The sequence below is a fragment of the Mytilus californianus genome, unplaced genomic scaffold (genome assembly GCF_021869535.1).
Source record: "Mytilus californianus isolate M0D057914Y unplaced genomic scaffold, xbMytCali1.0.p SCAF_1, whole genome shotgun sequence".
NCBI classification, from domain to species: Eukaryota; Metazoa; Mollusca; class Bivalvia; order Mytilida; family Mytilidae; genus Mytilus; species Mytilus californianus.
This window is the reverse complement of record NW_026262581.1, coordinates 8,927,851-9,050,678: the sequence shown is the minus strand read 5'-3', so window position 1 is coordinate 9,050,678 and position 122,828 is coordinate 8,927,851. Positions and strand designations below refer to the sequence as shown.

The 122,828-nt window shown below is 32.5% G+C and overlaps 1 protein-coding gene and 1 long non-coding RNA gene across 5 annotated transcripts; both read right to left on the bottom strand.

The window, feature by feature from the left end:
* Positions 1–6,234: 6,234 nt before the first annotated feature.
* Positions 6,235–112,935, bottom strand: LOC127699323 (high affinity cAMP-specific 3',5'-cyclic phosphodiesterase 7A-like). Of its 4 annotated transcripts, none has more exons than XM_052203026.1 (13): positions 112,766–112,935; positions 78,385–78,445; positions 41,115–41,204; positions 30,032–30,174; positions 28,803–28,866; positions 28,020–28,115; positions 23,875–23,975; positions 21,986–22,117; positions 21,480–21,653; positions 18,010–18,075; positions 17,544–17,640; positions 16,616–16,696; positions 6,235–12,085 (listed from the first exon to the last, which is right to left on the bottom strand). In XM_052203026.1, the coding sequence occupies exons 1-13, from the start codon at positions 112,916–112,918 to the stop codon at positions 10,974–10,976; spliced, it is 2,370 nt and encodes a 789-aa protein (XP_052058986.1). In that variant the 5' UTR covers positions 112,919–112,935; the 3' UTR covers positions 6,235–10,973. The 4 variants fall into 4 exon arrangements, with proteins under 4 accessions (XP_052058986.1, XP_052058987.1, XP_052058988.1 ...); XM_052203027.1 differs by lacking the exon at positions 112,766–112,935 and adding an exon at positions 96,413–97,111; XM_052203028.1 differs by lacking the exons at positions 78,385–78,445; positions 112,766–112,935 and adding an exon at positions 74,514–74,608.
* On the bottom strand, positions 55,100–57,698 carry LOC127699937 (uncharacterized). The gene is made up of 2 exons (XR_007981307.1): positions 55,975–57,698; positions 55,100–55,651 (listed from the first exon to the last, which is right to left on the bottom strand). It is a non-coding gene; the product is annotated as an uncharacterized LOC127699937 (long non-coding RNA).
* Positions 112,936–122,828: the final 9,893 nt, after the last annotated feature.

Sequence of the window (122,828 nt, the reverse complement as noted above, 5' to 3'; positions counted from 1 at the left end):
TTGGCAGAAGCTTTTCAATGATTAAGAGATAATGTCTGAAGCAAGCCTTTGAAAATATATTTTTTTCTTTTTAGTATTTTTTTGATAGATGGACTTTGTTTTTTACAGTTAACATTTAGACAGTTTGGGATTAAATTTTTTGGACATGATAAATTTGTAAGCCTTCATGGATTGTTATGAAAATTGGACAGAAGCTAATTTTCAAAACTAAGAAATAGCATTGAAAGAAAAAGGTTTGAATTTTTTTTTTTTAATGCTGTATTTTACTGATATATGGACTCACTTTTTAAGTCAACATTACACTTCTACACTGACAGCATTCATCGCAGAAGAGACAGGGTTCCGTGAAATCCCTTACAAATATTTTGTTTGAATAGTTTCAATTTTTGTCTCAACTATTTGTATAAAGCTTTATATTTCAGAATGTAGAAGACCTTGATGCTCATACCTTGAATGCCTTAATACCTTGTTACGAAGTTTCCGTTTGTCATTTGTCCATTGTTCTTGACCTCATTTTCATGGTTCTGTGAAAGCTTGACAAAAATTTATATGAGTAAAAGAATATCTATATTTGGTATATGGGTTCCTTGCAACATCTACATGTCTGTCAAGTAGGGTTCACCTGAACTTGACCTCAATTCATGGATCAGTGATCAAGGTTAAAGTTACATGGTCAAGTCCATATCTAAGATACTATAAGCAATACAGTAGGTCAACTATATTTGGTGTATGGAATGTAAGGTGTGCATGTAGGTCTGGCAGGTTTCATATGACCTTGACTTATTTTCATGGTTCATTGGTCAATGATGAGTTTTCATGGTTTACCGGTAGTCAGTTTATCAGACTACATGTATACTGTAAACCGGGAAATTTTCGCGGCAGTTTTATTTTCGCGGTAAGAGTGGAAACGCGAAAATAAAACTTCCGCGAATATTTCAAGGAAAACTGATTCAAAGAAAGAAACCCATCCACCGTCACAGACCATTAACATATACCAATAGGATTATGCACAGGGCCAATTTAGAACAACGGGTTTTCATGCGACAGATATTTGTCTATATCTCAAATTGAATTAAACTTTATTTCTAAATGAAAGGCAGTGTTAGAAATCAAAACGTTTCAATTTAAAATGAAATCTATTTTCAACAAGCGGAATTTATTGATATTGTTATATAAACAACATTCGAGACCGTTATGAAAATGACACCTTCAATCATTTTTAAAATGATTACCACATTGTATCTGCTACACTGATTAATATGATCAAACGATTGATTAATTAGGGGTACTCCTCGCAGCTTAATTTAAAATTCTCTTTATAAAACTATTCTTTTATGTTAATTGTCTATGTGTTTTAACAAGTAAACATAAATGTAGCGGTTTAATTATACTTCAACATTCAAGCGAAATAACTTGAAATATACGTGTACACTAATGAACCGACGAAAACTGTTCACCTTGTTTAGACAAAAAAGTGTTTGATCGATTTTCAACACTTGCTTTACAATACATGTTAAACTGTACCGTAAAATCATTCACTTAAATTTGTACAGGACTCCCTAACAAATTGCGAATTCAAAACGTCGCGAATTAAGATTCAGTTGGTAATTCGCGAAATAAAGACGGCGCGAAAATTTCCCGGTTTACAGTAAGCAATAGGTCAACAATATTTGATGTATGGAATGATTGTAAGGTATACATGTCTGTCTGGCAGGGTTCATATTACATTGACCTCATGTTCATGGTTCATTGGTCAGTGTTAAGTTTTTTGTAATTTGATCGGTTTCTCAGGTACTATAAGCAATAGGACCACTATATTTGGTGTATGGAATGATTGTTAGGTGTTCATATCTGTCTGGCATGGTTCATCTGACTGTGAGCTCATTTTCATTAACATTGATAATTTTAAGTTCATGAGATACTTGTAGTAAAATGTTCATATTACAGTCTATCAACATATATGCAATCAAAAGTCAAGCTGACGAGACAGTTCAGTGTGTGCACTCTTGTTTTCATATCAAGGTCTTTAATAGTGGACTATACAGTATGGGTTTTGCTCCTAGTTGAAGACCATACAGTGAACTATAAATGCATAAATAAAAATTATTTGGACTGAGTTGGATAGTTGTTTCATTGCCAATCATGCTACATCTCCTTATTCTATATCTTATAGTCTTAAATTAACCTAAATGTTTTTCATTCATTTTTTTGTACAATAATTAGGCCGTTAGTTTTCTTGTTTGAATTGTTTAACATTTGTCATTTCTATGCCTTTTATAGCCGACTATGCAGTATGGGCTTTGCTCATTTGTTGAAGGCCATACGGTGACCTATATTTGTTAATTTCTGTGTCATTTGGTCTCTTTTGAAGAGTTGTCATTGGCAATCATACCACATCTTTTTTTTATATGGAGTTATCTTCCTTAGTCCATAATTGAAGTTGATAAAATATTTTCTTGAAAAATATGGTTATACACATACACATCCATTAGTAACTTGAATATCTGAGTATATATTATCAATCACTTGGCATGGGCATGGATATGATCTAAAGAATGTTTATTACACTTAACCTTGTTATCTGAACTCTCAAAGGATAGCTATTCAGACAGTCACATAAGGCAACCCAAAACTTAACTACAGCAAACAGCGAACCAAAAACACCTGGATAAAAAAAAGGCTTCTGCCTTGACACAAACATATAATTAATGTGGCTGGGTTAAACATGTTTCTACGCACTGAGCCTACATAACAATACAACAAAAGACACAAAAAGTAATTACAGTTACTGAAAGCTTATTCAAAGTCAAATTTCAACTAATAAATAGACCATGTATTCTCAGACTAAAATACTGAGGTGTTGGAAGATTTTGTTGTAATGACTTCCAATTCACAATTCTCCCTCTAATAAACTTTGAAGGAATAAAATAAAGGAAACACAAATTTCTCTTAATAAATATATTTCATACTCAACAATAAGAAAAGATCAATTATACTAACATCATTAATAGTATGGTCCTTAGACCACCAATTGATACAAAAACTCTTCTTTGAGCAGTTCTATTCTTATTTAAGTCATGACTATAAAATTTTCTATTAATAAAAAGTCCTTGGACATAAATTCTATTAAATGTAACCCTATGGTCCTTAAATGTATATTTTTCATGTGACATTAATTTCTATTAATAAATACAGACATTACAATAAACAAAATCACAAATACAATAATATCACAAAGACAGTCAGCACTACTACAATATTTTAAGTTTGAATAAAACATATTATTCAAGATATCATATCATATTAAAATCTATGGCAATATTATAGAAAATCTTGAATAGCAGAACTCGCCATAACATGACGTCTGCTCTGGCATATACGGAAATTCTACAAAATATACTGTGGATTCATAACTCTTTCGGTACTAATTTTCATGGATTTCTTAGGTATAGGTAACTACTAATTTAAGTGTTCAATAAATATAGATTTCCTATAGGCTCTTTATGCAGAAGTTGTAAAAACCATGAAATCAAGTATGTATGAAAATATAATATTTCCTCAATCCACGAAAATGAATAGATCCACAGTATTCTAGGTTTATACCAAAGTTTGCAGAGGAAATGAGAAGTTCACAAAAGTCATGATGTAAATTTCGTAATTATATCCTAGCCAAAATAACTGATATGGTAAATTATAGTTAATTTTCCTCAGGCTGCGAAAATTAACTTAAACCTATAATTTTAAATTCTGTATTTGAAGAATAAAGTACTGTTCTTCAGTTATAGATATTTCACCATTGACTATGGGGTGAAAGTTTACAAGCCTGTCATAAGCAATACATGAATGGTTAGACATTTCTAAAAAGAGTTTAATGTTGTGTGTGACAATAATCATGAGTTTAAACTGAACTCGTCACTTTAAAGAAAATTAAATAATGCCTGTATGGTCCCTACTTCGAAAAGATTTCAGATGTCACAAGGCAAGGGGTATCACTAATATCTTATTATGAGCTTTCATTTTTAATGGATTTGCAGCTACTCAACTAAAAACTTCACTACAAAATGGGAAGAAAAATATTCATCCTGCAATATCCTTACTACCGAAGATATCAAAATATAAAAGCTGTTGACATTCTCCATAATCTACATCCTTTTTTATATAAATAATACATATATTTATCAACAGCTTATGTATACAAAAATGGAAATATGCATGTCCAGTCCTAAGTGAAAAATGCCCAGTTTAAAAGATAACATATACATTTTTGTTATGCTTTAGTTGTTTAATTACTTCAAATTTAAAAACACATTTTAGTTATTTCCAATTAAATGATCCTATGACACCTTGTTTATCAATATGCAGATATGATTTGTCAACCTTTCCTAATATATAAAAATAAGGAGATGTGGTATGATTGTCAATGAGACAAATATCCACCAGAGTTCAAATGAAGTGGATGTAAGCAATTATAGGCACCCGTACAGCCTTCAACAATGAGAAAAACCAATACCGTATAGTTGGCTATAAAAGGCTAATACACAATATATGAAGTAAACAGGAACATGTGGCAAACATAACTTTATTTTTCCTCTTATACTAGATAAGACTCCAATGATTTTGATCAGACTTTGAAATGTAAAGGTTTGTACTAATCTAACAGGGGCGGATCTAGGGTTTGAGGAAAGTTGGAGCATACTTTTCCTTAAAGGTAAAAAGCATAGCCATTTATTAAAAAAACCTATTTAATGCCAATAAATGATGGAAAAGGGTGGTAAACCTTTTATGCCCTTCCCTAACTCCGCCACTGTCCAATCATTAGAAGTTGTAAGAAATAATTTAAATAGTTACTTTATATTCCTTTTATTTCCCAAATTATCTCAAAGTATCTGAAAAATGCATGATCGAAAATTTAAGTAATAAAGAATGTAGTACCTAACAAATTGTAACCACATTGTTCTTATTTAACAAACTTTACGTATAAATTCTGAACATGGGTCCTCAAGACTCCTCCTTCACCACAGTATCTATATTTCCATGATATTATAAATATAACCAAAAACTACATATTACTAGTACTGCTAGTACTGTATATTCAAAAATTTATTGATGAATTTATCATTGCCATTGTTAATCACAGGATTCTCACTTAAATATTTGTGTACACGATTGTCCTACGGTCATAATACTTTAATCAGTCCTCGGAGTACAAAATGTGTGCTCTAAACACCAAATCCAGTATTTTCATTGGTTAAATTCTGAGTATTTCTGAATTTTTTATATATGCAAGACCTGATCTCATTAAAATCACGATGGACTTGTCATTTTCATAATTGGATGTTGCATCAAAATTGTATCAACTGAGTCCAGTCATCATTCTTTTAAATCACAAGTTTAAAAAAGAAATCTCAGTTTTCTAGAAAAGTAAAATAATGAATTGAGTCAAATTATTTTTTCTCAAACTTTTACTGGCCTTGCAAATGTGGTGAGTATAGTTTGATGAACGGACTAAAATGGAAAATTACTTAATGCCATTTCAAGAAAATCTGTAAACATAATTTAATCGCATTTTCAAAATAATATAATCATTACAAAAATTTCTGAATTTACAGTTCAAGTTATTAATATGATCCCTGAGACATACTATATCATATTAATTATTGAATGATGGCCATTTGGAAGTTTAATATCTGCTTCTAAAGATCACACATGTACAATTGTTACATATTATTGTAAGTAGTCTAGGGATGAAACAAATTGTACACCTCCTTAAAAATTTATTTAATCATATACATTATTCTTGGTTCCAACAGGATATACCATGGATGTCGACATATATTCCGGGGACCAGTAATGATCCAAATTATGACAAAAAAGTGTTTGCACAACTTAAAACTAGAGGCTCTAAAGAGCCTGTGTCGTTCACCTTGGTCTATGTGCATATTAAACAAAGGACACAGATGGATTCATGACAAAATTGTGTTTTGGTGATGGCGATGTGTTTGTAGATCTTACTTTACTGAACATTCTTGCTCCTTACTATTATCTTTATCTATAATGAACTTGGCCCAGTAGTTACAGTGGAAAATATTTTGTAAAAATTTACAAAAATTTACAAAATTCATGAAAATTGTAAAAAATTGACTTTAAAGGGCAATAACTCCTTAAGGGGTCAATTGACAATTTTAGTCATGTTGACTTATTTGTAGATCTTACTATGCTGTACATTATTGCTGTTTACAGTTAATCTCTATCTATAATAATATTCAAGATAATAACCAAAAGCTGCAAAATTTTCTTAAAATTACCAATTCAGGGGTAGCAACCCAACAACGTGTTGCCTGATTGGTCTGAAAATTTCAGGGCAGATAGATCTTGACCTAATGAACAATTTTATCCCGTCAGATTTGTTCTAAATGCTTTATTTTCAGAGATATGAGCCAAAAACTGCATTTTACCCTATGTACTATTTTTTACCCATGTCGGCCATCTTGGTTGGCGGGCGGGGTCATCGGACACATTTTTTAAACTAGATACCCTAATGATGATTGTGGACAAGTTTGGTTAAATTTGTCTTAGTAGTTTCAGAGGAGAAGATTTTTGTAAAAGATTACAAAAATTTATGAAAAATGGTTAAAAATTGACTATAAAGGGCAATAACTCCTTAAGGGGTCAACTGACCATTTTGGTCAAGTTGACTTATTTGTAGATCTTACTTTGCTGAACATTATTGCTGTTTACAGTTTATCTCTATCTATAATAGTATTCAAGATAATAACCAAAAATGGCAAAATTTCCTTAAAATTACCAATTCAGGGGCAGCAACCCAACAACGGGTTGTCCGATTCATCTGAAAATTTCAGGGCAATTTGATCTTGACCTGATAAACAATTTTAGCCTTTGTCAGATTTGCTCTTAATGCTTTGGTTTCAGAGATATAAGCCAAAATCTACATTTTACCGCTATGTTCTATTTTTAGCCATGTCGGCCATCTTGGTTCTCGGGCGGGGTCATCAGACACATTTTTTAAACTAGATACCCCAATGATGATTGTTGCCAAGTTTGGTTAAATTTGGCCAAGTAGTTTCAGAGGAGAAGATTTTTGTAAAAGTTAACGACGACGGACTACAACGACAACGACGACGGACGACGGACGCCAAGTGATGAGAAAAGCTCACTTGGCCCTTTGGGCCAGGTGAGCTAAAAAGACAAAATTGTTCATTTTTGTCATGAATCAATGAAAATGTGCTCTGAATGGCAGAAGTGTAAACTGTCTACATGATGGGTTTTTTTAGTACCTAGTTTATCTGATATATAAGATCAAATTCTGGAAGGTGGTCACACCAGCATTTTATTTGTTAATCATTACATTATGTGTATAAGTTTTGAGGTTTAAAAAATAATTTCAAACAAATCTTTACATTATTCTAAATTATGAAAAATATGCAATCTCTAAATCTAACTCATCTACCTTCTAAAACATTTCAAAGGAAAATTTTATCATTATTTCTATCATTGTTAAAATTTTATCATTATTTCTATCATTGTTATGACTATATAAATTTTTAACACGAAAAAAAAAGTTGGTTTTATTAGCATATAAGAAAGAATCTTCATTCTACTTCAGCATCTCTTATTTTCACGGTACTTTTCATATAACTGTAAAGCTAAAATGACTAAAAAAAAATCAGTTGTGCTTTTCATAAAATGAAGGTAAAATTACAACCAATTTTGTGTCAAAACAAGGTCCTCCAATTCCTATTTCTCGAGAGTGCCCGTCCCCCTTTTAGCATCAAATCTGGGTCCATGCCTGCATGATGTGATGTTTCTTCACTGAAGACAATTAAATATTATAAGTTCACAGTAGATATATTTAGTGAGATACAGTGTTAGAATCTTTTTTTTTTAGATTTTTAGATGTGTAGGCAAACTTTGATGTTCTTTTTCAATGATTAATAAAAAAAAGTGTTCTCTTTCTGTGTAATGTCAGCAGGCACGGTTACCTTTTTAACGGAGTCAGAGATAAACAAAAAAATTCTTTTATCATAATTAAATTTTGATCAATGAAAAACTGAGAAAAACCCAACCACAACTTGATAATAAAAAAAATAATCAATTGGTTGTGATAAGTATAAATAGGCTGTGAAATAAAGTAAATGTAAGACAACAGTGTCATATCATGAATATTAATAGCAAATGAAATATTATAGGGTTTTAATTTCATAATTATTGTAAATAGATCAATTCAATTATTTCCATGAAATATCATTTATCATCTATATCCAGAAAAATATACATTTCTTTTTACAATTAAAAATATCTTGACCACATCATTTTAACCTTTGAGCATTACTTATTTTCTACCACAAAAAGGATTGGCAACATTAGACAAAAAAAATTTTGCCAAAACTTGATTGATTTTTAACAGTTCAAATCAGTCTGCAGCATAAATGTTTCCAAATTTTGTATATAGTGAAATTTTCATAACATGTATCCTAAAAATTAGAATTTAATTTTCTCAGATGAAATGCTTTGTGAAAATAGGAAAATGTGAAACAACTATGAACACTTTTCTAGTTATCAATAGACTAATCAGATAAAAAATATTTATGCCCTCTTCAATATAAACTTTAAAACTGCTTGATGAAATGAAAATGATTTAGATGTCTGAAGTAAAATGACCTTGATGATCTTCATGACCTTGATGACATACATCTTTACTATATCAATAAAACAATATGAAGTTTACAGCATACAATTGTAGATCTTTGCACTAATTGTTAATACAAATATACGTTAATCCATAATAATATGACACAGATTTATACTAGCACCAAGAAAAAAGATATTTCTTTGGGATTTATTTTCATTCTTTACATAATTGTTATATACCGCAAAAGCACCAAGGAATTTAAACTTTTTCTTTGGGATTTTGTTAATTTTAAATTTTTTTGCTAAATGTAATTAACTAATAGGATACATTATTCTCATAAAAATATAAAAAATGTATCAAAAATAATAAACATGTCCAACAATTGAACATATATGTATTTTTATCATAATGTATGAATCACTAATAATAAATGATTACCTTTTTTCAGCAACAATTTGCACAAATCCCTTGGCCATACATTGTACTTTTATTTGGCCACACGTTGTATACAAATACCAATACAGAAAAATAACATAAAAAGCAACTGATCTCTAACAAATTTTTTATTTGTTTAAACGGTGATGACAACAACTGTCATGAGTTTGAAAGATTTAAAGAAATGCTTTTAATCCAAAAGTGATAAAATCTAATTTAATCAAATATTTGCAAAAATGGTCTTCACTTTTAACACAATCAGTTCCTGATAACCACAACACTTTTCAATCAATATTTGCAACAAAACTTTTACAGGAAAATCTTTATAAGTTTTATTAAGGTGTCTAATTATTTAAGCAAATTAAATAAGTTTAAACTGAAAACAAAACTGAGAAAATTACACACCCAAATAGTACTTTTTAAAATAGTAGGTTTTAAATCTAATATAAAAAAAAAAAAAATCAATATCAAAATGATGTATGTTCATAGCATAACTTTGTAATGATAAACCTTACACATATTTATACTACTGAAATAATATCATATCATATTCTGTCACAAATATCATAAATAAAATTATATTGAACCCATGTTTGACTCATAATATAGTAAGACCTAAAGGCCTCATTCAATCTTGACAATTTCTGATTATTTTTTAATTCTTATTAATATAATCAAAGTGTTAATTTCAGATAAATTTGCTTATTTAAAAACAGTTGAACTAATCGGTCGAACTAAATGTCATCCAATTTAATAACTAGCAGTATTCAGATTTCTTGAGTTTTGTGATGGACAGACATGAAAAATAACTACCCAAAAAAGATAAAACAGAACACTGGCAACCTTATCATGTCTTTTTATTTTGTGAAGATACATGTAATTCCATTTTAATACATAATTGACAATTCCCCACTATGAATTTCTTTTGTCAAACCATTTAAATTGTGACAAGAAACTTCAAATTTTCAATTTAAATTCATGAATGTTAATTTTTTCAATAAATTCAATCATACCAGACCTCAAACCTAAATATTTTTGAACACCAGATTTCAATTTAGTCATTTAAAAATATTCTTAAGATACTGTAGGGTTATATATCGAAAATTAAGCAAGACACAGATGCCTCTTTTATAAAAAAAATCTAGGAAAAGATTAAAATAACAAAAATTCTTCTGAATAGCACTTTACTATAAAATAGGAATATCACTGATATATTACCGTAAGTTTCAAACAGATGGGCCCTTATGCAAAACATAAGTACAAAAAGTAAGTCCTAATGAAACAAATGTTGCTAAATAGTGTTGTACTATAGACAGGGATTGTAATATATAGTATAGCATTGTAAAAGAGGACTGTTTTATTGGAATATTTATGAATATATAACCATGTTTCTGAGTGGTATATCTACATGAAATAATCGGACTAATTCAAGATAAACATGAAAATGAATGAACAAAGGGAAATAGGTATATAAGCCTCAGTTAGGTACAGTCATGGCACGGCAAAAATAAGTAGTTGAAACTAAAATGTGAGTGTTCCATGAAATCTGGTCATTAGAAGTAGCAGTTACTAATGTGTGAGAAATCCTGGAAGACAAAACAAGATGACAAAAACCTATTACTAGCAAATACACACAGACAACTAACATTTAATATACTAAAATTAAATATTGCAAAATTAAAATAAACCTTGATGAACCATCTTATTTTCACTTCGATAAATTGGAGTTTTAAGGGTAAAATATGTTTATGTGAGTACAGTTAATAAAATGGAATCTGAATTAAAATTAAAAACTATAATTTCATTACTCAATACATTTTGTCCAAGGACTTTTTTCTCCTGAGTTACAAAAATGATCCTAAGGGTTAAAATCAGCATGAGGTCAATATCACTGGGAAAGACTAGTGGGTGAAACAGTATTTGAAACTTTTTTTGTGATATCTGGCGGTATAAGTCCGCTATCAAAATCTGTGGATTCTACATGAGGCATTTTATTGATGGGTGAATTACCCTTTACATTTAATTCATGAAAATTAGTTAAACCTTCATGTAAAGAGTTCACAACCCTCCCATGCTCTAAATTGTTCACACAATTGAAAGACTGATGAGTTGTTTCCCTTGTAATGATTGGAACAGAAAATTGAGTTCGACTGACTAATGCTTCCTTTGGGAATGTGTGATCATCTACTGTTTCAAAATCTGACTCATTAGAATCACCATGGTCACTATCATCATCTTCAGAGTGAGGAAGAGTTTGTGATTTCCGTCTTTTCGACAGAAATCTGATTGTGTTTCCATGACTGGAAGGCTGAGAAGATACAAATAATCCACTAGCCAGTCTACTAGTTTCAAAACTGGGACTCAAATTGGAAATTTTTGGCCTTGTCAAAAAATCTTCCATGGATGTACTTTTCTTTTGTAAAGTTACTCTATCACTAGCTAATGCTGACAATTTGTCTGTAAGACGTTCTAAAGAGGTAGCATGAAGAATCATAGCGGTAGGCAAGCTCCGCCTCCGCAGATATTGTGTTAATGGTAAAATGTCTCTGTGAACTGTCACATTTGTTATTTCCTTCTGAAAACAACATGGTGGCATGCTGTGACGTCTCTGTTCTAACAACAGAGAATCTGGTTCTTCTCTGACGGGGGATAAACTACGGATACTTCCCCTACGACTACTATTATAAGATAAGTCCTCTTGATCGTCTAAAAGATGAGCAAATGTTAATGGTAGTCTTCCATCCTCTACCTTATCATCCTCTTCATCGGTAACATGCAATGAAACAGTTTCAGCCGAGTCTTCCACATCAGACTTTTCATTTTGTTCACTTATCTCCTGTTCTGCAATCAAGATTTCTTTTTCTTTATTTTCGTCAGAAATAATAATTTGCCACTGTTCCAGATTAAGCTTTACATTTTTTATCATTTGACTGCTTAATGGAGTAGGTAGAAATCTCTGCCATTCTTGAAATAAGGGGGCAACTACAAACTGTAAAAATCCTACAAAATAAATGAAAGATTAAACACCGTTAAATGTTAAAACGGGAATAGATTCCACATACATGTACAAGGATTCATTCTTATTTCCAAGAGTGTCTTTAGATGCAAATTTTTGCTGTCCTATTAAGCTTAGAGATTAAAATATAAAAATACAAGGATTCATTCTAATATTCACGAGTGGCCTTAGATGCACATTTTTGGTCCTTTTAAGCTAAGAGATTGAAATAAAAAAGTACTAAAACATCTGCCATATATCGGTACACTTAATTGTGTTCATATTTTTTAGTCATAGCTATAAGATAGAAATTACTTCTTCTTCCCATCCTCTATAACTTTTAATAGTGTTAATAGATATACATCGTTAACAAAATTGATTCTTAATACTATTACAGTTTACTATTGATGGATGTTGCGATATAGCCTTTTTGGTGGTGTACAGTAAACACTAATCAACCAATTTAGAATAACTGTCAATTAAATTCTTATTTTATATTACTAACACTTTTAAATATGATAATACTAATATTCTCCATTTATCAAATTTTCAATGGCCACTTTACTAAAGATCAAATTCAAAATGGTTGGTCTAAGTTCCAACTTTTGTTGTAGGATCAGATTCAACATTTCACAAAAATATTTACCTATTGTTATAATAATTAAAAAAAAATTAATATGGAGCTGTAGCCAACTTGTGACCCCAGCTACCCACCAATCAGGAATAAAGAAGCATTGTTTTGGTTTGATCAAACTGTTTTCGAGACCAATAAGATTTTTTCAATATATTTTACTCTGTCAGAATCTCAAGTCAAACTAGTTTACCCATAGTTAGCCATGGTGGTTAGTTAAGATACCTTAAGCATTTGTCAAACTAGTCGTTCTATTCATCACATCAGAAGTTAATTACCTGCCATAAGTAGTTCAGATGGGTTAAGAATTTTCCAAAAAGTTTCTACCAAGCAAACTGATTGAGTCATTTGTATCAAAAGATTCAAAACTGTCAGTACAAATGAAAGAACCTTCAGTTTGTATTTTCTTATAATTGTAAAGTAATTCTCAGCATGACCTTAACACAGAGACCAATGAAAAAAGTAAATGTAAAAATAAATCTCCAAATTATAGCAAAAGACAAGAACAAAAATGTACCCAAACATACATATTTAAGGTACATAATACTACAGGGAGATAACTCTTTAATAAAATGCTTCGCTGGGCGCAGCTTGATACGACCGCAGAGGTCGAACCCTGAACAGTTGGGGCAAGTATGGACACAACATTCAAGCTTGATACAGCTCTGAATTTGGATTGTGATTAAATATTTGACACAGCATAGGTTTCTGACACAGAAAGAATGTGGTCTAAGAACTTCAATTTTTTTAATTTACCTATTATGGTCCAATGTCCAAAATCAAAATACATGGTTAGAATCAGCATATCAAAGAACCTCATATATTCAATTTTTGTTGAAATCAAACAAAGTTTAATTTTGGACCCCAACTTGGACAAACTTGAAAACTGGTCCCATAATCAAAAATCTAAACACATGTTTAGATTCAGCATATCAAAGTACCAAAAGAATTCAATTTTTGTTAAAATCAAACTAAGTTTAATTTTGGACCCTTTGGACCTTAATGTAGACAAATTTAAAAAACGGGACCCTAAATTAAAAATCTAAAAACACAGTTAGATTTGGCATATCAAAGAACCCCAATAATTCAATTTTTGATGAAATCAAACAAAGTTTAATTTTGGACCCTTTTGACCTCAATATGAACCAATTTGATAGCGGGCCCACAAATAAAAAGTCTAAATACATGGTAAGATTCAGCATATCAAAGAACCCCATATATTCAATTTTTGTTGAAATCAAACAAAGATTAATTTTGGACCCCAATTTGGACCATCTTGAAAACTGGGCCAAAAATCTAAAATCTAAATACATGTTTAGATTCAGCATATCAAAGAACCCCATATATTCAATTTTTGTTGAAATCAAACAAAGTTTAATTTTGGACCCCAACTTGGACCAACTTGAAAACTGGTCCCATAATCAAAAATCTAAACACATGTTTAGATTCAGCATATCAAAGAACCCCAAAAATTCAATTTTTGTTAAAATCAAACTAAGTTTAATTTTGGACCCTTTGGACCTTAATGTAGACCAATTTGAAAAACAGGACCCAAAATTAAAAATCTAAATACACGGTTAGATTTGGCATATCAAAGATCCCCAATAATTCAATTTTTGATGAAATCAAACAAAGTTTAATTTTGGACCCTTTTGACCTCAATATGAACCAATTTGATAGCGGGCCCACAAATAAAAAATCTAAATACTTGGTAAGATTCAGCATATCAAAGAACCCCATATATTCAATTTTTGTTGAAATCAAACAAAGTTTAATTTTGGACCCCAATTTGGACCAACTTGAAAACTGGGCCAAAAATCTAAAATCTAAATACATGTTTAGATTCAGCATATCAAAGAACCCCATATATTCAATTTTTGTTGAAATCAAACAAAGTTTAATTTTGGACCCCAACTTGGACCAACTTGAAAACTGGTCCCATAATCAAAAATCTAAACACATGTTTAGATTCAGCATATCAAAGAACCCTAAGAATTCAATTTTTGTTAAAATCAAACTAAGTTTAATTTTGGACCCTTTGGACCTTAATGTAGACAAATTTAAAAAACAGGACCCAAAATTAAAAATCTAAATACACGGTTAGATTTGGCATATCAAAGAACCCCAATAATTCAATTTTTGATGAAATCAAACAAAGTTTAATTTTGGACCCTTTGGACCTCAATGTGGACCAATTTAAAAACGGGGCCCAAAATCTAAAAACTTAATACACGGTTAGATTCAGCATATTAAAGAACCCCAAGAATTCAAGAATAAAACCCCATTGAAATTGATCAAGAAATAAGCAATTTATACGAAGTATCTTCTTTTGCACAATACTGTGCAATTGAATATTTCTTGCTATTGCGCAATACTGTACAATTGACAAGTTCTTGCTATTGCGCAATATTGTGCTATTGGATATTTCTTGCTATTGCGCAATACTGTTAAATTGAAGATTTCTTGCTATTGCGCAATACTGTGCAATTGAAGATTTCTTGCTATTGTGCAATACTGTGCAATTGAAAATTTCTTGCTATTGCACAATACTTATTATATAATAATTTACACATCCTGTTTGGTGTGTATCTCCTACCATATCATTATTATTTGCTTTTAAATATAAATCAGAAATAACCAACTTAAAATGGAAAATTTTAAAAGTAAAAAAAAGGAAAAAAAGAAAAAAAAAAAAAAAAAAATCCCCCCCCCCAAATTTTTTGAACCCCCTTATGATTCATCACCCCCAAACTCAATCCCAGCCTTCCCTTTGTGGTATGGTACCTTGCAGTACAATTTCAGAGAGATCCATACACTTGAACACAAGTTATTGTCTGGAAACTAGAAAAATGCTTATTTTTGGCCCCTTTTTGGCCCCCAATTCCTAAACGTTTCGGGCAATTACCCCCAAACTCAATTCCAGCTTTCCCTTTGTGATATGGAACCTTGTAGTACAATTTCAGAAATATCCAAACACTTACACACAAGTTATTGTCATGAAACTAGAAAAATGCTTGTTTTTTGCCCCTTTTTTGGCCCCTAATTCCTAAAATTTTGAGGCAATTACCCCCAAAATCAATTACAGCCTTCCCTTTGTGATATGGAACCTTGTGGTACAATGTCAGAGAGATCCATACACTTACACACAAGTTATTGTCTGAAAGTTACAAAAATGCTTATTTTTGGCCCCTTTTTGGCCCCTAATTCCTTAACTGTTGGTACCATAACCCCCAAAATCAATCCCAACCTTCCTTTTGTGGTATTGAACCTTATGGTGAAATTTCATGGAGATCCATTCACTTAAACTAAAGTTAGAGTGCGAAAACCAATGTGTCTTCGGACGACGCCGGACGACGACGACGACGACGACGACAACGACGACGACGACGTCGACGACGACGCCAACGTCATACCAATATACGACCAAAAAATTTTTAATTTTTGCGGTCGTATAAAAATCAGCTGAACGTTTTAATCACATTCTATTGTTGAGGAAATATAAAGCTTCTCAATGATCAAAATAAGTGTTTGTCAAACTGCTATATATCCAATGATATTTTTCCGATAAAGTGTGTGGTTCAAGTTTTTTGAAATTTTTATATTTTTGTCAAAGGGTCAAAGTAAATATTTTGTCAAAATTTTATGAAAATTAAACGAGCCAAATTAATTTTAATAAAGGTGTTTGGTACCATCTTAAACTTTAAATAGTTTTAACATATTGGTTAAATTCACTAGCTTGATTTGGACTCTGTTGGACAGTTGTCGCATCGGCAATTATACTAAATCTCCTTATTTAATATACATTGTTATAACTTGTGGTATTGTAAATTCGGTTTAAATATGTTCAAATCTTCTATCAGTATTAATGCTATGACAAAAGAGAAATCCTTGTTTTATGACCTACCAGCTTGTATCTTAGCTACAGTTGTGGCATGTCTATCACAGAGAGGGGTAACTGGTATTTGTAGCTGTCTTTCATAATCACCTGTGAAAAATAAATTCATTTTTATATGAAATCTATCTTACTGATAAGATTATGGTGTAATGCCTTAATCTTAACATTTAAAATTCAGCTACCAATTATAAATTAATGCCTATCTATTCGAAATAAATAGTTATTTAATTGAACCTTAATTCGCTTTTTAAATGAGATAGATTGGTGTTGGACATGTATATAAACATATATAAATTAATGCCTATCTATGCTATACAAATCGTTATTTAATTCTATTTTAATTCGATTTTTAAATTAGATAGCTTGGTGATGGGAGTTGAAAAGGTAGCTTACCATCTGAAATTAATCAGGAATCAAATGGCTCTTCATAGCAATTTAACACAAATATATTTCATAATATGTCAACAAGAGGAAACATAGAGTTTTTATATCTCCCCTAACACTTATGTATAATATGACACAATCAGCAAAAAACAAAGGCTATATAGGATAAACATCACATGATTTTAATTGGATTTTCAAACATAAAAGCTCATATGGGTTTCAGTAATCAATTGACATCACAATACTTTAAAGTAAAAACAACTGCCACATGAGGGCAAAAGCTTCACTTTAGCCAAGTAAGGTTATGAAACCTATATATAATATTCTTTATAATAACCAAATAAAGTTTTTCTAAATTCTTAATGCTATTAAATCGTTTCTGATCAATTGGGTAAATTTTTCATAAACCACTTATCAATTAAATCTACTGATATAGAGTTGCCTGGCAAGTTTCACATCTAAAATCTTGAAACTTTGATAATTATCAGTGAATAGAGTATTGTAGTACAATGCAGAATCTATTACTAACAGTTACATTATCACATTTTGTTACCTTGTCTAAAGAATTCATCACAGACACGTTCACTCCAAAGCTTACTAACTGGCCAGTCTCGACATGGATTACATATATCTGCACATTTTAATGCAATCTGAAAACAGAAAGTCAGTTCACTTACAGCATTTACTCCATTTTGAATACAACGGAAAGTATGAACAACGAACCTTCAACAAATTATTAATGTTTTCATTTCAAGATCTTGTATTCAAAATGTCTTCATCAATTTTTTTGTGTCACAGTATAAAAATTTTATAAAAATATAAAAGAATAGCAAATACACAAACAGTCAATGATGGTTACATAAATTTCTTAATCCTGGTTTAAACAATTAAAATACAACACTGAAAGGAGTTAAACAAATTTTGTTTGAGAACAATGGCAACTTAATCATGAAAATAGTTCACACTAACTAATAATACATATGAAACAATGTTTTCCGGAAAGTTGTAGCTGTACTTACTTGTAACATAAAATGTCTTTGTTCAAAATTATTTCTAAAATCAAAGTTAGGATCATCCAAATATTTCTGAAATAAATGTCATATTCTATTCATCATTCTATTATCTATTAATGATTTATTAGTAATGATATCTTAAAAGACAATACATATACATTAAACTGAATTTGTACTTGCAATAATCAAAACGACCAGTGCCACATCTGCTTACCTTTCCAGAGCACCTGAGATCACCCCCTGTTTTTGGTGGGGTTCATGTTGCTCAGTCTTTAGTTTCTAAGTAGTTGTTGTTTTTTGCCATGGTGGTGTTTTTTTGACTTATGGTTTTTAATTGTTCTTTGGGTGTCTTCTGCCTTTTTACTTTCTTTTTTTTTTTTTTTTTCTTGATTATTGTTATATACAATGAACAGTAGCACCTAAACCAAGCCATTCATAAATCGTTAATCTGTCAAACCTGAACTATTGTAACCGCAATGAAATGATTTACAACTATTAGGTCTGGGGACACAGTTATCGTCCTTTGATTTGCGTGTCTAAAATAGAGTTCCTAGTGTGGACAGTGTATAACTTGCAATTTTTTTTCATACACCTTCCAAATTTATTTCTTGATATTTTATGCATAAAATAATTAGGGGGATGAAATTACATGTTAAAATAAAATGCTCCGCAGGGCGCAGCTTGATACGACCGCAGAGGTCAAACCCTGAACAGTTGGGGGAAGTATGGACACAACATTCAAGCTTGATACAGCTTTGGATTTGGATTGTGATTAAATATTTGACACAGCATAGGTTTCTAACACAGATTGAATGTGGTCTAAGAACTTAAAAATTTTGAATTGGACATTCACCTATTATGGTCCAATATCCAAAATCTAAATACATGGTTAGATTCAGCATATCAAAGAACCCCAAGAATTCAATTTTTGATGAAATCAAACAAAGTTTAATTTCGGACCCTTTTGACCTCAATGTGGACAAAGTTGATAACGGGGCCCAAAAATCAAAAATCTAAATACATGGTTAGATTCAGCATATCAAAGAACCCCATATATTCAATTTTTGTTGAAATCAAACAAAGTTTAATTTTGGACCCCGATTTGGACCAACTTGAAAACTGGGCCCATAATCAAAAATCTAAATACATGTTTAGATTCAGCATATCAAAGAACCCTAAGAATTCAATTTTTGTTAAAATCAAACTAAGTTTAATTTTGGACCCTTTGGACCTTAATGTAGACCAATTAGAAAACGGAACCAAAAATTAAGAATCTAAATACACGGTTAGATTCGGCATATCAAAGAACCCCAATAATTCAATTTTTGATGAAATCAAACAAAGTTTAATTTTGGACCCTTTTGACCTCAATGTGGACAAAGTTGATAACGGGGCCCAAAAATCAAAAATCTAAATACATGGTTAGATTCAGCATATCAAAGAACCCCATATATTCAATTTTTGTTGAAATCAAACAAAGTTTAATTTTGGACCCCGATTTGGACCAACTTGAAAACTGGGCCCATAATCAAAAATCTAAATACATGTTTAGATTCAGCATATCAAAGAACCCTAAGAATTCAATTTTTGTTAAAATCAAACTAAGTTTAATTTTGGACCCTTTGGACCTTAATGTAGACCAATTTGAAAACGGAACCAAAATTTAAGAATCTAAATACACAGTTAGATTCGGCATATCAAAGAACCCCAATAATTCAATTTTTGATGAAATCAAACAAAGTTTAATTTTGGACCCTTTGGACCTCAATGTGGACCAATATAAAAACGGGGCCCAAAATCCAAAAACTAAATACACGGTTATATTCAGCATATTAAAGAACCCCATGAAATCAAGAATAAAACCCCATTGAAATTGGTCAAGAAATAAGCAATTTATAGGAAGTATCTTCTTTTGCACAATCCTGTGCTATTAAATATTTCTTGCTATTGCGCAATACTGTACAATTGACAATTTCTTGCTATTGCGCAATATTGTGCTATTGGATATTTCTTGCTATTGCGCAATACTGTGCAATTGAAGATTTCTTGCTATTGCGCAATACTGTGCAATTGAAGATTTCTTGCTATTGTGCAATACTGTGCAATTGAAAATTTCTTGCTATTGCACAATACTTATTATATAATAATTTACACATCCTGTTTGGTGTGTATCTCCTACCATATCATTATTATTTGATTTTAAATATAAATCAGAAATAACCAACTTAAAATGGAAAATTTTAAAAGAAACAAAAAAGGAAAAAAAGAAAAAAAAGGAAAAAAAAATAAATCCCCCCCCAAAATTTTTTGAACCCCCATTATGATTCATCACCCCCAAACTTAATCCCAGCCTTCCCTTTGTGGTATGGTACCTTGCAGTACAATTTCAGAGAGATCCATACACTTGAACACAAGTTATTGTCTGGAAACTAGAAAAAATGTGTTTTTTGGCCCCTTTTTGGCCCCAAATTCCTAAACGTTTAGGGCAATTACCCCCAAACTCAAACCCAGCTTTCCCTTTGTGATATGGAACCTTGTAGTACAATTTCAGAAAGATCCATACACTTACACACAAGTTATTGTCATGAAACTAGAAAAATGCTTGTTTTTTGCCCCTTTTTTGGCCCCTAATTCTTAAAATTTGGAGGCAATTACCCCCAAAATCAATCCCAGCAATCCTTTAGTGATATGGAACCTTGTGGTACAATGTCAGAGAGATCCATACACTAACACACAAGTTATGTCTGGAAGTTACAAAAATGCTTATTTTTGGCCCCTTTTTGGCCCCTAATTCCTTTACTGTTATTACCATAACCCCCAAAATCAATCCCAACCTTCCTTTTGTGGTATTGAACCTTGTGGTAAAATTTCATAAAGATCCATTCACTTAAACTAAAGTTAGAGTGCGAAAACCAATGTGTCTTCGGACGACGCCGGACGACGACGACGCCGCCGGACGACGAAGACGCCAACGTCATACCAATATACGACCACAAAAATTTTTTTGCGGTCGTATAAAAATTTGGGGCATGAATTTTTAGGTCAAGTAGTGATTTGGTCCAGTTTGAAAAGGTCAAAAATTAGTATGTCTGAAGCTGCATGTTGAGCATGATATAGCCACTAACAAATATGTGTAAAAATTATATGCTTTTGTAATTTTTTCAAATAATTAAATGCATGTCATATTTTATCCTTATAAATATATATTCATTATATATGAAAAGCCATACAGTTTCCATTTTGCATAAATTTCTATCAAATATTTTTATCCAAGTAAAACATGATTTTAGATAAAGTTGTGAATGGAAACCGGAAATGTGTCAAAGAGACAACAACCCAACCAAAGAGCAGAAAACAGCCCTAGGCCACCAAATATATTTACCTCATTTGTATGGCCAAATCTGGCCCTTAATACACCTAGATATAAATAATATGAGACATGTGTTTTGGTGTGAACACCCTGTGTTGTTGTTTACCTTAAACCTAGAGAGAAATTCTTGTTGTCTAGTAATATCAGTAGCTAGTATTAATGATCTGAGTTGCCATTCTACTTGCTCCCATGTCTTTTTATCAAAATGGTTAAAAACACCGGATTGTTGAAGGAGGGCTATACAAGATCTCCAATGATGATTTTCTAGAACTGAGGTATTCTGAAAGTAAAATAGACAATTGTGGTCAAATAAAGCTATAAACATGTAAAATTAGTTGTTTTTATTTCAAAATAGAAATAAACATGTAAATACATAGACAATATGTATTCCTAAAACTTGTTTCATTTATATATCATGCTGATGTATATTCTATAATAAAACAATGTCATTTTGTTTATCTATCAACTACCAGGTTTTTTTAGGCACATAGTTATAGCCTTTGTCCATAAGTTCCTCACTACAGGCAGCAAGCATTCTCATAGTATTGGCACATTTAGCCTTCCATATTCCTTCCTTTAATCATTTCAGATTTATAATGAACAACACAGTACCTTGTAAAGGGCAGCTAAATGATTGGCTGTAGCAATCATGAAAGTTTGGTTGACCCCTGGATGATCAAGGTCATGGCTCATGGCAGCTACTAATGAAGTCATGATTTCAAATTTTGGAATGGAACCCTGTAGCTGAAATGATAAAAAAAAAATGCAATACAAGTCAGTCATTTGATTCATAGTTGAAAATTACTTTCTTTTAAAAACACATGAACATATATAATAAAAACAAAATCACTTTTCACAAAAGTAGCCATATATCAAACACAAAAGATTTCAAACAAAATTTATTGTTTGGTTGTACAATTCTGCCCCTAGTCTAATTAGTTTTCTCTGAATATGTATATTGTATAAATGATATTATATAATGAATTAATATTAATCATATATGTTTATTCTGTAACCTTATCCTCTTAAGGATAGAGGTGACATGATTAATCTTAGGTTGGTGTTAATTGTATCATTCCAATGGATTACATCATAGGTTATTATGTAACAAAAAGTGCTGACTAAATGACAATAATATTGATTTTCCTCAGAAAGTCATTTGTCCTTTATATGCAAATAAATAATCCCACAGCAATTCATCAACTGCAGTTTTTTTTAATGCTTTGATTTAAGAGATCTGCTGAACTTGCAGAGTATTGGAATTTTGGGAATGTAAATTTTATTAACTAATTCGTTTTGGTTTGTTTTATACAGAATTACGAAATAACAATATTTTCTGACTTTCTTTGAGGGCAAAAACCATTGACATTGGCAGATTGGGGAAAGAGGTAGGAGAAATCAACAAAGATCCCTTTTAAAATCTTTCAATAATTCAGAGAGTCTGGCTCTTATGAAAAAGTGCCACTTTTGAATTTACATCCTTTGCATAAAGTTTGAACTCACTAGAAACGATTGTCAATGAAATCTGAATTTGAGATCAATGAAACCTGTCAGATGCACAAGTAGTCCTTATTATAAATCAACTTACAAAATGTTTACAGTATCATTAGACCTTCACAGCCTTTAAGCAAAAACAATAACTCAATAGATGGAGAAAAAATAAGGGAAAAGGCATGAGTCCTATAGCAGATCCACATGCTATCATTTCACTGAAATCTTCATACCAAATATTAAAAACTTTACCTGAACAGTCTTTAGCATAAATATATGTAGGATTATATGTCAGAAACACATATATGTTTGAATAAAAGTAGACGATGAGGGTATATGTCAATGAGACAAGAACCCAACCATACAAAAAACGTAGATATACACAAAATATTGTTGACCTGTCATACAGAGTTATGAGGAAAAACATTTATCTGAAAAACTGATCAAGGCCATATGACACATCTTGATTACACCCACATACCAAATATTGTTGAAATGTCATGCAATATTACTGAGGAACAGAACACATCCTGAAAACTATATCGGACTACTAGAGAGCATGATGGATGGACAAAATGGTGTATACCGTCCAGCAGCAAATATTATATGCATACCAGGACAAGAAAATGTTAATGTGATTTTGGGTATGAACCCCGTTTTGTACTAGACAAACACACTGAGTTGGATTTTTATCTTGCTTGTTCTCAAGGCATCAGTTCATTGAAAGACATGTTAGCCTATCCAGACACGTTATTCTGACTTCCAAATCGTCCAGTCTTTGCTCTAACTCCACAATGAACCAAATAACTAAAATACATTTGATAAAAGATGACATTATGAAAGCTTAAGCTTTAACAGATGACATTTTGAAATCTGAACCTTTATAACCATATAGATGACAAGATTATATAAAGTTATAGGTTTCCAGGTAACCAATAGAAAGTGGATGATCAGACTGTTAAGCCATAATATCACTATAATTAGGCTTTTTTTTATTGCAACAAGCTCACCATTTTCTCCTGAAGATAACAATGCATAGCTTGTGTGACGTCTGCAGCATGAACAGCATTATGGTATGGATTCGTACTATGGTAACCATCTTCTATTAATGCTGAAAAATATAAATTCTCATAAATGCTGCATTCATTGTGTTTTTGTACAAAGAAATATACAAACTGATTTTTTTTAACCAAACTGAAAAGCTTTTTGCACATTTTGTCATTGAAAATTTTCAAGGTAAATAAAGCTTTAAAAATAGTCAAGTTTTCATGAAACTATTTATCTAAAATTCAATAGACTATTTTCATATTACCGACTTTTGACTTAAGGAGTATATAATTTTTCGATAGGTTACCTACATTGTGGTAGGACATTCTGGTACTCAGGTCAAATAAGAGCAATTAAAAGAAATAAAATCTAGCTTTTAATTGGTGCAATTTGAGAAAAAAAATCAACAGTTTTCCAATGATTTTGTTATGTATAGAAAACATTAATTAGTTATTTTTTCCCCAAAAATTGCACCAATTATAAGCTTGATTTTATTTCGTTTACTTGCTCTCAATTAACAAATACCAGAATGTCCTACAACAGAGAAGGTAACCTGTTGAAAAATTATATATTAGGGAGTCAAAAGATGGTAGCAAGAAAAAAGTCTATTGTGATAGTCCAAAATGCTTTGACGTAAAAATATTACACAGAACTTACGAAATGAAACCTTATGCAAAACTTTACAGTAGTTATAAAAATATAAAATGTTGATAACCTTGACTAAAACATTACAGAGCCTCTTAAACTATATATAAAAGGACAACTTAAGTGATGAAATACAATGTATATATCACAATGGGTATCAGAGATAATAGTCTGAACCCAAAACTTTATAGAAGTCGTTCAAGCATAACATGTTGACTAAACTTTTCCAATTGTAGTGGAAATAAGTCAATTATAAGAGGATTGTATTGGGGATAATCTTGATCACTGAACTACCAATGCAGGTTTCTGGTAGAATGGACTTAAAAGGCAGAATGGACCAATAGGCAGAATGGACTTAAAAGGCAGAAAGGACTGAAAAGGCAGAATGGACTTAAAATGGCAGAATGGACTTAATAGGCAGAATGGACTTAATAGGTAGAATGGACTTAAAAGGCAGAATGGACTTAATAGGCAGAATGGACTTAAAAGGCAGAATGGACTTAATAGGCAGAATGGACTTAAAAGGCAGAAAGGACTGAAAAGGCAGAATGGACTTAAAATGGCAGAATGGACTTAATAGGTAGAATGGACTTAAAAGGCAGAATGGACTTGATAGGTAGAATGGACTTAATAGGCAATTGGACTTAAAAGGCAGAATGAACTAATAGGCAGAATGTACTTCAAAAGCAGAATGGACTTAAAAGGCAGAATGGACTTCAAAAGCAGAATGGACTTAAAAGGCAGAATGGACTTAATAGGCAGAGATGGATTTAAAAGCCGGGAATGGACTTGATAGGCAGAATGGACTTAAAAGGCATAATGGACTTAATAGGCAGAGGGACTTAACAGGCAGAATGGACTTAATAGGCAGAGGGACTTAATAGGCAGAATGGACTTAATAGGCAGAGGGACTTGAATCATATATTCCTTTCAAAATTGTGTTCAATAAATCATCAGGATGTCAATAATATGAGCCATGAAAACTGTTGATTATTTGAGATACAGTTTGATTAGATAAATAGAACTAATGATTTGGTTTCCAGTGTTGCGTCATGTTAATCTAATTGAATAGCACTATTGTTGTACTTTTATACTTGTTAAGTCAATCACAATCAATGCGTCAGAAGCACTAGTTACAGCTAGTTCTGTACAAAATGTGTTAAAAGAAATTAAATTATTTGTATCACTTTTATCTGAAATCGCTAATCTATTAAACCTTCATAAACAGGAACATACTTAACTTGGTAAGCAAAGAGAAAGAAATTCTTTTTATTACTCTTTCATGTATTTTTCAGCCAAAAAATATTAACACATTTTTCAATGAGTGTTAAATCGTGAATGGCAGATTGGTTGTTCACCAAATCCACTGTGTAGGGATTTGTATGACCTTGTCTTTTGAAGTTTGATAAAAGGTTACTCCTAGTGCAAATTGATATATTTAAGCATTTTGACAACTTGTTCAGCATATATACCTGAGACAACTGGAGTCTTATAGTAATCAAGTAGTTATAACCACATCTCCTTATCTTTATACTACTGTCAGGAATAACAGTTTCTTTATATTGGGAAGTTTCAATAATGAATCTATTTACAGAGGACTACCCTATAATAGTTTGGTGAAATTGGACATATCAATTGACATTTAACTCTGTGCCTATTCTAAAATACGGTGACCTTAACCTTTAACCCTGTGCCCTTAAAAGCAAATCATAGATCATCATCCCTCTCTTAGGAGCATAATCCCCCTAAATATGATGAATCAAAATAATCTGGATACCAGTTTCTTCAAAATTTTGGTTTAACAATACCTGCTGTAAGTATCATTTTCACCTAAGACCTAAAATCTGAAGATGTTTGTATGCATGTTTGCTCTGTATAAACCTCCTTTCTAAGGATAACCATCATGAGTTATGGTGTACAGAAGGACATTTAGCACACTATCGGCTCATATTTATGTCAGCATTTGCCTACTAAGTTCCAGAGCCTGGCCATGATGGTTAAGGTTCATGACAAGGTACAGACAAACATGTCTGCCCCCAAACCACAAAACCCACTCTGCGCACAGACATACCTGTGCACCAAGAAAAGACCTATCATTGGACCCATACACATAAAAGTCACATGCACTGTGTGCTCTGTGTATTCCTTTCACAAATAAGCATATTTCACCAAGTTGATTAAAGCCAGTATTGCATAACATTAATTTTCAATATGTTATGAGACAGCCATGTAGTCACAAGTTTATTAAGTTCTTTTATCAGAAAGTTATATATTTTCTTTTTTCATATAACACTGGCCATTTCAAGGATTATCTTTAAATTTGTCAGATCATTCTATAGAAAAAATGTTAACAAGTACAATTTTTTTTAATTGGAGCAGCTCCCATTATACAATCAGACTTTAAGCATTTTATCAGGCTTTTATAGAATTTCAAAGAGACATGTATGCTTGAAAGCAGGAGATTGTACTGAACATCTGAACACCATCCATTCATATAAGAGTTTATCTTTCCCCCCAAAGGATTGCAATGGAATCAGAACAAAAGACATATATTTTGTCACATCTGTGGAGTATAAATGTTTCCAGATCTTCAATTTTGGATGAGTATGATATGTTGACATTAGACTAAGTCACCTGTACATCAACAAAGTCTTCCTTCCCTAAATAACTTTATACAGACAACTATGACATCAATGTTGACAAACATATTTTCTATGATGACTCTTCAATACCATCAGATGTTGCCATATGTTAATGTGTCTTTCCAAAGTCAGGAACCTAATCAGTATATATGTCTTTAGTTATATTTTATGTGTGTGTTTTTCCTTCATAAAAACTGATGTTAAAACTGTTAATTCAGAAAATTTTTGCAATAATTTTCTTTGTAGGATTTGCAAAAATAAAAATTTGCAATTTCAATTTGGAAAGCATTATATATACAAAATGTATTTGTATGCAGCATTTCCTGAAATCATAAAAAATAATTTCGCATTTTTGCCAATATTTCTACAATCTAAATAATAACTTTTCAGTAAAAATTTCTGAATTTACAGTTACAAGATCTTCGTAGTCTCTGTTTATGTATTCACAAATGATCTAGACTTGAATGCAGTTTAGAGCTTGATATGTTGTACAGCAATATGTCTACTGTTGAAGACTTTCTGTTGACCTCTAGATGTCTTTTTTTTTGTATTGGCGATTTGCTGTCTCATTGACAAATTACAACCATCTTCATTAATTTTTACCTTCAATGCCAAATACAGTCAAACCTGCTTAAAGAGACCACCTGTATTACTATTAAGCAAAAAAAGTGTTATAAGACCATAAATTTTAGGTCCCTATGTAGTGCATTTCATACAGATTGAACCTGTATTTTATGAGACCACTTTTTTGCTCTCCCTTAAATGGTTGGTCTCTTAAAACAGGTTTCATTATATAAGACTATTCCTGTAGTAGTACTTACAGAAAACCTGAAACACTTTCATGATGTCTAAGCTGAATGTATTTATGAGATCATATTGTCGGAAAATATTAAGGGCGATGTGAAGTAATGGTCTACCTGCAACAGAAATAGCCATATAACTAATAATTGTTTCTACCAAGGTACATTTAACAAACACTATTTGATCTTAAATTACTAAATATCAACATTAAGGAGTGTTGCACCTATTACTCTGACTGAAGCAATTACCCAACTAGATATTCTTGTGTTTTATATCTAAAAGATTAACATCCAAATCTTTGTTTAGCCATACATCAACATATATACTAATGAAATTAAACAAAACCTAGATTGGATAGAAGAATGAATCTGAGAGACAACCTATTCATATTGTTCTGATGGCTATAATGACACGTAAACCAGTAGATATTGCTTATATTAGCATATGTAAAAAGTGTTTAATTCTTATGACCCAGTTAAATTTAATGTTATCTATAATAAATCATATATACGTTTTTTTTGGTCATCCAAGCTGTTAAAGGTCATTTCCTTTTGGGCAGATATAAATCATGTTTTAATGTAGCTGATATTGCATATTGCAAAAAAAAACAAGAGTGAAAATGTTAAAACTTACAACTCTATCCTATATCTGGTTAGTTACTGCATATGACTATATTAGAACATTTTAACTTTAGTGATGTTTTATCAACTATAACTACTTATTTTTTTCGATAGATCTTTAGGAAACAACATTAAAATTAAATTCACCACATGTAAATGTTGCCAAATGACAAACAAACTTACCACAGGTTAAAAGATCCAGGCTGAAAATGTCAAAATTCCAATTGCCCACATTGGAAAGGAGACACTACAACAAAATACAGAAAATTAGAAGAAAATCTATCTATAATATACTGTCTTCAAATCTTCCTTAAAGTACACCAGTAATATTTGATTCTAATGCAATTATTTTGTATCAATGGTTCTGATTGGATGACAGTAAGCGTAAAATTCTCTATCTCCTTGTCTGTAACTAAGGAAGCCGACATTTTGAATTGCGGAATGTATTGACATGTAATTTCTACAATAAAAAGCCAAAAACTCACATGTTGCACCTAGAAATTTTCTTTTTATCAAATTTTATTACATTCTGAAGCGGTAAAGAAGCCAGAAAACACCTGGTGTTTACGTTTGACGCTGAAGCATACCTATGACGTCACCTAGTTTAGGGGCCAAAGAAGATAACATCTTTTCGCGGAATTTTCTTTAATGAAAATTTTACACTGAAATAATGATTAAAATTGAATTATGTACTTGTTTTGCATTAGAATAGAGATAACTGTATTGTATTTGAAGCTTTGCGGACGTCCATCGGTAGTTTTACTGTCGCAAATACCAGTTTACCTGTCTCCGCTACGCATCGCCAGGTAAACTAAATTTGCGACAGTAAAACTACCGATGGACGTCCGCAAAGCTTCAAATACAATAATCTCTTAATTGTTCTCTATGTAAAGGTACTATAGATACTAGAATTGTTTTCCTGAATAACGGTTATTGCCTAAAAGAGGCAGGTTTTGAATGTTTTTACCCTGGAAAAAACTTTTATTGAGAAGAGGTTGTTTTGTAAAAGTACTGTTTTCATGTATTTATATAACATATATATTTCAGACATTGCAAAAAGTGCACTTTCCATACAAGTTCAAACTGTTATTTACTAGTGTGTATTTCATCAACAATTCAAGAATATATATACCATGTTAACAGAGAGTAATAGAGCTTTCATGTAATATTGCGGAACAAATCAACTATTCATCCTTAAACAAACCTCTCAGCTATCAATCTCAACTTAAACATTCATTTGGTGTAGTCATACAGCTTTGCTTAGAACTTTGGCTCTATTTCTTGGAATAAGTTCTGTGGTTTCTCTAATAAACAATCTGTTACATAAAATCATTTCCAAATTTACAATTTCAAATCATTCATTATTACGGTTTCTTTGTTAATGATTTGGTCTAACTAATACGTGTTTTTACCTCAGCCTGTCGTTGATATTGGGTATCTAATAATGAGACATGTTGATGAGACAGACTTGCCACAGGCCGTCGTCGCTGCCGTCGTTTGTGAAGACTAAGGAAACGTGATGGCCACTGTCTTTTATTATCTCTAGAAGACAATTCTGTAAAATAAAAAGTTTTTTAATACAACATTTTTATATTCTTGTTTATCTAAATAAATAAAAGAACAGAGTTCCAATGTCCCCCGCATTGTACATCTTTTATCTATCAAAGGGCAATAACTAAAAAAAAACACTTTTTTTTTGTTCTTTAAAACAATTTATAAATATCTTAGAGAAATTAAGCAAATGAGCAAATGCAATGCCAATTCCATTATAATTAATTTTTCCAAGGGGCATAACTAGTTAAAAATATTTGATCAGCACTTATATTTTCGAAAGTGTCAAAGACATTGCTGATATAAACCTCTGATAAAAGTTTCATAAAAGTCTGGCAAGAATTGTACACATGAGAGCGCTAACAATGCAATTTTCCATATAATCAATGTTTCCAAGGGACATAACTCTTTTAAAATTGATTGATCGGCACTGATTTTCGAAATTGTTAAAGACATTGCTGATATTAACCTATGATATAAGTTTCATAAAATTCTAACAAGAATTGTACACATGAGAGCGCTAACAATGCAATTTTCTATATAATCAATATTTCCAAGGGGCATAAAAAAATTATCTGCACTGATTTTCGAACTCGTCTAAGACATTGCTGATATAAACCTTTGATATAAGTTTCATAAAAATCTTGCAAGAATTGTACATATGAGAGCGCTAATGATGCAATTTTCCATATAATTAATGTTTGTAAGTGGCATAACTCTTTTAAAAATAATTGATCGGCACTGATTTTCCAATTCGTCCAAGACATTGCTGATATAAACCTATGCTATAAGTTTCATAAAAATCTGACAAGAACTGTACATGAGAGAGTGCTAACAAGACCGGACGGACGGACACAGACAGACGGATGGACTGACGCCTGGTATTTCAATGTCCCCTGCAATGCGTTCGCGGGGGACAAAAACAAGATATTATGATTGATAATTTTGCTAGATTTGGTTTAGGCCAGCTCAGTCAATCAGCAAACTAACTAACTGACAACAAGACAGTAAGGAAACAAAAAATACAACTGTATAATCATGAATTTCACTCATCCTTTTAAAACAATTTTCCACCAAAGACCTAACGTAATACACAATGCACTGTGCCATAAGACCATGACGCCTGGAAGCTATGTTTAAGATGATGTGATTGACCAGTAGTAATAGCTCTATTGTATTTAAAACCGTGGTGTACAGAAAACTGTGGAATACTTTCTCAGAAAACTGCTTTGGTTGAATAAAACAGAATGAAGTCAATTTGTCTTTACCATTCAATATCATTCTGTCTCCTGAGGGCGAACATTTTGTTGACAAGTTAATTACAGTAAGGAAGAGTAAAAAAGGTTAGTTCTGTAACAGTTATCCTAACAATAAACTAATCAGACTTGTTTGTACCAAGTCAATTGATGTTTAATTTCATTGTACAGATATATTTCTTGGTGCCATAATTTTCCCCGTGTCTGGCCATTTTGAAAACATTCAATATATGGTGAATAGAATTTGCAGTATGACAGTGATTTTATCAAGACTGCGTCAGTTACCATACCAGATTGATTTTTCCATACATCATTATCCTGAGTGACAACTTCTTTCATTAGATCTTACATTCTATGATTTGACGTACTCAGATATAAATTCTTCGACTGGGGGTTTGTGCAGCTTATTGAAATTTATTTCTTCACAAATCGGAATTCAATAAACGTCAATTCAGACTCTAATGTACAAACATTTCCTATTTTAATTAATGATACAGGATGAATCAACAGCTCTGAATAAATAGAACCTGATTTAGTAGGTGCAATTAAGTGATCATTGATGCTTGCAGAAAAAGAGGTGAAAATCTCATATTCTCGTGGAAAATATTAGTCATAAAGCTTTAAACTATTAATGCATCAGCTAATTATAATAAGGTTATGTTCTTAATTAAAAAGAGTTTTTAAATAGATAAAATAGAGCACCAAAGAGCTTGCACTGCCCACCTGGTATCACTTTATTCTGACTGCTATAATGTACATCACTGACATAGATCAGTCTGTATTGGTCAATGTATTTATCTATCATGAAGTTATCTTCATAATTTCTATAGAAAATAATGAAGTCGTGGTTCATGTGGTTTGCTTTAAATTAATGGCTGGTTTTACTTTTTTACCAAAATGAGGTACATGTATTGCAGCAATTTTCACAGTTAAAAAATGATGGTTGTGAGACAAAAAATGTCTCAAGACCATCATTTTTTAACTGTGAAAATTGCTGCAATGTATGTTGTAAAGGAATTAAAATCATTGCTTGAGCAGATAACAAAGCAAAACTTTTATGGATCAATTTGGTCTAATTTGTTTTTTTTTACATATCCATGGCTGTTCATAATGAAACAACTAATTAAAAGCTTAACATTCAAATTTTTATTTTACAGGATAATGACTCAGGGGACAGGGCCTCATATACTGCATGCATTTGAGATACATAGATGCTAATACAAATGTACATCAAACATGAATAGTGTTATATAAGTACTTATTATAAAATGAACCTATTAAAAAAAGCTCAGAGTTGACAGCACCTTGATGATGACAATGACAGTTCAGAATAAAATGCTTCGCTGGGGCGCAGCTTGATACGACCGCAGAGGTCGAACCCTGAACAGTTGGGGCAAGTATGGACACAACATTCAAGCTTGATACAGCTCTGAATTTGGATTGTTATTAAATATTTGACACAGCATAGGTTTCTGACACAGAAAGAATGTGGTCTAAGAACTTGAACTTTTTTTAATTTACCTATTATGGTCCAATGTCCAAAATCAAAATACATGGTTAGATTCAGCATATCAAAGAACCCCATATATTCAATTTTTACTAAAATCAAACAAAGTTTAATTTTGGACCCCAACTTTGACAAACCTGAAAACTGGGCCCATAATCAAAAATTTAAACACGTGTTTAGATTCAGCATATCAAAGAACCCCAAGAATTCAATTTTTGCTAAAATCAAACTAAGTTTAATTTTGGACCCTTTGGACCTTAATGTAGACCAATTTAAAAAACGGGACTTAAAATTAAAAATCTAAATACACGGTTAGATTTGGAATATCAAAGAACCCCAATAATTCAATTTTTGATGAAATCAAACAAAGTTTAATGTTGGACCCTTTTGACCTCAATATGAACCAATTTGATAGCGGGGCCCACAAATAAAAAATCTAAATTCATGGTTAGATTCAGCATATCAAAGAACCCCATATATTCAATTTTTGTTGAAATCATAAAAAGTTTAATTTTGGACCCCAACTTGGACCAACTTGAAAACTGGGCCCATAATCAAAAATCTAAACACATGTTTAGATTCAGCATATCAAAGAACCCCAAGAATTCAATTTTTGTTAAAATCAAACTAAGTTTAATTTTGGACCCTTTGGACCTCAATGAAGACCAATTTAAAAAACGGGACCCAAATTAAAAATCTAAAAACACTGTTAGATTTGGCATATCAAAGAACCCCAATAATTCAATTTTTGATGAAATTAAACAAAGTTTAATTTTGGACCCTTTTGACCTCAATATGAACCAATTTGATAGCGGGGCCCACAAATAAAAAATCTAAATACATGGTTAGATTCAGCATATCAAAGAACCTCATATATTCAATTTTTGTTGAAATCAAACAAAGTTTAATTTTGGACCCCAATTTGGACCAACTTGAAAACTGGGCCCATAATCAAAAATCTAAATACATGTTTACATTCAGCATATCAAAGAACCCCATATATTAAATATTTGTTGAAATCAAACAAAGTTTAAATACTGGACCCTATCTTGGACCAACTTGAAAACTGGGCCCATAATCAAAAATCTAAACGCATGTTTAGATTCAGCATATCAAAGAACCCCAAGAATTCAATTTTTGTTAAAATCAAACTAAGTTTAATTTTGGACCCTTTGGACCTTAATGTAGACCAATTTAAAAAAACAGGACCCAAAATTAAAAATCTAAATACACGGTTAGATTTGGCATATCAAATAACCCCAATAATTCAATTTTTGATGAAATCAAACAAAGTTTAATTTTGGACCCTTTAGACCTCAATAATAACCAATTTGATAACGGGTTCCACAAATAATAAAATGCTCCGCTGGGGCGCAGCTTGATACGACCGCAGAGGTCGAACCCTGAACAGTTGGGGCAAGTATGGACACAACATTCAAGCTTGATACAGCACTGAATTTGGATTGTAATTAAATATTTGACACAGCATAGGTTTCTGACACAGAATGAATGTGGTCTAAGAACTTAAAAAAATTTAATTTATCTATTCAAACCATATCATTATTATTTGCTTTTATATATAAATCAGAAATAACCAATTTAAAATGGAAAATTTTAAAGAAAAAAAAGGGAAAAAAAATCCCCCCCCCCAAAATTTTTTGAACCCCCTTATGATTCATCACCCCCAAACTCAATCCCAGCCTTCCCTTAGTGGTATGGTACCTTGCAGTACTGTACATGTGATGGACTGTGAAACTAAGATCAGGAGTTTGGGAAAGTTTGGTCAGGAGATTAGGACTCAGATCAGGAGGTTTTTAATCGACATAAATTCTGTCGTAAATGTAACCATGTGCTGTAGAAATTGTCTGTTAAAGTGTGTTTTCTTCAACTTTCCATCCGAATGTATTATGTTTATAGTACCCTTGTACTTATAAATTTTCTCTATCTTTTTGAACTTTCAACTTGTTCAATCTAACATTCTTCTTTTTTAGTATGTTCTTTAAATTTTTTAGGTCATATCTTTTTTACCATTATTCATTGCAATCAGATCATTTGCTTATCAATCTGCAAGTAGATCTTTTATTTTTAACTTTATGCAAGTAGTTTTTTTTTTTTTTTATCTTTATATGCAAGTAGTTTTTAATGCATGATATGTAACACATTAAATTAAAAGTTATGGGTCATAGTTATTATATAAATTTCAATTTAAGCCTTGAAAGGAAGTATAAAACCCTCAAATAATTTTCAAATTATTATTTTTTTATTTGTCCTAAGACATTTAAAATCATTTAAATACCATCCTTTTATGATTATTTGTTCAATTTATATTTTATTTGTATTCTTTTAAAAATTTACATTATTTAAAGAAAAGTAACTTAAAACAGGATAAATCAAGGGAAGTAACCCAACATTCATTTTAAATTTACATACACAAAAAAGTGTTATTACACAACGGCAGTTAGCCCGAGGTAAAAAACGTTGATTTACCAGTATGTTTGACACCCAAGGTGACAAGTGAAGCCATATAATTATGCATGTTAATTGATTTACAGGTAAAATATAACTTCAGGTAATGTCAGTTACACCAGATATGTTGGGCTGAAATTTTTCATTCATGAAATATTCCATACACAGGATTTGTTTGTCTTCAACGGGAGGTCGGGAGGAGACCCCTGAAAACGGGATTATTGTACTCCCGTCGGGAGGTTCACATGTACAATTTCAGAGAGATCCATACACTTGAACACAAGTTATTGTCTGGAAACTAGAAAAATGCTTGTTTTTTGGCCCCTTTTTGGCCCCAAATTCCTAAACATTTAGGGCAATTACCCCCAAACTCAAACCCAGCTTTCCCTTTGTGATATGGAACCTTGCAGTACAATTTCATACCGATCCATAGACTTACACACAAGTTATTGTCATGAAACTAGAAAAATGCTTGTTTTTTTGCCCCTTTATGTCCCCTAATTCCTCAAATTTCTAGGGAATTACCCCCAAAATCAATCCCAGCCTTCCCTTTGTGGTATGGTACCTTGCAGTACAATTTCAGAGAGATCCTTACACTTGAACACAAGTTATTGTCTGGAAACTAGAAAAATGCTTATTTTTGGTCCCTTTTTGGCCCCTTATTCCTAAATATGAGGGCAATTACCCCCAAAATCAATTCCAGCTTTCCCTTTGTGATATGGAACCTTGTAGTACAATTTCATTAAGATCCATACACTTACACACAAGTTATTGTCATGAAACTAGAAAAATGCTTGTTTTTTTGCCCCTTTTTGGCCCCTAATTCCTAAAATTTGGAGGCAATTACCCCCAAAATCAATCCCAGCGTTCCCTTTGTGATATGGAACCTTGTGATACAATGTCAGAGAGATCCATAGACTTACACACAAGTTATTGTCATGAAACTAGAAAAATGCTTGTTTTTTTGCCCCTTTTTGGCCCCTAATTCCTAAAATTTGGAGGCAATTACCCCCAAAATCAATCCCAGCATTCCCTTTGTGATATGGAACCTTGTGGTACAATGTCAGAGAGATCCATACACTAATACACAAGTTATGTCTGGAAGTTACAAAAATGCTTATTTTTGGCCCCTTTTTGGCCCCTAATTCCTTAACTATTGGTACCATAACCCCCAAAATCAATCCCCACCTTCCTTTTGTGGTATTGAACCTTATGGTAAAATTTCATTGAGATCCATTCACTTAAACTAAAGTTAGAGTGCGAAAACTAATGTGTATTCGGACGACGACGCCGGACGACGACGACGACGACGCCAACGTCATACCAATATACGACCACAAAAATTTTTTTGCGGTCGTATAAAAATCTAAATACATGGTTTGATTCAGCATATCAAAGAACCCCATATATTCAATTTTTGTTGAAATCAAACAAAGTTTAATTTTGGACCCCAATTTGGACCAACTTGAAAACTGGGCCAAAAATCAAAAATCTAAATACATGTTTAGATTCAGCATATCAAAGAACCTCATATATTCAATTTTTGCTAAAATCAAACAAAGTTTAATTTTGGACCCTTTGGACCTTAATGTAGACCAATTTGAAAACTGGACCCAAAATTAAAAATCTAAATACACTGTTAGATTTGGCATAACAAATAAATAAATGTGATCAGAGATTTTACAAAATTAAAAATCTAAATACACTGTTAGATTTGGCATAACAAATAAATAAATGTGATCAAAGATTTTACAAATCTAATGCACCATACTGTGCAATTAAAGATTACTTCTTGAAATTTTTCAATATTTGAAATTTGAAAAAAAAATAATATTTGAAGAATAATTCTTTTTAATTTCTGAAAACTGAAATGAGAAAAAATTGACCCCCCACAATTTCTTTTTATCCCCCCCCCTTTTTTCCCCAAAAAAATTCTTTCCCTCAAGATATGGTCATAATCTCAATTCAAATTTCCAATGGAGTTGGCAACCATAATTACCCATTTAAATTTACCATAGTGCTAACTTAATCTATTTTATAATAGAATTAAAAATATAGTGTCAAATCTTTCATATGGATTTTTTTGTAAAAAAAAAAGATGCAACATTTGCAGATATTTTTACTGGTCTTCCTTTATAAATATGCATTTCTTTAAACATAATTTAAAAGCAGTGTAAGGGAAGTAACCAAAACGTTGTATTTAAATTACCTCCCTTACACTGTTTTAAATTATCTTTATTGTTCATTAACCATTACTTTATACATAATTTAAAAGCAGTGTAAGGGAGATAATTTCAATGATGTATTTGATTTATCTCCCTTACACTGCTTTAAATTATGTTTTGTACTAAAGTATTTGTCCATTAACCAGGACAACCTTGTTTTTCCCCCTTTTTGCCCCTAATTCCTAAACGGTTTGAGCCATAACCCCCCAAAGCAAATCCTAACCATCCCTTTGTGGTATGGAAACTTGTAGTATAATTTCAGAGAGATCCATACACCGTTCCACAATTATTGTCTGGAAACTACAAAATGCTTATTTTTGTCCCCTTTTTGGCCCCTAATTCCTTAACTGTTGGTACCATAGCCCCCAAAATCAATCCCAACCTTCCTTTTGTGGTATTTAACCTTATGGTCAAATTTCAAAAAGATCCATTCACTTAAACTAAAGTTAGAGTGCGAAAACCAATGTGTCTTCGGACGACGACGCCGGACGATGACGACACCAACGTCATACCAATATACGACCACAAAATTTTTTTGCGGTCGTATAAAAATTATCTAGTGTGCCTAAATTAGTCTCAGGCCACACAAGACTGATGTAATTTTATGTTTGATGGCATATAAAGATATACTTTTAAAAAAAACTGCTTCGCTGAGCGCAGCTGGATACACCCGCAAAGGTCCAACCCTGAACAGTTGGGACAAAAATGGACACAATATTCAAGCTTGATACAGGTCTGAATTTGGATTGTATTAAATATTTAACATATTATAGGTTTCTGAATAAATGTAGTCAAAGAACTTGAAATTGGTTATATGAATTGAATTTATATTCAATTAAAGATTTCTTGCTGTTGTGCATAACACTGTGCTGTTGCGCAATACTTAGCAAATCTGTTGTCAGACTATAAACAATTAAAGTTCAATTAATTCTCAATGTCATATTAAAAATTTATGAAAATGTAAAGGGAGCTTACATCAATAGATATAAATAATTCACCAAAGTTTCATGAGAATTTCTGACAGCATTTTTGAGTTATTGTCCAAAAACTGGAAAATCACCCCTTTTTTAATGAATAAAACCCCATAACTCAGAAATTTAAAATGTTAAATTTATAAAATTCTAAACGGAGCTTACATCAATAGATATAAACAATTCACCAAAGTTTCATAAGAACTGCTGAAAGCATTTTTGATTTTTTGTCTGAAAACTGGAAAATCCCCCTTTTTTTAATGAATAAAACCCCATAACTCGGAAATGTAAAATGTAAAATATATAAAAATCAAAAGGGAACTCATGTCAATAGATATAAACAATTCACCAAAATTTCTTGAAAGTTGGTCAAAGCATTCTCGAGTTATTGTCCGAAAACTGGAAAATCCCCCTTTTTTTAATGAATAAAACCCCATAACTTGGAAACGTAAAATCTAAAATTTATAAAAATCGAAAGGGAGCTCACTTCAATAGATATAAACAATTCACCAAAGTTTTAAGCAAATTGGTTCAAGCATTTTTGAGTTAATGTCCGACATGTTGACGAGCTGGACGGACAGACGGACGGACAACGGTATACCATAATACGTCCCGTAAACGGGCGTATAAAAAGAAGAGAAGTTTCCTGCAAATTTTAGGTTAAAACATCTTATATAAAATTATCAATAAAATTATCATTTTACCAAAATCGTTTCTTATTTTAAGAGATTTGGTCATATAAACTGATAGAATCATAGATCTCTGAATTACTGCAAAGAATACTATTGGCATAATCTTACAAAATACCTCTGATTTATCTATGATAAAGGAAAGCATTTAATACGAAACAATTATTCAGACCATTCAGGAAATAATTCCCTTGTGAAATTAGGTGACGCCTGTTGCTTCTGTTGGAAACTGATTTTCTAGGCTAATACTGACGTCAGCTTCATCATTTGTAGCAAATGAAGGCAATTTAAAATGATCCTGCTGAGAAAAAGAAAGAACTGGTTTCCAAACAAAAATTACATCCAAATTAATACAAAATCATTTAATTTCTTCTTTGAAAGGATAGCAGGATGAAAATACTACATCTTTTTTAGTTTTATTTAGGAATCAGTAATTATTTAGTGGAAAATTTCACTTATTTTTTCAGTGATGGTGATTATACTTTCTAATATATTATGAGTCAACTGAAAACAACCAACCAGCAAATTTAATACATATTGTATAGTCCCTATTTTTGTCTTTTGTCAGTATCCATGCACAAATCTTAAAACGTATATATATCAATTGCTGTAAGATAAAACTAAGTTCTTATTTCTAAAATGTACATAGCATCAAAAGAATATTCTAGTTTTATGCATTATAATTATCTTTAAAAACTTATTATAACATTTAGGTAACTTAACTGTTACTATCTATAAACTGTTAACACAGAGATATGTCTCACATTTTGTTATTTTGATAGTAAAATGCAAATGTTGAAATTAAAATAGCAATACTTTAACATGTAAGTTATGCAAAGTATTCAGTCAATGAACCATCACTGAAGGTACAGGGGCAGACAATCTCCATGTAAACAAGATGTGCCAATGCTAATACAACTGCATACCAAATATCATTGACCTACCACTAGTGGTTCCCCATAAACTGACCTAATCACAAACTAATACGTTGTTGATGCCACCACCGCTGCTGGAAACAGCATACCTATGTCTCGATTTTTTACTCTGCCAAGGCGAGACAAAAATATCAAGCTAAAGGAGAGTTAAAGAACAGCTATGGTCAATAGGAGGAGCTAAGTGCACTTTATAGACTAAAAAATTGAAGTATTATAATATCAGCTGAAATATACCTTATGCAAAATATCTAAGATATTTTAATTATTATGAATATTCACAGACATTTCAGGTTGAGAGACAGCATAAATTTAATTTTTCTACAAAATAGGACAAAAAATAGCATTTTTGTCAGAAATTTTGGGCACATGCATAAACCACAAAAATAATTACATTAGAGGTGTTGTTCATATACACAAATAACATGGTAAAATTTTTAGTTGGTACTTTCTTCTATATTTGCTAGTAAAAAACTTAGAAATTTAAACACAATTTATGATTTTTTCATGAAAACTCATTGAAAGGACTTTCGATGATGTCTCCATGGAAAGGAGATGTGCCAATGTTATACAACTGCATAATAACTATCTATTGACTTATAATTAGAGGTAATGACCTGAAACTGACCTAATCACAACTTAACATGTAAAAGATGGAAATGTTTCTAAGTCAATGGACTTTAACAATTGTTCACATGGCAAATGGCATAGCTGGTTAACAGGAGGAGATTTCTTTTAGACGAATAGATGACAACAACATCAATGTACTGACAAAGGATGTCAAGTGATGAAAAATATCTCACACTAACCAGGTGAGTTAAAACTCAGCTCAATGGCAGCTTACACTGACAGAAAGTCAGCATTATATGCTGTGCCTTCTTTTATACTTTGTACTTACTATCTAAAAGTTTCATGTCTGATTCTGAGATTGATGCTTTCCGCTTTCCCTCATTACTCTTGTCTGGCTTTGATTTCATCCGAACATCACCTAAATACAACACAAATATAGTTTTAATTTTCAGTCAACTAACAGCAAAACAATATAAATAATATTTTATTTCATATGGTATTTAATTAAGACTACAGGAATAAAAATTCTAAGTGCACTGTCTTATATTCATAAACCTAAAGTCCACTGTATCAATGTAAACAATCTTTAAGTCCACTACATCATATTTACAAAATTGAAGTTCATTATATTTTATCAACCATACTTCACATACTGCTAGTACTTGTACAGTGCCAGCATTAATGGTATGATATAAAAATAAAAAGATGTGATATCATTGCCAATGAGACGACAACTCTCCACCAGAGACCAAATGACGTAGAAGTAAGCAACTATAGGTCAACATACAGCCTTCAACAATGAGCAAAACCCACATTATAGTCTGCTTGAGACAGAAAGCCAATAGTTCTTCAAGTATTATGATAAATTATCCTGCAATTGATATTTCTACTATACAACTACTGGTTGACAGATAACATGAAGCGATATACATATAGTATATGTTTATAGTCTCCTGGTATCCTGATTCTGCTGTGAGCTAATGGTTATATTCAAATTACTGTTTACCTCACAGTTAAATTTGGGGTCCTCATTGCAGTCTACATTTAAGTCCTGTTGGTTTCATTCAAAAACAAATTCGACTATTGGGAAGTAAAAAACAAAACTTTTACGTGTAAATGTTAAATTGCAGGATAAAAATAATATTCGTACATTGTAGGAAAATACTAGAGGTGTCGGAACGACATGAATGGCCCTGCTGGCAAAAAAAAGCTTGAAGCCATTTTTAGAGAATGAAAGTCTGTAACTGTTATTTTCACAAAAATTTTTAAAAAGTCCAAAGCCCATAATTTCAGCACAAAACAGTGGAGCAAAACCAAATGTAAACTTGATCTGTAACTCATCATAGTAGATTCACATACTAATAAAATGCTTCGCTGGGCGCAGCTTGATACGACCGCAGAGGTCGAACCCTGAACAGTTGGGGCAAGTATGGACACAACATTCAAGCTTGATACAGCTCTGAATTTGGATTGTGATTAAATATTTGACACAGCATAGGTTTCTGACACAGAAAGAATGTGGTCTAAGAACTTCAATTTTTTTAATTTACCTATTATGGTCCAATGTCCAAAATCAAAATACATGGTTAGATTCAGCATATCAAAGAACCCCATATATTCAATTTTTGTTGAAATCAAACAAAGTTTAATTTTGGACCCCAACTTGGACAAACTTGAAAACTGGTCCCATAATCAAAAATCTAAACACATGTTTAGATTCAGCATATCAAAGTACCCCAAGAATTCAATTTTTGTTAAAATCAAACTAAGTTTAATTTTGGACCCTTTGGACCTTAATGTAGACCAATTTAAAAAACAGGACCCAAAATTAAAAATCTAAAAACACGATTAGATTTGGCATATCAAAGAACCCCAATAATTCAATTTTTGATGAAATCAAACAAAGTTTAATTTTGGACCCTTTTGACCTCAATATGAACCAATTTGATAGCGGGCCCACAAAATAAAAAATCTAAATACATGGTAAGATTCAGCATATCAAAGAACCCCATATATTCAATTTTTGTTGAAATCAAACAAAGTTTAATTTTGGACCCCAATTTGGACCAACTTGAAAACTGGGCCAAAAATCTAAAATCTAAATACATGTTTAGATTCAGCATATCAAAGAACCCCATATATTCAATTTTTGTTGAAATCAAACAAAGTTTAATTTTGGACCCCAACTTGGACAAACTTGAAAACTGGGCCCATAATCAAAAATCTAAACACATGTTTAGATTCAGCATATCAAAGAACCCCAAGAATTCAATTTTTGTTAAAATCAAACTAAGTTTAATTTTGGACCCTTTGGACCTTAATGTAGACCAATTTAAAAACGGGACCCAAAATTAAAAATCTAAATACACGGTTAGATTTGGCATATCAAAGAACCCCAATAATTCAATTTTTGATGAAATCAAACAAAGTTTAATTTTGGACCCTTTTGACCTCAATATGAACCAATTTGATAGCAGATCCACAAATAAAAAATCTAAATACATGGTTAGATTCAGCATATCAAAGAACCCCAAGAATTCAATTTTTGATGAAATCAAACAAAGTTTTATTTTGGACCCTTTTGACCTCAATGTGGACAAAGTTGATAACGGGGCCCAAAAATCAAAAATCTAAATACATGGTTAGATTCAGCATATCAAAGAACCCCATATATTCAATTTTTGTTGAAATCAAACAAAGTTTAATTTTGGACCCTGATTTGGACCAACTTGAAAACTGGGCCCATAATCAAAAATCAAAATACATGTTTAGATTCAGCATATCAAAGAACCCTAAAAATTCAATTTTTGTTAAAATCAAACTAAGTTTAATTTTGGACCCTTTTGACCTTAATGTAGACCAATTTGAAAACGGAACCAAAAATTAAGAATCTAAATACATGGTTAGATTCGGCATATTAAAGAACCCCAATATTTCAATTTTTTATGAAATCAAACAAAGTTAAATTTTGGACCCTTTGGACCTCAATGTGGACCAATTTAAAAACGGGGCCCAAAATCCAAAAACTTAATACACGGTTAGATTCAGCATATTAAAGAACCCCAAGAATTCAAGAATAAAACCCCATTGAAATTGATCAAGAAATAAGCAATTTATACGAAGTATCTTCTTTTGCACAATACTGTGCAATTGAATATTTCTTGCTATTGTGCAATACTGTACAATTGACAATTTCTTGCTATTGCGCAATATTGTGCTATTGGATATTTCTTGCTATTGCGCAATACTGTGCAATTGAAGATTTCTTGCTATTGCGCAATACTGTGCAATTGAAGATTTCTTGCAATTGTGCAATACTGTGCAATTGAAAATTTCTTGCTATTGCACAATACTTATTATATAATAATTTACACATCCTGTTTGGTGTGTATCTCCTACCATATCATTATTATTTGCTTTTAAATATTAATCAGAAATAACCAACTTAAAATGGAAAATTTTAAAAGAAAAAAAAAAGGAAAAAAAGAAAAAAAAAAAGAAAAAAAAAAATCCCCCCCCCAAATTTTTTGAACCCCCTTATGATTCATCACCCCCAAACTCAATCCCAGCCTTCCCTTTGTGGTATGGTACCTTGCAGTACAATTTCAGAGAGATCCATACACTTGAACACAAGTTATTGTCTGGAAACTAGAAAAATGCTTATTTTTGGCCCCTTTTTGGCCCCCTTTTCCTAAACGTTTCGGGCAATTACCCACAAACTCAATTCCAGCTTTCCCTTTGTGATATGGAACCTTGTAGTACAATTTCAGAAATATCCAAACACTTACACACAAGTTATTGTCATGAAACTAGAAAAATGCTTGTTTTTTGCCCCTTTTTTGGCCCCTAATTCCTAAAATTTTGAGGCAATTACCCCCAAAATCAATTACAGCCTTTCCTTTGTGATATGGAACCTTGTGGTACAATGTCAGAGAGATCCATACACTTACACACAAGTTATTGTCTGGAAGTTACAAAAATGCTTATTTTTGGCCCCTTTTTGGCCCCTAATTCCTTAACTGTTGGTACCATAACCCCCAAAATCAATCCCAACCTTCCTTTCGTGGTATTGAACCTTATGGTAAAATTTCATGGAGATCCATTCACTTAAACTAAAGTTAGAGTGCGAAAACCAATGTGTCTTCGGACGACGCCGGACGACGCCAGACGACGACGACGACGACGACGACGACGACGACGACGACGACGACGACGACGACGACGACGCCAACGTCATACCAATATACGACCAAAAAATTTTCAATTTTTGCGGTCGTATAAAAATCAGCTCACTATGCAAAGGCCTTTAGAAAAAAAAGGTCTGTATAACTATTATTATTTTCATGAAATTTTCAAAGTCCAAAGCCCATAATTTTGGCAAAAATCAGCGGAGCAGAACCAAACGTAAACTCGATCTGTAACTCATCATAGTTGACTCACAAACTAAGAATCAGCTCAATATGTGGAGACATGTAGAAAAGTCTGTACAAATGTTATTTTCACTAAATTTTGAAGTCCAAAACAGTAATTTTGGCAAAAATCAGCAGAGGAGAACCAAACTTAAACTTAATCTGTAACTCATTATAGTAGACTCACATACTAAAAATCAGCTCAATACGTGAAGGTGTTTAGAAAAAAAGTCTGTATAACTGTTCGTTGTGGAATGACGGAATGATGGAAAGCCGGAATGACAAATAAGCCTATAGAAAATGTATACTTCCTTGAACATTTAAATATGTGGTTTACGTTTACTCACGAAATCCACAAAAATAGGTACCACACAAATTAGCATGAATCCAACAATAACTATTATTAAAGCTTTTCCTCCTTTATCAGTGGTTTTGGACTTGAGGTAGATTAAGTGTTTAAATTAAAATCCATAGAATTTTTAATGATTTGCCAAAATGTTGTTTATATCATGGCTTTCTCAAATATATAATAAAAAGTATGGGTTATGGGGCTTTTTTCAAGATACAGGTTGTGCAAAATTGTCAGATTATGTATAGATTATTCATGGAAAACACAATTTTGTGTGATAATAAGAAAACTAAAGCATAGAATTTTAAGATAAAATATGAGAAGATAGCTCTTATAATGGGCTTTCAAAATATGAATGGAAAAGGTTACTGGAGGTGTTTTTTTTGCTACAAAACAAATTAGGTAAATTCATAACACATTCCAGTATAAAAGTTACATTATCTGAATTATTTCCCCTTATATAGCAAAGTTGAAGAAATTGAATCAAACAAAAAATATATTCTGTATTTGTAAAAAACAGTTGCAAAAATATGATAAAATACATAATTTTCTTCATTCAGGTGAAAAGTTTAACAAATGAATGACATTATATTCTCATAATTTGCACATTTCATTAAAGATCTAGACCGATTGTTTTCTGCTACTTTACAATCCAAGATGTCGGAGGACCTTAAATTTGTTTTATGGGTTTTTTTTATTTCCTATTCTTATATTCCTTTGCCATTTCTCAAGGCCTGCTTCTTATTATTATGTTAAATTGCAGTTCTTAGAATATATGGCCTTTGATCATGTATTCTGTTCCTTAATGAAAAACAGTACTTGTGAGAAAAGTTTTACATGTTATTATCAGAATGAGTTGGAATTTGATAGATTATAATATATTATTTATTTCCCATCTGAGGCTTAAGAAGATAATGAATTATGAAATCTTGCATTCAGAATAATACCATTATGTTTGCATATATATACACAAAACATCAGTTAACTATTAAAGTATACAATATAAAGATTAAAAAATACAAACCTTTTCCTCATAGTCAACAATAGTAGCATTTTTCTAGATAGAGACTTCATAAAGGGGATTAGCATAATGATTCCTTGTTAGATAAATTTGAAAAAAGAAAAATAATGGAAAAAAATAATGAAAAACAAAGGAGCAAAACTATCATTATATATATTGTCTGCTTTACTCTTCAAGGAGAAGTATTAGAAGGAACATAACATAACACTAAAAGGTGATATCACTATATGTGACAAGATTACTAAGAACGGGAATTATATGCCCTTTATCACTGACTTCTAACAGAATGTTTTATATTATTCAAGCCAGGTAAATGAAACATATAATAACTTTTAAGACTGACATTATTGACTGAGACTAACATATGGACAACTGAAAGTTGAAGATTTAAGTATAATATGTAAGAAATGACCTTACCATACATTGTAATAAATAACTCATCATAGCTTTCCAATCCAGAATAACAAATTTCATAGCTAAAAATTGCCATTTGCATCCTTTTAAAAGTTCTTCTGAGTATAAACAGTCAGTTTAATTAGATTGAGCAATCAAATGTGAACATTACTTAGTTCCAACTTTTTTCAAATTCTAAAATTGATAATATCATTGAAAAATACTAATGCATAAATGCATAGCATAACTATAAGAGACTTTAGCATAAATAGTCAATTATTTTGTGATTGTACTTATATATGTCAGATAGAAACTACAGGTAAGACAAATTGTCCTTAGGATGATTGATCATCACAAGTATATCGTAAACACCGACCTACTTAAACCATGAACCAAGACAGAATCGTCACTTCGTTTCTTCTACTGACTGGAGTATCAAACCTTGAACTAAGAATTAATCCTCCACTTCCTTGAACTCATAAAAAATGTTGATTCTTCACTACACCATGAAATGAAACAAAATTGTTACTTTCACCTGTTTACCAGAGCTATAAAGCGTGAACCAAAACAGAGCCATGTACTTCCATCAGCTAGCAGACATATTCCTTATAAAACCCTGAGCGAAACAAAATCCTTCTTTTTCAGCAGTTATAAGAAGCATCAAGCACTAAGTAATTGGTACCATAATTGGATTTAACATATGCATAACATGACTTTGGTAAACCATTACAGTTTTAAAAATCTTTTTTTTTCCTAATGGTCTTAGAAGAAAATTTGCTGGTCCTCACTACTCACTATTATTTCTATTGCAAAAATCAAAATGTGTCTGTATTTGTAAAATTTTGGTGGTCAAAATCTTTTGACCATCACTTTTTGATAACTCTGCCATTAAACCATGAAACAAAACAGAATCTAGTACTTCATTCAGGTGACAGCTCCCAAATTACAAATGTAATCATGAAACAAATTAAAATCCAGTACTTATTTCAGCTGGCATTAAATCATGAAACATATTAACAGAAGCAATACTAAATTTTGCTGATAGGAGCTTCCCTCAATTTACAATGAACCAAAACAGAATCCAGAACTTAATTCTGCTGATTGGAGCTTTCCTCATTTTACAATGAACCAAAACAGAATCCAGAACTTAATTCTGCTGATTGGAGCTTTCCTCATTTTACAATGAACCAAAACAGAATCCAGAACTTAATTCTGCTGATTGGAGCTTTCCTCATTTTACAATGAACCAAAACAGAATCCAGAACTTAATTCTGCTGATTGGAGCTTTCCTCATTTTACAATGAACCAAAACAGAATCCAGAACTTAATTCTGCTGATTGGAGCTTTCCTCATTTTACAATGAACCAAAACAGAATCCAGAATTTAATTCTGCTGGAGCTTTCCTCATTTTACAATGAATCAAAACAGAATCCAGAACTTAATTCTGCTGATTGGAGCTTTCCTCATTTTACAATGAATCAAAACAGAATCCAGAACTTAATTCTGCTGATTGGAGCTTTCCTCATTTTACAATGAACCAAGACAGAATCCAGAACTTAATTCTGCTGATTGGAGCTTTCCTCATTTTACAATGAATCAAAACAGAATCCAGAACTTAATTCTGCTGATTGGAGCTTTCCTCATTTTACAATGAACCAAAACAGAATCCAGAACTTTATTCTGGTGATACTCTGGAGCTTCCTTCAATTTACAATGAACCAAAACAAAATCCAGAACTTGCATTCTGGTGGAAGGAGCTTCCTTCATTTTACAATGAACCAAATAAAATGCTCCAGGGCGCAGCTTGATACGACCGCAGAGGTGGAACCCTGAACAGTTGGGGCAAGTATGGACACAACATTCAAGCTTGATACAGCTCTGAATTTGGATTGTGATTAAATATTTGACACAGCATAGGTTTCTGACACAGAATGAATGTGGCCTAAGAACTTAAAAATTTTAAATTGGACATTCACCTATTATGGTCCAATATCCAAAATATAAATACATGGTTAGATTCAGCATATCAAAGAACCCCAAGAATTCAATTTTTGATGAAATCAAACAAAGTTTAATTTTGGACCCCGATTTGGACCAACTTGAAAACTGGGCCCATAATCAAAAATCTAAATACATGTTTAGATTCAGCATATCAAAGAACCCTAAAAATTCAATTTTTGTTAAAATCAAACTAAGTTTAATTTTGGACCCTTTGGACCTTAATGTAGACCAATTTGAAAACGGAACCAAAAATTAAGAATCTAAATACACGGTTAGATTCAGCATATCAAAGAACCCTAAAAATTCAATTTTTGTTAAAATCAAACTAAGTTTAATTTTGGACCCTTTGGACCTTAATGTAGACCAATTTGAAAACGGAACCAAAAATTAAGAATCTAAATACACGGTTAGATTCGGCATATCAAAGAACCCCAATAATTCAATTTTTGATGAAATCAAACAAAGTTAAATTTTGGACCCTTTTGACCTCAATGTGGACAAAGTTGATAACGGGGCCCAAAAATCAAAAATCTAAATACATGGTTAGATTCAGCATATCAAAGAACCCCATATATTCAATTTTTGTTGAAATCAAACAAAGTTTAATTTTGGACCCCGATTTGGACCAACTTGAAAACTGGGCCCATAATCAAAAATCTAAATACATGTTTAGATTCAGCATATCAAAGAACCCTAAAAATTCAATTTTTGTTAAAATCAAACTAAGTTTAATTTTGGACCCTTTGGACCTTAATGTAGACCAATTTGAAAACGGAACCAAAAATTAAGAATCTAAATACACGGTTAGATTCAGCATATCAAAGAACCCCAATAATTCAATTTTTGATGAAATCAAACAAAGTTAAATTTTGGACCCTTTGGACCTCAATGTGGACCAATTTAAAAACGGGGCCCAAAATCCAAAAACTTAATACACGGTTAGATTCAGCATATTAAAGAACCCCAAGAATTCAAGAATAAAACCCCATTGAAATTGATCAAGAAATAAGCAATTTATACGAAGTATCTTCTTTTGCACAATACTGTGCAATTGAATATTTCTTGCTATTGCGCAATACTGTACAATTGACAATTTCTTGCTATTGCGCAATATTGTGCTATTGGATATTTCTTGCTATTGCGCAATACTGTGCAATTGAAGATTTCTTGCTATTGCGCAATACTGTGCAATTGAAGATTTCTTGCTATTGTGCAATACTGTGCAATTGAAAATTTCTTGCTATTGCACAATACTTATTAGATAATAATTTACACATCCTGTTTGGTGTGTATCTCCTACCATATCATTATTATTTGCTTTTAAATATTAATCAGAAATAACCAACTTAAAATGGAAAATTTTAAAAGAAAAAAAAAAGGAAAAAAAGAAAAAAAAAGAAAAAACAAAAATCCCCCCACAAATTTTTTGAACCCCCTTATGATTCATCACCCCCAAACTCAATCCCAGCCTTCCCTTTGTGGTATGGTACCTTGCAGTACAATTTCAGAGAGATCCATACACTTGAACACAAGTTATTGTCTGGAAACTAGAAAAATGCTTATTTTTGGCCCCTTTTTGGCCCCCAATTCCTAAATGTTTCGGGCAATTACCCCCAAACTCAATTCCAGCTTTCCCTTTGTGATATGGAACCTTGTAGTACAATTTCAGAAATATCCAAACACTTACACACAAGTTATTGTCATGAAACTAGAAAAATGCTTGTTTTTTGCCCCTTTTTTGGCCCCTAATTCCTAAAATTTTGAGGCAATTACCCCCAAAATCAATCCCAGCCTTTCCTTTGTGATATGGAACCTTGTGGTACAATGTCAGAGAGATCCATACACTTACACACAAGTTATTGTCTGGAAGTTACAAAAATGCTTATTTTTGGCCCCTTTTTGGCCCCTAATTCCTTAACTGTTGGTACCATAACCCCCAAAATCAATCCCAACCTTCCTTTCGTGGTATTGAACCTTATGGTAAAATATCATGGAGATCCATTCACTTAAACTAAAGTCAGAGTGCGAAAACCAATGTGTCTTCGGACGAAGCCGGACGACGCCAGACGACGACGACGACGACGCCAACGTCATACCAATATACGACCAAAAAATTTTTAATTTTTGCGGTCGTATAAAAAGAATCCAGAACTTAATATAGCTGATAGGAGCTTCCCTCATTTAACTATGAACCAAAACAGAATCCAGAACTTAATTCTGCTGATCAGTGATTGGCGCTTCCTTCATTTTACAATGAACCAAAACAGAACCCAGAAATTAATTCTGGTGATTGGAGATCATCATTTTACTATGAATCAATACAGAATCCAGAACTTAATTCTGCTGAATGGCGCTTCCTTCATTTTACAATGAACCAAAACCGAATCAAGAACTAAATTCTACAGATTGGAGACCCTCATTTTACTATGAACCAAAACAGAATCCAGAACTTAATTCTGCTGATTGGCACTTCCTTCATTTTACTATGAATCAAAACAGTCCAGAACTTAATTCTGCTGATTGGAGCTTTCCTCATTTTACAATGAACCAAAATAGAACCCAAGAAATTAATTCTGGTGATTGGAGATCATCATTTTACTATGAATCAATACAGAATCCAGAACTTAATTCTGCTGAATGGCGCTTCCTTCATTTTACAATGAACCAAAACCGAATCAAGAACTAAATTCTACAGATTGGAGACCCTCATTTTACTATGAACCAAAACAGAATCCAGAACTTAATTCTGCTGATTGGCACTTCCTTCATTTTACTATGAATCAAAACAGAATCCAGAACTTAATTCTGCTGATAGCTCAGCTTCCCTCATTGTACAATGAACCAATAAATTGCTTCGCCGAGCGCAGCTGGATACGACCGCAGAGGTCCAACTGCAGAGGTCCAACCCTGAACAGTTGGGGCAAAATGGACACAATATTCACGCTTGATACAGGTCTGAATTTGGATTGTAATTCAATATTTGACACATAATAGGTTTCTGACACAGAATAACTGTAGTCAAAGAACTTAGAATTGGTTATATGATTTGAATTTATATTAATTTTTTTGCTTTTGTGCAATACACTATGCTGTTGCGAATTGACCTTCCCCCCCCCCCCCCCCCCCCCCCCCTCCACTTCAAAAAAAAAAATTTGAAGGATTTTCTTTTTGATTTCTGAAATCTTGAGGAGAAAAAATTGTAACCATCATATAGAGCTTGGCCTAAACTTTCTACACTATTAAATGTTTCCCCTTTGTTTGGTGTGATTATTCTTGGAAATATGTTATGTCTTATATAAAGCAACCTGTCTATATGCCGTAGGACATGAACCTACACATATTTTAGCACAGAAAAATCACTGACATCATAATTATATAAACAGAAAAAATACAGCTATTTTATGTAAATAGGTAATTGACTATACAGGAACATAAAATTGAGAATGGAAATGGGGAATGTGTCAAAGAGACAACAACCCGACCATAGATCAGACAACAACCGAAGGCCACCAATGGGTCTTCAATGCAGCGAGAAACTCCCGCACCCGGAGGCGTCCTTCAGCTGGCCCCTAAACAAATATGTATACTAGTTTAGTGATAATGGACGTCATACTAAACTCCAATTTATACACAAGAAACTAAAATTAAAAATAATACAAAACTAACAAAGGCCAGAGGCTCCTGACTTGGGACAGGCGCAAAAATGCAGCGGGGTTAAACATGTTTTTTGAGATCTCAACCCTCCCCCTATAGCTCTAGCCAATGTAGAAAAAACAAACGTACAACAGTACGCACAGTAAAACTCAGTTCAAGAGAAGTCCGAGTCCGATGTCAGAATAGGAAACAAAAGAAAATAAACAAAATGACAATAATACATAAATAACAACAGACTACTAGCAGTTACTGACATGCCAGCTCCAGACCTCAATTAAACTGATTGAAAGATTATGTCATGAAGTTTTTTAAAAAAATCAGAATAAAATGCTCTGCTGGGGTGCAGCTTGATACGAATACAGAGGTCGAACCCTGAACAGTTGGGGCAAGTATGGACACAACATTAAAGCTTGATACAGCACTGAATTTGGATTGTGATTAAATATTTGACACAGCTTAGGTTTCTGACACAGAATGAATGTGGTCCAAGAACTTAATTTCTTTTAATTTACCTATTCAAACCATATCATTATTATTTGCTTTTATATATAAATCAGAAATAACTAATTTAAAATGGAAAATTTTAAAGAAAAAAAAGGAAAAAAATCCCCCCCCCCCAAATTTTTTGAACCCCCATATGATTCATCACCCCCAAACTGAATCCCAGCCTTCCCTTTGTGGTATGGTACCTTGCAGTACAATTTCAGAGAGATCCATACACTTGAACACAAGTTATTGTCTGGAAACTAGAAAAATGCTTGTCTTTTGGCCTCAAATTCCTAAACGTCTGGGGCAATTACCCCCAAACTCAAACCCAGCTTTCCCTTTGTGATATGGAACCTTGTAGTACAATTTCATAAAGATCCATACACTTACACACAAGTTATTGTCCTGAAACTAGAAAAATGCTTGTTTTTTGCCCCTTTTTGGCCCCTAATTCCTAAAACTTTGAGGCAATTACCCCCAAAATCAATCCCAGCCTTCCATTTGTGGTATATTGGTACCTTGCAGTACAATTTCAGAGAGATCCATACACTTGAACACAAGTTATTGTCTGGAAACTAGAAAAATGCTTGTTTTTTGGCCCCTTATTCCTAAATGTTTTGGGCAATTACCCTCAAACTCAATTCCAGCTTTCCCTTTGTGATATGGAACCTTGTAGTACAATTTCATAAAGATCCATACACTTTCACACAAGTTATTGTCCGGAAACTAGAAGAATGCTTGTTTTTTGCCCCTAATTCCTAATACTTTTAGGCAATTACCCCCAAAATCAATCCCAGCCTTCCATTTGTGGTATGGTACCTTGCAGTACAATTTCAGAGAGATCCATACACTTGAACACAAGTTATTCTCTGGAAACTAGAAAAATGCTTATTTTTGGCCCCTTATTCCTAAACGTTTTGGGCAATTACCCCCAAACTCAATTCCAGCTTTCCCTTTGTGATATGGAACTTTGTAGTACAATTTCATAAAGATCCATACACTTACACACAAGTTATTGTCGGGAAACTAGAATAAACTGCTTCGCTGAGCGCAGCTGGATACACCCGCAATGGTCTAACCCTGAACAGTTGGGGCAAAAATGGACACAATATTCAAGCTTGATACAGGTCTGAATTTGGATTGTAATTAAATATTTGACATACATCTATTATAGGTTTCTGAATAAATGTAGTCAAAGAACTTGAAGTTGGTTATATGAATTGAATTTATATTCAATTAAAGATTTCTTGCTGTTGTGCAATACACTGTGCTGTTGCGCAATACTTAGTAAATCTGTTGTCAGACTATAAACAAATAAAATTTATAAAATTCTAAAGGGAGCTTACATCAATAGATATAAACAGTTCACCAAAGTTTCATACGAATTGCTGAAAGCATTTTTGAGTTTTTGTCTGAAAACTGGAAAATCCCCCCTTTTTTAATGAATAAACCCCATAATTCGGAAATGTAAAATCTAAAATTTATAAAATTCTAAAGGGAGCTTACATCAATAGATATCAACATCAAAGTTTCATGAGAACTGCTGAAAGCATTTTTGAGTTATTGTCCGAAAACTGGAAAATCCCCCTTTTTTTTATGAATAAAACCCCATAACTCGGAAACCTCTTATCTAAAATTTATAAAAATCCAAAGGGAGCTCATGTCAATAGATATAAACAATTAACCAAAATTTCTTGCAAGTTGGTGAAAGCATTCTTGAGTTATTGTCCGAAAACTGGAAAATCCCCCTTTTTTTAATGAATAAAACCCCATAACTTGGAAACGTAAAATCTAAAATTTATAAAATACGAAAGGGAGCTCACGTCAATAGATATAAACAATTCACCAAAGTTTTAAGCAAATTGGTTAAAGCGTTTTTGAGTTAATGTCCGACATGTTGACGACGGACGGACGGACAGACGGACGGACGTACAACGGTATACCTTAATACGTCCCGTAAACGGGCGTATAAATGCTTGTTTTTTTCCTCTTTTTGGCCCTTAATTCCTAAAACTTTGAGGCAATTACTCCCAAAATCAATCCCAGCCTTCCATTTGTGGTATGGTACCTTGCAGTACAATTTCAGAGAGATCCATACACTTGAACACAAGTCATTCTCTGGAAACTAGAAAAATGCTTATTTTTGGTCCCTTTTTGGCCCCTTATTCCTAAAACTTTGAGGCAATTACTCCCAAAATCAATCCCAGCCTTCCATTTGTGGTATGGTACCTTGCAGTACAATTTCAGAGAGATCAATACACTTGAACACAAGTTATTGTCTAGAAACTAGAAAAATGCTTGTTTTTGGGCCCCTTTTTGGCCTCAAATTCCTAAACGTCTTGGGCAATTACCCCCAAACTCAAACCCAGCTTTCCCTTTGTGATATGGAACCTTGTAGTACAATTTCATAAAGATCCATACACTTACACACAAGTTATTGTCCTGAAACTAGAAAAATGCTTGTTTTTTGCCCCTTTTTGGCCCCTAATTCCTAAAACATTGTGGCAATTACTCCCAAAATCAATCCCAGCCTTCCATTTGTGGTATGGTACCTTGCAGTACAATTTCAGAGAGATCCATACACTTGAACACAAGTTATTGTCTGGAAACTAGAAAAATGCTTGTTTTTTGGCCCCTTTTTGGCCTCAAATTCCTGAACGTCTTGGGCAATTACCCCCAAACTCAAGCCAAGCTTTCCCTTTGTGATATGGAACCTTGTAGTACAATTTCATAAAGATCCATACACTTACACACAATTTATTGTCCGGAAACTAGAAAAATGCTTGTTTTTGTCCCTTTTTGGCCCCTAATTCCTAAAATTTTGAGGCAATTACCCCCAAAATCAATCCAAGCCTTCCATTTGTGGTTATGGTACCTTGCAGTCCAATTTCAGAGAGATCCATACACTAACACACAAGTTATTGTCATGAAACTAGAAAAATGCTTGTTTTTTGCCCCTTTTTTTGGCCCCTAATTCCTAAAATTTTGAGGCAATTATCCCCAAAATCAATCCCAGCATTCCCTTTGTGATATGGATACTTGAGGTACAATGTCAGAGAGATCCATACACTAACACACAAGTTATGTCTGGAAGTTACAAAAATGCTTATTTTTGGCCCCTTTTTGGACCCTAATTCCTTAACTCTTGGTACCATAACCCCCAAAATCAATCCCAACCTTCCTTTTGTGGTATTGAACCTTATGGTAAAATTTCATAGAGATCCATTCACTTAAACTAAAGTTAGAGTGCGAAAACCAATGTGTCTTCGGACGACGACGAAGACGCCAACATCATACCAATATACGACCACAAAATTTTTTTGCGGTCGTATAAAAATCACTGACATCATAATTGTATAAACAGAAAAAATACAGCTATTTTATGTAAATAGGTAATAGACTATACAGGAACATGTCATGAAGTTTTTATGATGTATAATATTGTTATATCAAACCTAATTTCAGTTTGAATCCCTTTCATACCGCAAATATAGATTATAAAAAAAAAATCTGAACAAAATAAAATAAAAGTTTGCTATATAACTGATGGCAGTCCAAGGATTTTTCAAATAAATCTTTTTATTAAAACAAATTCAGAAAACAAGGCAATTGTTTCCCTTATATCTCTGGTCTAGTCACTATCTGTATTTTCTCTCTCAAAATTCACAAATAACAAGAATATATGTCCATTGGAAACAATGCCTCTCTCACACTATATTTCCATTTACATATTCATGAAACCATGCAATCTTGGTCAAAACCCTATTTTGGCATATATTTTTAAAATTTACATCATAATGAAAGTTGTACTATGTGACCCCAACTTCACGGTAAACACGGTGATGTATAGTGAAATCTAGGTCAGAATCCTAATTTAGCCTATTTATTTATATGTAAACATCGTAATGAACATATCTACTAAGTTTCCAGTTTGTGTGACCAGTTGAACTTCATAGTAAACCATCTTAAACCAACACTTTAACCCCAAATGGTACAGACTGCAGTGGTTCCATAGCTTTTAGAAATCAACTGGACATTTGGTCCAGTAAACCATTCTTCTTAACTGGACCAGACTATTTTTTACAGGACATTTACACATATAATTTGGACACAATTAAAATTTAACTGGTCATTTGGTCAATTAATGCATATCACTTAACTGGACCAAACCAATTTTTACTGGCCTTTGCCAAATGTTCAGTGACCTTGGGAATGACCGAGTCTGAGAGACTGTAACACACAAAGCTCTCCTCATATTGTTGATAGGGCATACAAATCTATATATTGCAGATAATATACTAGTCTGACCTCTGAATAATTTGATCAAAAAATGCACATTGAATACAAAACTGCACAGATTATTAGCCTAGCTACATGTCAGAGAAGAAGATTTTTGTTAAAATTAACAGATGATGGACACCAAGTGATGCCATTAGCCCAACCTGAGCCACAAAATGAATCAATTCACTTCAGACAAGAAGTAATAAAATGCATTCTTGTGTAACACAAGTTTAATATAAGTCTGGGAATAAATGAAAAATTTAATTTCAAACACAGATTCAGATGGGAGTGTACATTCTCTTCTCCTCCATCCCTCCATCCCCCCCCCCCCCCCCTCACAAGAGAAAAAAAACTTGTAATAAATAAACAAGAGAGTACAGGCTGAAATATCTTGTCTGAGATGACATGTACACCTTACAATCATTTTATACACCAAATAGAGTGGTCCTATTACTATTTAGGTACCTGAGAAACAGATTAAACCACAAAATCTCAACATTGACCAATGAAACATGAAAATGAGGTCAAGGTCATATGAACCCACCCAGACAGACACGACATTTACACCTTACAATCAATCCATACACCAAATATAGTTGACCTATTGCTTATTAAGTATCTGATAAACTGACAAAATTACGAAAACTTATCATTAACTAATAAACCAGGAGGTCAAGGTCAGATGAAACCTGCCAGACAGACAGGTACATCTGACAATCATTCCATACACCAAATACAGTGGCCCTATTGCTTATAGTATATGAGAAATATGCCAAACCACAAAAACTAAACATTGTCCAATGAACCATGAAAATGAGGTCAAAGTCAAATGAAACCTACCAGACAGACATATGCATGTACACCTTACAATCATTCCATACACCAAATACAATGGCCTTATTGCTCAAAGTATATCATAAATAGACCAAACCACAAAAAACTAAACATTGTCCAATGAACCATGCAATTGAGGTTAAGGTCATATGAAACCTTCCAGTCGGATATGTACACCTTACAATTATTCCATACACCAAATATAGTTGACCTAATGCTTATAGTATCTGAGATACGGACTTGACCATGACCACATAACTTTAACCTTGATAACTGATCCATGAAATGAGGTCAAGGTCAGATGAACCCTACCTGATGGACATGTAGACCTTGCAAGGAACCCATATATCAAATATAGTTAGCGCTGTCACTTTTGGATTGTAATCCCTATGTCTCGCATTCTTTGACTTTTGTCACAGGCAAGACAAAAATTAAAGCAAATTTTATGTCAAAATAAGATCCACTAGTTCTTTATTCTCAGGAGTGCCCCCTCCCACCCCCACCGAACATCAAATCCTGGCCATGTGACTGATTATGTCTTGTATGTTATATGAATGAACAGAATTACATATAATTGTGGTATGGACAATATATATCACAGAGTCAAGGTCAGTTGTAAACCAGTAAATTATACCATAATTTATGAGGATTTTCCTTGTTTTTGACATATATCAGACAGTAGTTTTCAAATATGACTTATTTACTGAGCTAATTAGTCAAAAATGTGTTGTAAGTCTCTAAATATAGTTACTTCTTGTCTAAATTCAGTCTTAAGTATATTTTCAACTTACCACTACATGAAGAAAAATTTTTTTTACTTAACACATTGTCTATTTTTGTATCATTTGTACAAGATTTTTATCAATTATAACCTTGTACCCATTTTGGACTTGTAAAAAACATGCAAAAATATGAATTTCTCATAAAACAAATAATTCATTCCATAAAATATATATAGATACATAATGAAATGACAAACTACGCATTCTGCTACATATAGATACATAATGAAATGACAAACTACACATTCTGCTACATATAATAGATACATAATGAAATGACAAACTACGCATTCTGCTACAAGAAACTTGAAAAATTAGAAGTGCACATTGCAATTTGGTACTAACTATTAAAGTATGAAATTATTCTTTACTGATCCCAGTGACTGATTAATAAGGTTTACAGGATTTAAAGTTTTCAATGAACAGAACAAAAGTTGTTATAAGTTTATTACGTCATGAACTTTTTGATCTTATTGTAGGCTGTATCTTCCAGGTGTAAGGAATTAATCCAAATCAATTAATGCTTAATACATTGTACTACTATACAAAACATTTAAAATGGTCATGAAAGGGCCTTTTATATCAGACTATATGGCATTAGTTTTTCTCATTGTCAGAAGGCCGTACAGTTGCCTATAATTGCTTTTATCCACTTCATTTGAACTCTGGTGGATAGTTGTCTCAATGAGAATCATACCACATCTCCTTGTTTTTATATGTATTTCAATAACTGATAATGTATACAAGTAACCTAGAAGATCATCCTAAAAGAAATAGACTGAAAGAAAGATTATTTTTAAAACAACTGCTACAAAAGAGAAGATTGAAGTAAAAATATTTAAAAAATTTCAAGACCTATGACCAATTTGGCAAACACATTTACAATGTAAAAACAAGCTAAACAAAATCAAGTCTCAAAACAACCAAGTATCATTCATACTTTCTTCTGCCTTTTCAGCAATCGTGAAATAACGTATTGTTAAAATTCAATGTTGAAGAGCTTAGAGATGCTTTGGGGATATACAAACTTAACTGCTTTGAAAAATTCAACTTTTTATATCAATAATTTTACAGAAAATGAACGTATCAATAGTATTTCATATCAACATAAAAGTGCTAACTCAACTGGGCTGGTTCCCTAGGGGGAGTACATGTAATACTTGACAGAATAATAGTAAAGAAATTTGTAAGGGGTTCCGCGGAACCCTGTGTCTTGCCTGCAATTGCTGCTGTCGGTGTAAAAGTGTAATGATGAATTAAAAAGTGAGTCCATTTATCATTAAATACAGAATTTTAAAAAGAATTCAAACTTTTTCTTTAGATGGTATTTCTTGGTCTTGAAAATGAGCTTCTGTCCAAGTTTCATAACAATCCATGAAAGTTTACAAATTTATCATGTCAAAAAAAATGTAATCCCAGACTGTCGCTAAATGTTAACTGTAAAAAAAGAAGTCCATCCATCAGAAAAATACGAAAAATGAAAACCTTATATTTTTAGAGGTTTGCTTCAGACATTATCTCTTAATCATTAAAAAGCTTCTGCCAAAGTTTCATAAAACTCTATGAATGTTTGACAAAGTAATTGATGTGTAACAAACTTAAACGGCAGACTGTACCTACATGTCAACTGTAAAAAAAACTAAGTCCATTTATCTGTAAAATACAGAAAAATGAAAATAAATATTTTCAAAATAAAGCTCTGGATACTGTCTTTTGGTCATAAACAAGTTTCTGTCCAAATTTCATAAAATTCCATGTAGGTTTGACAAAGTTATTGATGTCAAAAATGGAAAAATGAAAATAAATGTTTTTAAAATTTTGCTCTGGATATTGTATTAACAAGCTTCTGTCCAAATTTCATAAAATTCCATGTAGATTTGACAAAGTTGATGTCTATAAAACTTTAACATAGACAGATCCTAAATGTTGACGCCACCGAACTTGGAATCTAGGATCGCTATGTCTACGAAATGGCTCGACAAAAGCACCGTACAACCTGTTATCGATTTCTTTTGTACTTTAAACAGAATCAAAGTATAAAACAGTGTACAAACAAGTTGAAACAGAAACAGAAACATTTACAAATGTCAATAAAACGCAGTGTACAAACAAGTTGAAACAGAAACATTTACAAATATTAATAAAACGCAGTGTACAAACAGGTTAAAACAGAAACATTTACAAATATTAATAAAACGCAGTGTACAAACAGGTTAAAACAGAAACATTTACAAATGTCAATAAAACGCAGTGTACAAACAAGTTGAAACAGAAACATTTACAAATATTAATAAAACGCAGTGTACAAACAGGTTAAAACAGAAACAGAAACATTTACAAATGTCAATAAAACGCAGTGTACAAACAGGTTAAAACAGAAACATTTACAAATGTCAATAAAACGCAGTGTACAAACAAGTTGAAACAGAAACATTTACAAATATTAATAAAACGCAGTGTACAAACAGGTTAAAACAGAAACAGAAACATTTACAAATGTCAATAAAACGCAGTGTACAAACAAGTTGAAACAGAAACATTTACAAATATTAATAAAACGCAGTGTACAAACAGGTTAAAACAGAAACAGAAACATTTACAAATGTCAATAAAACGCAGTGTACAAACAGGTTAAAACAGAAACATTTACAAATGTCAATATCACACAATGTAAGTAAATACTTTTTGCTTCCTTTACACCAATCTTTAAACAATGTGTAGTGCTTGGCACAATCAAAACATGAAACACAGTATTGACAGTGATGTTGACACATGTATGACACATGTAAGACACTGATAGTTCATCTAACCTTACATGATGACATATGCTCATATTCATATTCAAGAAACATTATTACAATAAAATACAAGAATCTCTGTCCCTTGGACACCATGATCTGCTCAATAATTTTTTTGTTCAGTGAACCGTGAAATCAGGTCACTTCTTTTTTTAATGTCCTAATTATGCGACTATAAGAATAAAACTATCTAATAATCTGAACTAGTTACCAGAGAACTCTCAACTAAATTTGAACATCTTAATCTCCGGTGATTCGTCTTTAACTAATGATGAAAATGAAAGAATTTTAAAGAATGTATATGAATTTATTAAAGAGTCAAAGATGTTTCTAATTGTATAATATAGCACACTAAAGTGCATATACATGTATATTGTGACTACAACCATTCACATATACATATATATCTCAACTTGTTCAACTTGCTCAACTAGACAACTTGTTTGATTCGCTCGTGTATGTAACAACGTATTTGATTTTAACGAAAAAACCTCTGTTAGTCTGTATTACTGAAAAATTATTACACCAGGGTTTTCCATATCACAAACTAGTCAAAACATTTACTAAATTTTATTATCGGTACAAGGACAACATTCGTAAATATAAATCAACATGCAGACAAATCTTATATGGTCAGGTATTTCACATCCAATCTTTTATGGTAATATTCTATACAAAGCACAAAAATGTAAACATTCACCTCAAAAGCTAACCAAACCTTTAAACAGACTTATTCAGAAGGGATATAGTTACGATACTGTTGTCAGGTCATTAAAGATGGCATATTTTGGTATTAATATTGATTCACTCTTAGGGTCTTTGCATCGGAAATAAACACATTTATTCTAAAACCAGTTGTTGGCATGATATGGGTTATGTACTTCTCATATATTTTATGATGGTATGATACTAAACCCCTAACGGGAGGGATTGTGCTTGATTTCATATGATGAAGACATAATCTTTCAATCAGTTTAATCGAGGTCTGGAGCTGGCTTGTCAGTAACTGCTAGTAGTCCTTTGTTAATTTATGTATCATTGTCATTTTGCTTTGTTTCTTTTGTAACCTATTCTGACATTGGACTCGGACTTCTTTTAAACTGAGTTTTACTGTGCATATTGCTGTGTGTTTGTTTATTCTACATTGGCTAGAGGTATAGGGGAGGGTTGAGATCTCACAAGACATGTTTAACCCTGCCACATTTTGGCGCCTGTCCCAAGTCAGGAGCCTCTAGCCTTTGTTAGTCTTGTATGTTTTTTTAATTTTAGTTCATTTATATGTTTTGGAGTTTAGTGTGACGTCCATTTTCATTGAACTAGTACACATGTTTGTTTAGGGGCCGGTTGAAGCCTGCTTCCGGATGCAGGATTTTCTCGCTGTGTTGAAGACCCATTGGTGGCCTTCAGCTGTTTTCTGCTCTTTGGTCGGGTTGTTGTCTCCTTGACACATTCCCCATTTCCATTCTGAATTTTACATCATCACACATAATCTTTTTACATATATCCAGTATATATAATGTATTGTTTGCATGCATGCTTTGTAAATACTCTATTGTTATAAAATGTTCATGGGAGAAGACGTTATAAGTTTGATTACCTTGTGTCTCATCCCTTTTGCATATTTAAGCAAATAAAATATGTTTAAACTATATAATCAGGTCAAAACCTGTATTTAGCATTTAGTTCACAGTCATCATAATGAACATAAGTACCAAGTTTCTAGTTGATGTGACCACAATTTTATGGTAAACTAACTTGACATAAAACTTTAACATGATACAGGATAGCTGAAAGGAAGAAGGGTGTCAACTGGAAAACGTATTATCCTCCCTATTTATTATCGTAGGATGACCTCTGAGTGAGCTGGAGAATTCTTAGCTGGAGAGACATTTCAAGGTGTCAACTCTGGTTTAAATGGCAGAAACTCAAAGTGCAAAGAACATGTCCAATGACCAAAGCAAGGATTTTCTGCTGCTCAGGTATATTGTAAAAAGCAAAAACTTTTTTTGTTGGCTTGTCAGCCAATGGTTTATAGTCTTTCCAAAATGCTTGTGGGAGAACATACTCATAAACAGACTATAAGTTAATAAGATATATTAAAATGTAAATTTGTAAAGACGTCATTTTTACACAACAAGTTGAAGATAAAAGGAATATAATTAAGTCTCTCAGATCATTGTCCAAAATGATCACGAAAGACTTTAGGCTTTTTACTATAAATTCATGCCCCAATTATATTGTTACAGCAAATAAATTGTCCAAGTTGCTTTATTGCACTGGTTATGTGCAATAAGAATGCAACTAGTTTTTTGTGAAGAAAGAGGGTAAATTATATATAGAATCAAATAGTGAATGAAAATAATATAGGATTAAACGCCTTTTTAAAGGAATTTATTGGTGTATAAACTCGACCAATTCACTCACAAACATTCCGAAAAAGGCGTTTAATCCTTATAATTCTTTAAAATTGGAGACAAGGAATATATTTTTCCTCACTCGTAACCTCTGTCACACATAAATTGTATATTTGTGTCATTGAATTGGCCTGGCGCATGAATATATTTGTTGGTTAATGCAAAAGTATGTACTCCTTGAAATTTGCAATCGGATAAAAACTAACTACAAAAACTTTTATTATCATTCAAATGAATGTTTTGTGTTTATTATTTAATTTAACAACTAACGCGAAGTGAAAATAAATATTTTTAACTTCGAGCCAGATTGTGTTATTGTCGCTGCCATATCGTTTACATTGGTTAAAAAAAGAAGTACGGTCAACGTCGTCTATTGAAAAATAAACAACGTCAAGAACAACTACCGGAAGTCTTCTCGACCAATAATTTCAACGTATTCTCTAATATGCAAATCATATAAGAATTATATAGGAATATAGCAGGCCAAATTTGATTCTGATATTACAATAATATTATAAATGAAACTATTTCATTTTTAGATTTTTTTCTTAAATAGCTTTTGATTTTAGCATAAATATAATGTAAAATGACAGTTGCTATGGATACTAAAGGAATATGGTAATGCTGTCATTTGATTAATATCTATAACTGAATAATAATTTGCTTTTAGCTAGAATATGTGAATTTATTTTTATTTTTATCATAAAAAGCAAATTTAGAAAATGTGTTATCACCTATACTTTAGATTATACTACCATTTGCCCTTAAACTTGTTTGCAGTACCAGCAACTCAGCAGTTGTCTAAACATTAGAACTGTTTCGGAAAGAAACTGAAATTTAGAGAAAGTTGAGGTCATAATCGGAATAATTCAAATGCGTCATAAACACTTTAACCGACATTTAATTAAGTGGTCATCAGGAGTGTATTTAGAGAAAGTGTCACTCAATTGCTAACTTTTCACTTTTGTCACAAATACTCCATAGTTGAAGAGTTCTGAACAGAAGCTGTTTTCTACCAAGAAGTTATTTGCCATGTATTAGACACAGAATGTGTCAGATCTCCAACTAAGAAACTTTATATTGCAATCAATATTACCTCCACTGATCATTGTTTAAATAACAAATGTCAACTGCAACTTGTATAGGAAATAATAAATTGAACCAGAAACAGTCTGAAAGTAAAGTATACAAAATTATTTTCCCATCCACCCTTTGCATAGTCCATGATATATAAAGAAAATAAACAACCAAAAATTCATTTCAAATAAACTGCTTCGCCGAGCGCAGCTGGATACGACAGCAAAGGTCCAACCCTGAACAGTTGGGGCAAAATCAAGCTTGATACAGGTCTGAATTTGGATTGTAATTAAACTTTTGACACATTATAGGTTTCTGACACAGAACAAATGTAGTCAAAGAACTTGAAATTGGTTGTATGATTTGAATTTATATTCAATTGAAGATTTCTTGCTGTTGTGCAATACATTGTGCTGTTGCACAATACTTAGTAAATCTGTTTTCAGACTATATACAAAGAATTAGCAAAATAAATTGTGACTCCAAATTTTTTTCTTTGGAAAATTGACAATTTCTTAAATCTTGAGGAAAAAAAAAATAATATTTGAAGAGAATTTTCTTTTGAGGAAAAAAAATTGAAAAAATTTTTTGGTACTGAACCTTGTGGTACAATTTCAGAGCAATCAAAATACTTATACACAAGTTATTGTCCTGAAACTAGAAAAATGCTTGTTTTGGTCCCTTTTAGAGATCCATACACTTAAACTAAAGTTATTGTCCGGAAACCAAATGTCTTCAGTATGCACAATAGTATATTATACAGTTAATATTCTGAGAAAGTTTTGTTTCAATAAATTCTAAAATTAGCTTTACAAATGTAGATGGAATTGCAGTTGCAAAATGGATAAGCTCCACCTCCCAGATAAAGCAAAAGCAAAGTCCATGATTTGCTAAGAGAAACCTTCCCACACAAAATAAGCAAAAAAATAAAAGGTTCTGAGAAAGTTTCATTCAATTCTAAGGAGGGGTTTAGGAGGAAAAGCAGATACAAATGTGAACTGTGGTATGCAGATAGGAGAGAGTCTTTAATTGTCATCTGCACTGCCAAAGTTAACATCAAAAGTCTTTTGGATGAAGAAGTGTGAGTAAAATTCTGTAAAAGTTTTTCCAAATTCTGTCAAGTGGCACAGGAGCAGTTGCAGATCTATGCAAATGGAGATATGGATGGACACCCCATCACTTATGTCCCGCCAACTTCAGAAAGTGGGGGGTATAAAAGTAACGAATGTGGTGTGATGAACACAAGAAATTATAATAAGTGTCATAAAAGTCTTCATCAGTTTCTTCTAAGAGGAAGGTATTTAACTATGTGTTCAAACTGCCACATCTTATTATTAACATAGTGTAAATGATAATAAATATCCATGAGAGGCTTGCTAGATCCTTTGCCAGGAAAGGATAACCCTAAACAGTTCTTTTCAGAGACTCTGTTCAATAAAACAGACTAAACCATGCAAAAGCTTGCACATGTAAAATTTCAATAAAAACATATTTCTAAAATAACTTATGGAAAGAGGATCAGTCATTATACCAGTGTATGATCAGGGATGGCATCTCCAAAAAACAATATGGAAAGAACCAAACTTTTGTGTCATACTGAATAAACAATATCATTTTCAGTAAAAATTATCAGTAACAAGTTTTTACAGCTTTCAAGAGTTTTCATGGCTATTATGAACCCTGCTTTTACTTTATGAAATATAATATTAATTTTAATATGCAGGTTATATCATTACCAAGTTAGTGTCCCAATTAAGTACAAAATGTACAATATTATTAATGTGTAACAAGTAAAATGTTAAATTGACCTCATTTGCACTTGCAATACAGTTAATTAACCCCATTTGTAAGGAAAACACTACAAAATTAATGAGGACACCCATCGCAAGGTCAAAACAAGTTACCTACAATAAAAATCTTACCCATAAGATAGATCAGCAAATATTCCCTTAATGAACAAGTGTTTACACAGAGTCAAATTCCAAAAAGGAAATGTTTACAACCTAATGTATACTAAATTAGTCACTGTTAGTACACACAAAATATTTAACTTCTTATCGAGGTTTTTGTCAGGAGTCCAGATTAATATAATATTACATATAGTATTTCTATATACATACTGTATAAACTGATTTTCAAAGTAAGTTATTTAATTTACAATACATTTTCACTTAATGGGTGGATAATTTTATGTAAATTTCTTTAGGCCACTTGAAACTAAATACATATGTATACAAAAATAAGTTTGAAAATAAAAATGAAAAATTTTATATCATGAATATTTATAAAAAAAAACTCCTGACTGAAAATTGGCTTGCTGACTTGCAAACAAGAATAAATGAATTTTTTCTAAATGACAAAATTGTCAAAATAGATCTGACTATCTTCATTTTTCACAGAACTCTTTAAATTAAATTAAATTCTTTTAGAATATTATATTGTGTAAGATTTCAAGTGATATCAATATTCTACCCGAGGATTAATAACAACCCAATAGGACTGTGTCGATAATACAAAATCATCATAGCTTATTGTTAGTGGTCTGAATGCAACGCAGAAAAACTAATTCAAAACAAAATCCTTCTGGTCTCCATTCCATATCACCTATATATCAAGGTACATGTATTTTTTTCGTAATTTTTTTTTTTTATAAATTAGGTCATTAGTTTTCTCAATTGAATTGTTTCATATTTTTCATGTCTGGGCCTTTTATAGCGTATGGGTTTTTCACATTGTTGAAGGCCGTACGGTTGCCTATAATTGCTTACATCAACTTTACTTGAACTTGGTGGATAGTTGTCTCATTGGCAATAATACCACATCTCCTTATATTTATATTTATATGCAACTACTTACCGGATTATTACATGACATGAACATATACCAGGGTGCTACTATTCATTCCACCTTTTTGCATTATAGCCATGGTGTTGTTTGGTCTTTATTTGACTTCTAAATTCTAGATCCTAGCTTGTAAAAAACTTTAAGAGAAGTATGTACCCTATATGGAAAATTTCCCAAAATATTAACAAGGTTCAAGCACTGGTAGTTATGGAAATACTGACACAACACAATCCTGTTAACATCTGCAAGAAGAGTTCAACAGACAAACCCTGTAATGTATATGGGAAATTTTCTAATTTTTTTTTTTTAAATACTGATTAAATAAAATATATGTCATTTTGATGTTTGTTTTCACAATCAATTATTTACTTTTTCTATGTACCAGAATGCTACTATTTATTTACTTGAAAATCAGGATAAAAATATTTTTACAAATTCTTCCAAGCCCGGCCTTCGCCTTCCATTCTGCTAATAAAATGGACCTCCATTAACTGGCATTAAGCAGTCATCAAAATAAAAAAAATAACAATGAATCACAATTGCCTCATTTATCATTTTGATTCTGTTCACAGTTTCTCTGTATCCATTATTGTTTTCATGATAATATCTAAAACACCATAAGTACATAAAAATCATCATTAAAACGCAATATCTCTAATTAAAAGTCAATTGACAGTTTCAGTCCTGTGATTTACCTTGCTGATAATTATTGTGGTTTACAGTTTCTGTCTATCTATTATACTTTTCAAGAGTACAGGTTTATTTGCATATAAAATTGGTTTAATCACATTTTGCGCCAGTACAAAGTCAGGCTATCTGAATCATGAGTTGTTTATTGTTCCTTGTACATTTACTTGTTTGGAGGAGTTGGTAAGCAGTGTGGACAGTTGTACAGTCCAATATTTTTTGTAATTCCTGTTATCTTCTTATTTAATATTCAATACTCAACTAAAGTAGGACTAAAATCTTCATTTAATGACAATAGATCTAATGAGTATTTGTGGATATTTTGGGGCATTTTGGTAAATCCTGCTTCATTTCACAGAACTACTTTTTAAGATAATAGGCAAAAAACGTTTAAATTGACCAAAAATATTCATTTAATGCCCAAAATTCTTAAAAATATGGATTGATGGTTTCAAACAATTAGCAATTTCTTTCATCTTAAATTTTAAATAGTTGATCACTTTTTTCTAGATTGGTGGGACTACAATGACCATGAGGTGGATTTTTGTCCTAGACTACTAATAAGGGTCTTGCGGTAAAAGCTCATGGCCAGAGGGTCTTTGATGAGCATATGATATTTTAGTTGCTGTTAAAGTTGGTCAGATAGATTAGAACTGTTTTGACAGTCACACTTGATGACAGTTATTTTCAGGGCCTAGTAGACAAACATTTTCTGTTTTTAGTTCCTGTCTACCTAGAACAGTTTTCAAAAATGCTGAAATATGGTAAAAATTTTATAACTTCTATTAGAAGTCAGTTAATAGTACCTAAGAAGCATTTTCGTAGATCTTGAATTTCTCATCACTTTTGCTGTTTTCTGAGTTTCAATCTATCAGTTTTCATTATAGGCAAAAACTTTAAAATTAGTTAATAAAAAAATCATCAGTTAAGGGCATTTACTCCTGTTAACAGTCAATTGATGGTTGTTGACTGTAATGTTTACAGTACATGTCTATCTACAATACTCTTTACCCTAAAATTGGTCAAATATAGTAATTAAGGGACAGTAACTCCTACAGGCCATCTGATGGTAATAATGATAAGAAGGTAAATCGTAACATTTTGAGCATTTTTGCCTAGTTCTTTCTATCAATTATTGTTTTCCAGATATTAGTTTTAACCATATGTTTTTCCTCCAGTTTTGGAAATTCTATTAATAAAAAAGTACTTTTTAAAGGTGCTTCAGAAAAATGTACATGCATGATCAAAAAGAAAGAATTAGGTCAAAAATCCAAATGAACAGCCTGATTGCACTGTACAATAAGTAGGTTAGATTAATTACACATATATACTTATCTCACCTGAAATTTAACAACCTTCAAACTATTATGTAAAGAGAATAGGTAACCAAATACTCAGTAGTTCATGGGGTCTTGTTTGTATAGAATTTTCTTCAATAAGTGTCATTCCAACTGTAATCTTCTTTGGTGTCAATGTCAAACCAATTTTACAAGAATTCAATTTCGTAATATAGTGTACTTTTAATGCAAATTTTCCTCAATTTGGTCATTATAAATTACATACCAGACACAAATTTCAAACAAATTAAACAGTCACACAAGTCAAGGCAACATTATATAAGTGTTCAAACTGAAAAAAAGTTATTAATGAGATATACAACTGATCATGGGAAAAATACAATTGTTCATATACTGCAAGTGTTTTCAAAGTGACTAAACAATAGTTGACAGTTGTAAGATGTTACTAACTGTGTCCTGAATAGATTTCCCCGTCCACTTCATGATCCTTTATATGTGGTTAAATTTATACCGGGTAATTACTTTTTACAGTTTATGGTATCTTTGAAAAAAAACAGGTTTCATTCAATAGTTGTTATTTTTTCAAGAAATTTTCAAAAGAAAAATTAAGCCAGAAAAAAATATAGGTCTACAATAATTTTGAGATACATGTGTAATTTGGAAGTAAACAGGAGTCTGTGTGATTATTCTATATATATATATATAAATATGAAGATGTGGTATGATTGCCAATGAGACAACTCTCCACCAGAATTTTCTTATAGTGAAGCCTTGGATGTGATCCATTTTTTTATTGAGAAAGCTTTCTGTCAAATCAGTGGCGTAGAAATGGACTGAAAAGGGGGCAAACTTTTGAAAGTGAGAAGCAAAACAAAAAGTTGCCCCGCTTGCTTCAAGCTTCTAATTGCCAGTGTACTAAAAGTTATAAATATAACATCTGAGGAAGTTATCCCAAAATGTTTGAATGACAAAAAAATATGTATATTTATTGGTTGAAATGTGGAAAATAGAAAATACTATTCTTTGATCTACTGAAAATAATGAAGCTTCCATCTAGTTTTTAGAAACTGTATGCAAATTTGATGATTCTTGTTAAGCTTCAAAAACTTTATAAAAGTGCTCAAAATAGAATTCATTCTGCCAGTAGTTTACATACAGGAAACAAGTCAGCTTCAGGAATGATAACAAAAAGAATCAGCTCCTATGTCTAGAAATTCTGGGACAGATGAAAACTAGATCTCCTGCATATAAAATGCAGAGTACCAAAGCACCAAATTTTTTTTGAAAAAAAGGTTATTTAAAAAAAAAAAAAAAAACTAATTTATTCTTTCAAAGTATCTGGTTCTGTTAAAACTGTTGATCATTGTCAGATTGATTGATTTCTTAGTGGAGTTAAATGCCACTTTCTGCCCTCTTGGATATATCATCAAGGCCAGTTTTTATTGGTGAAGGTAGCCTGAGTACCTAGAAAGAACCACAACCTTCATCTATCTGTCAGATACTACTGATATTTATATAGTCTGTACTATAGGTTATAATTAGACTTCCAATTTCCAAAAAATAAAGGATACACTATTGAATTTATTGAATACCATTCAACAGCTTCTGGTAAAATAGTGCCTGACCTTATGAACAGTTATATAATCTGAATCTACACTGTTATTTTTCAACTATTGACAGTTTAAAAACCTAAAGATAATTTATTGACAGTTCAAGATAACATTTTCCTGATATAATGATAAAATTTATCATCCATTCAGGAATTGACATACTTTTACTTGAACTACTTTGACTACATGTATCATGACATCTTGATTTCTTCAATTCTGTTTAATTTTATACGTGTTATTGTGAGTTGTCAGGAATACGACAGTTGTTTTCCATTTGTTTGATGTGTTTGAGCTTTTATTTTTGCTATTTGATATAGGACTTTCCGTTTTAAATTTCCCTTGAAGTTCGGTATTTTTGTTATTTTACAATTTTTTTTTTTTTTTTTGTCAAATATAAAATATCAACTTAAATGGTTTATTGTACATTAACAATATATGTATTTTTGATAACACAACCATATTTTGTAAATGTCAGGGGTATAATTTTAAAGTCCTTCCAAGTTTATATAGTCTTAAATGAAAAATTGACCTAATAAAGATAAAATTAGACAGTTTAAAATCCTTTAAAAAAGCAAGGACAGAGGATTAGATGTTTTTCACAACAAACTAACTGTACATAAACAAAATCAACATTTTCATTTTTCTCAGAAATGTTTATAATGGAAAATACATTGGACAAATATAAGTGCTAGCTAGCTTTTAGTCCTCTTTTGGATTCATGTCATGAGAAAGGCTATTTTAAAAAGTTGAAATCTTAGGACTACAAAACTTCATTCATGTCACACAGACATCAGAGAATCTTTAATTTTATCAAATTACACACAATAAAGAGGATATAATATCTAGATAGAAATTCAACCAGAAATAAAAGAAGATCGTGTCTGAGGACACGAGTACCCACGCTCAAGCTTCAAACAAACGAAAATGGGACAGAAGGACGGAAAGACAGACGATCAAGGGCAACACTTAATGCTTCCCTTGCCTACGGCAGGGGTATAAAAAGTTTCAGTAGCACTTCCATTCATACAATCCAACACATGTTAGACGACCTCATAGTTTACTAAATCAACTCTAGATCTACCTGTAATATCAAAACAATTGTTAAATAAGGCTATGATGACCGACATAATTAACATGCAGACAGTTTAAATAGTACAATATTTGACTTAAGATAAATATTTAAGTGTGGTTTTGTGTGCAGTAAGTCAATGAAGGGGTTTCGGAAGTGTTTTAACTACCTATAGATAGTTAGATGACAGAATAATATGCATCTGTGACACACAACTTTTATTTACAGGAAATTTAAAACTTCTAAACATTTAAAGGATGGCCAGAAAAAATAAATACACTTTCAAAATGTCAAATTAACCTGTAAAAATAAAAAATTATAATTGGAATATTAGTTCATCGTTGGTTTCCTGCAACAAAATCACAAAACTTTGCAAGGTGAAATTGTCCAATGAAAAAAACAGAAATTCTACCATACTATATATCGTAATCTGCCTGACAACAATTCGTCCTTTGCATTGGTTTAATAAGAAAATTTTTTATTTAAAAATCTTTTATTTTCAAAAATCAAGTCCTCCGTAGGTAGCAACAAGCAACAACACTTATCTTATGCAAGAGACACTTTAATAATGTTGGCTTAATATGGGAAAGTTTTTCTGAAAATGATCATTTAATTTACCCATATATCAACAGGTGTCCAAGTGGTCAACTAAGAGGGCGAAAATGGTACCATTGGGAAAGGATTCTTTTAGTTATGAATTCCAATTTTCATTGCTTGTTTAAAAAAAATATCAATGTAAAGTATGCTTTTTATCATGTTTATTGGGATTAACCACAAAATCCATGGAAATTGATAACCTAATGCTAAAACTGCTACCAAAGTAAAATCCTAGGGTTAGGGATCAATTCTTAGGTTGAGGGGAAATCTTATCTTAATCACAACATATAACTTCACATGCTGAAAAATTAGGCCATGATACACCATTAATGACATTAAATGTTGTTATTGATGCTAATTTTACCAGCTTCAAACATTATAAGTTTTATCTATCAATTTCATGAAAACAGGAACTGACACATTTCTTACCAATATCTTAAAGCTTCATTTTGTCTTTCAAAAATTCAGCTAAAATAACAAAGAAAAATATCTCCTTGTACTGGTTGCTGTCAATAAGGAGAGCAAAAGGCACCATGGTGAAGTAGTAACAGAAAACATTAGAGTCTGTCAAAAAAAAAGTGGTCAGTATCACTATGTGATTACTTGGAACATTATCAATTTGGTGGTTCTCCAAAGGATGATGAAGTCAATGTTAAAGGAATACTGAATAAATTTTTAATTTCATATTAACCACAAGCAATGTATTGTCAGTAAGGGTAACAAAATAGCTATTTCCTATTTGTCGTACTTGAAAACAAGAGTTTTTAACTTTTTATTCTGAATTTAATTCAATTAAATGTCTACAAGTCATAAAGATTCAGACAGACCCTTATGTAAATATTGTTAAATCTTCAGTCTGCTTCTCCTCTGAAAGAAAAAACTTAGCAAAAAGCAGAAAATGAAAAAAGACAGGAATAATATTTTTATCTAACAATATGCTAGTACATCTGTTGTTGAAAGTATCTTAAATGGCTATCTGGATGACTATCCTGCTTCAATCAAAATCACTGAAACTTAATGTCAAAATCCTTATATTGGACCCTACTTCAACTTGAAACACAAAAGTAATTCAAAACCCATCTAAAAACAAATACTGCTCAAAATTTTCTACAATGGTCATTACCTGAAGTCATCTGTGTACGATGTGTATCCAATATGTGTGTATATTGTATGAATGGAATCAGATAAACACTATCTAAAAGATAATACAGAACTACGTCAAACCCAAATATTTTATTATCTAATTACAAAGATAAGTGTTTTAAATTACGTATGACATTCAGTTCTAATTGTACGAAGTGCATCATGATCGATAAAAATGAGGTTGATTATTAGAATTCAGATCATACACTTACATGAAAAAGTAGTTTTATAGAGGTAATGCCATTGTTAGTATTGGCTGTTAATTGGATTCTGTATTAATCCCAGATGAGGCCATTCGTGACAACACTTAGTGACATAACTTGTAAAAGAAACATTTCATCTTTAAACATCTTTAACACTAAACAGTGGTTTTAATTAAATCAGAAATTTTCCAAAATTATATCATATGGTCCAACATTGTTGGATGTTGAAATATATATGTTGTTGAACTTTGTTTGGCACTCGATGTTTACGTTGGTTATTCAAATAAAGATCAACTTTCAATTAGCCAAGCCAATATATATTGGTTATGAATTATTATTGAAATGTTGAGTACTATGGATTCAGTATTATTTGTTGGACACCAATTTTCTTGGGTACAGGTGAACCACGAATTCAAATGTTCAACGAATTACAAATTTTCTATAGGCTTTGTACACAGAAATTGGCAAAACCACGAAATCAAATATCCACGAAAATGCAAGTTTTCCTCGATCCACGACAATTGATACCCACGAAAATAAATGTATCCACAGTATACACCAATGAGACAGCAACCTAATGGCAAAAATAACCAGACATCTAGAGGGCAAGCTAACTTCATTTTGTGAAATGTTATTCCAATTTTTTTAACCCTTTTAATTTATTGGTGGATGGATGTGTGATTGATGTTCAGTGGCTAATATTACATTCACTTGTTATTGTGACAAGTAGATTAATTTATAGAAGTTGAAAAACCATTCAAGTAAAAAAAAAAAGGTGCTGCTTTGCTTCAACTGCTTATTTTATACTCATCTCTCTGTATGAAACTTTCCAAGTTCAAAGGTCACATGAAGGTTTGGCCAAACGAATATTCCCCAACCAATTATGACCAAGACGATTTTCATGATAAATGAGCATTAAAGTGAAATTCTATTTATACTGATGCAAGTTTCCATAAAATATGCTTTATTGTAACTTTCCAGATGATATATACTGTTAAGAAACAAATTGTTACCTTATTCAGTAAGAAATGTTGATATGGTTTCCAATGGTCATATCATTTCGGATGGGAAAGGTGGTATTTGCCCACTAATATTTCTAAATAAAGACAGTTTCTTACATTGAAATAGGTCACTTTTTGAGCCAACAAATTGTGGTAAAAAACCTGAACAACAGTTAAAATACTGTGTCTAATTACTATACATATATCATATTCCTAATATTAATATTTATCATACAAGGGGTGCTGACATCAGAGAAGAAAAATGCCATTTTCATGAATTAACGGCTATTATTAGTTCAAAAGTATGTCAACTAAATATATCACTGGTTTGTTTGGTTGTTTTTTTGAAGATTGGATTTTAAATCTCAGCTAAATATCTGCAAAGAGGACTTACAAAAAAATTTCATTCATTTTTGAAGGCCCATGTACAGATCCATCGGTTGTTACTAGGTAAAATGTATAACAACCAAAACAAAATGCATATGCCTTAAGTAAAATTTTCATTCTAAAATAAGTTCAGGAGTGACTGGATTGAAGGATGACAGCACAGATAATTGACACTAAGTGAAGACATTGGCTTACAAAAACCTTTAGTGCCAAGTATTCTTAAAACCTACTACAACAGTCAAAACTATCAGAGGATTAACCTTTTTTAAACCACAATACAAGTACCGGAGTACATACCCTTTGTTTTCTATAAATAAATAGTTTTATCTTGTCTCTAGTATTAGTTCCAACAATTAATTTCCATTAAAGATCAGTTAATATATACCAATCACTCAACTGTACTGAGAACAGGTATGTACACTTTGGAATCCAATAGCTGAGAGCAGCTGGACTTTTAATATAAATTTCGGTCAAGTCCGGAATATATGACCGTTTTGGAAGCCATGCTTTGGATGCATGTTTTGAAATGAGTACTTTTAGCTTAAAAATATCTAACTGCTCTGGTTTACTTTTAAAAGGGTAAAGCTGAGAAAAATTAAGGTGTGAATACATACACCTGCCTTTAAGTTAATGTCATTTAAGTGTCAATACCTTACTTTGTATGACAAAACCAGTTATATATTCGTCAAATAAATAGTGATGATAAATTTTGATTTTTCAATATTTTCATTGTAACAATTTATACTTTAAACAAATGACACTTAAAATTGCTCTTTGGAACAATTCTTGAACTTACAAATGAGACATAAGGTTTATCAGATCAGCCATTCTGATGAATTATATAAGCTGCCACTGGCATTTTTTTCAGTGAACTGCTAATGGAACAAACCTTTTCAATAACAAAATTATACCCATGTAAAGATGATAGAAGTCAGAATAAACAAAAAAGAAGATATGGTATGATTGCAAATCAGACAACTCTCCACCAGAGACCAAATGACGTAGAAGTTAGCAACAAAATGTCATCATAGGGCCTTCAACAATGAGCAAAACCCATACTGCATAGCAAGCTATAAAAGGCCCCAAAATGACAAATATAAAACAATTCAAATGAGAAAACCAATGGCCTGATTTATGTACAAAACAACCGACAACCACTGAATTACAGGTTCCTGACTTGGGAAAGGCACATACAAAATGTGGAGGGGTTAAACATGTTAGCAGGCTCTCAACCCTCACCTAAACCTGGGACTGACTAGTACAACAGAACAACAAAAGAACAAACTGTATAAAACAGTAAATGAAAAACAAATATGATAAACAGCAACAAACAACAACCACTAAATTACAGGCTCCTGACTTTGGATAGGCACATATATATGGCAGGGTAAAACATGTTAGCCAGCACCCTTCCCTCCCCCTAACCAACATGTTTCAAGCCTAGATCATAGGAAGCTGAATGAAACTTTGTTTATTGCTTGATTGCAAGTAGAATCCCACAAACTTCCACGATATCAAAAATATATATAATAAATGGGGAATGTGTCCATGGGATACAGATGATGCCCCCTCTTGCATATAATATTATAAAGGGATATAACTCAAGAACTGTAAAAGTGACGCTACCCAAATTTGTACTTGATCTGATTTTTGTGGTAATAAGCATTGTGAATACATTACATAACATTTGGTTGAGGCAAATTCAAGTAAGAGAACAGAAACGAAAAATTCAGCAATTTTTCCATTTATAAAGGGGCATAACTCTAGAACGGTAAAAGTGACGCCACCAAAATTCAAACTCGATCTGTGTTTTGTGGTAATAAGCATTGTGTATAAGTTTCATAACATTTGGTTGAGGCAAACTAAAGTTAGAGAATGGAAACCAATTTTGGGACGTACATACGGACGTACAGACGGACAAGGGTAAAACTTAATGCCCCCTCCGCTACGGCAGAGGCATAAAAACAAGAATATTTGTCCACTGGACAACATGTACTGCTCACACGATTACCATTTCTGTGTGCAGTGAACCATCAATTCTGGGTCAACATCCTAATTTGGTTAACATTTAAGCAATTTCACATCATAAATGAACATGAGTATTAAGTTTCAAGTTGGTGTGACCACATCTACATGATAAACTACCTTAAACAAACACATTCACTAAATAATGGACTGACCAACAGATGAAATGATGGATGCAAAAACCAGAGAAAACAATATCACAATATTTTCTTTAAATTGTACATTATATACATACCAAGCATTCTCACATATATAGCCGTTTCATCTTGCTTATCATATGATATACCTCCTCGCCTCTGAAATAGAAAAAAAAAAGTTAACTATCGTTAAAGAAAACTCAGTGAATAAGCTTAAAAGTGTGTCTGGTGTACAACATTTTAAGCCTGGTATGATGAGTTTATTTACTGACATAAAAAATTGATAGCTTCATATAATCTGGATTAAACAGAAACTTATTTCATTTAATTCAGGGTCAAATGGTGTTCTAACTCAAGGTTAGAATGCTGAGCTAAAGGAATAAAAACTTTCAAGATGTAATTTGTGCACAACACACCTATTTGTGATGACTATTAGTCACAAACAGCTTAAATCAACTAATTTCTATGAGAAGTGTGAAATTTCATGAAAAAAAATTCAGAAATCTTGTGCATTGCTCTATACTATGGTGTCTGGCTAGTAGTCACTACAACATTTAATGATGATGGGGTCTGAAAGTTATGCCAGTCCTAAAGTTCTTAACAATCAATCAACTCATTATTTTGATATTAAGAACATCAAAACTTGAGTACATGATAATTTTTCCAATTAATTTTAATGATCTTTAAAATTTTGAACATTCATACACCTGAAATCCAAACATAATCTTTAATAATTATGGACCAGAGGGTATTGAATATCTTCCAAAGTTTTACTTCTTAAGGACCCATCTAAAAACTTAAGCTAACATAAATATTTTTGATTACAATAAATCCGTCATTATGGAAATTTACAAAGCAATACTAAACATTTATTGAAATTGTATACAGTTATTAAGCAAATGTTTGAACAGGTCTCAACTTATAATTAAGATTGAAAACTCAGTGGAATCACATATTGGTAAAATCAGATATTTTCCCCATTAATTCATACTTTTGTGATTACATCAGAATACTAAGGAAATCAGATGCCAAAATGTATTGAAGAGTTGAATATAAAGTAATCTTGTGAACTGCTGACCGTATGAGACCCATAAAATCTTTGCAGACTGGCTTCCAGTTTTCTCTTTTAAGGCCGGTACACACGATAAGATTTGTATTTTAAGATTTGAATTATAAATTTTGTTCTTCTTAAAAGACGCTCTTGTTCACATGTAAAGATTAATCTTATAAGAACTTAAAAAATTAATAATATCCCTCATGCTTTTTCCCCTGCCAAATGGTACCAACAATGGAAATTGTATGGGTTGTAGCAGTGTCTGGTAATGGTATCAACAATGGAATTGTATGGGTTGTAGCAGTGTCTGGTAATGGTATCAACAATGGAAATTGTATGGGTTGTAGCAGTGTCTGGTAATGGTATCAACAATGGAAATTGTATGGGTTGTAGTAGTGTCTGGTAATGGTATCAACAATGGAAATTGTATGGGTTGTAGCAGTGTCTGGTAATGGTATCAACAATGGAAATTGTATGAGTTGTAGTAGTGTCTGGTAATGGTACCAACAATGGAAATTGTATGGGTTGTAGCAGTGTCTGGTAATGGTATCAACAATGGAAATTGTATAGGTTGTAGTAGTGTCTAGTAATGGTACCAACAATGGAAATTGTATGGGTTGTAGTAGTGTCTGGTAATGGTATCAACAATGGAAAATTGGAAATTGTATGGGTTGTAGCAGTGTCTGGTAATGGTATCAATAATGGAAAATTGGAAATTGTATGGGTTGTAGTAGTGTCTGGTAATGGTATCAACAATGGAAATTGTATTGGTTGTAGCTGTGTCTGGTAATGGTATCAACAATGGAAATTGTATTGGTTGTAGCAGTGTCTGGTATTCTAATATGTACTGCAAAGAAGTTATTTATAAAAAAGAAAATTTAAAGAAATGTTGGACAAGGCCTTGGATTAGATGGAGACATATATTTGATGTACATTATTCATTATTGGATGAGTTGGGTTTTCAGTTCCTGGTGTAGATACCTCCAGAAAGGCACTTTGAACACATAAAATCTAAAAAGCCTGTGCATTTGTATGGTAAACATGATTACAAACTGAGACCCAGAATGGTCACAGAATGGAACATTTTGGTTAGACTAATATAAAAGATCAGCTAAAATTTGCATGAAGCATGGAAAATTGCTCTATTCTTAATACAATCTTCAAGATTCTATAAGTCTTATAATACACTGTATTTAATAATACACACATAATCAGATTTATATTAATATTCAAGTCTTATAATACAAATCTTATTGCATGTACCATCCTTTACTGTTTCTATGATTACAAATTTATTGTATGCTCCCAGCCTTTTTTTTAGTGTACATGAACCAATTTCTTGCACTTGCACTGTAAAGTCTATACAAACTGGTCTCATGTTTTAAGCAGTCTTATTAATTGTATATTTGGACCTCTGTATGTCTATGTATACATAAACTATGATGAACACATTACAAATCCTATTATATATGGCCATCCTTACATACTAAGTTTTAAAACACTACTTGTAGACCTAAAATTGACGTCAAATTCATTGTCAAACTACATGGATAGTGACTGCAACAAGCTAAATAATAAGGTTATCAATATAAATAATAATGATAAAATATCTAATAAACTTGTCAATAAAGTAAATGTCCTTCAGATTATATATCCCTCAGAGAAATTGTGTGAAACTAGAAACTTAAAAAAAAAAAAAAAGAAATTGACCAGCATTTACATGGAGATGGTCAGTACAATTTCATTCTATTTAGATTTCTTTTTTAAATAACAAGAGATTGTTGTTTAATTGATGTCCAGTAGCAAATATCTCATGCACATTCAGGACAAAATTTGTATTCAAAAATAGTTTTAAAACAAAATTACTCAGGTGTCAGTCTGGTAGATCAAAGTCAACAGAATCAAGCTGTTTCACACTGACAGCAATTTGTATTTTTAAGCAGTAATAATTTTTCAAATAGCTTATGATAAAATTTAAACTGAACTCACAAGTGGCTTAAGGTTCTGGAGTCAGTTTCACAAAAAAAATTACGACTAAGATTGATCGTAAGTCATGAACAATTCAGTATACTTACGATCAATCTTAGTCGTATGTTTTTTTGTGAAACCAACTCCTGACATTTTGCAATAAAACATCATGAAGGTCACAGTCTGATATGGCATCTTGCTCACACAGGTCTCAGGTCAATAAGCAAAACTGCCATTGCCTTCAAGCATTCACACTTCTCATAATGTATATTACTTACCATTTCTCACTCTGAAATGGTGTGAAAACTCCTTAACCCCATCAAGCATTATTATATATTATTTAAAATTCTCATATCAAATTAGTCATGTTACCAGGTTAATTTCTGTAGATTATTATTTTCAATAAACTAATTTTGAATATGTGTGGCATTAAATCAAATAAAACTTTTCTTCAAATTTTCAACCATATATATGTGATACATACATGTTTTGCAAAAGTCATTAGGTCAACTCACACAAATATGAGGCCCGCCATAGTAAAGTCTCTAAATTCATTGGTGTATACAATACTGATTTAATTATAAGTCTTTTTATCCTCCAGAGTATAGAAATATAAAATTCTTCCAATAATTTGATATCAAAGGGAGATAATTGGTACATAAATGGGGAATGTGTCCATGGGACACAGATGATGCCCCCACTTGCATATCATATAAAGTTATAAAGGCATTTACCTGAAGAACGGTAAAAGTGACACTACCCAAAATTTTACTTGATCTGAGTTTTGTGGTAATAGTATTGTGTATAAGTCACATAACATTTGGTTGAGGCAAACTTAAGTCAGCAATTTTTCCATTTGTAAACAGGCATCTCTCTAGAACGGTAAAAGTGAAACCACCAAAATTCAAACTTTATCGGTATTTTGTGGTAATAAGCATTGTGTATAAGTTTCATAATATTTGGTTGAGGCAAACTAAAGTTAGAGAATGGAAACGAAAATTTTTATGTTTATAAAGGGACATAACTCAAGAACAGTAAAAGTGATGCCACCCAATTTCAAACTTGATCTGTAGTATATGGTAATAAGCATTGTGTATAAGTTTCATTACATTTGGTTGAGGCAAACTAAAGATAGAGAACAGAAACGAAAAATTCAGCAATTTTTATGTTTTTAAAGGGGCATAACTCAAGAACAGTAAAAGTGATGCCACCAAATTTCGAACTTGATCTGTATTATGTGGTAATAAGCATTGTGTATAAGTTTCATAACATTTGGTTGAGGCAAACTAAAGTTCGAGAACAGAAATGAAAAATTCAGCAATTTTTATGTTTATAAAGGGGCATAACTAAAGAACTGTAATAGTGATGCCACCCAATTTCAAACTTTACCTGTATTATGCGGTAATAAGCATTGTGCATAAGTTTCATAACATTTGGTTGAGGCAAACTAAAGTAAGAGAACGGAAATGAAAAATTCATCAATTTTTCCAAATGTAAAGGGGCATATGTCTAGAATGATTATAGTGACGCCACCAAAATTCAAACTTGATCTGTGTTTTGTGGTAATAGGCATTGTGTATAAGTTTCATAACATTTGGTTGAGGCAAACTAAAGTTAAAGGAGAAAAAAATTCAGCAATTTTTCCAAATGTAAAGGGGCATAACTCTAGAACGATTATATTGACGCCACCAAAATTCAAACTTGATCTGTGTTTTGTGGTAATAAGCATTGTGTATAAGTTTCATAACATTTGGTTGAGGCAAACTAAAGTTAGAGAACGGAAACCAACTTTGGGATGTACAGACAGACGGACAAGGGTAAAACTTTTAAATGCCCCCTCCACTACAGCGGGGGCATAAAAATGACCTAAAATGTAACTAGAATATTTCTTTGACACATAATTAAGATTTCTGAGTGCCAAACTTCATCATAGAAATAATTGAGATACTTACCAAAGCTGACAACTAGCTGTCAGCTATCAAGCACAGTATTTATGATAAAGTTTTACTCTACTGATTTTTTTTCCATTTCTTGGAAATAAAAGCGTATTAAATCCAGTCATGTGGGTGTATGAGGAATTGCAGTGACAAAACCTCCGTGTGCAACAATGTGCATATATTTGCTAAAAATTTATGGCAGTAATGTTCAGCAACACTTAAATCCAAGACAGCACTTCAAACACAGCAAATTAATTTTTTTTTTGAACTGTGATTGATTAAAATAGTCAACATATTTTACTTAAATGTGATTCTTGAGATGATTTTGGCATCAGGGCCTAAAAATAGCAAGAAAAGACAACAAAAAAGTAATGTTCAACTCTATATATATATTTATATCAAATGCGTTTTGTTAAAATATACTTTTTCACTCATTTGGTCTTTTGGAAAATGTTGTTTGTGCTGTATTTAGACCCCTCTACCAAAAATTTGTTTTGCATGCACACGTATAAAAATTGCGGTTTTTATACAACGCAATCAAAGGTTTGAATGTTGTTTTCAATTTAGACTTGTTTATAGGTTTGAACGTTGTTTTCAATTTAAACTTGTATATATATATATATATATATATATATATATATATATATATATATAGAGTCTATAAGAATCTACCAACCAGTAAACTTAATAGGTATTGGATCATATATATATATATATATATACTCTTAAAATATATTGGAAAGTTATTTCAAGGGATGGTCAATCAAACTACAACCTTATACATGTAATTTCTTTTCTCTTTCGCAATATATACCAGGTAAATTTAATGGTGGAGGAGTGGTAACAGAGATAAGTGTAGAAAAATATTCCTTGATATTTGGTGTAGGAGTGGTGACAAAGATTAATGCAGAAGAATTTCACTTGATATATTGGTTCAGGAGTGGTGACACATATTGTCTCTTGATATTTTAGTGTAGGAGTGGTGAACAGACTCATGTAGAAGAATGCCCTTGATATTTTGATGTAAGAATGGTGACAAAGATTAAAGCAAAAGAATTTCTCTTGATATTTTGGTTAAGGAGTGGTGACAACTACTGTCTCTTGATATTTTAGTGTAAGAGTGGTGAAACAGACTTGTGTAGAAGAATGCCCTTGATATTTTGATGTAAGAATGGTGACAAAGATTAAAGCAAAAGAATTTCTCTTGATATTTTGGTGTACGAGTGGTGAGGAAGATTAATGCAGAATGCTCCTTTGATAATTGAGTGAAGGAGTGGTGACAAAGATTAATGCAAAAGAATATCACTTGATATGTTGGTGTAGGAGTGGTGACACAGTATAACACATAAGAAGGCCCCTTGATACTTTGGTGTAGGAGTGGTGACACAGATTAATGAAGAAAAATGTCCCTTTATATTTTGCTGTAGAAGAGATGACACAAATTAATGTAGAATAACCCTTGCTGTTTTGGTCAAGGAATGGTGACAAAATAAAACAGAAGAATGTCCCTTTATATTTTGGTGTAGGAGTGGTGACACAGAATAATGTACAAGAATGATCCTTGATATTTTGGTGGTGTATGAGTGGTGCAACAGATTAATGTAGAAGATTGTCCCTTGATGTTATGGTGAAGGAATGGTGACAGATTAATGAAGAAGGCCCCTTGCTAATTTGGTGAAGGAGTGGTGACACATAAAAACAGAATAATGCTACTTGTTATTTTGGTGTAGGAGTGGTGACACAGATTAATTTAGAACAAAGCTCCTTGATATTTTGGTGTATGAGTGGTGACAGATTAAAACAGAAGATTGTCCCTTCATATTTTGGTGAAACATTAAATGTAAAATGTTTTAAAACTAACAAGTCAAAAAGATATTTTATCATCCTTTTTAAAATTAATATCACCATATAAAGATAAGAAGTTGTGGTATAATTGCCTTTGAGATAACTCTCCACAAGAGACCAAATGACATAGAAATTAACAACTATAGGTCACCGTACAGCCTTCAACAATGAGCAAAACCCATACCGCATAGTCAGCTATAAAAGGCCCCGAAATGACAAATCTAAAACAATTCAAATGAGAAAACAAACAGCCTAATTTATGTACAAAATAATGAACAAAAAACAAACATGATACACAGAAACAAACGACAACCACTGAATTACAGGCTCCTGACTTGGGACAGGCACACACAGAATGTGGCGGGGTTAAACATGTTAGCGGGCACCCAACCCTCCCCTTACCTGGGACAGTGGTGTAACAGTACAACATAAGAACAAACTATAAAAATCAGTTGAAAAAGGCTTAACTCATCAGATGGATACAGTCTGTCATCATTTAAATCTATGAAAAATTCAGAAAAAGATCAAGATTAATTTTGCACATTTGCAAATTCTCAACAAATGCAGAACTGAAAAATCCATGACTAGACATGGAATATGTTATTTAAATGTATTGTAAATATTATCTAAGGTGATAATGAATTAATTCCTTATTTCTATGAAGATGTTATTGCCAACTAATTATTATACAAGAATTTCTATACAAAAGTCATGTAAATTTATAGACATACTGACATTTTTCTCACTCAAAACCTATAATATGTCACACCAACATCATATCAGAGATTGATTATAATTACTCTATGACATCATCAATTAATTCATTAATTAATATTGACAGTTACAAACATACCTCAGATGAACAACAGTGTCCCATATTTCTTGTATATCCCATCAAGACATCATCAATATCTACGATTCACAGCCGTCAATTTACACAATTTATTCTCAACTTCATCACAATTTTTAATTAACTTGACAAAATAGCTGTGAATGGAAACCCTAGTAAGATGAAAATGCATGTATATGAATTCTTATTTACATCAATTCAATCGTATCTACTCCCTCCAAACATTTCTATTCAAGTTCTCTCCAGCAATGAATGCAAAAACACAGGGACTGAAAGACAGTTATCTGTGATGGGATTATTTATATATGTAGGGAAAAAATAATGTATTCATGAAAGGAACAGTCAAGCTTTTTTCACTAGGCAACAAGTAAGTTATTGACAAAATCGAAAATTTCATCTGATTGGAGTACATTTTAAAGACGTAATTGTACAGTGTTCACTCAAACATGAAATATATAACTACACATGACGTCAAGTTGTCAACTGTTTACATTTGCCTAAAGCAAACAAAAAAAGATTGGGTTACTATAACCATTTTTAGGATATAAAGATGCCACATAAATATGCTAACAACCTTTTTATCTTTATTTTCTAAAAGTGACCACTAAATGAATGGCCATTTGTATTGGCCAATGGAAAGAATGAGGGATATACTTCAAGTGGGTCATTTTGTGAATATATCAGTTTGACCATTCACATGTTGTTGAATCACTAAAAATTAATAGATCTAATTACATGTTGTTTAAAAAACCTTAGGGAGAAAGTTTATAGTATCTCTGATGAATTATTGTATATGTGTAGTAGCTGGAATAAAATAAGACCACTTTGACTTTTTACCATCAAGTCCAAAAACTATCACCAGGATCAATCCCATCCAAACAAATAACAGGATTGAATTGACCCCTCCCCATCATCATGTAAGGACATAACTTTTGTGTAGGAGAATATCAGCAGCAAATGACCTATTCATTAATTGTAATTTGTAATGAGTCCTTTGGTCAGTCATGTTATGAGTTTTGTGGTCAGTCATGTTATGAGTCTTGTGGTCATTCATGTAATGATTCCTGCGGTCTGTCATGTAATGAGTCCTTTGGACAGTCAGTTTGGTATATTGATTCTTTGTTTATGTGCACCAGAGGTAACATCAGTTCATCCAGAAATCAACCTAGTCTCAACACCAGCCGATACAAAAAAATTTGTTCAATAAATTCTTTCACAAATTGTCTGTTTTTAGTAAAAATTTCTTATCAATTTCTGGATGGTTGAAAATATCTCTGCATGATCACCTAAAAAGTTAGCCGACTGTTATATAAGTATGATTTCCTCTGCCCATCCATTCACTGTAAAATTATCAGCATCCTCAGGTAACTTTGCCAACAAAATATAGATTAATACAAAACTCAAGTAGATCACAACTCCCATCTACTGACAAAAATCAAGAGGTCCAAGGCATGAGCAAAATAAATATAACTGATTTTGTATATGCTTTCTTTTAAAATTAATAATTATATTCATTTGGTAAATCCCCAAAAGTGATTGACATAATTCAATACCAGGCTACAGAAGCATCAGACAGGAGATGCATATAAAAGATTTTCCTTCATTTGTTTCGAGGGGGAACAAAATTTTTTTTAACTAGATGTATCAGTATGACAGAAATGTACCTGGAAAAGACTGACCTGGATGCAGCTTGTTTGTTAAAAATGTTCATATCTGGAGTCTGATGTAATACAAAGTCATAAAATTCCATCTAAAGGAAAACCTAACAAAAGAGATTTTACCCTTTAACACTGATTTATTCCCAAAATAAAATATAATTTTCCTGATAGAAACATTGTAACAAGAGTGCACACACAGATATGTCTCGCCTACTATACTGACCATTGATTTTATGTTGATAGTCCTGCATATAAAGTTTTACTACAAGTATCACATTAATATTTATGATCCAAGAAAATGAGGTCAAGGTCAGATAAACAAAACCGGAAATACATGTACACCTTAAATACAATCATTCCATACACAGAATATAGATGACCTATTGCTTGTAGTATAAAAGAAACAGACCAAACCATGGAAATTCTATACTGACCAATGAAACATGAAAATGAAGTCACGGTCAGATGAACCCTGCCAGACATACATGTACACCTTAAAATCATTCCATGCATCAAATATTGTTGACCTATTGCTTAAAGTATCTAAGAAACAAAGTTAACCAGGAAAACTGAACATTGACCAATCAACCATGAAAATGAGGTGAAGGTTAGATGATACCTGCCAGACAGACATATACACCTTACAATCATTCCATACAACAAATATAGTTGACCTATTGCTTAAAGTTTAAGAAAAACAGACCAAAACACAAAAACTTAACATAAGCAATGAACCATGAAAATGAGGTCAAGGTCAAATAAAACCTGCCAGACTGACATGTACATCATGAAGTATTTCCATACACCAAATATAGTTGACCTACTGCATACAGTATTAGAAAAACAGACCAAAACACAAAAACTTAACATTGAGCAATGAACCATGAAAATGAGGTCATGGTCAAATAAAACCTGCTAGACTGACATGTTCATCGTAAAATATTTCCATACACCAAATATAGATAACCTATTGCATACAGTATTAGAAAAACAGACCAAAACACAAAAACTAAAATCATGAAAATGAGGTCAAGGTCAGATTACACCTGCCAGCTGGACATGTACACCTTACAATCATTACATACACAAAATATAGTAGACCTATTGCTTATAGTATCTGAGACATGGACTTGACCACCAAAACTTAACCTTGTTCACTGATCCATGAAATGAGGTTGAGGTCAATTGAAAACTGTCTGACAGGCATGAGGACCTTGTAAGGTACGCACATACCAAATATAGTTATCCTATTACTCATAATAAGAGAGAAATTAACATTACAAAAAATCTGAACTTTTTTTTCAAGTAGTCACTGAACCATGAAAATGAGGTCAAGGACAATGGGCATATGACAGACGGAAACTTCATATCATAAGGCATCTATATACAAAGTATGAAGAATCCAGGTCTTCTACCTTCTGAAATATTAAGCTTTTAAGAAGTTAGTTAACGCTGCCGCTGCCGCCGCAGCCAGATCACTATCCCTATGTCGAGCTTTCTGCGACAAAAGTCGCAGGTTCGACAAAAACCAACTAACCAGGGTTCAATTGATTTAAATAAGGTGGAGCTAATTTTTGGTCAAGGCCAAGTGTTTAACAAACTGATGGATAGACAGATGGGAATGGTGATTATAATCCAGTGGCAAATATTACATGCATATTGCATATAAAGAACTTTGTGTACCCAAAATAATGCACTTATCACTACTGATATGCTTTAGAATCGGCAAAATTTTTGTAACAAATTCACCTTCATTAAAATCTGTTTAAACCACCTTCTTTCAACAATGGGGAGAATGTAAACAGAGCTTGGTAAAGTTTCCGTACTGATTTAATAGTAATACAAATTGTTTCCAATTTTAGTTATATTTATAATTTTCCAACCTAAATGGGTTCTAAGGTTCATTCTAATATGATAGTCTCCTTTCACTTTGTAAACAAAGCCAAGTTCTTCAATTCTAATAAAACAATAACACTTGGTATAGAAATATTTACAAATGTTAACTCCTACCCATGCTTAAACAGCACTGTTAGAGCATGACATAACTAACTAACTAACTGGTACTAAATCCTGTGTATTTTGTACAGGGATCCAGGTACAGGACAGCATCAAACATGTCCTCAAAATTATTCTGGATATTAAAGTAGAAAACTTTACAGCTTGTCTTTAAAATTACTAGCCAATATAACCATTCAATTTTAGGCCAGTTTGTGCACTAAAATTTTAATAAGATGCACACCACCTATTCTTGGTCCTCATTCCTATCCACTTTACATTTTTCACTTCAAAACATATTATGGAAGCAGGATCAATATACCTGTGTTTATACTTCAGACCGTACTGCACGGCTTATTAATACAGGTATATTCTGAAAAAGTGAAGAGCCACTTTTTTTTTTCTTCTCAAAGGCAGTATAGACGATATTGTAGAAAAAATTCTACGACACTTAATGTTACAAATTCTTACAGAGTATGATATTATTAAGGTAATATGTGGGCATGCAATTTAAAATAAAATGCTCCGCTGGGGCGCAGCTTGATACGACCGCAGAGGTCGAACCCTGAACAGTTGGGGCAAGTATGGACACAACATTCAAGCTTGATACAGCACTGAATTTGGATTGTAATTAAATATTTGACACAGCATAGGTTTCTGACACAGAATGAAAGTGGTCTAAGAACTTAAAAATTTTCAATTTACCTATTCATACATGTGATGGACTGTGAAACTCAGATCAGGAGATTGGAAAATTTTGGTCAGGAGATTAGGACTCAGATCAGGAGGTTTTTAATCGACATTAATTTTGTTGTAAATGTAACCGTGTGCTGTAAAAATGGTCTTTTAAAGTGTGTTTTCTTCAACTTTCCATCCAATTTATTATGTTTATAGTACCCTTGTACTTATAAAGTTTCTCCATCTTTATATTCTACATGTTCAATCTAACATTGTATTTTTCCAGTATGTTCTTTAAATTTTTTACTTCATATTCTATAAAACAATCATTGCAACCAGAACATTTGTTTAGCTATCTGCAAATAGTTTTTATTTTTATTTTTTCTCTTGCAAATAGTTTTTATTTGCAAACTCAGAAAATCATTTTATCTGTAAAATTAGGGTCATAGTTATTATATAAATTTCAATTTAAGCCTTGAAAGGAAGTCTAGAATCCTCAAATAATTTTCAAATTATTATTTTTTTATTTGTCCTAAGATATTTAAAATTATTTAATAACCATCCTTTTATGATTATTTGTTCAATTTATATTTTATTTATATTCTTTTAAAAATTTTCATTATTAAAAGGAAAGTAACTTAAAACAGGATAAATCAAGGGAAGTAACCCAATAAATACACAGTTTTTGTTACACAACGGCAGTTAGCCTGAGGAAAAAATCGTTGATTACCTGTATGTTTGACACCCAAGCTGACAAGTGAAGCCATATAATTATGCATGTTAATTGATTTACAGGTAAAATATAACTTCAGGTAATGTCAGTTACACCAGATGCCTGAGATGATATGTTGGGCAGAAATTTTTCATTCATGAAAAATTTCATACACGGGATTTTTTCCTCTTCAACGGGAGGTCGGGAGGAGACCCCTGAAAACGGGATTATTGTACTCCCGTCGGGAGGTTCACATGTATGCCTATTCAAACCATATCATTATTATTTGCTTTTATATATAAATCAGAAATAACCAATTTAAAATGGAAAATGTTAAAGAAAAAAAAGGAAAAAAAATCCCCCCCCCCAATTTTTTGAACCCCCTTATGATTCATCACCCCCAAACTCAATCCCAGCTTTCCCTTTGTGGTATGGTACCTTGCAGTACAATTTCAGAGAGATTCATACACTTGAACACAAGTTATTGTCTGGAAACTAGAAAAATGCTTGTTTTTTGGCCCCTTTTTGGCCCCAAATTCCTAAACGTTTAGGGCAATTACCCCCAAACTCAATTCCAGCTTTCCCTTTGTGATATGGAACCTTGCAGTACAATTTCATAAAGATCCATACACTTACACACAAGTTATTGTCCTGAAACTAGAAAAATGCATGTTTTTTTTGCCCTTTTATGGCCCCTAATTACTAAAATTTTGAGGGAAAACCCCCAAAATCAATCCCAGCCTTCCCTTTGTGATATGGAACCTTGTAGTACAATTTCATAAAGATCCATACACTTACAAACAAGTTATTGTCATGAAACTAGAAAAATGCTTGTTTTTTGCCCCTTTTTGGCCCCTAATTCCTAAAATTTGGAGGAAATTACCCCAAAAATCAATCCCAGTATTCCTTTTGTGATATGGAACCTTGTAGTACAATTTCATAAAGATCCATACACTTACAAACAAGATATTGTCATGGTCGTATAAAAATGCTTGTTTTTTGCCCCTTTTTGGCCCCCAATTCCTAAAATTTGGAGGCAATTACCCCCAAAATCAATCCCAGCATTCCCTTTGTGATATGGAACCTTGTGGTACAATGTCAGAGAGATCCATACACTTACACACAAGTTATGTCTGGAAGTTACAAAAATGCTTATTTTTGGCCCCTTTTGGCCCCTAATTCCTTAACTGTTAGTACCATAACCCCCAAAATCAATCCCCACCTTCCTTTTGTGGTATTGAACCTTATGGTAAAATTTCATTGAGATCCATTTACTTAAACTAAAGTTAGAGTGCGAAAACTAATGTGTATTCGGACGACGACGCCGGACGACGACGACGCCGGACGACGACGACGACGACGACGACGACGCCAACGTCATACCAATATACGACCACAAAAATTTTTTTGCGGTCGTATAAAAAAGAATCATACCATAGAGAATTTTAAACAGACTAAAATTTATTAATGAAAAGTTTGACCATCAAAGAAAAAGGGCAACTGATTATTAATAAACTTTCGGAGAATGTACAAAATAATTTTAAATAAAATTATCCGCTGGGGCGCAGCTTGATAAGACCGCAGAGGTCGAACCCTGAACAGTTGGGGCAAGTATGGACACAACATTCAAGCTTGATACAGCACTGAATTTGGATTGAAATTAAATATTTGACACAGCATAGGTTTCTGACACAGAATGAAAGTGGTCTAAGAACTTAAAAATTTTTAATTTACCTATTCAAACCATATCATTATTATTTGCTTTTATATATAAATCAGAAATAACCAATTTAAAATGGAAAATTTTAAAGAAAAAAAAGGAAAAAAAAATCCCCCCCAAATTTTTTGAACCCCCTTATGATTCATCACCCCCAAACTCAATCCCAGCCTTCCCTTTGTGGTATGGTACCTTGCAGTACAATTTCAGAGAGATCCATACACTTGAACACAAGTTATTGTCTGGAAACTAGAAAAATTCGTAAGGGTTCCGCGGAACCCAGTGTCTCGCCTACTTTTTCTGTTAATCGCAGGCTCAACAAAAATGAGGAGGTAAATCAATAAAAATATTCCTCTTGATACTATCTTTTGATTGTAAGAAGCTTTTGTCCAAGTTTGGTAAAAATCCAGGATAGCTTATGAATCTAATAAATGTTTAAAAACTTTAACTGCAGACTGAATGTAATGTTAACTGGAAGGAAACAAAATTTCCTTCTAGATACTAGCATTTGATCATAAACAAGCTTCTGTCCAAGTTTGGTACAAATCCAAAACAGTATAAGAAAGTTATTAAAATTTTAAAAACTTTAACCACAGAGTGAATGTGTTGTTTCCTGGCAGAAAATCTAAGTCCATTTGAAAGTCAAAAATGGAAAAAATGGATTTATTTTTTTTACAAAATTTCCTTCTAGATACTAGCTTTTGATCATAAACAAGCTTCTGTCCAAGTTTGGTACAAATCCAAAATAGTATAAGAAAGTTATTAAAATTTTAAAAACTTTAACCACAGAGTGAATGTGTTGTTTCCTGGCAGAAAATCTTAGTCCATTTAAAAGTAAAATAAGGAAAATATAGATTTTTTTTTTTTTTTTAAATTTATTTCTGGATTCTATCTTATAATCATAAACAAGCTTCTGTCCAAGTTTGGTACAAACCCAGGATAGTTTAAGAAAGTTATTAAAATTTTAAAAACTTTAACCACAGAGTGAATGTAATATTTCTGGACAGAAAAACTAAGTCCATTTATAAGTAAAATACGAAAAAAATGGAATTTTATTTTTACAAAATTTACTTCTGGATACTATCTTATGATCATAAACAAGCTTCTGTCCAAGTTTGGTAGAAATCAAGGATAGTTTAAGAAAGTTATTAAAATTTCAAAAACTTTAACCACAGAGTGAATATTTGTGGACGCCGCCGCCGACGACGACGGAATGTAGGATCGCTATGTCTCGCTTTTTCGACTAAAGTCGAAGCCTCGACAAAAATGCTTGTTTTTTTGCCCCAAATTCCTAAACGTTTAGGGCAATTACCCCCAAACTCAAACCCAGCTTTCCCTTTGTGATATGGTACCTTGCAGTACAATTTCATAAAGATCCATACACTTACACACAAGTAATTGTCCTGAAACTAGAAAAAAATGCTTGTTTTTTGGCCCTTTTATGGCCCCTAATTCCTAAAATTTTGAGGGAATTACCCCCAAAATCAATCCCAGCCTTCCCTTTGTGGTATGGTACCTTGAAGTACAATTTCAGAGAGATCCATACACTTGAACACAAGTTATTGTCTGGAAACTAGAAAAATGCTCATTTTTGGCCCCTTTTTGGCCCCTTTTTGGCCCCTTATTCCTTAACTTTTTGGGCAATTACCCCCAAACTCAATTCCAGCTTTCCCTTTGTGATATGGAACCTTTTAGTACAATTTCAAAAAGATCCATACACTTACACACAAGTTATTGTCATGAAACTAGAAAAATGCTTGTTTTTTGCCCCTTTTAGGCCCCTAATTCCTAAAATTTGAAGGCAATTACCCCCAAAATCAATCCCAGCATTCCCTTTGTGATATGGAACCTTGTGATACAATGTCAGGGAGATCCATACACTTACAAACAATTTATGTCTGGAAGTTACAAAAATGCTTATTTTTGGCCCCTTTTTGGCCCCTAATTCCTTAACTGTTGGTACCATAACCCCCAAAATCAATCCCCACCTTCCTTTGATGGTATTGAACCTTATGGTAAAATTTCATAGAGATCCATTCACTTAAACTAAAGTTAGAGTGTGAAAACTAATGTGTCTTTGGACGACGACGACGATGACGATGACGACGGCGACGCCGACGACGCCAACGTCACACCAATATACGACCACAAAAATTTTTTTGCGGTCGTATAAAAACCAGCATGAAATATAAGGTGTGAATACAAAGATACACAACAAAATTGCAATAAAACATGGTGAGAACAGTCAAAATGGACTACATCACAAAATATATAGCCAAACAGAAGAGCATAATGCAGGGCTAATATAAAATTCTTTGAAAAAAGGTCCCTAAAGTGCGAAAAGGGCAAAATCAAGGTCCCATGTAATACAAAAACATTTACAAAATTTAAATAAAAGAAGATTGTGTCTGAGGACACAAATGCCACCGCTCAAGCTTTGCAACGAAAATGGGACGGACAGACGGACAGATGGAAGGACTGACGGACAGAAAGACGGAAGGATGGAAAGATGGACGGTCAAGGGTATTTAAAAACCCCCGTTGCCTACAACGGGGGCATGAAAAAAACAAGTAGATACATTAAATTTAGTAGTATTTATAAAGGTCCAAGTAAAAACAGATTAACAAACTATTCTTATATACTGTAAGTTCAGAAATTATTGCGTGCATTTATTATTGGGATTTTTCAAGAATGGACAAAATTTCAAGATTAATTATTTCAATATCATGAAAATCTGCATACAGATATATGTAACTGACATCAGAATGCGACTTCTTATTATTGCGATAGTCACCCAGTCGCATTATTCGCATTAATAAAAACCTTGCAATAATTTCTGAATTTACAGTATCTATTTTCAATACAGTAGTCATTTATACCTTCCTATTGCTGCAAACTTTACTGTTAAAAGTACTGCAGTTACTGTTACAAGTATAGTAATCATTAATAACCCCCTCTAAAGCAAACTAATTTGCTGTAAGAAGTACAGCTGTTACTATTAGAAGTACAGCAGTTACTGTTAGAAGTACAGCAATTACTGTTAGAAGTACATCAGTCGTTTAGACCCTCTGTTAGAACAACACTTAAGAACTGTTAGAAGTGCAGCAATCATTAAAATGCTCTTTTACTGAAAACTTTACTGTTACAAGTAGAGCAATCATTAATACCCCCTTTATTGCAAACTAATTTACTGTAAGAACTTAGAAGTACAGCAGTTAGTGTAAGAAGCAGTTGCAGTTTAAGTACAGCAGTCATTTAGACCCCCTTTTATTGCAAACTTTACTGCTAGATGTACAGCAGTTACTGTTAAACTACAGTATTCATTTAGACCCTCTTTCATTGCAAACTTTAATGTTAGATGTACAGCAGTTACTGTTAAAGTACAGTAGTCATTTAGACCCTCTTTTATTGCTAAATTTACTGTTAGATGTACAGCAGTTACTGTTAAAGTACAGTAGTCATTTTGACCCTTTTTTATTGCAAAATTTACTGTAAGAAGTACAGCAGTTACTGTTAAAGTACAGTAGTCATTTATACCATCTTTTACTGCAAACTTTATTGTTAGCAGTACAGCAGTTACTGTTAAACTACAGTAGTCATTTAGACCCTCTTTTATTGCAAACTTTACTGTTAGAAGTACAGCAGTTACTGTTAAAGTACAGTAGTCATTTAGACCCTCTTTGTTAATCTAAAATAGAATAAAAGAACTTACAAGACTCTCTTCACTGTCATGGTAGATGATTTTACATTTTCCCTCTGTAACTCTCCATGTTGCTAAATGACCTTTGGAGGGGATACAAGTCATTGCGGTTGTAAAGGGCATCATTGCTTGATATTGTCCTGTCACCACAAAAAATCCATTCTAAAGGAAAACACGACAGATAACGAAAAATTATCAGATATATTCATTAAAAAAAATAGGTACTGATGCAAAAATCTTCAGTCTTTCATTTCCAACATGACGACACATCATATGAATTGGTTAATTCCAGAGTTATTGGAATTTATTTAAAATACATCTTCAATCAACTGAGACATCTTGACGCAAAAATCCCAATATTTTATTCAGCGACACATTGTTACTAGTCCTAATAAACAGCACTGATGATATAGAATCAGAAAATATTATAGATATTAAATCAAGGTTAATAAGATCTGCTTCTGACGATTTAATTAAGATTGATTGAGTGTACATAGCACATATTCATTTATAACTGAATATTCAATCTTATGACGCAATCACTTACCAACTTTAAATCATAATTGATGTATCTAAACGAGAGCACTTTTAGTGATAGAAATAAGTACAAAGTCACTGTGTTCTCTCGCTTAATGATCAATAACAGCAGCTATTAAAAACTCCTATTTTTTTTATAAACATATGAATATATTAACACAAAATTAAAGCACAACATTCCAGCAAAATATCAAATGCCACCTAATCATAAGGTTGAAGAAGTATGTTATATAATTTGTTCTGCAGGCTACAATCCTGATTTTTCCAGGTTCATTTTTGAAAAGACTTGGCAAATGAATGCAAACAATTGTTTTTGTTGTATAGGGTTAGAGGTAATTATGAAGTAAAGTACTCAAACAGAAGACTGCACTCAATGTGTACAAAAGAGTAGTCATTCAGTATGACCTTGCCTTTTTTAAATGATCAATACAGATGTGTACCAACAAACAATGATTATCAGCCAATTGTTGTTTATAACCAAAGGGAAATAACCACAACTAATAATATGTCTTATTACAATCATTTCTATTCAATATCTATTCAAATATACTTTAAATAATATATATTGGTCCATTAATTAATTTTGCCTGATAAGTCCTTTCTCTTTATCCACTAAATATTTGATGATCTACTCTCAGGATGAAAATACTGCAGTCAGCATTTATCAGGAATTTATCTCATTAATGCATTAGATAATACTAGGAACAAATATCTCTCCTTCTCAACAGCTTAGCCTAAGGTCTGCAAATCTAAAGATAATTTGATGTATAATGTGAATTGAGATTTGGAATAGGAAACTGATTAGCATTTGCTATTATTTTGCCTACATTAATAAAATTTATGATCAAAAGAGATGTAAACAAGAGGCTGTCAGATTGACAGCAAACTGGATTTTCCTGCATGAAAATGATACATGTGTGTGTATTTGCAAATCTGGACCCCAAAACATGATCATGTAAAAAAAAATAAATGAATTTTTGTAGGGTTCAGAAATGGAAAGGCCAAAATCAATCTTGACCTCCTATTTGTCATAAGTGAGGTAATGTTGGATTTAAGAGAGTATATATGTACACACACATTTGTTCAGCAGGGGTTGGTAGGCAAACATCATGAAGTCAATAATGAAAGAAATATGTTTATGAGATTATAACCTTATCTAATATGAAACCATAGAATATTGTGGCATGTGGTCACTACATAAACTTTCCAGAAACACATTCAAACAGTTGTCATCTAGTTTCTTCGAAGTATCACAAGATTTTCATCTAATATAACAAGAGAGCACACGCTGAAATGTCTCGCCTACTTTAATGACCATTGATTTTATGTTTATAATCCTAAATATAAAGCTTTACAACAAGTAATACTAAACATGATCCAAGAAAATGAGGTCAAGGTCAGATAAACCAAACCGGAAATACATGTACACCTTACAATCATTCCATACATCAAATATAGTTGACCTATTGTTTATAGTTTCTAAGAAACAAACTTAACCAGGAAAACTTAACATTGACCAATGAACCATGAAAATGAGGTCAAGGTCAGATGAACCATGCCAGACAGACATGTACACCTTACATGCACAATCAATCTATGCATTAAATATAGTTGACCTATTGCTTATAGTATCTAAGAAACAAACTTAATCAGGAAAACTTAACATTGATCAATGAACCATGAAAATGGGGTCAAGATCAGATGATACCTGCCATACAGACATATACACCTTACAATTATCCCATACACCAAATATAGTTGACCTATTGCTTATAGTTTAAGAAAAACAGACCAAAACACAAAAACTTAACTCTGAGCAATGAACCATGAAAATGAGGTCAAGGTCAAATAAATTGCTTCGCCGAGCGTAGAGGTCCAACCCTGAACAGTTGGGGCAAAAATGGACGCAATATTCGCGCTTGATACAGGTCTGAATTTGGATTGTAATTCAATATTTGACACATAAAAGGATTGATTTTTTTTATTTTTATTTTTGGTGTTTAAACGCCACTTTTAAGCTACGCTTTTGGGCTATTTCGTGGCGGCCAGTTTTTATTGGTGGAGGAAGCCGGAGTGCCTAGAGAAAACCACCAACCATCGATAGGAAAACTGACAACCCTAGTCAATTAAGATTGGCCTCGAGTGCACCTGCACGAGCGGGGTTCGAACTCACAACCTCAGTGTTGATTGGCTAGTGATAACAGTAGTAACTACTTAGACCACTCAGCCACCGAGGCCCCGACACATAAAAGGTTTCTGACACAGAATAACTGTAGTCAAAGAACTTAGAATTGGTTATATGATTTGAATTTTCATATTCAATTTTTTGCTTTTGTGCAATACACTTTGCTCATTGACCCCCCTCCCCAACAAAAAAAATTCTTACCCTCAAGATATGGTCATAACCTCAATTCAAATTTCCAAAGGAGTTTGCAACCATAATTACCCATTTAAATTTACCATAGTGCTAACTTATCCTATTTTATAATAGAATTTAAAATATGGTGTCAAATCTTTCATATGGATTTTTTTGTAAAAAAAACAAGATGCAGCATTTGCAGATATTTTTACTCGTCTTCCTTTATAAATATGCATTTCTTTAAACATAATTTAAAAGCAGTGTAAGGGAGGTAATCAAAACATTGTATTTGGATTATCTCCCTTACACTGCTTTTAAATTGTCTTAATTGTTCATTAACCATTACTTTATACATAATTTAAAAGCAGTGTAAGGGAGGTAATTCAAATGATGTATTTGAATTACCTCCCTTACACTGCTTTAAATTATGTTTTGTACTAAAGTTTTTGTCCATTAACCAGGACACCCTTGTTTTTCCTCCTTTTTTGCCCCTAATTCCTAAACGGTTTGAGCCATAACCCCCCCAATGCAAATCCTAACCATCCCTTTGTTGTATGGAAACTTGTGGTATAATTTCAGAGAAATCCATACACCGTTCCACAAGTTATTGTCTGGAAACTAGACTAAATGCTTATTTTTGGCCCCTTATTCCTTAACTGTTGGTACTATAACCCCCAAAATCAATCCCAACCTTCCTTTTGTGGTATTGAACCTTCTGGTAAAATTTCATAGAGATCAATTCACTTAAACTAAAGTTATTGTGCGATAACCAATGTGTCTTCAGACGACGACGATGACAACGTCATACCAATATACGACCACAAAAATTTTTTGCGGTCGTATAATAAAACCTGCCAGACTGACATGTAAATTGTAAAATATTTCCATACACCAAATATAGTTGACCTATTACATATAATATGAGAAAAAAAGACCAAAACACAAAAACTTAACTTTAACCACTGAACCATGAAAACAACGTCAAGGTCAGATGACACCTGCCAGTTTGACATGTACACCTTACAATCATTCCATGCACCAAATATAGTAGACCCATTGCTTATATTATCTTATATATGGACTTGACCACGAAAACTAAACCTTGTTCACTGATCCATGAAATGAGGACGAGGTCACATGAAAACTGTCTGGCAGGCATGAGGACCTTGCCCAATTACTCATAATAAGAGAGAAATTAACAATACAAAAATTCTGAACTTTTTTTTCAAGTAGTCACTGAACCATGAAAATGAGGTCAAGGACAATGGACATATGACAGACAGAAACTTCATAACATAAGGCATTTATATACAAAGTATGAAGCATCCAGGTTTTCCTCCATATAAAATATAAAGCTTTAAAGTAGTTAGTTAACACCGCTGCAGCCTGATCACTATCCCTATGTCGAGCTTTCTGCGACAGAAGTCGCAGGCTCAACAAAAATAAGAAGATATGATATAATGTACAACGAGACAACTCTCCACAAGAGACCAAATGACACAGAAATTAACATCTATAGGTCACCAAACGGCCTTCAACATTGAGCAAAATCCATACCACATAGTCAGCTATAAAAGACTAAAGGCCTAATTCAAGCCTTTTCAAGTAATTGTATAGACAACGCTCTAAGTATCACTCTTTAAGCTACTTAAAGGTCTATAACTCATCAACAATAAAAGCTAAAATTGTAAAATTCGAACTTGACTTCTTTTAGTCACAGGAAACAACATATCTAATTTGAAAAGATTTTGTCAAAACGTTTTCAAGTTATTGCAAGGACAACGCTCTAAGTATCACTTTTCCCTACTTAAAGTTCTACAACTCAACAACGATAAAAGCTAAAATCAAGAAAATCAAACTTGACTTTCATTTAGTCACAGGAATTAAAATATCTAAATTTGGAAAGATTTCGTCAAAGCATTTTCAAGTTATTGCACTGACAACACTCTAAGTATCACTTTTTGCTACTTTAAGTTCTACAACTCAACAACGATAAAAGCTAAAATCGTGAAAATCAAACATGACCTTCATTTTGTCACAGGAAACAACATATCTAATTTGAAAAGATTTTGTCAAAATGTTTTCAAGTTATTGCAAGGACAATGCTCTAAGTATCACTTTTCCCTACTTAAAGCTCAACAACTCAACAAAGATAAAAGCTAAAATCAAGAAAATCGAACTTGACTTTCATTTAGTCACAGGAATTAAAATATCTAAATTTGAAAAGATTTCGTCAAAGCATTTTCAAGTTATTGCACTGACAACACTCTAAGTATCACTTTTTGCTACTTTAAGTTCTACAACTCAACAACGATAAAAGCTAAAATCGTGAAAATCAAACATGACCTTCATTTAGTCACAGGAAACAACATATCTAAATTTGAAAAGATTTCGTCAAAGTGTTTTTAAGCTATTTCACAGACACTGTTTGGCAGCTGTCCGATATTTACCTTTGGAAATCCGGTTATAAAAAGAGATGTTGCGTATAAGTAAATGAGTCAGCAGTCCAATAACAAAAATTGCCATGAGACATCTGGAGGGCAAATACAAGTATTTTGTTTTTAAGGAATTCAAAGGAAGCAACACACACAAATATAACATAATAACTAAATTGCTATTTTGGGCATGCAATTCCCGTATATCTGCCTTGTTTGGCCCTAATAGAATTAAAAAATTAAAGTTGCTTGAAATCTATTTAAGGGAAAAACAGACAAGATTATTTTTCTTATTATAAAGAATTGAATGGGACAAAAACACATCCAAGGTTGACTTTAAATATCAAAGCCACTTTTCAGGTGTGAACATTTTGCCCACGAAAACCACGAAATCAAATATCCGCAAAAATGTAAATTTTACTCAATCCACATAAATTGACACTCACTATAACGTATTTATAGTATTGAGCAGGAACTTGAAAATCCAAATCTTATGTATTAGTATTTAGCATTTATACCACAAATAATTATGTACTCCTGATGATAAAGCTTAAATACAATTCTTGGCTTTAACCCCTAATATCAGGAGAGCTAGTTCAAAGTTAATTAAAATAACAGGGAAGAATTTTCAAACTAAAATAATCCTTGTAAATTAGAACAATAAATGCATCAAATGAAGAAGTACTAACCCTTTTGTTACAATTAGTTAATTCTTTAGATACCCATAATCTGTTATATTACTGTAAATTCAGAAATTATTGCGAGGTTTTTATCAATGGGAATAATGCGACTGGGTGAGTATCACAATAACAAGAACTCACATTCTGAATTCAATACATATATCTGTATGCAGATTTTCCTGAAATCGCAATAATTAATCTCACAGTTTTGTCCATTCTTTAAAAATCGCAATAAAAACCGGACGTAATAATTTCTGATTTTACAGTATTTGGCCTGCAATTCTAGAGTTTCAAAAAATTCCTTGTTAAATTATTGATAAGGCAACAAGTTAATTGTTTACTACATAGAAAGACATGGGTCAAACCATAAAACTTGCTGCTCTACAGAGAAACAACAATGATGACAAGGACAAACATTGAATTATACAATCACAAGTTTTTGCAATTGTCCTACATGTGTAATGAATAGCCAGGATGGTTTTTTACAATTACTGTTCATTGCCAAGAGTCAGATTCCAGATTCTTAAAAGTAGTAACATATAGTTATGAAAATACACCTTGTCGCTATTTGTCCGCCATTATTGGACATCAAAAAGTTTCCCGTAAAATTTTGACGTTACAATAGAAAATGTCTGACGCCACGAAGGAAAAGTGATTGTTGTAGGACGTCAATAGTTCATTAGTGTCGCAGATATCGAAATAGCGATAAGGTCTATTCATAATTTGGTTGATATATGAGCTACGTTGGATAGAAATCAAACTTATGCAAGTGTACGTATACATATACATGTATAAGAATTTGATTGATTTTGGAACATTCAAATAGGAAATAAAAGATGAATTTGGTCTGTTTTGTAGATTTTCTTTTAACAGCTCAATTTTCAGATAGTTACAGACTTTCCAAACCTTAAAAAGGTTAACCGATGTGTTGATATTCACTTGCATAAGGTCAATTTCTATCTGACGCAGCTCATATATATATATATATATATATTTGATATATTTGTTGATTTATACAATAGACAAATCAATTTGGCAAAATAGGTGATTTCCTCCATATGAACCCTTCCCTCCCAGGCTGGTCCACACTTCAGTAAAAAGAAAATTATATATTAGTTAATTATATTTACAATCTATAGGCACAAGAGATCTATGACACACCCATATGTTTACCCTAAAATTAAATTATAAATGTCCACTATGGTCACTAAAAGCTTTACAAATAAGATAAGGTTTATAAACTTATAAAATTCAAATCTATCTTGATTGAACAAGACATGCAAATCCTTTAAAAGAAATAAGTCTACAAGTGTTGTCTACATGTGTGTTGAACTATTCAAATTTCATTGAACTTTTCTTGCATCTACATTGTATTACTACCAAAAATATAATACAAGACAAGTATTTATTCAAATTTAAATAGGATTTAATCTCAAGTTTCAATACTATTGACAGTATTATCACTTGCTGGTGCAGAGTTAAAGTGACCAAAAATGTATGAATAAAAGAGCTTGGTAGCTCTAGGGGACATGATGACATTGTTTCCCTTGATGTCAGTAGTCTAATCCAACTCTACATGTGTTTAGAGAAAAAATGATGTTTCTTATACATATATATATATTCTTTTAAAAAAGAACCCTAACATTCTACATTTTTATATGAAAAACTGCAACCATGCTGAATATCCCTACTCCATAGTTATGTGGATAGCATTAATTAAAAAGACCATACCACACAAAGTCCAACACCATATGTTCAATATTTATATATAATGTAAGCTTTAATTCAAGTGTCAACTTTTTACATCAGATACTTTACAACATTTCACTAGTATAATTACTCGATAACTCAGTTACATTTTCACTCATAATTCTGGTTTCAGCCAAAATATCAATTATTGGGTTAATTACCAATTTTCATGTTCCTATCTCAAGTGTGAGACAAGGTTAAGGATCGTAAATTTGTTTTTCTCTTTTTTTAACCCCTGAGCTTCAAGTCACAACCCCTTCCCCATGCCCTACTCCAAGTTATCACTATAGCCTTCTGTTTTTGGTCTTAGAATGAATAAACTGTTATCACAGAGATATGTCTCGCCTTTTTGTAATTTTGATAATGCAAATGTTGAAATTAAAATAGCAATACTTTAACATGTAAGTTATGCAAATATTCAAAGTTGATGAACCATGACTGAAGGTACATGGCTAAACAATCTCCATGGAATGAGATGGGCCAATGCTAATTCAACTGCATACCAAATACCATTGACTTATTATAAGTCGTTCCCTTTAAACAAACCTAAACAAACATTAACTTGTAAACTATGTAAAAGTTTAAAAGTCAATGAACCATGATCAGGGGTGGGGCTATATAATCTCCATGGAAACGATACTTGCAAATGCCAATAAATTTGCATACCAAATATCATTGACTTAACATTAGCAGTTCATCTTAAACTGATCTAATCACAGACTAATACATGTAAACTAAGCAAAGGTTTCAAAGTAAATAGACCATGACTGAGGGGGCGGGGCCAAATATTCTCTATGGAAATGAGATGTGCTAATGCTTACACAACTGAACACCAATTAACATTGGCCTACCACTAATGGTTCCCCTTGACTGACTTAATCACAAACTTGTACATGTTAACTTAGCAAAATTTTCAAAGTCTATAGACCATGACTAAGGGGGCGGAGCCAAGTAATCTCCATGGAAATGAGATGTGCCAATGCTTATACAACTGCATACCAAATATCATTGACCTACCACTAGTGGTTCCCCATAAATTGACCTAATCACAAACTAATACATGTAAACTATGAAAAGTTTCAAAGTCAATAGACCTTGACTGAGAGGGCAGGGCCAAATAATCTCCAAGGTAATGAGATGTGCCAATGCTAATACAACTGAATACCAAATATCATTGACCTACCACTAGTGGTTCACCTTGAACTAAACCTAATCACAAACTAATACATTGTTGACGCCATCGCCGTCACCGACGCCGGAAACAGCATACCTATGTCTCGCTTTTTGACTCCGTCAAGGCGAGACAATAAAAATCTATTTGTAACATAGAAGATATGTCTCAAAGAATCAATATAAAAGACCTTATATATCACTAAGAAGCACCATCACCGGATATAGGGACCCCAAGGCGCTGGAAAAAACAAATGTGAAGTCATGTAAGGTCAAATTCATCTTATTTTCATTATATTCTACGTTTTGCTGACAAGTAAAGTTTTATGATAGTGATTCTTAATAATGTAACTACTATTAAGGGCTGATGATGACCCTTAACTTGCTTTCTCTCTCTACAAATCTTCAGAATCAGATCGGGTGGTACCTGTTCAAAGAAGCAAGTGATGAGTTTTAAGTCATTCAAGGTTTTGTAGAACAAAGTTATATCATATTTAAGCGAGAATAACATTGTATTTCGAAATGATCTATTGTTTTCATAGAGAAATTCATGTAAATAAAGCTGATTAATTGTACAACGAATAGTTTTTTTTACTGTACAGGGAATAGAATAGATACTTTCTGCCATCATTGTTTCTTGGCTTCTGGGGTACCTTTATCCAGTGGTGATGCTACACAGCTGTGTATATATCTAAATTTAACTTTAATGTAGGTTCTTCATTTATTATCTGGAAATCCTTTTTCTGCACTACCGGTAATTTGGGTCTATTTTTTAGTATTTGTGACCTTGGACATGTTGACCTGAAAAACAATAGGAATCTTCCTCTGTCATATGTGACCACATTTTCATGTTAAAATCCCAAGTCATGTTCCCCAGTTTATCATTAGGAAACAAAATTGGCTGATATTACAGACATAAGGGTCAAAAACTTAAAATTAAATAAAAATGCTACTCGTTGTGTGGAGTCAAACAGTAGAATGATTTTTCACTAACAATTTGATCCAAGTAACTAGGTTAAAATTTGCAAAGAATTTGGAATGAAAAAGGTTTACGAAGCTTAAATTATAATATGGAAACTTTCACGATTTTATGGTAGTAGTAAAAATCTGAACAATTTTGAGGCTGAACATTTTTCTTCAGATTGTTTTTAATTAATTTTCTTATTCAAAATTCACACAGTGAAGAAAATGAACAATCAAATATACCTGAATATACTTTTAAACCTCAATAAAAAAAATGTATGCTTAGTACTTCTTAAACTTGCAATTGGTACTTCTTCATTTATCATCAGGAAAAATTATTAATTTCTTACCTCATACTAATATCATAAATGAAAAATTCTACTGTCATTATGTATTCCGATGAGTGAAAAAAATAATATCAATTAACATCTTTTACAAGATAAAACCTTAAGTTGTCATGGTTACTTAAACTTCTTTTTTCATTCATATTTTGCACGAATCACTCAACTATCCTTCTGTCTGTAAGGTGTGCAAAAACCATTAAAGCAAACTATTTTCCTAATTATCACCATTAATTTCATTCACTAATAGGCTATGGTCTGCCACATAAACATAGTTATACTTTAGTGGTTAAAGAATTAATTCAAGGTTAGTCATAAGCTATCAGTAACATGCATTACCTGCAAAAGTTACAATATGTTCAAGTTACACTTTTTCCTCGTGAAACTATCCATTTTGAAGAAACATAACTCATGGTTGAGATAGAATAAAACCTGTTCTAATTATTTTGTTTAAAAAAATGTTACTTCAACATAATTTCTATAGTAATTCAGGAAATTGACATATTCTAAAATAAATACTTATTTTGAAACTATGTTGTACCTGGTCAGAAGACAGATGCTTTGTGCACTGAAGAAGGTAAAATAAAATTCAATTTCTAATTTCAAATTAGCACCATCAATGCAGAGGCACATCAAATAACAAGAAATGAGCTGTCAAGTTGATAGCAAACTGTGTTTTCTGTATTTTGAAGGTAACAAGTGTTGAACAGCGAGGGCAACTAGTACAAATGAAATTGATGTATTCTAATGTACATTTAAGGCTCTTTTCAGGCTTGTTTAACCAGCCATGTTCTGTGCCTATTCCCAATCTATCAAGTACATTGTATCATATGTCCCCAAACGTAAAAGTGAAAATCATCAATTTAAGGCTTGACCTCCATTTCGACATCAGTAACAATATATTAAAATTTGAAAAGCTTTTGCCGAAAGGTTGATAAGTTATTGCATGGAACCAACACAAAATGCAATTTTCCAATCTTTCAAGGACCATAACTCCTGAACGGGAAAGCTGAAAACTGTCAATATCAATCATGAACTCCATTTTGTTATCATTGACTCCATATTAAAATTTGAATAATATTCAATTGAACAGAAAATCAACAATATCAAACTTGACAACCATTCTGTCATCAGTAACAACATTTTAAAATTTGAAAAGCGTTGGTGGATGGTTCATAGGTTATTACAAGAAATGACAGAAATCTATCAAGGATCATAACTTCTGAACGGTAAATGTGAAAATCGTCAATATCAAAATTGACCTCCATTTCGTCATCAATAACTACAAATTCAAAAAGCATTGGTTGAATTTGCAAGGAAACTGTGGATTGCCTCCCCCTCCTGCATGCTGTATTTTTTATAACCAGATTTTTACTTTGGATAACACAATTAAAAAGGGAAAAAAAATTGAATCAAAAATTTATAAATGTAATAATTTTATAGGATTTACAATTCATCTTATCATGCTTATCGCTGTATTGGTTTGATAAATCAAGAAGTATATAAAATTTAAACAGTTATGCCAGGCCTTTTATGACTTATGGGTTTTGCTCATTGTTGAAGGTTGTAAGGTCCCCTATAGTTGTTTACATCCTTATCCTTTGGTCTCTGGTGGATAGTTATCTCATTGGCAATCAAACCATATCTCCTTATTTTTATATGGAAGACAGAAGGTTTCTTAAGAATTCCAATCACTTGTTATCTAAAATGAATTACAGAATACAATGCATGAGGTTGTAGGTGGGGTATAAAGAATAGAGAATAATGGGCCAATACTACAGAATACAATGCATGAGGGTGTGGATGGGGTATAAAGAATAGAGAATAATGGGCCAATACTACAGAAAAATTTGTAAGGGTTCCACGGAACCCAGTGTCTCGCCTACTTTTTCTGTTAATCGCAGGCTCAACAAAAATGAGTAAGTAAATCAATAAAAATATTCCTCTTGGTACTATCTTTTGATTGTAAGAAGCTTCTGTCCAAGTTTGTTAAAAATCCAGGATAGTTTATGAATCTAATAAATGTTTAAAAACTTTAACTGCAGACTGAATGTAATGTTAACTGAAAGAAAACAAAAATTTCATTCTAGATACTAGCATTTGATCATAAACAAGCTTCTGTCCAAGTTTGGTACAAATCCAAAATAGTATAAGAAAGTTATTAAAATTTTAAAAACTTTAACCACAGAGTGAATGTGTTGTTTCCTGGCAGAAATTCTAAGTCCATTTAAAAGTAAAATACAGAAAAAAAACAGATTTATTTTTTTACAAAATTTCCTTCTAGATACTAGCTTTTGATCATAAACAAGCTTCTGTCCAAGTTTGGTACAAATCCAAAATAGTATAAGAAAGTTATTAAAATTTTAAAAACTTTAACCACAGAGTGAATGTGTTGTTTCCTGGCAGAAAATCTAAGTCCATTTAAAAGTAAAATAAGGAAAAAATGGACTTTTTTTTTTACAAAATTTACTTCTGGATACTATCTTATGATCATAAACAAGCTTCTGTCCAAGTTTGGTACAAATCCAGGATAGTTTAAAAAAGTTATTAAAATTTTAAAAACTTTAACCACAGAGTGAATGTAATATTTCCCGGCAGAAAAACTAAGTCCATTTATAAGTAAAATACAGAAAAAATGGAATTTTATTTTTACAAAATTTACTTCTGGATACTATCTAATGATCATAAACAAGCTTCTGTCCAAGTTTGGTAGAAATCCAGGATAGTTTAAGAAAGTTATTAAAATTTCAAAAACTTTAACCACAGAGTGAATATTTGTGAACGCCACCGACACCTACGACGCCGACGGAATGTAGGATAGCTATGTCTCGCTTTTTTGACTAAAGTCGAAGGCTCGACAAAAATGTGGCAATCAAATAAAGAATAGAGAAATATCATGAATATAGACCCAAAAAAATAAAGAATAGAGAAAAATGGGGTGTTAAAATATAAAGAATAGAAAAATATGGTCTAAAAATTAAAGAATAAAGACAAGAAGGACCCCCTCATCCAAACCCTCGTTGATTGCCAGATACAACGTTTAGATGTTGATGCCTACTACACAATGTATACCACAACAGTTTTCTAACATTTTTGGTAATGATTTTAAATCCATAGAATGCAACTAGAGTCATCCACATTTGTATGTTTTGAAGCACAAATTTAATTAGAACAAGTTTTAATTTACAACATGTACTGTCAAATACGCATCCATAAAAAAGTACATAATCATCAATGACCATTATTCACAGTACAGTCATCAGCTTTTCAAAATTGTGTAATGGTTAAAACAGTTACAATTTCCATTCAAGAACAACTGTAATAGTAAATACCTTATGATAAAATTGAAACTTCAGTGGCAAGAAAGAAATAATTTTCATGCATTTTGTGGAAATCAAAACAGACAAGTCCTCATCCATAGAGCAGATGTAAGAAATCAGTCCATCAATCAATCAACCAAATGCTGTTATTGTCATATTTGTCAGGTTCAGCAACATATTAGCAACTTATTACTCAGTTTCATTATTTTCTAAGTAAATAGTGTGAACAAAATAGTGATAAACAACCATGACGTCAGATCAATTTGTCACAATAGATTTCCTTCATTAGCAGGGGGAAATTTTTTCTGTCATTTCCATATGCATTTCATTTTACAAATTTTATAATGTTCATGTTTAGTACAAATTAAGGGACACATATACATTTTTTAGATTTGTAAGAATATAGACATCAATTTGTCTAAAAACTTGAGGTTTCTAGTGTCTGAATTATGGCAAAGATTTCTACCTATTAATATTGATATATTTTTCAAATTACCACCACTAAGCAGAAAAGTAAAAAATGGCTAACATGGGCTAAAATCGTTATTTAAGGGCAATTACTATAATAGATGTAGTTAAAGCCAATATGATAATGCAGACATACAAACAATGTTGATAAAATGGTCGTTCACCTCAATGAAGCCTCAGAATAAAGGTAGAGGTACAGCGAGCAAAGCTTGCAAAAATGATATTACTGCCCCACATAAAGGTGGCAAAGACTATGTTACCGAAAAGAATCCCCAAAATAACTTGAAATACAAAAATAATACGTGCACAATTGCATTATATGGTGTAGATTCTGAGAAAGTTTTATTAAATTCTGATTAATTACAAGTTAAGAAGGAGAAACAAATACAAATGTGTACAGTACTGTAGTGTCTGGATTTCAGAAAAACTCTGGGTTGTTAACAAGAGGCACACCTGTACCTGTATTGCTCACATTTCAGTCTGCACCAAAATCTTTTTGAACTACTACTTGTATACCCGAAAATGTCAAATGAAATAAAAGAACAGAGTTCTAATGTCCACCACATTGCACATATTTTTTCTGTTGATTGATTGATTGGTGATTGCTATACACCACATCAGCATCTGTTGAAGGGCTAGGGCATCAACTAAAAATAAAATTTTGGTGTTCTTTATTTTTCATGAATATCGTAGAGAATGTAGGCTTGAGAGCACTTACAATTCAATTTTCCATATAATCAATATTTCCATGGGGCATAACGCTTTTAAATAAACTGTTGACACATAGATATATATCTGGTCTGTCAGCAGAAAATTCAGAAAAAGACAATCTGATGGACAGAAACATTGCTAATTTATTCAAAGTCACTGGACCATGACCTAGGGGGCAGGGCCTTGAAAGATACTGATAGTAATGCAACTTTACAGAAAATATCATTGATATATCACAAGTACACGAAGTAAAAATATAGTTCCTCTCAAACTGACTGAAGTAGAAACTTAACATTGAAAATTGCTAATATATTCATAGTCACTGGACCATGACATGGGGGCAAGGCCTCTAAATAGTTGTACATGTGTATGTCTCAACTTTCGTCACAGGCGGAGACAAAAAAGACTTTTGTTAAATAATATGCCTTTTCAAAACATATTTCTTTCAAATCATGTACTGCATATATTTGTGTTCGGAACATAATGAAATACTGTGACCAAATCAACCAAAGCCAAAACGACTATTGTGGAAATGATACAGTGGCCAAAACAAAGGTCATTAGTAGCAAGCATTTAGAGGAAAAAGTTTAGAAAATGGACACTTTGAAATTTTGATGGATCATGATCCAGTTTTTTGAAACACAAATTAAAGTCATAAAAATGCTTTGTTTGAAGTGTTTTTGATGGTTTAAACCTGTCTCTTTAAAAAGTTTTATGCACAACACATGTACATACATGTACATTGTACAATGTAGTTTAAACAGGGCCCAGATAGATTCAACTGGTTTGTGAAGTCATGAAAATTAAGTTTTGTAACTTCAGAATTTTATGGAATTGGAATAAATAGTGATAAGATGTACAATGTATGGATGGACACCTTGTCACTATATACTGTCGACTTCAAACTACAAAGTGTGTAAAGTTACATGTATGTGGTGGTGGAGGGGAGGGGGTATAAAAAGCTAGATATTAAGTTTTACTGCTGAAAAAAATATTTTAGAGTTTAGTATCAGTATAGGGTCTGGATGGAGTTTACAGAAAAGAGAATAATGGGCAAAAGGTGCAGAATAAAGAGAGAAAAATAGGCCAAACAAATAAAGAATAGAGAATAATGGTGTGCTTAAATATAGAGAATAGAGAATGGGCAAAAAATAAAATTACAGAATAGAGAAAAATTACCTAAAATCAGAAATGAAGGACCCAACATCCAGACCAGAATTTAGCTACCATATTAACCAGACTAGACGGCGAGAACATCGAAGAGACGAAAGCCAAACTACTAGCAGTGGTAAATTATATCAAAAGATATCCTTTAAAAGCAGAGAGAAAATTATGTTGAGCATAACCAACGAAGGAGTAAACCTGCACATTGAAGACAATGTGTGCCAACAGGTATTATGCCATTAAGATTGAGGATTGGAGACTATCCAGTATGTTGGGAACCGATCCTAGCACATCCCCAACTGTGGTGTAACAGTGTAAATTTATATCAAAATATTACTTTAGAGAATTAGTTTTTAACAATATTATAGTATATTAGTATTGAGGGGAAATCCTCTGATTTCTCAAGGTGTGAGTAGGGTTTACATCCATGATTCCAGTAGAAACAAATTATTTTATAACAGTTCGTACCTCAAACCTCGGTGTGGATGCAAATACTGTGCTTGAACCAAATGATATTGCTCCTCTTCTTCTCAAAACATAATCAGACACAGTATAATCTAGTGGTAAATACATTAGATTTCCCAGATATCTTCCTTTACTCCCGTGAAGTCCTACTTCCATTTTCCATCTTTCCTACGGCTGCTAAAGCGGTGTCTATTGAAAAACATGCCTTCTCAGGTAAGGCATTATGAACACTTCAACTGAACAAACACCTGGCTGTCATAAAAATCGATAGTCATTTCACATCATTATCATCATGAATATACCTATCAGAAAGGACACATGTATGCTAAGCGTTAATTAGAACTGCATTGTTTTGCGCGATTAGAGAATCCTTCGGTAACATTTTTTCATTCAGAAAACCTGAAAAGACACATTGACCGCAAATACGATATATTACTGGTTTTCTTTTATTGCCTGAAAGAAACAAAATCATTATTAATAACATACATGTAGGATACAAGATCATACAATATTTTGAAGATAGAACCATAGAATAATTGTGAAATGTACTAATGTAACGGTTCCTGACTTAGAGCATGTATATTTTATAGTTAAAGTGTCAGGGTTTGACATTTTTTATGCCGAATTCTCTCCATTAATTGTCTATGGTATATTCAAATGATTGGATGGATCTTAACAGCAGTAGACCAATAACGAGAAATTCCAAATTTTAGGGTATAAGGCGTTACTTAACATTTCAATAGTCATAGGCCAGGATTTTATGAACGGGAGGCGAAATTACGGTTGCCCTGGTAGAGGGTCCATGGGGAAGCTCAGAAACTCCTAGATTTCAACAATTTAGCATCAAATTATGAAGTAGCCAGACTGATAAATATCTCTCTATTTTAGATTAAGTTCTGGTTTCGTTGAACGACACACATGATACAAGACAAACAAACACTGAAGTATAAAGTTCTTTCGTTCTAAATATTGTAGGCTTTAATGTGGAATACATGATTGAATATGAAAAATTGACATCATTGTACTACAGTACTAAATTAAAGCAATCATGTCACTGTCTAGTTCCGATAGGTGGTATATGGTACATAGGGGGAGGGGGTAGGACCTTTATCGGGACTCCGGGATCGGGTGTTTTTAAGCTCGGGATTTCGGGATTGATCCTTTCGGGATGCGGGAATTCTTTTTTCGAATTTCGGGATGTCGGGATTTAAATTTTTTTAAATTCGGGACCTCGGGATTCCATGTTTTTAAGCCCGGGATTTCGGGATCAGGACCCCTCCTACCCCCCCCCCCCCCTACATAAATAAATATGGTGCTTGAACTTCATGGCAAAATGTAGGTCAATGTCACTTAGTTACAGTTACTCACCAATGGATATTGAAACAATATGATACTACCAAAGGCTATCCAGATGGGAAGTAAAAATGCTATACCAAATATACATGTTACTAGTATAAATGTACCTTAACGCCAAACCTAAAATGAACACAGAAATACTGACGGACTCTCATTTTCAATGAATGGTTAGACTAGAATGGATTCATTAGAACCATTTTCAGAGTATGTATTTAATTAATGAATATGATAAATTACCATATTCAAAATATTAGCAGATTACGATAGTTTTTTTTAAAGGGGGGGGGGGTACCCCCATTACGCCCTCACATGGACCCGCCCCTGGCGAATACATAAACATGTGTCGCCGATAGAATGTCAATTTGATCACTTCTTTTTTCGCGAGGGGAGGGGACATTGTTTATATCAAAGGTCTCATAAACTCGGAAAATAAAAGAAAAAATGCTTATAGGCCCCTTATATCCATTCCATTTTTCTTGATGTTTCAAAAAATTGTGTATATTAGTTTATTTTGCAGTCAGATCATATGCATATGTTTAAAAAATAAAAATAGAAAATATTTTCTTAAAGGGTGCTTCAAATAGTAAAGTGTCAAGAAAAACTAACTGTTATATATCCCTGATGGACGTTCGACAAATTATTTGGGATTTTACCGCTCGTAAATATCAGCTGAATATATACTTATATACTTCCAATGCTTTTCTTTGTGAATTCTGTTTTTTTTTATTTATCAAAAATTAACTAGAGACATGGAAAAGTAGGGTACTATCCGGGGGTACTATACAAGTCTCTGTAGTACTATCTTAGATATTAGTTTAAATTGCTTCGGATTACAATTGCATTTTTTCGCATTGAAGCTCATTTGCCATTTATTTTTACAGTCCTCTAAAGATGTAAGGTCTTTCTGCAGGAGGTCACTTTCTGCTTGGTTGCTTATGGTTCTATAGATGAGGATGTCGTCTGCAAATAGTTTGGTCTCTGATGATGTTGCTGTTTCTGGCATGTCGTTTATGTAGGCCAGGAACAGTAATGGTCCAATAACTGTGCCTTGAGGTACACCAGAGAGTACTGAAACTTGTTCAGAGACAGCTCCTTCTAGGATAACGCTTTGCATTCTGTTTTGTAGGAAGGATCTTATCCACTTGTTTGTTTTAGGGTTTACCCCGTAATACTCAAGTTTATGTAGTAGGCAATGGTGTGGCACTTTATCAAACGCCTTTGCAAAATCTAGTAGGGTGATATCTACTTGGCTGTTACTTTTTAATTTCGATGCAATGTCATGAATGGTGATGAATAGTTGGGATTCGCATGATCGTTTTTTGCGGAATCCATGTGTGCGTTTGTAAGAATTTTGTGTTTGTCGAAGTGGTCCATTACACTGCTGTGTACAATGTGTTCCAGGAGTTTGCATGTAATGGAGGTAAGTGATACAGGTCTGTAGTTTGATGCTAAATGTCTTTCATCCTTTTTGAAGATTGGGACTACATTTGCATCTTTCCAATCTTGAGGGATTTCTCCGGTGTTGAGGGATGCTTGCTACAGTCCTGCAAGAATTGGAGCAAGTAGGTCTGCTGCTGTCTTTAGTATACAAGATGGTATAGCATCTGGTCCAGTTGCCTTATGTGGTTTTATGTTCTTCAATAATTTGTGAACTCCTTTTACATTGATTTTTATATCCGACATGGTGGTATATGGACTTTTCCCTTTTTTTGGGAAGTTATTAAGTTTTTCTTTTGTAAATACGGACTGGAATTGGTCGTTAAGGATGTTAGCTTTGCTCTTGTTATCGCTTTGGAGGAATCCCATTTTGTTCTTTAATGGTGCTACTCCTGTCCATTCTTGTCCTTTGCTTTTAATATAGGATCAGAATTTCTTAGAGTTGTCCTTGTAATTGGAGCTGACTTCTTCCATGTATTTCTTGACTCCCCATTGTACTTCTTGTCTTAGTCTCTTTTCTTTTTGGGTTGAGTTAACCGTTTCCTCGCCGTAACAATATATATTCGGTATTGGTACTTAATTGTTATCTATATCGAGAAATACTATATATTTCGAAAATCAATGATATTTTAAATATGCTTGGTCCAAACTAAGTTTGGTCCAAGTCTGATTTCGGTTGTCTATGTTTATATTTTGTCCGTTCAAGCTGAGACAACTATCACTATTACACCCTGTTTCTGGGTACTTTTTCAGCTTGTTGGGTTGATTGTTGGCGCACACCGAGATTTGATTTCTTTTTATTCATTAACAATATATACGTAGTACCAGTGGCGGATCCAGAAATTTTCATAATAAGTTTTCACACTGTCTGCGTAGGAAGAGGCCCGCTCCAGTCATTCTTCAGTGATTTCCTATATAATCAACCAAAATTTTCCCACAAATTGATATCAGAAACACCAGAGACATATATACACATGTGTATATATGTCTCTGGAAACACCATGCGGAATAAAAATAATAAAACAATTAATCCAACAAAATAGAAAGAATACTTAAATAATTGTATGACAGCAATACACTTGGGAACAAACTACGAGTGTCAAGATTAAGCTCTCATTACAATTTATAATAATCAGAAAACTGCAAAGTGTCTTCCAAAAGAACAAAGACATTATAGAAATACTTGATTACTCCTTGGATTGGTTTAGACACGTGTTATAATTTAATTACAATTTATAATAATCAGAAAACTGCAAAGTGTCTTCCAAAAGAACAAAGACATTATAGAAATACTTGATTACTCCTTGGATTGGTTTAGACACGTGTTATAATTTAATTCTAAATCCGCCTCTGCCGTACATTGTCGGGGAAATAATCCCTTCATCCCTGACGGCTAGTCCTACTTTGCAGAACCTTTACCTATTGTATTAATTGTTAACAGTTTCTCGTCCTGATTATGCATGAAATATTTCTCACTGGACGTTAGACAAACAACAATCAATCAAATTTATCAGTCGCACAAGCTCTATTTAGAAACAGTAAGAAAAGCGACGCTCGCTGAGATTTTCTCATGTATCATAAAGAGTTTTGACAATGTTTACAAACATTTTGTTTTCATCCTACAATTTAACATACGACACCTACCGTTTTTAAACAGAGATATATCATGAACAAGCAAAGGCCTAGTTTATGTTTGGAATTTTTACCAAAGATGAAGAGCTATGTCTTAGAATTCCAAAGAACTTTTAGAATTCATACAATATAGTATTGACACATTTGACATCTCTACCTTTTATGGGTACCATTTTTTATTTCAAATATTGTTCAACAAAAATTAAGTATTTGTCGCATTCTATTCATCAATTTTGCAAGGTTCTGATATCGTGTTTTTTTCTAGTATTTTCATAGGAATTGTCTTTTTATTTGCATTTGCGTTACTGTGTCAATATAATGAAAACTCTATAAATGTGAATACAAGTGTGGTTCCTTACTGACATAGTTTGTGCCTGGAAAGATCACGCACTCTACGACGTTCTGGACCAGTTTTACAACGTCTCCCGCAAATCAAACGCCATCACAGTGTATACGTTATATGACAACTAACACAAAATACAAACCAAAATCAGAGCAATGATTAGTATATAAAACAATTACAATATAGGTAATACGAAAGGAAAAACGGCTTAAACATGAAATATAGTATAAGTTAATAATATAACCATATAAACCACAATGTTCAGTGTTTGTTGACCATGCACCAGAAGCAGCATCATATCCATTATGAAATAAACTTTTATGAGTTAGTCCTCCTCGTGGATGATGCATATGAACAAATATTAAAGTTAGCCAAATGCAAGAGTCGCCAAGGGCAGGTGCTTAAAGGACACTCGAGCAAATAAACATAGATATGACTAGTTAAGCACTTTACAATACATCTTTATAAACTTATGTTCAAAAAAATGTTATCTAGTCCTCCTCATTGCTGATGCACATGGACAAGAATACTAAGCAGTTATCCGAATGCAGGAGTCACCAAGGGCATGTGCTCAAAGGGCATTGTAATCTAAGTTCAAGCCATGACGGCACCTATTGTAACGATTTGAGCGGATTTTTTGTTCTATGTTAAGATGACGATAACGCTACGCCTATGCAAAGACGAACATAGATTTATACGTGGTAATTTTTAACAAACAACAGACTAAAACGGGCATATTATAAAAGTAATATTTATTCTAAATAGTTCATGATTTCTATTTTGAATAACAATAGTTTGAATCACGAATACACTATTTCATTCATGTTTCTGTACACGAATTTACTTTGAACATACTTTATTAATTATTCCCGACATTGACATATTAAATCTGTTGGAAGTACCCGGCGGTCGATATTACAGCGTAATAAGGAGGAAGTACCCGGCGGTCGATATTACAGCGTAATAAGGAGGAAGTACCCGGCAGTCGATATTACAGCGTAAGAAGGAGGAAGTACCCGGCAGTCGATATTACATCGTAAGAAGGAGGAAGTACCCGGCGGTCGATATTACAGCGTAAGAAGGAGGAAGTACCCGGCAGTCGATATTACAGCGTAAGAAGTACCCGGCGGTTGATATTACAGCGTAAGAAGGAGGAATTACCCGGCAGTCGATATTACAGCGTAAGAAGTACCCGGCGGTTGATATTACAGCGTAAGAAGTACCCGGCGGTTGATATTACAGCGTAAGAAGCACCCGGCGGTTGATATTACAGTGTAAGAAGGAGGAAGTACCCGGCAGTCGATATTACAGCGTAAGAAGGAGGAAGTACCCGGCAGTCGATATTACAGCGTAAGAAGGAGGAAGTACCCGGCAGTCGATATTACAGCGTAAGAAGTACCCGGCGGTTGATATTACAGCGTAAGAAGTACCCGGCGGTTGATATTACAGCGTAAGAAGGAGGAATTACCCGGCAGTCGATATTACAGCGTAAGAAGTACCCGGCGGTTGATATTACAGCGTAAGAAGTACCCGGCGGTTGATATTACAGCGTAAGAAGCACCCGGCGGTTGATATTACAGTGTAAGAAGGAGGAAGTACCCGGCAGTCGATATTACAGCGTAAGAAGGAGGAAGTACCCGGCAGTCGATATATCAGCGTAAGAAGTACCCGGCGGTTGATATTACAGCGTAAGAAGTACCCGGCGGTTGATATTACAGCGTAAGAAGTACCCGGCGGTTGATATTACAGCGTAAGAAGGAGGAAGTACCCGGCGGTCGATATTACAGCGTAAGAAGGAGGAAGTACCCGGCGGTTGATATTACAGCGTAAGAAGGAGGAAGTACCCGGCGGTTGATATTACAGCGTAAGAAGTACCCGGCGGTTGATATTACAGCGTAAGAAGTACCCGGCGGTTGATATTACAGCGTAAGAAGTACCCGGCGGTTGATATTACAGCGTAAGAAGGAGGAAGTACCCGGCAGTCGATATTACAGCGTAAGAAGGAGGAAGTACCCGGCAGTCGATTTTACAGCGTAAGAAGGAGGAAGTACCCGGCAGTCGATATTACAGCGTAAGAAGGAGGAAGGACCCGGCAGTCGATATTACAGCGTAAGAAGTACCCGGCGGTTGATATTACAGCGTAAGAAGTACCCGGCGGTTGATATTACAGCGTAAGAAGTACCCGGCGGTTGATATTACAGCGTAAGAAGGAGGAAGTACCCGGCGGTCGATATTACAGCGTAAGAAGGAGGAAGTACCCGGCGGTCTATATTACAGCGTAAGGAGGAAGTACCCGGCGGTCGATATTACAGCGTTAGAAGGAACGATTTATATATTTTTTTAAACTTGCTTTCAGGAAATGCATGCGAATATTCTTTAAAAAATCAGCTTAGTTCAGTGTCAATGGTGTAGAATCAAGTACTTTTTGTAAGCTGATTTTTACAATGACATACAAATAACATTTCACATTCTTTTAAATCAAAATCTCTGATTTTTTATGCACCTTTCCATGTTATCCAGATAAAAAGATGAGAGATTTGAGGCCAAAAAGTAGTTAACGGGAGTTCATATAGTTTAACTATTTATTGTTCTTTTATGAGTTTTTGTAATTATTGTAGTCAGAGGTAAAATAATTGAATAAATCACGAAATAAAACATAGATTACCGTGCGTATGTTCGTGGAAAATGAGTCTCAAAAGAGCTTTTTTTTTGTCATTTTCCTGAATAGATAGTTTTTGCAAAAAAATAATCAATATTTAAAGTTTAAAGCTGTGATAAACTGAATAACATAGAAGTAACATTCCTGTCTTAAACATTATTTGCAATATTGGCTTTCAAATATTCGGCAAAACCCTGAAATATTTCTGAAAATTTGTTAACCCCATTGTCGGCTCATATTTTGCTGGAAATTAGTTTTCAGAATTCAAAAAATGATTATTGGAATTGTAAAGTAAAAAAACCAACTATATATATATATATATATATGGTTTTTTTTCGTATATATATATACGAAAAAAATCACAAAAGTAAAGGACAATACGCTAGCTACTTAAAGCCGAGGAAGCGATGTTTCCCCGATGAGTAATTAAGAAGGGTTGACATGTCGAGGATGCGATGTTTCCCGATGAAGAATTGACATGTCAAAATAATCAGATTTCTATCATTTGATTAACTGCATGTTATTTGATTATCTTCCAGTGACAAACATTTCATGCATATTCATAACAAGAACAAATCAAGCTAAACAAATATAAAGAAGGTTCTATTCGAAGAAGGTCGACCGAAATGAGTTAGGGCTGGAAATTTGGAGGACTGTTAATGCAAAATTATGCCATGTTTGAGAGGGGCAAACATTTTGCCTTGCAACAGTCCCTTCGAAGAGTTTTTACAATGGTTCTTTAACGACAGAAATCGTGCTATTTCCACTTCACGAACCATCGGATTTAATGTCACCCATTCAAACGGGACGTGGCTGCGTTTTTTTTAAACTTTTTTACAGAGCCAAGCAAAAGTCCCTGCCCGGAAAGTCTTATCCTTCAATATATTGTCCCTCAACATAGTACTTCCATGCTTTTACTAATTAATATCTGCGATGCAGCTAATCGTCAACTCAAAAAGATTATTCGTCCTGAAAATAAGAAATAATTGTCACTGGACGTTAAGCAACCAAAAATCAATCATCAATCAAAAAGATTACTCTTATCCATCTTAAACCACCAACCTTCTTCGACGACAACAAAGACGAAACGAATTATGCGTATCTTTTGAGTGTGTTAACAAATGCAATATTTAGCGAAATGGTTAATTTGATTGACTGTAAGGCAGTATTTGGAAATAGCAATAACAAAACAAAATGCAACGAGCCGTCTAGGATGAATAAAATTTTAGATAAAAGCAAAAATCAAACAAATACAAAAATGCTAGATTTTGGCAGAATTTTTCTGTTGTTTTCTACTTGCATGACCTTTCATTTTTAAAGAATTTTGTTTGAATATGTTAATGAATAATATTCGGCCAACAATAATTGATTTCATCATACTCTTAATTGTGAATGTCACGATATGCTAGAAATTTGTTTTCCGAATGGAAACTAATGCAAGAACCCTGGTAAACGAAGACAAGTGTCTGGAATATATATTACAGTGTATATCTTAAAGCTGTAAAAATAATATGGGAAAGGTTTGCCAATAAAATCTCCAAGGTAAGTTGAAAACCTTCTATCTTTGTCGTATTTGGGATTGTTGTCTCATAGACTTATACAGAACATCTTCATTTATTCTTATCTTTGAAAAATTAAATAATTTATTCATATCTTTGAAAAATTCAATGGTGACTTTCATATCTTTGAAAGATTCAATGGTGACTTTCATATCTTTGAAAAATTCAATGGTGACTTTCATATCTTTGAAAAAATCAATGGTGACTTTTCATTGACATATTTGTTCTGCGTAATATGGGCAATACATCATAATTATGCGCAAGATGAAACTCGGCGGCATGCCACGCCTCGTTACGCGTAGGAACTCATAAAATGATATTGAATGGAACGGATATGAACTCGGTGCTGGAGATTGAGCTCAAAATTCATCTCGAACTGTAGTCCGAACTACTCGAACTCGATAATCAATTAGAAATATTTAACTTAAGCTCGAATGTTGACTCGAATATGAAATTGAACTGTAACTCAACTTTAACTCCAAATTTAACTCAAACTTGAACTCTACATCTAATTCTAACTCGAAGTCTAAAACAAATCCCAACTTGAACTCATACCTATATAATTATATATGATATGATGCAAGTGCTATCTAATGAGCGCCCGCATGTTATATTAGTAAAAACAAATTATTTTTATTGACTTTTTTAAACACTCTGACATGCCAACATACTTTTCGGTAATCAGATCTACAAATTTGCAGGAATTCGTATGCTCCTTTATGATGTTTATGGGAAAATTTCGAAAAAAACAAATATTGGAATGCAATTTCCGTCCTGTTGTTGAAGGTTTTTCAGTACCATTGTGGTTAAGACCGGTCAAATCAACCCTTTAACCGTTGTTAGTTCTGTTCGAAAAACCAACAGGCATAACCTTATACAAATTTGGCATAACCTTGGACAGATTTGGCAAAACCTTAGATAGATTTGGCATAACATTAGACAGATTTGGCATAACATTAGTCAGATTTGGCATAACCTTAGACAAAATTTTGCATAACCTTTGATAGTTATGGTATAACCTTGGACATATTTGGCATAACCTTAGACATATTTGGCATAACGTTAGACAGATTTGGAATA

Bases quoted from the DNA above. Each gene is read 5' to 3' on its own strand.
- LOC127699323 (XM_052203026.1), bottom strand. From the start codon at position 112,918: ATGGAAGTAGGACTTCACGGGAGTAAAGGAAGATATCTGGGAAATCTA. The intron at 23,976-28,019 runs GTAAGTACTACT...TATATTTTTCAG, and splicing joins GAAAGTGTTTCAGGTTTTCT to CATTAATAGAAGATGGTTAC. The intron at 22,118-23,874 runs GTGAGCTTGTTG...TTATCATTTCAG, and splicing joins GTTATCTTCAGGAGAAAATG to CTACAGGGTTCCATTCCAAA.